We start from the raw sequence: 144179 nt of genomic DNA, 5'->3' as shown, positions 1-144179 counted from the left end.
AGGAACGCTTTCACTGGCACTAAGGCAACAAGATCCGGCAAGGGAGTGCAGGGGAAGTGAGGTGATATAGGGAAGTGCACAGGTGAACACACTAATTGGGACCACTGCGCCAATCAGCGGCGCAGTGGCCCTTTAAATCGCAGAGACCCGGCGCGCGCGCGCCCTAGGGAGCGGGGCCGCGCGCGCCGGGACAGAACAGACGGAGAGCGAGTCAGGTAGGGGAGCCGGGGTGCGCATCGCGAGCGGGCGCTACCCGCATCGCGAATCGCATCCCGGCTGGCAGCGGAATCGCAGCGCCCCGGGTCAGAGGACGTGACCAGAGCGCTGCCGCGGGGAGAGTGAAGCGAGCGCTCCGGGGAGGAGCGGGGACCCGGAGCGCTCGGCGTAACAGGGATCAGTACAATTAGACAAGGAGATACTGATATTGACCTACCCCAAGCAGTTAGATGAAGTCTACTCATATTCTCTGAAACAGGTAAGATGTTTAAGGAGTGTGTTGGTCAGGTACCTTTATTGTTTTTACCTAGGTCATATGTCAGATGTAAATGATGACGTATGTACAAACCTTCTTTCTGCATTGTTGAATCCTGAGGCGACCCAATGTACTGACATTACTATTTATGACTCTTCTGTCCTAACCATTCTGATGATGCCTTAACATCCCAATGATTATTTACAACAACGTACTCCGCAACTCAACTCCCCAATGAACAGTCCCAATTCCACTTATTCACTCACACACATTTTATGCACACTCGGGCAGCAAGATATCTACATTATACATGGGTAATTGGCTGGACGAGAATTTATCTATCTTTCTCTTCTTCATCACAAACCAGTCATCTTAAGGCATCAAGATAAACCAAAGGAGGGGCAGGGCAGGAGTACTGTGACTAGGTACAAGAAGGTGTTCTTACCGTACTTCCGGAGATGATCCACTGCCTTCCTTTGTGCCATCTCCTTTGGTTCAAAATTATTCCCCAATTCAGCGCGATTAGATTATGAACAAAATAGCCCAGCCCCCGTTGGGCGCCATCTGTTGTAGATTATCTTTATCGTTCTTGTACATGATGTATATACCGAAGCATAGAGAACTAACTCAGACAGAGCCATTGTGCTTTAGCGTTCTGTGTGCTGTCCACTGGTCTTTATTTCAAATCGTTCAAGCTTATATCACCTTTGTCATTAACATAAGTTCCCACCCTCCCTAGTGGGCTATTCTAGCATATAGGGAGTGGGCAAATATCATGGGGGATGTGCCTTGTCCTCGTGTCTCTCAACTTCCTTTAACTTCTTCACAAGTCTCTTTTGTTCAGTATTCAGACGATGGGAGGGGGATATGAGAGAGAGCAGATAGGGGAGGAGTGGACAAAATAACAGGAATGTGGGGTCTTTATCCTAATTGGGCATTTTACATATACAGTATATAAAATTTATATATACACACATATAAATCTATCACAGGAGCACTGAAGATGACCTGCAGGTAACTTACCATGCGTGCGCGCATCCTCCTCCTCGCTGCTCTGATGCTCCGCTCCTCTGTTCCTATGGGCGCACGCACGGGACATCAGTGACGTCCCTGCGTGCACTACCTCCCGGCAGCCCCTGCATTTTTAAAGTTAATGCGGGCCCGCAGAAAGGTAACCGGGACATCCTTGTACCCCAAAAAGATCTTTCGGGACACAGGGATGTCCCGAATGTGATGGGGCCCCCTGTGGGTTGCTCAGTGGCGGATCCCCCCGCTGGATCTGCCACTGAGCAGCCCATAGGGGGCCCCCTGGGGGATGAGACACGGGGGTGATAGAGCCTCAAGTTTGAGGCTTGATTAGGGTGTGTCCAGGCACACCCCGTGCGCACGCCTATGGAAATATCATAACCAAAGCAAGGAAATTAAGATGATTAAGCTTTTATAAGGTACAGCAATAATGTGTTTTGGGATATCCCACCCCTTCATTAGATTGGTAGGTACAGGTAGATGAACTGTATGTACCTTGCCAATCTAAAGAAGGAGAGGTATACACCGAAACATGTTACTGCTGTAACTAATAACAGCTAAATATCATCCTTGCTTCCTTGCTATAGGTGATATTTCTGGAACTCCTTAGTGCATGGGAACAAGGTCATTTTGTTTACTATTGCCAAGATTTATACCATGGCATCTGGAAATATAGAGCAGTTCAGAATTTTTGAACACAAGTTGAAGGAACAATTAGTACTCTTTGGGGTGTAAAGATTCTGCTCGCCTCAATGATATACAGTATATTCATCATAATCATGAGGAGTGATGAGAGAGAGGAATGCAAAAAGGGATTGTCAATTTTTATTAACTCAATATTTCTAAAGTTGCCTTGTTGCCAACCCCCCCCCCCCCCCCAAAAAAAAAAAAAAAAATGTTGCATTGTCATTAAATAGCTTAGGTTTCCCTATCTTCGGGTTTCTTGAAATGTCCTCCTATTCCTGAGATATGCGGGTTTATAGTTTGTCTGTTAATTTAGGGAATCAGTCAGAGGGGGCGTGAACTTAATTTTTATAATGGTAATAATTATCAGGTGATGGGCGGAATGATACAGTCAGGTAGTGCGTATTAGGCATACATACCCCTCAATGTACAACATGCACACCTCCATACTGTATAACTCCGCCCTTTACCTGATATTCACTTCTATTTTTTAAATTATGTGCGTGCCCATCTGACTGATTCCCTGAATTGTCAGACAAACTAGAAACCCTCATATTTTAGAAATGGAAGGGCATATCAAGGGCACATCAAGAACACGAAGAAGAATTAAAGTGCCTTTATTTGCTAGATTTTTCAAATCAGTTAGTTTATCACTCAATTTACTCTTACAAAATGTTAGTTGTTAGAGAGACTAAAGTGGAGGATTTATTCATTAATACATTCATTTTCTTGGTGGTGCTGTTTCAAAGCAGTCAAGAAAGGACTATGGCCATAGAATTAATGTCTGATTTCTCTTTTCTGATGCAAAATAAATAAATAAATTTGCACACACGCACACACACACACACATATATATATATATATATTATTTTATTTTTATAAATAAATTATTCAGTTGCTTATATTGCATTATGCAATGAGGCTGCCTTGACATAAACAGCAGAAAGGGTTGTCTCTTATGAGATATCCCATCCAACTATACAGTACATTCCTTCTCTTTTAACAATAATGTAAAGCAGAATATCCTAATCTGAACACAGCCACCAAGATCCCAATTCCACTATACATTTTAATAGATATGTTAAAGAGTTCTCTGTTGGCCGATAAAGGGGTATTCCACCCCTAGACATGTTATCCCCTATCCAAAGGATATGTTAGTTGTTAGAGAGCCTCTGCCCCGCATCGCCAGTCATCCGGCACAGAGTGAAGTTTGCTCCGTGCACCGGATGTCTGGGCTGCCATAGCTGAGGTCATGGGGGTTCCACGCATCGGGACCCCTGCGATTAGACATCTTATCCTTTGGATAAGGGATAAGATGTCTAGGGGCGGAGTACTTTTTAAAGGGGTACTCCACTGGAAAACATTTTTTTTTTTTTAATCAACTGGTGCCAGAAAGTTAAACAGATTTGTAAAAAAAAAATGTTTTCCAGGAGAATACCCTTTTAAGGTCCAGAAGATTCATCCTGGATTGTACATGTCATGTGTCTCTATAGATTTAAGTGTGCCTGTGCATAGTTATAAACCATAATGGGACGCTTGGGAATTTTTCATTAAAATTAATCTCTATAGAATATTGATGTTTGTGTTAGAATTAAAATCTCCAAAGACTAAAAATGTATCTATTTTAGAAATAAAAACACAGTGACAGGTTAGACATACTATAGACCCAACATTGAATTTACATTGACACAGCATTTACCATGACGTTGTTTTTTAAAATGTGTGCTATTTTATATGTTTCATATCAATTCACAAGTTATAGATATAATCAACATTTTTTATGTTGACCGAGAAGCAATATTATTAATAATAATAATAATAATAATAAATATTATTATTATTATTATTATAATGAAGAATGAAACACTTGTGACAGAATTTGTTCTCTCTGGTCTTTCCTCTAACCCAACCCTTCAGCTTCCTCTCTTTCTACTCTGCTCATTTATTTATATAGTAACTTTACTGGGGAATCTCATGATCTTTGGATTAATAAGAATAACTCCAGGTCTTCATACACCAATGTACTTCTTCCTTATGAACTTATCATTTATAGATGTTCTTTATTCATCGTCTATAACACCCAACATCATGGCCAACATTCTCTCGGAAACTAAAACAATCTCTGTCACTGCTTGTGCAATACAAATGTTCCTCTTCATTGATCTGGTGAGCTCAGAAGCAATGTTACTTGCTGTGATGGCCTATGACCGATATGTAGCCATATGTAAACCACTGCATTATACAATCCTTATCAACAAAGGGACATGTATCCGACTTGTTTGCTCCGTATACACAGCAGGATGTTTTAATTCCTTAATCCATACATGTGCTGCATTCACCCTTCCGTTTTGTAGGTCTAATATCATTAATCACTTCTACTGTGATATTATACCAATTTTAAAACTCTCATGTAAAGATACATATCTCAATGATATGTTGTTGTTTGTTGTTGCTGGTTTTTTTGAAGTAGGCTCTTTTTTATGTATAGTGATTTCCTACACATTTATTATCTTTGCCTTGTGCAACATAGGATCTTCAAGAAGTAGGATCAAGTCTTTATCCACTTGTGTCTCTCATTTTACTTGTGTAGCCTTATTCTACTGCCCAGCCTTCTTCACATACTTACGGCCAAATTCTGCTTATGCAGTAGATCAGGATTGGATGGTGTCAGTCTTCTATACAGTAATAATACCAATGTTGAATCCCATGATCTATAGCTTAAGAAATCAAGATGTTAAACAAGCTCTGGTACAAGTTAATTTTACTATTCTCAAACCATTTAGGCAACTCTGAAGATATCTATACCTATTAGATTAGCTGATCTTATCCTGTTTTCCCGTCAGACTTATACTCTAAATTCAAAGGTCCTACCTCTTCTTTCTTGCAATGTTTCTTGAGCTGTCCCTATATTCGATATGGATCTGAACTCCAAATTTCCTGCATGGACATATAATCATATAGAAGGAGATGTGTCGTTCTTTTCAAACGTATGGCTTTTATATGACAATTTTTTTTTAACCTTACTTTTAGTCGCATGACCTTGATAAATAAATCATACATAAGCAAAACCCGGGAAACCCGCTTACAAAAGCATTTTTAAAGCAGAAAAGTTTTCCATTATGTTAATAGCTAAAGTTCTTTATCTACCCTTTATTACCCGTAGCGTTGCTAGAGAGTGACGGGGAGGGGGGGGGGGGCGTACCGCATCGGGTGACACCCTGACTGGCCTGTCTGGCACTAAATAGCTGCATCCCAACTATCCCGCAACAACCCATCCACCCTCCTCAGAAATAAAAAAAAATTTAAAAACATACTATGCTGCACCATGAATATCCGTACTCTGGAGGCTTTTCTGTTTAATTTTTGAGCCCACATTTTGTGACGTTGGTGGGCGGAGTCTTGCGTCGCTGCACTGAGGCCGGAGTTTACATCAGGAAGGAAGACAGTGCAGCACCAACAGGCACATAAACAATAGTGAAGCCACAAAAAAGAAAGAAAAAATGGCTTGGTATGTTACCCACCCCAAAATGTGCATGAAGCTGTATTACTATGGATGTGTCTTTTTTTTTAAGGAAAAATGTATGTGCCACATATGGGTTATTTACGTAGTCTGTAAAAATTCTTACACAATTATTTTGTGCCTTATTTTATTTTAACACAACATTATAAAATTTAGTGGGTACGCCAGCATGTACGTGTCCTAAACTTTACAATGTGTGCAGTGTGTATTTTCAGCCTTAAAATTAATAGTTATTAGTTATATAATACATTTTTTCTATAATTAACATTAACATTAATGTAGTAGCTTTGTTTCATGATGCAGAACATAAACAGTTGTCAGGCTAAGTTTCCACTTTTTTTTTTTTCTGGCAGTTTTTGGAAAACTGCCACTGCAGTTTTTGAGCCAAAGCCAGAAGTGTATTCAAAAGGAATAGGACATATAAAGGAAGAACTTACACTTCTCCTCCCTTATGGATCCACTTCTAAGAATTGGCAGAAAAAAAGTGGAAACTGAGCCTTAAAGTGGGTGTTAATTTCCTTTTCTGCAGACGTATGCACTTTCTGTAAGCCAGGTTGGACCTGGAATACATATGCAACTTTAAAATGGAGATGCAACTTTTTTCTTCATATTTTGATAAATACGTGACCACTGCAAAGTAAAAGGAAAAAAATTATTACTTGAGCAGATTTCAGAAATGTGCTTTGGAATAAGCAAAAATCTAAAAGTTACAGCATGTATAGAAAAGTTGCACATGCCGAAGTACGTGCAACTTTTTTTACACAAAAAAAAAAAATCTACTACGGAGCTTGATAAATCTCCTTCATAGACATTGTGGCTACCTGCAAACAATACTGTAGAGGAATATGTGAACAAATGCTAACAGGAGCTACGGCAATCAGGCACTGCAGCTATAATGACTTCCACATTCACAGGAAATATATACCAGAATGTCCAGATGATGACTCTGTAGTATGGGTGAGGGGGTGCTAGCTTGTGTGAATGAGGTGCAATAAATGTAGCAAAGACAGTTTAGAAAAAAGGTGCACTCACCCATGATTTTGATTGCCAGCAAGACGATCTTTATTTTCGGTGTCAACCAGCAAGGCATGTGAATCGCTGGACATGCGGGGAGCAACAGACATCCTGTGGTATGCCCCCTGCACCTGAGAGCCCTGTCTCTTGCTCCCCGCATGTCCAGCGATTCACATGACAATACTGGGAGTTGTAATTTTACAACAGCTGGAGGCACTCTGTTTGGGAAACACTGACATGGGATATAGGATGATGAAGGTAGTAGGAAGGAACCCTTAGCTAACATTTTATTAAAATGTGGAGGCCAAGAGTCCCTGTCCCCAGGGCCCCCTGTGTCACTGATCACCTACTTGGGATATTGGCTGTACTGCACAGACCGTATCACCTGTCTACCCTCAGTAAACTACCGTTGTTCCCTAACTTGGCGTCGGTGTCTTCATTGCCCCCATGCCTAGCCTAGGATTCAGCGGTATTCCGTCGGTGGTTAAGGCTAAACCACACCCTGGCGTCACGACAAGAAGGGGTTAATAACATCTGCCTCAAGGGTTACAACATCTGCCCTGCATTGCACACCGCTATACCACAACTTTTGGCATCCCGAACAGTATACGGGTGTGCGCCATATACCACAAGTCCTGCCCCCTAGTATGAATTTAAACCCCTTCAGGACCAAGCCCATTTTGGCCTTAAGGACCAGAGCGTTTTTTTGCACATCTGACCACTGTCACTTTAAACATTAATAACTCTGGGATGCTTTTAGTTATCATTCTGATTCCGAGACAGTTTTTTCGTGACATATTCTACTTTAACATAGTGGTAAATTTTTGTCGATACTTGCATCCTTTCTTGGAGAAAAATCCGTAAATTTGGTGAAAAATTTGACAATTTAGCATTTTTCTAACTTTGAAGCTTTCTGCTTGTAAGGAAAATGGATATTACGAATACATTTTTTTTGGTTCACATATACAATATGTCTACTTTATGTTTGCATCATAAAATTGATGAGTTTTTACTTTTGGAAGACACCAGAGGGCTTCAAAGTTCAGCAGCGATTTTCCGATTTTTCACAAAATTTTCAAACTCGATATTTTTCAGGGACCAGTTCAAGTTTGAAGTGGATTTGAAGGGTCTTCATATTAGAAATACCCCATAAATGACCCCATTATAAAAACTACACCCCCCAAAGTATTCAAAATGACATTCAGTCAGCATTTTAACCCTTTAGGTGTTTTACAGGAATAGCAGCAAAGTGAAGGAGAAAATTCACAATCTTAATTTTTTACACTCGCATGTTCTTGTAGACCAAATTTTTGAATTTTACAAGGGGTAAAAGGAGAATTTTTTTTATTGTATTTGTAGCCCAATTTCTCTCGAGTAAGCACATACCTCATATGTCTATGTAAAGTGTTCGGCGGGCACAGTAGCATGCTCAGAAGCGACGGAGCGACAAGGGGATTTTGGAGAGTACGTTTTTCTGAAACAATTTTTGGGGGGCATGTTGCATTTAGGAAGCCCTTATGGTGCCAGAACAGCAAGACCCCTCAAGGAATGTAACATGGGATAAAGTGAGCCTTTATACCCCACAGGTGTTTCACGACTTTTGCAAATGTAAAAAAAAAAATTATAATATTTACCTAAAATGCTTGTTTTCCCAAAAATTTTACATTTTTAAAAAGGGTAATAGCAGAAAATATCCCTAAACATTTGAAGCCCAATTTCTCCCGATTCAGAAAACATGCCATATGGGGGTGAAAAGTGCTCTGCTGGCGCACTACAGGTCTCAGAAGAGAAGGAGTCACATTTGGCTTTTTGAAAGCAAATTTTGCTCTGGGGGCATGCCGCATTTAGGAAGCCCCTATGGTGACAGGACAGCAAAAAAAAAACCCACATGGCATACCATTTTGGAAACTAGACCCCTTGGGGAACGTAACAAGGGGTTAAGTGAACCTTTATACCCCACAGGTGTTTCACGACTTTTGCATATGTAAAAAAAAAAATTTTTTTTTTACCTAAAATGCTTGTTTTCCCAAAAATGTTACATTTTTAAAAAGGGTAAAAGCAGAAAAAACAAACAAAATTTGTAACGCAATTTCTCCTGAGTACGGCGATACCCCATATGTGACCCTAAACTGTTGCCTTGAAATACGACAGGGCTCCAAAGTGAGAGCGCCATGCGCATTTGAGGCCTAAATTAGGGACTTGCATAAGGGTGGACATAGGGGAATTCTACGCCAGTGATTCCCAAACAGGGTGCCTCCAGCTGTTGCAAAACTCCCAGCATGCCTGGACAGTCAACGGCTGTCCGACAATACTGGGAGCCAGATACTGCAGTAAACCTCCGCCCATGTGAGTGTACCCTGTACGTTCACATTGGGGGGGGGGGGGGAAATACCTCCAGCTGTTGCAAAACTACAACTCCCAGCATGCGCTGACAGACTGTACATGCTGAGCGTTTTAGTTTTGCAACAGCTGTAGGCACACTGGTTATGTATCACTTAGTTTGTCACCTAACTCAGTGTTTCACAACCAGTGTGCCTCCAGCTGTTGCAAAACTGCAACTCCCAGCATGTACGGTGCATGGTGTACATTGACTGCTGAGAGTTGGAGTTTGCAACAGCTGGAGGCACACCGGTCATGAAACACTGAGTTAGGTAAAAAAAAAAAACTCTGAGTTTCACAACCAGTGTGCCTTCAGCTGTTGCAAAACTACAACTCTCAGCAGTCACCGACAGCCAACGGGCATGCTGGGAGTTGTAGTTATGCAACCAGCAGATGCACCACTACAACTCCCAGCATGCACTTTAGCTGTTTGTGCAAGCTGGGAGTTGTAGCTATACGACAGCTGAAGGTACACTTTTCCATAGAAAAAATGTGCCTCCAGCTGTTGCAAAACCATAAGTCCCAGCATGCCCATAAGGGAATGCTGGGAGTTGTGGTAGTCTGCCTCCTGCTGTTGCATAACTACAGCTCCCAGCATGCCCTTTTTGCATGCTGGGAGCTGTTGCTAAGCAACAGCAGGAGGCTGTCACTCACCTCCTGCTGCTGCCGGCACACAGGTCAGTCCCTCGTCGTCGCCGCCGCAGCTGCCGCTCCTAGGGCCCCGATCCCAACATTGACGCCGGGGATCGGGGTCCCGAGCACCCGGGGTGCACGTCCCGCACCCGCTCACGTCCTCCGGAAGAGGGGCGGAGCGGGTTGCGGGAGTGACACCCGCAGCAGGCGCCCTGATTGGTCGGCCGGTAATCCGGCCGACGAATCAGGGCGATCGTGAGGTGGCACCAGTGCCACCTCACCCCTGCAGGCTCTGGCTGTTCGTGGCCGTCAGAGACGGCCCCGATCAGCCAGTAATTCCGGGTCACTGGAGACCCGATTGACCCGGAATCGCCGCAGATCGCTGGACTGAATTGGAGAAGCGTCCTGCCCCCAGGGCGTGGAAATCATGTCGCTGTCTCCATGCCAAAGTGGAACTGTGAAGATACGCCCCTTGTTGCCGGGGGAGCGGAATTCAGCACTGCATCGCTTACGTCCTTCCGGCTGGCGGGCATTTTCTTGGAGCCCTATATAAAAGGGTCCACGCAGCTGGAGGTACACAGTATACTGGAAGACACAGAGAGGAGTAACATGGGGAAACAAGTGAGTGCATGTGTGGAGTCCCAAGATGGCGCTGTAGGCCCGACAAGTTGCCGCGGCGCAGCTGTTCCAAGAACTGGCTGACCACTTGCAATGTCTTTCCCTCGGGGCAGAGGAGACCTGCCACCTAGTCCCACTGCCAGAGGACAACGGGTACTGGCCATCTCTGGGGGGAAACTAGAGATGAGCTAATCGAATCTGACAAATTCTAATTAGTTACAAATTTAATGGAAAGTTCAAACATGGGCCACGGAATCCTGGGAAGGCGGGAACAAGGGTAGGCGGGATGACCCAAAATCCCATGTAGGATGCAGCCTATCAGCAGCCAATCACCCCTGTGATGTCACAGCCCTATATAATCGGCAGCCATATTGCAGTCAGTCACTTCATCCTTACACTGCAGAGAGATACATAGGGACAGACAGACAGTCCTGTGTGTGTTACACAGAAAAGCTTTTTCCAACAGCGACTTACCTCCTAGTGAAGTCAGTGTTCTGTGTGACAGACAGCAGTTTGCTTATCACTGAAAAGCATGCTTATTGCAGCGATCCACCACCCAGTCACTGTCTACAGCGTTCTATTATTGAGAGGATCAGAGGGCAGTGTGTTGCACAGAAGAACAGCAGCAATTCAGCTCAAGCACAAATCCTGGCTAGAAGCACTGATAGGGAAGGGAGTCAGATTGAGAAAGTGTAATTTTGGCTGTAGTACACAGCGGCTGTGTGCTGCAGCACTGGTGTCTACTGCTGATGTTGTGCACAAAAACTTTTTTAAGCATACCGTAGCACATTTTTTCTGCCCTCATAAATGCATACCACATACGTGCATCAAAGTGTTCCATTTTTTTTCCAGATAAAGTCTCAAGGGCCTAGATACTGTGAAAGGGCAGCCAAAAATACAAACTGGCTGGTGGTGTACACAAAAAACTTTTTAAAGCGTACTGTAGCGAATTTTTCTGCCCTCATAAGTGCATACCACATACGTACATCAAAGTGTTGTTCCATTTTATTTTCGGATAAAGTCTCAAGGGCCTAGATACTGTGAAAGGGCAGCCAAAAGTACAAACCGGCTGGTGTTGTACACAAAAAACTTTTTAAAGAAAACTGTTGCAAATTTTTCTGTACTCATAAGTGCATACCACGTACAGTACATACCAAAAGTTTGGACACACCTTCTCATTCAAAGAGTTTTCTTTATTTTCATGACTATGAAAATTTTAGATTCACACTGAAGGCATTAAAACTATGAATTAACACATGTGGAATTATAGACATAACAAAAAAAGTGTGAAACAACTGAAAATATGTCATTTTCTTGGTTCTTCAAAGTAGCCACCTTTTGCTTTGATTACTGCTTTGCACACTCTTGGCATTCTCTTGATGAGCTTCAAGAGGTAGTCACCTGAAATGGTCTTCCAACAGTTTTGAAGGAGTTCCCAGAGATGCTTAGCACTTGTTGGCCTGTTTGCCTTCATTGGGTCGGGTCTGGTGACTGTAGAGGCCAGGTCATCTGGCGCAGCATCCCATCACTCTCCTTCTTGGTCAAATAGCCCTTTCACAGCCTGGAAGTGTGTTTGGGGTCATTGTCCTGTTGAAAAATAAATGATGGGCCAACTAAATTCAAACCGGATGGAATAGCATGCCGCTGCAAGATACTGTGGTAGCCATGCTGGTTCAGTATGCCTTCAATTTTGACTAAATCCCCAACATTGTCACCAGCAAAGCACCCCCACACCATCACACCTCCTCCTCCATGCTTCACGGTGGGAACCAGGCATGCAGAGGCCATCCGTTCACCTTTTGTGGGTCACATAAAGACACAGTGGTTGTAACCAAAGATCTCAAATTTGGACTCATCAGACCAAAGCACAGATTTCCACTGATCTAATGTCCATTCCTTGTGTTCTTTAGCCCAAACAAGTCTCTTCTGCTTGCTGCCTGTCCTTAGCAGTGGTTTCCTAGCAGATATTCTACCATGAAGGCCTTATTCACACAGTCTCCTCTTAACAGTTGTTCTAGAGATGTGTTTGCTGCTAGAACTCTGTGTGGCATTGACCTGGTCTCCAATCTGAGCTGCTGTTAACCTGCGATTTCTGAGGCTGGTGACTCGGATGAACTTATCCTCCGCAGCAGAGGTGACTCTTGGTCTTCCTTTCCTGGGGCGGTCCGCATGTGAGCCAGTTTCTTTATAGCTCTTGATGGTTTTTGTGACTGCACTTGGGGACATTTTCCACCTAGAATATGACATATCTTCAGTTGTTTCACACTTTTTTGTTATGTCTACAATTCCACATGTGTTAATTCATACTTTTGATACCTTCAGTGTGAATCTACAATTTTCATAGTCATGAAAATAAAGAAAACTCTTTGAATGAGGTATGTCCAAACTTTTGGTCTGTACTGTACATATATCAAAGTGTTGTACCATTTTGTTCCTGATAGTCTTAAGGGTCTAGATACTGTAAAAAGCCAGACAAAAGTACACACCGGCTGGTGTTGTACATAAAAACGTTTTTAAGCGTACTGGAGCACATTGTCCTCCCCTCATAAGTGCATACCACAAACGTACATCAAAGTGTTGTTCCATTTATTTTCTGATAAAGTCTCAAGGGCCTAGATACTGTGAAAGGATAGCCAAAAGTACTCACCGGCTGGTGTTGCACACAAAAACTATTTTAAGCGTACTGTAGCGCAATTTTCTACCCTTATAAATGCATACCACATACCTAGAGCTAAGAAGTGTACTATGTTGTACCTGTTAATCTGTCAAGGGCCTAGATACTGTGAAAGGATAGCAAAAAGTACACACTTGCTGCTGTTCCAGACAAATAATGTTTTAAGCGTAGTGAAGCGCATTGTACTCCCTTCATATACGTACTAAGTATGTCAGGAAGAGAAGTGCCAGGACGAGCACAGAGGAGTGTCCGAGGCCTAAATTCATTAGGCACAGGCAGAGTTCGCCCAGTAACCCATCTGCTGTCATTGATTGGTTAACACGGCCATCCACTTCATCGCAAGTGACATCTGATACCCGCAGTCAACAGTCAGTGTGTTCCTCAGACACAACCCTCAGTTGGCATTGCCTGGGATAAATCCCTGTTCTCCCATTGCCTCTGTCCTATGCTGTTCCCCTACGGAAGTATATTATGCTGTGGGTTCAGATCCACTATTCAGTGAGGACAATCTAGTAGAGAACAGTCAGCAGCTGCTGCCCAGCCAAGAGGTGGAGGAGACATCCGCCGCTTCCTCCGCTAGGTGGGCAAGTAGTGATGAGGAGAGCGATGTGGGAGGCGGTGTTGCCAGGGTTCAGGGTCCTGATGCGGACACTGTTGAGCAACCTGAGGAGGACATCAATGACGTGCAGACACTTGTTGATGATGTTGATGATGATGATGAAGCAAATCGCAATTGGGATCCGGGTGTCGCCAAATCCAGGCTGTGCCATTCATCCATTATATGGTCTCCTCCTGCTGCCGCCAACTCCAGGCTTTGCCAATCAGCCACTTTATGGTCTCCTCATGCTGCCGCCAACTCCAGGCTGTGCCATTCAGCCATTATTTGGTCTCCTTATGCTTCCGCCACCTCCAGGCTGTGTCACTCAGCCACTATATGGTCTTCTCTTGCTGACGCCAACTCCAGGCTGTGCCATTCAGCCACTATATGGTCTCCTCATGCTGCCGCCACCTCTACGCTGTGTCATTCAGTCACTAAATGTTCTACTCATGCTGCCACAAACTCCAGGCTGTGCCATTTAGCCACTTTATGGTCTCCTCATGCTGTCACCAACTCCAGGCTGTGCCATTCAGGCACTATATGGTCTCCTCATGCTTCCGCCACCTCCAGGCTGTGTCATTCATCCACCATATGGTCTCCTCTTGCTGCCGCCAATTCCAGGCTGTGTCATTCTGCCAGATTATGGTTTTATGCTGCTGCCACCTCTGGGCTCTGTCATTGTGGCGCCATGTGACTGACTCCTTGTTAGATTGGGTTTTGTGGTCATACAGTATTAGTTCAAAGTATGCGCCGGGACATTAAAGTTGGGAATCTAATATAAATCTTAAATTTAAAAAAATCGATGTTTTCTTTTCAAGACTGAGGCCCGATGGTCGTCAATGTCATATTACCCGTGGAATTATCACAAGAATCCAATTAAACAGCTTGGAGCAATAACAATGAACCATAACTGATTAAATGAAACATTCACACTTTCACAGTTAGGGGGGCACTGAGAGGCAGGGGCTGGAACAGGTGGTAGATCGCCTCGTGGCGGACTGCCAGCTCGATGCTCACCAGAATAGGTAATCAAAAAATTCAATTAAATTCAAATTAAGTTAAATAAAAATCTGCCACATCCAGACGCTCTGCGGCAGTGATTATAATAGTGATGCCTGTAATCTGCATGTCATACTGAATAACTGTGTTATTTCACTAACAGAGCACACTACCAATGCTCGTAAGGACAAGGCAAATTGTTCTACACCCCTATTGAGTCTCTCTGTATGCCATAAATAGCATTTTTTTAATAGTGATTTGCTGTAAATAAATTCGGTCTGAACCAAATTTTATCGGAAAATTCGGTAAATCGGAGAAATCAAATTTTTCAGGAGTTCACTAATCTATAGAGGAAACATCCAAGTCCTCAAGTGCATCACCGCCGGTGAGGCTGTCCCCTCACCACCGGACATGGTGGTCCTGAGCTGAAATCCTGACAGAAGAATCGGAAGTGAGTGCCATGGCTGAGGCCCCATTTTCTACCCCTCCTTTCACCCCTGGTCCTGAGCAAACCCCCAAGGCCCTGAAGTCTGTTATCCATCCACCATCACCACCTTTGCCTAAGTGGTTATTTAGCGATGAGTCCAGTTTGATCAGATACATGAGGTAGCACCTTCTTCCCCAGCCAGGGAAGTCCAATCCCCCAGTTCCTCCAGCCCAGTCTGAAAGGGCCAAAAGAGATGCTGAAGTGGCTGAAATTGCGAAGGGACTGAGGGCTCAGAGAATGGAGAAGTATGGGCCGAAGCTGCTGCCATTTGAGGTATGACAGGCGCAGCAACAAGACACCAAAACCCTGGAGGCCCTGTACATAAGAAAATTGTAGCATCACTGAGAGGGTGAGCCACCCCTGGATTGCCACCGTGCTATGGTGGTGAAGTTTGACAAAGTACAGTGGTTTGGCACCCTTATGGACTGCCATCATGGAGGAACCATCCAATCAATCGACGGGCAGTACAGAGGGGCTATCTCCCCACAGCAATGCATTCTCTTGAGAGCGGGGAGATTGTGGAGTACACGCCTGTGCAGAGTATGAGAGGAGAGTGGGCAGCTGCAGTGACCCGTCCGAAGAATCCAACGCAGATTCCATTTGCTTATTTCCCTTCGGATGATTGGGACGGAGATCCCTTCGGGTTGCTGCCACTGAATGTCAAAGGTACCGCCCGAGAGGAAGTCTTCATGCCCGAGGAGCCTGCTATGGCTCCAAGATACCTGCCAGAGTCATCTGAGGATGTGCCCAGGCCTACTCCTGTGGTCGAGAAGGTTTGCCTAATCAGCGGGCACCGACCAAAGTGCCTCTGGCTACTCCAGCTGTTGCAGAGGTTTGGCCGTTTCACCAGGAACTAATTGTTCATCCCCCAAGCTGCTGCGGTGCAGGGGGTGATCACTGTGAGTCCGAACATCCCCTAGTCCAGTTTGTTCCATGTGTCATGGAACACACATGTCAACCCCATGGAGGGTGCTCAGTCTTGTGGCCCTAAGTCCATGTCACATCCTAGGAACCGGCTCGGCTCGGATGGAAAGATGCCATGTTGAGGAGCATCTTGTCAGTCAAGTAACTTTACCCTTTTGATTGAAAAGACTAACTGTGTTCTGTGTGAGAATACGTTTTGTTGTTTCAGGTTTCTAAAGCAATGTTCAAGTACAGCGCCTGACGAACTTGTCAAGAGGTTTTGTTGCAACCAATTTCGTAAATTTGTGCCCGGCTCTTAGCCGAGATTCTTTGCCAAGAACTCTATAATGTACCTGGACTGTGGAGTGGTACAATGGACCTATGTGTATATATATCTCCTGTTATAGTAATATATTTTTGCTTAGTATTCTGCACAAGTCAACACTTGTGCTAATGTGCTATAATTGTCGGAATGTAATAAAATGTATATAACTTGCTTGTACATCAAGGTCAAAGTGTACAGTGTTTTTGTGGCTGGCGATTTTTATGGGAGGTATCCTGACCCAGTCAGGAGGGACGTCACTACTACCTCACCGCCAGGGCAAGATTATAAAGATTAAAATACCACATAAAGTCCTGTGCTACACATAGTCCACTGACACCACGTTAAGTCATGCACATATGTTTATAATCACATTAGGGCTGTAGCATTTACCATAGTACCAGTCCATAAAATGTTTATAATGTTTAATGTCTCATATTTTCTTGTGTCCATGTGCCCAGGATACTTTACTGGCCAGAAGGTATTCCTGGTAACCCACTGCGCACGTACAAAAATAAGGTAACAAATGTCTAATGTTGTCTAGCAATGCATAGAGTTCTGGGGAGAAGTGTGTCCAACGAGGGACCACAGTGTGAGGATGTGTTCACTCGTTTAGATTTTCTATTTCAATTATTGAATATGAAGCCAGGTATATATTTAAAAAGAGGAAAGTCTCAGTTTTTCCAATATGCGTGTCCTGTTTTTGGCTCTGCACTTTTAATTGCAATTAAAAACTTCAAAATGTGAACATACCTTTAAAATGAATAAATTCCCTGCCCTTGGGTGCACGATACTATAAATACCATAAATCTTCAACCCATGGAATAAAAAACACTCCAAAATTCTATGCTTAAAAGTTTATACATTTCATCCAAACAATATGTAGGAAGACTGCTTCATACAAATTATAACATATTGCACTCCAAATGCACAGCATTTGTCAACATAATTGGTTAAAGCAGTGCTTTCCAAACTGTGTGCCATGACACATTAGTATGTCAGAGGTACTCTCCAGTGGTGCTGTGGGTGTCCAGGGGAGCTGCAGGACTATTCACGGCCCGTGCTGCAGGGGCAGTGGTGGTTGTTTGGACTTCTGATGAGTGACCCCCCCCCCTTAAAGTTGCATCGGAGGAGCGGAGCAGGAGAATGCATTCATCAGTAGAAGAGTGGGAGCCGCCAAACCTGCACCTGGGCCTGCCGGAGCTGGATGAAAATACCTAAGCCAGGTGTGTGATAATGGAGTGATAGGGGGAATAATTAAATTGCACAGGGGGGTTAAAGTGGACAGGGAGTGATGAAATAGCACAAGGGATGATAAATGGGGTTGATGAAATAGCACAGGTGGGATCAAGGGGGGAATGAAGTAGCACAGGGGGTGATGAAGGAGGGTATGAAATGAAGGGATGAAATGGCACAAGAGGTGATGAAAAAGGAGATAAAATTGCACTGGGGTTGATTAAGGGGGAATGAAGTGGCAAAGGGGTGATGAAGTGACACAGGGGATCATGGAATGGCACAGAGGGTGATGAAGGGGTGGATAATATGGCATAGGGGGTAGCAGCCTCATTTGTAATGCTGATACTGGTATCACATTGTGCGCTGTAGGATGCACAATGTGATATGTGCAATTCACGGAACAGGCAAGAGGTGTGTCACCAAACTATGCACTAAAAAGGGTGTAACCAACATGAAAAGTTTGGAAAGCTCTGGGTTTAAGCCACATACTGTAGTTAAGTGTTTTGGTTCAAATAAGACATTATTAGTAAAATAATATGTAGTGCACTACAAGTGGAAACAATACCTTTAAGAAAATATAAAATAGGAGAAAGGAGCGCTCCATAGTATACTACAATGAGGCAAAAACGAAAGATGCTAAGGAAAGGTTTGCGCTTACCCCTATTGGTTGTGCACACTGTACACAATGGAAAAGCGCGCAGAATAAGTAAGATCGTTCTGCAGCCCTCCTGCCCACATTGCCAAATATGAGAAAGTGGATGCTTCAATGGAAGTAAGCAGGGTGAAGGGCCAGCATGCAACATGTTTCTCAGCTCAAAGGCCTGACGAGGTGGCAGCATTGCATGCTGGTCCATTTAAGTTTTCCTTTGTATTTTATCCTAGTCTGATCTGTTCAGCGCCTGTCATCCTGCTTACTTCCATTGAAGCATCCTCTATCTTATATTAATAAAATATGAAGAACAGCAAATACGTAAATAAATAAATAAATAAATAAATAAATGTTTGTCACCAGAAAAATAAAGTAATAACGTCCTAACAAACAGAATACAAAGTGATCCAAAAATTACATGTACCCGAAATTTGTATCAATGAAGACATCAATTTATCTTATAAAAAAAAAAGCCTTGCACTGCCCAGTCAACAGTCATAGTTCACAGACTCTAGCAACAAAGTTTTGTTTCATTCTTTAGGGTACGTTCACACATACAGGATCCTGCGCAGATTTGATGCGCAGGATTTGTAACTGCCGATTAGAAGCTGTGCTGAGTCATTAGTTTGCATTAAAATCTGCAGCAGAAAATCCTGTGAATCAAATCTTCGTACGTGTGAACATACCCTTATAGTGTAAAATTAGTAAATTATAAAGCAGCTATTTAAATTTGGCATCACTCTTTTTGTACTGGCCCCTTAGAATAATATTAACGTGTGTAATGTACTGTGTACTGCATGGGCAACACCATATAAACAAAACCCAAACACATTGGTAGAATTTCTGCTTATTTAAGTTCTCTGCCAAAAAAAAATAATTATTAAAAGTTCAATTTAAATAGGTGCCATTAAACATACTGTTACGCCGAGCGCTCCGGGTCCCCGCTCCTCCCCGGAGCGCTCGCTTCACTCTCCCCGCGGCAGCGCTCCGGTCACGTCCTCTGACCCGGGGCGCTGCGATTCCGCTGCCAGCCGGGATGCGATTCGCGATGCGGGTAGCGCCCGCTCGCGATGCGCACCCCGGCTCCCCTACCTGACTCGCTCTCCGTCTGTTCTGTCCCGGCGCGCGCGGCCCCGCTCCCTAGGGCGCGCGCGCGCCGGGTCTCTGCGATTTAAAGGGCCACTGCGCCGCTGATTGGCGCAGTGGTTCCAATTAGTGTGTTCACCTGTGCACTTCCCTATATCACCTCACTTCCCCTGCACTCCCTTGCCGGATCTTGTTGCCTTAGTGCCAGTGAAAGCGTTCCTTGTGTGTTCCTTGCCTGTGTTTCCAGACCTTCTGCCGTTGCCCCTGACTACGATCCTTGCTGCCTGCCCCGACCTTCTGCTACGTCCGACCTTGCTTTTGCCTACTCCCTTGTACCGCGCCTATCTTCAGCAGCCAGAGAGGTGAGCCGTTGCTAGTGGATACGACCTGGTCACTACCGCCGCAGCAAGACCATCCCGCTTTGCGGCGGGCTCTGGTGAAAACCAGTAGTGGCTTAGAACCGGTCCACTAGCACGGTCCACGCCAATCCCTCTCTGGCACAGAGGATCCACTACCTGCCAGCCGGCATCGTGACAGTAGATCCGGCCATGGATCCCGCTGAAGTTCCTCTGCCAGTTGTCGCTGACCTCACCACGGTGGTCGCCCAGCAGTCACAACAGATAGCGCAACAAGGCCAACAGCTGTCTCAACTGACCGTTATGCTACAACAGTTACTACCACAGCTTCAGCAGTCATCTCCTCCGCCAGCTCCTGCACCTCCTCCGCAGCGAGTGGCCGCTCCTGGGATACGCTTATCCTTGCCGGATAAATTTGATGGGGACTCTAAGTTTTGCCGTGGCTTTCTTTCCCAATGTTCCCTGCATCTGGAGATGATGTCGGACCTGTTTCCCACTGAAAGGTCTAAGGTGGCTTTCGTAGTCAGCCTTCTGTCCGGAAAAGCCCTGTCATGGGCCACACCGCTCTGGGACCGCAATGACCCCGTCACTGCCTCTGTACACTCCTTCTTCTCGGAAATCCGAAGTGTCTTTGAGGAACCTGCCCGAGCCTCTTCTGCTGAGACTGCCCTGTTGAACCTGGTCCAGGGTAATTCTTCCGTTGGCGAGTATGCCGTACAATTCCGTACTCTTGCTTCAGAATTGTCCTGGAATAATGAGGCCCTCTGCGCGACCTTCAAAAAAGGCCTATCCAGCAACATTAAAGATGTTCTGGCCGCACGAGAAATTCCTGCTAATCTACATGAACTTATTCACCTAGCCACTCGCATTGACATGCGTTTTTCCGAAAGGCGTCAGGAACTCCGCCAAGATATGGACTCTGTTCGCACGAGGCGTTTCTTCTCCTCGGCTCCTCTCTCCTCTGGTCCCCTGCAATCTGTTCCTGTGCCTCCCGCCGTGGAGGCTATGCAGGTCGACCGGTCTCGCCTGACACCTCAAGAGAGGACACGACGCCGTATGGAGAACCTCTGCCTGTACTGTGCTAGTACCGAACACTTCCTGAGAGATTGTCCTATCCGTCCTCCCCGCCTGGAAAGACGTACGCTGACTCCGCACAAAGGTGAGACAGTCCTTGATGTCTACTCTGCTTCTCCACGTCTTACTGTGCCTGTGCGGATGTCTGCCTCTGCCTTCTCCTTCTCTACAGTGGCCTTCTTGGACTCTGGATCTGCAGGAAATTTTATTTTGGCCTCTCTCGTCAACAAGTTCAACATCCCGGTGACCAGTCTCGCCAGACCCCTCTACATCAATTGTGTAAATAATGAAAGATTGGACTGTACCATACGTTTCCGCACGGAGCCCCTTCTTATGAGCATCGGATCTCATCATGAGAGGATTGAACTTTTGGTCCTCCCCAATTGCACCTCGGAAATTCTCCTTGGACTTCCCTGGCTTCAACTTCATTCCCCTACCCTGGATTGGTCCACTGGGGAGATCAAGTGTTGGGGGTCCTCTTGTTCCAAGAACTGTCTAAAACCGGTTCCCAGTAACCCTTGCCGTAACTCTGTGGTTCCTCCAGTAACCGGTCTCCCTAAGGCCTATATGGACTTCGCGGATGTTTTCTGCAAAAAACAAGCTGAGACTCTACCTCCTCACAGGCCTTATGATTGCCCTATCGACCTCCTCCCGGGCACTACTCCACCCCGGGGCAGAATTTATCCTCTCTCTGCCCCAGAGACTCTTGCCATGTCCGAATACGTCCAGGAGAATCTAAAAAAGGGCTTTATCCGTAAATCCTCCTCTCCTGCCGGAGCCGGATTTTTCTTTGTGTCCAAAAAAGATGGCTCCCTACGTCCGTGCATTGACTACCGCGGTCTTAATAAAATCACGGTTAAGAACCGCTACCCCTTACCCCTCATCTCTGAACTCTTTGATCGCCTCCAAGGTGCCCACATCTTCACTAAATTGGACTTAAGAGGCGCCTATAACCTCATCCGCATCAGAGAGGGGGACGAGTGGAAAACGGCATTTAACACCAGAGATGGACACTTTGAGTATCTGGTCATGCCCTTTGGACTGTGCAACGCCCCTGCCGTCTTCCAAGACTTTGTCAATGAAATTTTTCGTGATCTGTTATACTCCTGTGTTGTTGTATATCTGGACGATATCCTAATTTTTTCTGCCAATCTAGAAGAACACCGCCAGCATGTCCGTATGGTTCTTCAGAGACTTCGTGACAACCAACTCTATGCCAAAATTGAGAAATGTCTGTTTGAATGCCAATCTCTTCCTTTTCTAGGATATTTGGTCTCTGGCCAGGGACTACAGATGGATCCAGACAAACTCTCTGCCGTCTTAGATTGGCCACGCCCCTCCGGACTCCGTGCTATCCAACGCTTTTTGGGGTTCGCCAATTATTACAGGCAATTTATTCCACATTTTTCTACCATTGTGGCTCCTATCGTGGCTTTAACCAAAAAAAATGCTGATCCCAAGTCCTGGCCTCCTCAAGCAGAAGACGCCTTTAAACGACTCAAGTCTGCCTTTTCTTCGGCTCCCGTCCTCTCCAGACCTGACCCTTCCAAACCCTTCCTATTGGAGGTTGATGCCTCCTCAGTGGGAGCTGGAGCTGTTCTTCTACAAAAAAATTCTTCCGGGCATGCTGTCACTTGTGGTTTTTTCTCTAGGACCTTCTCTCCAGCGGAGAGGAACTACTCCATCGGGGATCGAGAGCTTCTAGCCATTAAATTAGCACTTGAGGAATGGAGGCATCTGCTGGAGGGATCAAGTTCTCCTGTTATTATCTACACCGACCACAAGAACCTCTCCTACCTCCAGTCTGCCCAACGGCTGAATCCTCGCCAGGCCCGGTGGTCTCTGTTCTTTGCCCGATTTAATTTTGAGATTCACTTTCGTCCTGCCGATAAGAACATTAGGGCCGATGCTCTCTCTCGTTCCTCGGATGCCTCAGAAGTTGAACTCTCTCCGCAACACATCATTCCACCTGACTGCCTGATCTCCACTTCTCCTGCCTCCATCAGGCAGACTCCTCCAGGAAAGACCTTTGTTTCTCCTCGCCAACGCCTCGGAATCCTCAAATGGGGTCACTCCTCCCATCTCGCAGGTCATGCGGGTATCAAGAAATCTGTGCAACTCATCTCCCGCTTCTATTGGTGGCCGACTCTGGAGACGGATGTTGTGGACTTTGTGCGAGCCTGCACTATCTGTGCCCGGGATAAGACTCCTCGCCAGAAGCCCGCTGGTTTTCTTCATCCTCTGCCTGTCCCCGAACAGCCTTGGTCTCTGATTGGTATGGATTTTATTACTGATTTACCCCCTTCCCGTGGCAACACTGTTATTTGGGTGGTCGTTGATCGATTCTCCAAAATGGCACATTTCATCCCCCTTCCTGGTCTTCCTTCTGCGCCTCAGTTGGCTAAACAATTTTTTGTACACATTTTTCGTCTTCACGGGTTGCCTACGCAGATTGTCTCGGATAGAGGCGTCCAATTCGTGTCTAAATTCTGGAGGGCTCTCTGTAAACAACTCAAGATTAAATTAAATTTTTCTTCTGCATATCATCCCCAGTCCAATGGACAAGTAGAAAGGATTAACCAGATCTTGGGTGATTATTTGCGACATTTTGTTTCCTCCCGCCAGGATGACTGGGCAGATCTCCTCCCATGGGCCGAATTCTCGTATAACTTCAGGGTCTCTGAGTCTTCCTCCAAATCCCCATTTTTCGTGGTGTACGGCCGTCACCCTCTTCCCCCCCTCCCTACTCCCTTGCCCTCTGGTCTGCCCGCTGTGGATGAAATTTCTCGTGACCTTTCCATCATATGGAGAGAGACCCAAAATTCTCTCTTACAGGCTTCATCACGCATGAAGAAGTTCGCGGATAAGAAAAGAAGAGCTTCCCCCGTTTTTTCCCCTGGAGACAAGGTATGGCTCTCCGCTAAATATGTCCGCTTCCGTGTCCCTAGCTACAAGTTGGGACCACGCTATCTTGGTCCTTTCAAAATTTTGTGTCAAATTAATCCTGTCTCTTATAAACTTCTTCTTCCTCCCTCTCTTCGTATCCCTAATGCCTTTCACGTCTCTCTTCTCAAACCACTCATCCTCAACCGTTTTTCTCCCAAATCTGTTCCTCCCACTCCTGTTTCCGGCTCCTCGGACATCTTCTCGGTCAAAGAAATTTTAGCTGCCAAAAAGGTCAGAGGGAAAAATTTTTTTTTAGTGGACTGGGAGGGTTGTGGTCCTGAAGAGAGATCCTGGGAACCTGAGGACAACATCCTAGACAAAAGTCTGCTCCTCAGGTTCTCAGGCTCTAAGAAGAGGGGGAGACCCAAGGGGGGGGGTACTGTTACACCGAGCGCTCCGGGTCCCCGCTCCTCCCCGGAGCGCTCGCTTCACTCTCCCCGCGGCAGCGCTCCGGTCACGTCCTCTGACCCGGGGCGCTGCGATTCCGCTGCCAGCCGGGATGCGATTCGCGATGCGGGTAGCGCCCGCTCGCGATGCGCACCCCGGCTCCCCTACCTGACTCGCTCTCCGTCTGTTCTGTCCCGGCGCGCGCGGCCCCGCTCCCTAGGGCGCGCGCGCGCCGGGTCTCTGCGATTTAAAGGGCCACTGCGCCGCTGATTGGCGCAGTGGTTCCAATTAGTGTGTTCACCTGTGCACTTCCCTATATCACCTCACTTCCCCTGCACTCCCTTGCCGGATCTTGTTGCCTTAGTGCCAGTGAAAGCGTTCCTTGTGTGTTCCTTGCCTGTGTTTCCAGACCTTCTGCCGTTGCCCCTGACTACGATCCTTGCTGCCTGCCCCGACCTTCTGCTACGTCCGACCTTGCTTTTGCCTACTCCCTTGTACCGCGCCTATCTTCAGCAGCCAGAGAGGTGAGCCGTTGCTAGTGGATACGACCTGGTCACTACCGCCGCAGCAAGACCATCCCGCTTTGCGGCGGGCTCTGGTGAAAACCAGTAGTGGCTTAGAACCGGTCCACTAGCACGGTCCACGCCAATCCCTCTCTGGCACAGAGGATCCACTACCTGCCAGCCGGCATCGTGACACATACAAACTGTCTTACAAAAACAAACCCTCACACAGCTACAATGATGGAAAAAAAATAAATGTTATGACTCTCACATTCATTTGCTAGACCCCAAAGATGAACTCCCCCCCATAGAGGCAGCGTAGATTATGTTTTCGGGCCTTGTGCTATGAAGAATTAGTCAATAATCTAGCATAAACTTAAAGAATTCAAGGTATTCAAGCAAGCAACCCTAACCTTCATGTCTGCACTCATTGCTGCTAAACAGGAATACGGTACTACTGTCAAATCTTAACAAAAAGATCCCAAAGATCTACGACCCATGTGAGGGGTGGACCTAACATCCATTAATTTTGCATCAACTCAGACCTTTAGGACTGAGTAGAAAGGTCGACTTGTTATCCCTCTCTGCTAATGTGTAAAATTTTACTTTTATTAATTATCAAATTATGATAGTGAGCTGAAAAGAATAATTAAAAACCCAGCATTATGTGCACTGCTTCATTATGCATATACTGTTGTCCTGCAGGACCAACACTCAAACTTTGTTATCGCACACCTGCAGTATGTGCTGTTAATAGTGCAAATGCTGTAATTTAAAACTCTTCACAGAGCCCCCCCTAACATGTTTTGTCACTGACGTGACGTCTTCAGAGGTTGTGGGGCAATGGCAGTGAAGCACGCCGCTGAGGGGGCTTTTATGACCTCCCTTATTAATGTCTTAGACCACTCCCACATTTCAGCCCTATCCGCTGCTCCCTTGGTTATTGACATCTCCTTTAGCCTATCATGGGATCTCATAGATGATCCAAACACACGTCCGCTGGTCCTCCCAGGTTCTAAAATAATTTCCCATTGCTCCTTACTGATTAAATCAAAGAAGATTACTCCCCATTGGTGCTGCTTCCGGAATTCCGTCACTCACCTCAGTCCCGAGATTGTAGCGCTCTTCCTTGTTCTGTATATTGCGCGTGTGCCTCCTCCTGCGCACGCGCCCAAACTTACAGGCTTGGATGTCAGTCAGGCATCCTATTGCACTTGTGTGTATTTTCTTTTTGAGTCAATCTTTTTATTAAAAACTTTTCAAAGATACACATAAGAACAAGAACAAATCAGTATTTGCATCCAATGTCTATGACACCAGACTTACATACAATGAAATCATCGCTCCAAACAATATGACATCTAGCTCATTCAGATGTACAATATAATCTATAAAAACAAACAGAATATGTTCCGACTCATATCAACTAATACAGTGCAAACAACTGGGTGAAACTGAGGTGGGGGAATGTGTCAGAGGGAGTAGGAGGGGGGGGAGGGAAGGAAGGAGTTGGATGTATGGAGGGGGTGGGTATGAGGAGGGGGGGGGGATCAGAGTTTGGGCGCCATCCTTTTCATTGCAAGATCAGTTGTATACAAGGGTCTTTATCTATTACATATTTAAACATCTTGTATACCATTGTAATTAGAGCCTGAGGCATACCACCGTATAACTCTCCCATTAGGTCAAAGAACGAAGACACAGCCATGGTTGCCACGCATCTCGATGCCATAGAGCCCATATGATAAGAAAGGGCTGTCTCACACTCATGAGCATAATCTAGTAAAGAGTACAACTCCTTAATGGAGGGTACATCTTGAGACTTCCAATTTCTTGTTATGAGCAATTTGTCCAAAACTAATACTTTGCAAACAATAAGTGTCAAAGAAGGTGTAATAAATTGAAGGTCTAACAAAAGAATGGCCAAGGCAGGAGACAATACTATCTGGCGACCAAGTATGTGCCGTATAATACTGTTAACGTCCCTCCAATACAACTGCAATTTAGGGCAGGACCACAGAGTGTGCAGCAATGTACCCTTTTCACCGCACCCTCTCCAGCAACGTGCAGATGTATTTGGGTATATCTTATGAATTTTATCTGGTGTAAGGTACCACCGGAGTCTAGATTTCACCACAGCTTCTAAATGTAGTATACATGGTAGAGCTCTACAGGATCATTTACATGTCATACCCCACTCTTCGTCAGTTATAGAACGAGATAAATCCTTTTCCCAAGACTTATAAGGGGCATACACCGATAGAGGTTTATCACTCTCCAACATATCATATATTGGACGTAAGCCTTTAAACTTAAGAGTCATCAGCCGCATAAGGTCAGCATTATAGAACCAGGGCCCACGGTCATATTGTTGCATAAAGTGTCGTATCTGCAGATATTTGTATAAGTCATGGGATGGAATATCATATTTGTCAACTAACGTTGTGAATGGGATGAGTCCACCATGGTCGTAGCGATGTGCTATGAGTGTTATCCCTTTTTCTAACCAACCATGCAGCTCCATGTTGGGTATTATAAGTGTTAGCAGTCGTAAGGGGGTAAGTGGTGGGCAAGTGGAGGATGTCTTACCAGTGCTTTTATAAATGGAATGCCAGCAGTGTAGTCCGGCAGATGTGAGGGGGGACATGATCATAGGTATTTTTAGATTCCAAATAGGTAGTTACAGTAGTGTATTTAAGTCCCATGGTTTACAAAAGTACAATTCCAGTTGCAACCAGGGAGCTTGGGCACCAGGTAGTACATACGTTTTTAGTTGTGCTATTAGTGTGGCAATATAATAATGATGGAGGTCGGGGAGTCCTAGGCCCCCTCTGTATTTATGCCTTGTTAGTAGGTCCGCAGACACTCTTTTCCTACCTCCCTTCCATATATATGCTATGAGTAAACTTTTAAGTCGTCAGAAGAACCCCTGTAGAATACCTATTGGGAGTGTTCTGTACAAGTAAAGTAGTGTGGGAAAGGACCAACATTTTAAAAGAGGCAATTCTGCCGAGCCAAGAGATATCATTTTTTGATAGACGGTTTAAGTCTTCTTCAAATGTTTTAAGAAACGGCATATAATTCTTACTAAATAACTGAGAGATAGATGGTGTAATTTGGATCCCTAGGTATGTAATGCACTCCGATCTCCAATCCAAGGGGAATCTATTTCTTAATGTTGTGTTAATAGCACCGGGGATATGTATAGGTAATACTTGAGTTTTAGATGTGTTAAGTTTGTAAAAGGAGACCGCACTATAACGTTCTATCGTTGCTATAGCTTCGGGAAGGGAGGACTCAGGCTCTATTAAGGACAATATGACATCATCTGCATACATTGATATTAAATGGGTGTGGTCATCTACCGTGATACCTTTAATTCTTGCGTTTGATTTGAGGGCTAAGGCTAGCGGCTCTATACAGAGTATGAACATAAGGGGAGAGAAGGGGCACCCCTGTCGTGTTGTAAATACTTTCGCATTTGGGGCTGAGTACAGGGCTTTTATAGCATTAATGATAGGGCCAGTGAAACCCATCTCCCCCAGAGCCGAGAACGCGAACGACCAGTTGATGCGATCGAACGCCTTCTCGGCGTCCAGGGCAAGAAGGAGTGATGGGATTTTATTCGACTCTAAGTAATGTACTATATTGACAACTCTACGAGTGTTCTCAAAGGCCTGTCTTCCCCTGACAAAGCCTACTTGATCTGGTGACACAAGGGACGGCAATAATGGCGCCAACCTGTTAGCCAGAACGGAAGCATAAATTTTAATATCTTAGTTTAGCAGAGATATTGGTCGGAAATCACCTGGCTTATCAAGCGGCTTTCCGGGTTTGGGAAGCGTAACTATCAACGCTTCCTGGTTTTCTTTAGGTAGGGAACCTAATGCTATAGCTTCATTAAAGAAGTTAGTAGCATGGGGGGCTAAGATTGTAACAAACATTTTATAGTAACAGGCTGTAAGCCCATCAGGGCCTGGCGATTTACCTGTGGGTAATTTTTTGATAATGTCAACGATCTCAGCATGGGAGATAGGTGCATTTAATGTTTGAAGCTGCGAAGGTGCAACGATGGAAGGTGGAGTGTTTGTAGATAGTCAGCTATCGTGGATTCAGTTGGTTGTAGAACCGAGCTGTCCTTATCAAGATTATATAAATATTCGTAGTATTCCTTAAACTTGTTGGGGATATCTCTCGGGGACTGAAGTTTATGTGTCATGGATGTATTCCATAGGTATGGAATCCTAGCTTTAGTATGCTTATGTTTCAGTCTGTTAGCTAGTAATTTCCCGGTCTTGTTGTCAAATGAATAAAACTGGGATTTCAGTTTTTGTAGTTGTTTAGCATATTGTTCAAAATAGAGGGTTTGTATAGACGCTCTAATATCTCTAAGTCTGGATGCATGTGTCTCAGATGGCGTTGTCTTGTTCAAGTCCTCCACCAGTTTTTGCTCTGCCAACAATCCATCTAACTTTAGAGACCTCTCTTTTTTCACTGTGTCCTAGTTTGATTAGCGATCCCCTAACAACAGCCTTATGGGCATTCCATAACGTGTGATATCGCACCTCTGAGGAGGCGTTAATTGAGAAGTATTGTGTAAGATCCGCAGCGATAGTTTCCATGTGTTTTGGGTGTTTCAACAAATATTCATTACACCTCCACAGATATGTCCGTGGAGAACAATCTCGTTCATTTATTGTCAGTGTAATAGGGGTGTGATCCGACCATTTTAACTGCTCTATGGTGGAGGACTTGACCAAATCCAGGAGAGACCTACCCACCACAAACAAATCTATCCTAGAATAGCTATTAGAAGCAGCAGAATGGAAAGTAAAATACCTTTCCCCACCATGTAGTATCCGCCAAGCATCATAGACCTCCTCAGAGTGTAATAAAGAATGTATCATAAATGGGCGGTGTCTCCCAGTAGAAGAAACATCTATTGCCACATCTGGAACAGCATTAAAGCAATTGATAAGGAGGTGACCCTTCTTATGTCTGGATGCTAGGCAGAAAATCTTTCTCAGAAAATGCAACTGACCCCTGTTAGGAGCATAGATGGAAACAATAGTATATACAACATTGTTAATATGACACACTAAAATAATATAGCGACCCAATGGGTCCGAGATTTCCTCTATTAGCTGAAACGCCACTGTATCTCTGACTGCCACCAATACGCCCCTAGCTTTTTTATGGAAATGTGAGTGGAATATATGTGGAAAACTTTTATGTTTAATGCGGAAGGCATCTCCTTGCAGCAAGTGTGTCTCTTGAACACATAGTATGTCACAGGCCAACAATTTAGCCTCTGCCCATAAGTAAGATTTTTTTGTGGTGCATTAAGTCCATTAACATTTAAAGACACTACCTTCAGGGCCATTTAGAGTTCTGATTATGCATGCAAACAAAGGATTGTCCAGTGTTAGAGTTCATATCAGCATTGCATGAAGTCTTCGGTACTTCCAGTCTTCCACCTCTGATCCTGAAAAAAAGGGAAAAAAACAGAAAGGGAAAACAAACTAGACAAACAAGGAGGAACAACATAGAGAGATCCAAGTCATCGATGGATTCCAAGAAAGGGTGATGTGGATGATGTATCATCTTCATCAGTGGTGGGGAAAACAACGTCCAATTTCTGCAGAGCAAATTAGGCGACTCCAGTTCCAGAGGAGCAGCTTCAACGCTGACCCTTGCGCGATCTACTCGCCACTTGCCAGTCCTGGCGGACCTGTTCAGGGGGTGAAGAGGAGGCGCCTTTGGGAGGTATGTCCACAGTGATTCTCCAGGACTCAAGCTGTTTCACACCGTCTTCTACCAAGCGAATCACATGCATCTTGTCGTTGCGGTGAATCAATAAGCGAGTTGGATAGCCCCATTTATAAAGAATGCGGTTTTCCCTCAGAATCGCGGTGAGAGGAGCTAGACTTCTCCGGATCTGCAACGTAACAGCAGATAAGTCCGTATACAGTGAGACTTTGCGATACATTTCAGGAATATTGTTTCTGTCCCTGGCTTTGAGCATTAGAGCTTCCTTTATATGAAATAAGTGTACTCTAGCAAGCACATCTCTCGGTACATCAGCTGTTAGGTGGCTAGGACGGGGTACTCTTTTCGCTCGATCAAGGAGGAGGTCAGCCTGGGACGCCTCTGGGAGAAATGTGCGCATAAGGGCAGTCAGGTAAGTAGAAAGATCTTTGGCAGCTACTTCTTCAGGTATACCCCGGAATTTAACGTTATTTCTCCGATATCTGTCCTCAATGTCCGCAACCTTAGCCCTCAAGTTAGAGACCTCAGTATCCAGCTCATAGTGCGAATCAATTAGCTCGTTGTGCGATTTTACCAATACCGCCATTTCCGTTTCAGTATGCTCCACTCTGTTTTCAACCTCTGTAAGGGCTGAGCGGATAGATTGCAAAGTGTGTAGCAGATTATTGGTAATGGAGGTATTCAGCAGCAGCAGCATGCGTTTTAAAGACACCTCAGTTACTGGCACTTCCGAGGCAGGCACTGAGTTAAAGAAGTCCTCCCCCTCAATTTGAAAGGCCTCTATTAAAGGATTAGAGTCCTCCTCAGCCGTAGTGTCTGACAGTCTCTGCCTTTGTTTTAGTGGGCTGCCAGATGCAGAGGCCGGAGAGGAAGGAGCCGAGGCGCCTCTCTTATCCGCTATGGGCGGGTGAGTAATAGGGCTATTCCGGGTGGTAGATAATCCCTCATCCCCTTCAGGCATAAACTCACCCTCCTGAGGAAGCGAGGAACTATGCCTGCCGTAAGCTGCGCCCGCAGGATCCTCCGTCCTTTCACCAGCGCGTCTTCCCGCGTGTCTATGAAGGGGAGACGGAGCAGCGCCATCTTGAGAGGTTCTTGCCGGTGGTGGCGCGTAGAAGTCGGTCAGTTTTCGGGGCTTTTGGGTATTTCTACCCTGTCTTCTGGATGACATCTTGTGCTGTGTCGTTTCAGGCAGCGATATTTCTAGTTGTAAGCGATTTTCAGCCGGTCTGTAGGGTGTGAGTCGCTCTGTCTTGTCGCTTGCTGCAGGAGCTCCGGACTCAGACAGCCATCTCGCTCCGCGGCCAAACCACGCCCCCTTGTGTGTATTTACTTGCACATGCACGAGAACTTCATCCACGTTTGGGAAAATAAAGAGCAAAAGCGCATGCGTGAATTTCCGCGCATGCAGGAAAACGTATTACTTTACACTGGTGGACCGGCGGACCGGTGTAGGGTATTGGCATAGACCCACTATGGAAGATATTAAATTAGAGCACTTAGACAGAAAAGAAAAACTCAACTTCAGCAGCTCATAAGTACTGAAAGGATTAAGATTTTTTAATAGAAGTAATTTACAAATCTGTTTACCTTTCTGAAGCCAGTTGATATATATATATATATATATATATATATATATATATATATATAGATAGATAGATATGTTTTTCCTGGATAACCCCTTTAAGGCATCTAACATTTAAAAATGTAAAAGGACAAATAAAGTCAACATACAGTACACATATCGTAAATGTATTAAATAATTGGTGTCAGAAATTCAAATCAAAACATTTTTGCTAACTTGTTTGCTAAAATTTTTTTTACAAATCAGTACAGACTGCATCAATCAAATCTACAACTAACATACACTGCAATGTGTCACAAACAAAACATTCTCAGAATCCTGTGGATAAGTAAAAACATACATCTCTGTAGATTTTTAGAATGTCTCTGTGTGGTTACTAAATTATAATGGGACACTTAGGAATTATTCATTAAAAGAAACCTCTATAGACTGTTTATGTTTAAATAAAAATCCCCCAAAGCTATTTGTCTACATTATAAATAATAGAACAGTAATAGATCGATTAAATGGCCCAAACACTGAATTGCATTCGCTGCTGTGCTGTTGTATCTTGTATTGTTCATGTTATGTTATTTGTATGGATCCACAATACAAACAGAAATGTGATGCACCTTCATATGCTGAATGAGAAGATATAATAATAATAATGAAGAATGAAACACTTGTTACTGTATTCATTCTCTCTGGTCTCTCCTCTAACCCAACCTTTCAGCTTCCTCTCTTTCTCCTCTGCTCATTCATCTACATAGTAACTTTACTGGGAAATCTTATGATCATTGTGTTGATCAGAACAAATCCAGGTTTACAAAAACCAATGTACTTCTTCCTTATGAACCTATCACTTGTAGATGTCCTCTATTCATCATCTATAACACCCAACATCATGGCCAACATTCTCTCAGAAAAAAAGACAATCTCTATAACTGCTTGTGCAATACAAATGTTCCTCTTCATTGATCTGGTGGCCTCAGAAGGGATGCTACTAGCTGTAATGGCCTATGACCGATATGTGGCTGTATGTAAACCGCTGTATTATACAGTCATTGTGAACAAAGGGACATGTGTCCGACTTGTTTGTTCCGTATACACAGCAGGATGTATCAATTCCTTAATCCATACATGTGCTGCTTTTACCTTACCATTCTGTCGGTCTAATAACATCAACCATTTCTACTGTGATATTAACCCCATATTAAAACTCTCATGTAAAGATACATATGTCAATGAGATGTTGTTGTTTGTTGTTGCTGGATTTATTGAAATGGGCACTTTTTTATGTATAATGTTATCCTACACATTTATCCTCTTTGCCTTGTGCAATATAAGATCTTCAAGAAGCAGAATCAAGTCTTTATCGACTTGTGTCTCTCATTTTACCTGTGTCGCCTTATTCTACTGCCCAGTTTTCTTTATGTATTTGCGACCAAATTCTGCTTATGCAGTGGATCAGGACTGGATTGTGTCAGTCTTCTATACAGTGATAACACCGATGTTGAATCCTATGATCTATAGCTTAAGAAATCAAGATGTGAAGCAAGCTCTAGTACAATTTAAGGTTAACAGTATTCCCAATATATTTAGGACACATTGAAGCTGGATTTTGGCCAACTAAAATCTCATCCCAACTTCCCCAGTTTTTGAGGGTTTTCTAAGAGAGAGGCTTTCATGACCTCAGATCTAAAGCCAGATTCTTATCACCAACCTCTGTGCTAAAGGCCTTGCCTCCTATTTCAAAACTAAAATAGATGACATCCATCGCAAAATAATCTCCCAATCCCAAGTATTATTGATCCAATTTTCCTTCACACTTCCTCTTCATTGCTTTTGTTTTTTTGAGCCAGTAACTGCCCCACTACCTGCATTAGTGACCTTATCTCCTCATACCTCGTCCAGCCTCTCTCCCCTACTGTCACCAGTCACTTAACTAAATTTTCAACCTCTGATATCTTTTCCTCCCCTTCAAGATTGTCATAACTCCAATACAAATAAACCATCTTTGGACTATCCTTTGAAGCTAACTACAGACCTGTCTATAGTTTCCCCTTCATCTTCAAACTCTCTCCTTGACCCTTTACAGTCTGGTTTTTGCTCCCTAAACTCCAGAGAAACAGCTCTAACCAAAGTCTCTAATGATCTCTTGAAAGCCAAATCTAATAAGAATTATTCTTTACTGATTCTCCAAGATCTCTCTGTGGCTTTTGACACGGTAAACCACCAACTCCTCTTCAGTAGTCTCCACTCCAATGGTCTTGAGGACATTGCTCTCTACTGGTTTTATTCTTACCTCTCTGACCGCTCCTTCAGTTTATCATTTTCTGACTCTACTACTTCTCCTCTTTCTCTTGCTGTCGGGGTTCCTTAGGGATCAGTCGTGGGCCCTCTCCTATTTTTTCTCAAAACAGCCTCCATTCGTCAAACATTCAGTATATTTCTCTACGCTGATGACTCAGCAATATAACTCTTCTTGTGATATAAACCCTACACTCTCTCTACTGTTTCAAACATTATGTCCTCCCTATGTCTGAAACAAATCTTTCGAAAACAGAACTTCTTGTATTTTCTCCATCAAATAAACAACTCAAACCTTATATATTGATCTCATGTGTGGTTCCAACATACCTCCCAGGCAGCAAGTCTACTGTCTTGGAGTTATGCTAGATTCAGATCTGTCTTTCACTCTGTATATTCAATCTCTCTCATGTTCCTGTCACCTGCTCCTAAAAAATATCTTTGTCCTACTCTGGTTGTTTCCCTGATTCATTCTGTTCTAATAGGCCATATATTCTCTAAACTGTCCCCTCTCCAGTCCATCCTAAATGCTGCAGACAGACTAATTTTCCTCTCCAGCCATTACACTGATGCCTCCCACGTAGAGATGGGCGAATCAAAGCTGACAAAGTCCATTTTGTTCCGAATTTCATGAAATATTCGATACGAATGAATCTGAATTTCCATGCGCTTCATGGTAACGAATCGCTTCATTCACTACATTTTGTGCTGGCCAGGGGGCTAGAATGGCGGCTACACATGTGAGAACATGGAGCAAGAAAGTCTGGGAAGGCGGGTAGGCGGGATCACCCTGAAACACATGGTGGCATGCAGCCTATCAGCAGCCAGCTAGCCCTGTGATGTCAGAGCCCTATATATTTGGCAGCCATTGCTGAAGACAGGCATTTCCCGTTTTGCTGAGAGAGCAGAGACTGTGTGCACTAATCACCTTTACTGACAATACAGATCTTTACAGCAGCGATTCCATTCACCTTAAGCCTGCATTCCTTCTGGCTAGAGAGAGAGAGAGAGCAGACACTATGGTCACTAATCAGTGTTACTGACAATACAGATCAGCACAGGGGAAATGCATTGACCTCAAGCCAGCATCACTGCAGGCAGGCACGCAGGGAGAGTTTAGAAGTCGTTTCATAGTCTGTCAATTGAGATCATCACAGGAAGCACTCCCCATTAAAAGACTGCAAGGAACCATTCTGACGCCATATGGTCACCCGACCTGCTGCCACATCCAGACTCTGTCATTGTGCCACTCTGTGGCAGTGATTCTAATAGCGACACCTGTAATCTGCATGTCATACTGAATAACAATATTATTTCACCACCCCAGCACACTTTCTATGCATGCTATGGCAAGGCAAAGTGTTCTACACCCCTATTGAGGCTCTCTGTAGCCTGGGCATAGCGTTTTTTAATAACGATTCACCGCAAATATATTTAGATCGAACCAAATTTTTTCGGGAAATTCAGCAAATCAGCCGAATCGAATTATTGAAAAATTCACCCATCTCTACTCCTGCGTGTCAGTCACTACACTAGTTACCTATTATGTACATAAAACAGTATAAAATCCTCACTCTTACCCGCAAAGCTCTCTCCAGTGCTGCACCTCTCTATATCTCCTCCCTTATGTCTGTCTATCATCCCACTGGTGCTCTCCAGTCTGCTACTGATCTGAAAATAACGACTTCTATAATCAGAACCTCTCAGTATCATCTCCAAGACTTTGCTTGTACTGTACCAGTTCTCTGAAAAACAATACCACAAACCCCACTGTTTAAAACGCACCCTAAAGACACATCTCTTTAAGCAGATGTATAATATTGCCTAATTGGTCTCACCTACTATCATTCAGCAATGTCTCGCTATTCACTATGAACTGTAAGCACTCAGAGATTGGCTCGTGACTGGTTCACCCACCTTTACATAATTTTTTATTTATAAAACATTGCTGTCCCATTAAATATTCAAGCACTTACTACCTTTAAAAAACAACTATAAATTGGGGCTCAGTGATTAGATGGACATAAAATAATGATATAAAAATGTATTAAATTGCAATCACAGACCAGTGTGTCACATTACAATGCCCTTGTGGGTGTTACACTTGTATAAATGAAATAGAATGTCATATAAAAACTAATAATACTAAAATAACAGTACAGCACATTAGATAGCAATGGGGATCTCATGCAAAGGAAAAACAATGTAAATGAATCCATGTAAAAATTGCAAAAAATAAATAAATAAATAAAAAGGCTCTGTGGTGTGAGACACTTGTCTGTGATTGTAATTTAATACATTTGATATTTTTGATATCATTATTTTATGACCATTTAATCCTTGAGTCCCAATTATATGGTTGGTTGTTGCATTTTATATTTTTGTTTACGTAAGGTATAGGTGTATTATTTGTGAGCTCGGATTGAGAAGTTAGGTAGCCAGGTAGTTAGTCAAGTAGGTAGCCAGTGGGTGTAGGCAGTAGAGTTCCCCCACAGTTGGTGTAGGCAGCAGAGTTCCCCCCATTAGGTGTAAACAGCAGAGTTTACCCACAGTAGGTGTAGGCGGCAGGGTCCCCCCACAGTAGGTGTAGGCAGCAGGGTCTCTCCACAGTAGGTGTAGGCATCAGGGTCTCCCCACAGTAGGTGTAGGTAGCAGGGTCCTCCACAGTAGATGTAGGCAGCAGAGTTTTCCCCTTCCCCCATTACGTGTAGGCAGCGAGTTTTCCCCCCTCCCCCCAGTAGGTGTAGGCATCAGAGCTTCCCCCCAGTAGGTGTAGGCAGCATAGTCCCCCCTCCCCCAGTAGGTATAAGCAGCAGAGTTTCCCCCCTCCCCCCGCCAGTAGGTGTAGGTGTCCTGTGTCATGTGATTGAGACACACTCATAGAGTTACATTGTTTTTATTGATCATGTGACACATACCTGGAAGACAATGCATTCCTCCAATTGGTGGAGGTCCGAACACTCAAACCCCAGCTGTTGTTTTTGACATGTTGCTAGTACATGCCAAATTTTTTTTCCAAATGACAGACACCATTTAAATAAGATCCTCCCATTTTAAAGGAGATATATCATGGCCAAAAACGTATACCCTATCCGCAGGATAGGGGATAAGTTTTAGATTGCAGGGGAGCAATAGGGAACAGGGTGTGTCACCTCCCACATGAAGCAGCAACCACACACCCACTCCTTATATTTCTATGGGAGAACAAGAAAAAAAATGTGGTTTCAGATAGCAGTGTTACGCCGAGCGCTCCGGGTCCCCGCTCCTCCCCGGAGCGCTCACGGCGTTTCTCTCCCTGCAGCGCCCCGGCCAGACCCGCTGACCGGGAGCGCTGCATTGACATTGCCGGCGGGGATGCGATTCGCATAGCGGGACGCGCCCACTCGCGAATCGCATCCCAAGTCACTTACCCGTCCCGGTCCCCGGCTGTCATGTGCTGGCGCGCGCGGCTCCGCTCTCTAGGGCGCGCGTGCGCCAGCTCTCTGAGATTTAAAGGGCCAGTGCACCAATGATTGGTGCCTGGCCCAATTAGCCTGATTAGCTTCCACCTGCTCCCTGGCTATATCACATCACTTCCCCTGCACTCCCTTGCCGGATCTTGTTGCCTTGTGCCAGTGAAAGCGTTTAGTGTTGTCCAAGCCTGTGTTACCTGATCTCCTGCTATCCATATTGACTACGAACCTTGCCGCCTGCCCCGACCTTCTGCTACGTCTGACCTTGCCTCTGCCTAGTCCTTCTGTCCCACGCCTTCTCAGCAGTCAGCGAGGTTGAGCCGTTGCTAGTGGATACGACCTGGCTGCTACCGCCGCAGCAAGACCATCCCGCTTTGCGGCGGGCTCTGGTGAACACCAGTAGCCACTTAGAACCGGTCCACCAGCACGGTCCACCCCAATCCCTCGCTGACACAGTGGATCCACAACCTGTAAGCCGAATCGTGACAGTAGATCCGGCCATGGATCCCGCTGAGGTGCCGCTGCCAAGTCTCGCTGACCTTACCACGGTGGTCGCTCAGCAATCGCAGCAAATTGCCCAACAAGGACAGCAGCTGTCGCAGTTGACCGCCACGTTACAGCAACTTCTGCCTCTGCTACAGCAGCAACCATCTCCTCCGCCAGCTCCTGCACCTCCTCCGCAGCGAGTGGCCGCTCCTAGCCTCCGCTTGTCCCTGCCGGACAAATTTGATGGGGACTCTAGACTCTGCCGTGGATTTTTGTCTCAATGTTCCCTGCATATGGAGATGTTGTCGGACTTGTTTCCTACAGAACGGTCTAAGGTGGCGTTCGTAGTGAGCCTTCTTTCAGGAAAGGCCTTGTCTTGGGCCACACCGCTCTGGGACCGCAATGATCCTGCCACAGCCACAGTCCAGTCCTTCTTCGCTGAAGTCCGTAGCGTCTTCGAGGAACCAGCCCGAGCTTCTTCTGCCGAGACTGCCCTGCTGAACCTGGTCGAGGGTAATTCTTCAGTAGGCGAGTAAGCCATCCAATTTCGTACTCTCGCTTCCGAATTATCTTGGAATAACGAGGCTCTCTGCGCGACCTTTAAAAAAGGCCTATCCAGTAACATCAAGGATGTGCTGGCCGCACAAGAGATTCCTGCCAACCTGCAAGAACTTATCCATTTGGCCACCCGCATTGACATGCGTTTTTCTGAGAGACATCAGGAGCTCCGCCAGGAAAAAGACTTAGATCTCTGGGCACCTCTCCCACAGTATCCTTTGCAATCTACGCCTGGGCCTCCCGCCGAGGAGGCCATGCAAGTGGATCGGTCTCGCCTGACCCAGGAAGAGAGGAATCGCCGTAGGGAAGAAAATCTTTGTCTGTACTGTGCCAGTACCGAGCATTTCTTGGTGGATTGCCCTATTCGTCCTCCACGTCTAGGAAACGCACGCATGCACCCAGCTCACGTGGGTGTGGCGTCTCTTGGTTCTAAGTCTGCTTCTCCACGTCTCACGGTGCCCGTGCGGATTTCTCCTTCTGCCAACTCCTCCCTCTCAGCCGTGGCCTGCTTGGACTCTGGTGCCTCTGGGAATTTTATTCTGGAGTCTTTGGTGAATAAGTTCTGCATCCCGGTGACCTGTCTCATCAAGCCGCTCTACATTTCCGCGGTCAGCGGAGTTAGATTGGATTGCACCATGCGTTACCGCACAAAACCCCTCTTAATGTGCATTGGACCCCATCACGAAAAGATTGAATTTTTCGTCCTTCCCAACTGCACCTCTGAAGTCCTCCTCGGTCTGCCATGGCTCCAGCTTCATTCTCCCACCCTTGACTGGACCACCGGGGAGATCAAGAACTGGGACTCTTCTTGCCACAAGAAATGCCTCTCCCCCCCTCCCAGTCGCGTCAGGCAAGCCTCAGTGCCTCCTCCTACATCTGGTCTCCCCAAGGCTTATCAGGACTGTGACTTGCCTCCTCGTGGCCCCCGTCCTGGTGACACCCTGCCCCGTGCCAAGCTTCACCCTCTGCCCTCCCTCCCCATTCCCACTCCTGCTGTACTGCCGGCCTTTGAGGATACCCTACAGTCACTCCCGGTGTCCTCGTCCCGTGTGAGGCAGTTGCCGGACAAAGAAAGGGGGAGACCTAAGGGGGGGGTACTGTTACGCCGAGCGCTCCGGGTCCCCGCTCCTCCCCGGAGCGCTCACGGCGTTTCTCTCCCTGCAGCGCCCCGGTCAGACCCGCTGACCGGGAGCGCTGCATTGACATTGCCAGCGGGGATGCGATTCGCATAGCGGGACGCGCCCGCTCGCGAATCGCATCCCAAGTCACTTACCCGTCCCGGTCCCCGGCTGTCATGTGCTGGCGCGCGCGGCTCCGCTCTCTAGGGCGCGCGCGCCAGCTCTCTGAGATTTAAAGGGCCAGTGCACCAATGATTGGTGCCTGGCCCAATTAGCCTGATTAGCTTCCACCTGCTCCCTGGCTATATCACATCACTTCCCCTGCACTCCCTTGCCGGATCTTGTTGCCTTGTGCCAGTGAAAGCGTTTAGTGTTGTCCAAGCCTGTGTTACCTGATCTCCTGCTATCCATATTGACTACGAACCTTGCCGCCTGCCCCGACCTTCTGCTACGTCTGACCTTGCCTCTGCCTAGTCCTTCTGTCCCACGCCTTCTCAGCAGTCAGCGAGGTTGAGCCGTTGCTAGTGGATACGACCTGGTTGCTACCGCCGCAGCAAAACCATCCCGCTTTGCGGCGGGCTCTGGTGAACACCAGTAGCCACTTAGAACCAGTCCACCAGCACGGTCCACCCCAATCCCTCGCTGACACAGTGGATCCACAACCTGTAAGTCGAATCGTGACAAGCAGGAAATGCTCAACCCCAAATGCAGTTGTGCATTTATGCTGGGGGGAGCAGATACTGTGGTCCGTTGGTAAGGACAATCCCCAGAATAAAATTTATACAATGGGGGATGCCTGCAGCAGACTACAAGTGCCACAATGGCATCCTACACCCAATGAAAAGTGTAGATGTGTAACATATAGAATAATACATAAATTTAGGTGCACTACTGTGGTAGATGTAGAGAGTAACATATGACTAACCCTCAAAATGATGTCAAAATTGAGACATTAACCAGTATATCCTTATATGAAGGACATACCTGAGCCCGCGCACGAACACCAAGGTTTCTCAAGTGGCACCGGACCTAACACTAAACCTCCTTCGGCTCTCCCGTAGAGATATATGTAGGGAAGTGTCAGCTGCTGCTTTGTGCATTATACAAGGTTTCATGTCCAATTGGTTTACTTTACATGCATAAATGTAACAGGTTATCCTGAGGCCCCATATCAAAAGTTTGAATGGTTGGACTTAAAAGGCTTATTGTTTTTTCGGCCTTCATTTTGACCTGTTTGTCTTTTTCCTCTTTTTGACTAATTTGCATGAATTCTTTTTTTCTTATGCCTGCCAGCCCCATGCGTCTCTTTATAGATTTAATTATTACAGTCAACCAATAATCTTTAATTAGACATTATAGGCCAATTAGAAATAATAAAGCCTTATGGCACTTAGCTACTATTAGGTTGTATATCTCTAGAGTTCCAAAAGAAGTGCTTTATAAATGAGTGTTTGTAGCCAGTATACAATGCTTTTATGGGATTTTAAGGCTTTGTGCAGCTGTTCAAGTAGAACAAATGATTCACGTTTTTATAACAGGTTTTCTATTAAAGTGATGTACAGAATCTTTAATATAATGTGAAGAATGAAACACTAAAATGCATGTTAGGTTATATTGTTTGTATTGATTGACAAGTTTAACAGATTTATAGTGCACATTTTTTTTTAAACTGAAAGACTACAATGAAGAATGAAACGTTTGTGACAGTATTCATTCTCTCTGGTCTCTCCTCTAACCCAACCTTTCAGCTTCCTCTCTTTCTCCTCTGCTTATTCATCTACATAGTAACTTTACTGGGAAATCTTATGATCATTGTGTTGATCAGAATAACTCCAAGCTTGCATACACCAATGTACTTTTTCTTGATGAACTTATCCTTTGTTGACATATTGTATTCATCATCTATTACACCCAACAGCATTATAAACATCTACTCTAAAAATAAGACAATCTCCATTACTGCTTGTGCTATACAAATGTTCCTCTTCATTGACCTGGGGAGCACTGAAGGCATGATACTAGCTGTGATGGCCTATGACCGATATGTAGCCATATGTAAACCGCTGTATTATACAGTTATAATGAACAAAGTGACCTGTGTCCGACTTGCTTGCTTCGTATACACAGCAGGATGTCTTAATTCCTTACTTCATACAAGTGCTGCATTTACCCTACCATTCTGTCAATCTAATCATGTCAACCATTTCTACTGTGACATTAACCCCATCTTAAGACTATCATGTAAAGATACATATCTTAACCAAGTTTTCTTATTTGTTTTTGCCGGTTCTATTGAAGTGGGCTCTTTTTTATGCATAGTGATATCATACACATACATTATATTTGCAATATTTAAAATTGGGTTTTCTAGAGGAAGGGGCAGGTCACTCTCCACTTGTGTTTCTCACTTTACTTGCGTAGCCTTATTCTACTGCCCAATTTTCTTTATGTACTTGAGACCCAATTCTGCATATGCGGTAGATCAGGACTGGATGGTGTCAGTGTTCTATACAGTAATAATACCGATGTTGAATCCCATGATCTATAGCTTAAGGAATCAAGATGTTAAAAAAGCAGTGGTACAATTTAATATCAATAGGATTCCCTTTGTATATATATAAGTTATTGTGATGCTACTATATAACATCCACATGACATGACACCTGTTTAAATATGGGGCCAAAAATTGGTCCATTCTAAAAACAATATGTCAATCATATGTTTAAAGGGGTTATTCAGGAATGCAAAAACAGAGCTACTTTCTTTCAAAAACAGCTCCCCGTCTGTCTTCAGGTTGGGTGTGGTTTTGCAGCTCAGTTCCATTGAAGTGAATGGAGCCAAGCTGTCAAACCACAGCTAACCTGGAGACAGACGGGGAGCTGTTTTTGAAAGAAATTAGCTGTGTTTTTCTATTTCTGGATAACTCCTTTAATAAGGATATCTTATATTCTCCTGCAATTTATCTTTTACGATAAGTCAGTCACAGCAGACCACTGAATAATAATATATTCTCTTGTATTAAACAGAAAGAAAGGTTCTCTAATTTAAGCTAAGATGAACTCACATCTTTTGGTATTTAGATTTGGTATGACTATTTGTATGGTTCTGACTCTTGACAGATGTGTAAGAAATACATGTGCAATTGTGTGGGCAATGGAGCAAGAACTAAGAACACCAAAATATGCATAAATATTCAAAAGGCTATAAATTGTAGGAGATTAGCTTTGTATAACCAGTTAAATAGTGGTAAAATATCACATTTAACCTCTTGGGGACGAAGCGTCTCATAACTTAACCCCTTAAGGGTTAAGACTCAGGATTTTTCTGTTTTTGCACTTTCGTTTTTTCCTCCTTCCCTTTTAAAAATCATAACGCTTTCAGTTTTCCACCTACAGACCCATATTAGGGCTTGTTTTATGCAATACTAATTTTACTTTGTAATGTCACCAGTCATTTTACCAAAAAATATATGGCAAAACCCCCAAAAAATTATTTGTGGGACAAAAAAAAGCCATTTTGTAATTTTTGGGGGCTTCAGTTTCTACGCAGTGCACTTTTCGGTAAAAATTACATATTTATTGTGTAGGGCTATATTAATTGTTATGATTCGGCAGGCTGGATGTGGATCCTCTGTGTCAGCGAGGGATTGGCGTGGACCGTGTCGGTGGACCGGTTCTAGGTTGCTACTGGTATTCACCAGAGCCCACCGCAAAGCGGGATGGTCTTGCTGCGGTGGTAGCAACCAGGTCGTATCCACTGGCAATGGCTCAACCTCGCTGACTGCTGAGAAGGCGTGGGACAGAAGGACTATATGGAGGCGAGGTCAGACGCAGCAGAAGGTCAGGGCAGGCGGCAAGGTTCGTAGTCAATGGAGATAGCAAGAGGTCTGGAAACACAGTAATTGCAAACACAGAAAACGCTTTCTCTAGGCACAAGGGCAACAAGATCCGGCAAAGCAGGGAAGGGGAAGTGAGGTTAAATGGACGTGGAACAGGTGGAAGCTAATTAGACTGATTGGGCCAGGCACCAATCATTGGTGCACTGGCCCTTTAAATCTTAGAGAGCTGGCGCGCGTGCGCCCTAAGGAGCGGAGCCACGCGCGCCAGGACGTGACAGCCGGGGACCGGGACAGGTGAGTGACTTGGGATGCGATTCGCGAACGGGCGCGTCCCGCTATGCGAATCGCATCCCCGCCGGCAGTGTCAGTGCAGCGCTCCCGGTCAGCGGGTCTGACCGGGACGCTGCAGAGAGAGGAACGCCGCGAGCGCTCTGGGGAGGAGCAGGGACCCGGAGCGCTCGGCATGTAGTAAAATAAAATAAAAGCTATATACAATGGGTATCCTTGTAACCATATGGACCTACAGAATAAATATAAGGTGTCATTTTTACCAAAAAGTGCACTGCGTAGAAACAGAAGCCCCCAAAAGTTTAAAAATTGTTTTGGGATTTTTTTTTTCATTTTCACCCAACAAATAAGTTTTGCTTCACCTGAAAGATTATGTTATTAAATAATTGATGTCATTACAAAGAACAATTGGTGACACAAAAAAACAAGCCCTTATATGGGTTTGTAGGTGCAAAATTGAAAGCGTTATGATTTTTAGAAGGGGAGGAGGAAAAAAAACGAAAGTGCAAAAATTAAAATTGGCCTGGTCCCTAAAGCCAAAATAGGCTTGGTCCTTAAGAGGTTAAACAGAGCTTCTCCTTTATTAATTTTTTTTACTAACAAAACAATTACAGCCTTTACAGTCAGGCATAAGCACAAAATAAATGATGCTTGTCCATTGTTAATTATACATATAAAATGTCCCTGTCTATTCAGGTGGCTTACTACCAGCCACCCAACACAACAGTCAACAAATGTGTTAGACAGGTTATAATGATCCCTTTTTGAGGCCACAAGCTTCTTATCAGTGGTCCAGGTTCCCCACTGCCTCACTTTCAGACTTACCTAATCTTAAAGCCTAGTGACAAGCTGCCTTTAACACCTGTGCTGCTTTGAGCTTGCTTTTTTTTTCTCATCGACAGTGTTGTCTTTTTTGCAGGCCAAGTTTTACTTTTATTGACAACCTTCATTTTACCATATAATATATTACAAAACCAGAAGAAAAGTACGGTAATTTGTGGGGTGAAATTGAAAAAAATTCACTTGTGCATTTGCTGTGGGGCAATTTAAAAAAAAATTCTTCCAAAGGCACATTTGCATAATTATTGTATTATGTTGTATTACTATAAGAAAAAAATATCAGTGCATAGCCATATAATTTTTTCGCTCATCAAGCTATGTTCGGGCTTGTTTTTTGCTTCATAACTTTCTGGTACCATTTTTTTTTAAACTTCTCTTTATTCCATTTTCTCTGAGATCTGATATGACCAAAAATAAGCAATTCTGTTTTCTCTTTCTTAAATTATGGCATTAACTGTGTGGGATAAATAATGTTTTTTTTTTTTTTTGGTGTTTTTTTTTTTTTTTAGTTTAGATGATTATTTATTTTTTATTTGAAAAATTAAAAAACTTGGGATTTTTATTAGGGGTTGGATTTTTTTTTAAATATTCTTTTAAAAAAGTTTTCTGAATTTTTATAACACTTTTATAGTCCCCCAAGGGGATGTGTATAAGCAATCATCGGATCGGTGTTCTGCTAGTACAGCCCGTCTATGGCAGACTGTACTAGCTTATTTATCACAGCAGGCATGGAGAACTAGAGAAGGTATTCTGCTGCCAGGACAACTGATTGGCACCCTGGGACCCCCTGCACCACCAATGATGCTGTCTGTTACTATATAGAAACATGGCAATTTAAATGATACTAACCTACACCACATATACTGTGTACGGGGCTGTTTTCTGCTGGTTACAGTTTGTACACTGCACTTTACAATCAGAAAACGCAGTGCATGTAAACAAGTGCTAGTGAATGTTCTATTGTTATGCTACATAAGTAAATGACGCGTGAATGTACAAGATAAATGGGTCAATTTTTAAACGGAGGTCTCTGAGATGGACTATTTATGTTCTGAATGCAAATAATAATTTTTGGAAGAATATCTCTGTATTTGTGCTGCACTAAATATTATGTTGTAACTGCATACATGCCATATATTACGGAGGTACCAGGCATATATCTTGGACTGCAATAGGCACAGCCCCTTAAAAAGGACACTAACTCTATGGTCTTTCCCCCATGTATATGATACAGTATACAGCATACAGGATGGCGGCCAAGTGTGTAATGGCTTTTTTGTACTATTTTTAAGTGAAGTGAATAAAAGTTATTTTTTAATATTTCTCCCGTTTATCAGTGCAATATATTAAGAAGTCAGATACCATGAGAATATTTTACTGTGTTAGACACATATCAGTGCAATATATAGATAAATGACCGGCATCGGTCATTAACAGTGGATATCAGCTGCAGATAGCAGCTGGAACCTGCCGGGTATATTGGGGGCTCAGCTTTAAAAGCTTTGATTGGTTGGGTCTCAGTGCTGAGTGCTTCTCTCCCTGCTCGTGGTCATCTCCTTCACACAGCAGGAGACAGACTCCATAGACTTAGGGTCCATTCACACTACAGATTTTCCAAAGCGGAACTCCCGTTGCTGTACAGAATTTCACATGTACAGAAACATGTTCTTTTGGCGGAATATTAAGTGGAATGCTTCTGCAGTAAGATGGATAATGCAGTAATCTAGGAGTGAGGCACTTGGCCAAGCTTTACTCAAGGTATATCTAATGATCAGAGGGATCTCAACACAGAGACCCTGACCAATCAAAACGTTTCACATGTCTCCAGGACATGTCAAAAGTTTGTTAAAGTGAAAATCTAAGTGCAAATTTAAGGGTAGAATCACACATAGCATATTTTGCTGCATATTTGCTGAAGTCAATGGATAGCAAAAACAGCTGCAGAAAATATGCAGCAAAATATGGCATGTGTGACCCTACCCTAAAGGAACGTTGGCTGCACTGCCACCACTACACCAGCTGCCACCAAATTACTGTGGAGATGGGTGATCAACAAACCCTTGAGTGACTGCAAAAATACCTGCAGCTAAAGATGGTGATAGTAGGCACTGCTTTTTTGCTTTGCACAAATCAAAAGGCACATACTAAACTCAAACACTAAAGCTAAAGGCTGCAGGTCATTATGCCCAAATATATACACCTTATGCTTAAAACAAATAAATAAGCCATAGGTGCTTTAGAATTGCATTCTGTGGAGCAATTCATCAAAAGTGGAACTATGGGTGTGGAATGTCTGGTGGAGGAAGAATGAAAATATGATGAATATTTATGTATTTATTTGTTAGTGTTAGATTCAAGATATCCCCAACATTTTCTACTATATCTTGAAAGTGTTGATCAGACACAGCCCCATGTACTTATAGTCCAGCATTAAAGGGGTACTCTGCCCCTAGACATCTTATCCCTTATCCAAGGATAGGGTATAAGATGTCTAATCGCAGGGGTCCCTCTGCTGGGGACCCCCGCAATCTCTCCTGCAGCACCCTGAGTCATCAGCTTTCTGGAGCTAAGTTTGCTCTGTGGCTGCTGACAGGGGACTGCGTTTTGTGATGTCATGGCTCCGCCCCCTCATGATGTCACTCCCCACCCCCTTAATGAAAGTATATGGGAGGGGCGTGGCAACGAACAGCTGGTCCCTGTATGGTGAGCCTTCAGCCATGGAGCAAATTCTGAAGAGCTGATGACTCGGGGTGCTGCAGCAGAAACCGTGGGTGTCCCCAGCAGCGGGACCCCTGTGATCAGACATCTTATCCCCTATCCTTGGATAGGAGATAAGATGTCCAGGGGCGGAGTACCCCTTTAAAACATGATCATGTCTTGCACAGGGACATCCTTTAGTTTCCGGTGGTAGTAATCAAAGCCCTAGTATTTGGTAACCTGGTAGCGGGGCAACATTTTCCTGGAGATGTTCCCCAAACTGGTGTGAGGAGGAGAAGATCCCAGAAAAGGTGTAGAGTGTGCTCTGAGAGGAGATAAAAAATGACTCCATTTATCAGTGTGACACCTGTCCCCAAAAAACAGACCTCTGCATCAAATATTATCATACATCCCTGGATTATTTATTGGACCATTCCAGCCAAATCTACTCTCCAAAAAACAAATGACACTCTCATTTGTCTCATTCTGAGCCCTGCCGTGAGACCGCACAGCATTTTACATTCACATATGGGGTATTTCTGTACTTGGAAGAACTTGTGATACAAATTTTATTTCTTGTGACATTCTTTGAGGGGTCACTTGGGGAAAGTTTCCACCATTAAGGCCCTATGGGGGCTTTCTAATTGCGACATAGCCCTTGACATAAATTTCAGAAAAATAAACTCTCTTCAAATGAAATGTCATTTTTTCTCTTCTGAGCCCAGCCATAAACACACTTTATGTCCACATAGGTTTTTTCCTGCTGCCATTGTAACCAGTGGGTTCCCTTGATTGCATTGCAGGGTCGTCGTTGGTGAACAGAGGGAGCCCCCTCCCTCTGTCAATCCCATAGATGCCGTGATTAGGATTGATTACAGCATCTATGAGGTTTGAGCCGCTGAGGTCGTCGCTATCCCAATCTCAGCAGCAGTCGCAGAACCCTGGCTGTGATTGACAGCCAAGTCCTACTGCCGATCTCCTGTAGCGCATCGCCCTATGCAGGAGATCGCTAGGACATATGCACACGTCCAGTTCCGCGAACATGTCAGCAACTGGGACATATGCGTACATCCAGGGGCGGGAAGGGGTTAATAGTAGCAGTTTAAAAAAAAAAATCATACAATATATTTTAAAACTCCCTTAGGCCACTTTAGAGGTGAACTGGGTGGCTATTTGAATCTTCCAAAATGGTGCCAAAATAGGTTCAAGCTGACACTTAGTAGGTGTGAACAAAATAATTGACATGCAAACAAATAAATAAATTATGGTGTATTAGGGCTCATAAACAAAAGCATAAATGCAGATATAAACACAATAAAATGTATTAATTTGTAGTCCAATAAAATAAACTGACCAACATAGGCCCCTCTTGTCCCACTCTAAATATCACTTGAGCATTGTAACTTCCAAAAAAAACAACATATAAGGTAAATTAATAATGAAACCAAAAAATAGTATCGATTGTGTGCAGCTCACAAAAAATAATGAATAATGAAACCAACTGCTCAAAAAAAAGAGAGTATAAAATAAAAAAAATACTCACAATAAATGAGTTTTGTGTTAGAAAGAAAACACATAGGTTACGTGTAAAAAGTAGGGATGTCCCGATACTAGCCATTTACATGGTATCGGGGACTCGTTTAATGTCCCCGATACCATGTCCGATACCTGGTGCCGCTCTGCTGCCCCGTTCTCCGGTCCTCCCGTCTGCTTCATAGTGATCCATGAGGGAGCATGTGACACACACGTTACTCCGCCTCATCCCCTGCGCCCAGCGTAACGCTACGGAGGAAGTGGAGTGTAGTGTATGTCACATGCTCCTCCATAGGACGCCATGATGCGGATCGGGAGGACGGAAGAACAGGGTAGCAGAGCGGTAGCACACGACGGAGGACAGCCGCAGTTGAGCTGTGTGCTGATACTAATGTCTACAGGGGGGCCCTGCTTCTGTCTAAAGGAGGGCCCTGCTTCTGTCTAAAGGAGGGCCCTGCTTCTGTCTAAAGGGGGACCCTGCTTCTGTCTAAAGGGGGCCCTGCTTCTCTCTAAAGGGGGCCCTGCTTCTGTCTAAAGGGGGGCCCTGCTGCTGTCTAAAGGGGGGCCCTGCTGCTGTCTAAAAGGGGGGGGGCCCTGCTGCTGTCTAAAGGGGGGGGGGGGCCCTGCTGCTGTCTAAAGGGGGCCCTGCTGCTATCTAAAGGGGGCCCTCCTGCTGTCTAAGGGGGGGCCCTGCTGCTGTCTAAAGGGGGGCCCTCCTGCTGCTGTCTAAAGGGGGGCCCTGCTGCTCCTGTCTAAAGGGGGGCCCTGCTTCTGCTGTCTAAAGGGGGGCCCTGCAGCTGCTGTCTAATGGGGGGCCCTGCTGCTGCTGTCTAAAGGGGGGGCCCTGCTGCTGTCTAAACGGGGGGGGGGGGGGGCTGCTGCTGTCTAAACGGGGCCCACTGTCTAAAGGGGGCACTGTCTACAAGGGGGGGTGCTGTCTACAAGGGGGGGCTGCTGTCTACAAGGGGGGCTGATGTCTACAAGGGGGGGCTGCTGTCTACAAGGGGGGGGGCTGCTGTCTACAAGGGGGGCCTTCAGTCTACAAGGGGGGCCTGCAGTCTAAAAGGGGGGCCTGCAGTCTATAGGGGGGGGGGGGGTCTGCTGTCTACAAGGGGGGGGCTGCTACTAATGACTGCCGGAGGGCTGCTGCTAATGTCTGCAAGGGAATACTACTTACTATTAAAGACAACCTTACAGCAGAGTCACCTGCACTAACTTGAATTTATAGGTAGATCGCGCAGGTGACCCAGTTTCTACTGCTGCTCACCATGTGGTCATCGGTCTCACCACCAATGCAAATTCCCTGTTCTGTCCAATGGAGAAGAGAGAAATCTTGGCTCATACTACAGCAGCCACCTCCATTGTACACAACAAGGACCCACATATCATACGGTAAACAGCGCCAGAAACCGGGTCACACTGCAGTCAGATTCCCTTTAAAATAAAAGTACTCGTACTTGGTATCGGCGAGTACTGGAATTAATGTATCGTACTCGGTGTTAAAAAAAATTGTATCGGAACACACTAGTAAAAAGTGACACCTTTGTTCAGATTGGAGTACAAGAACAATACTCAGCTATCTCAGGTAGCTCCATAAACATTGAATGCCAACCTCCCATTCCATTTAGAACAAACTAGTTGGGGTGCTGTTCTGGAGCTCACATGGTGGCCCAGGGGTTGGACCCTTCTGCAATTTCAGGCTGTGGATAGCGGATACATAATTCATGTCGGAAAACCCCTTAAATGTAATATCACTACATTTGAGGGACAGGTGTACAGACTGACTCATGCATTGAAATGGAAACAAAGTTTAGCCTGAATTTTGCAAATCTCTACATGGGCCTCTTCAAAGAGCTATTTCTTATTCAAATCATGTTTGTGGAACATTATAGCATATACAGATTTATAGATTATCTTCTAATTATTTGGAAGACTGTAGCCAGATAATTTAAATGGTGGTTTGTATTATATTATTGACTGGGGTATGTTGTTTTCTAGGTGTAATTCCACAAAGGAGGGTGGATTTCTGGACCTAGTGCACATTAAAAGAGGTGGAAAGTAAACTTATCATTCAGTCCTTTAAACGGGCACTGTCAGATACAGAAACTTTTGATATGTTGTAAAGCATGTAAAACCAATAGGTTTTGCAATTGCTTTCATTAGAAAATTTTCAGTGTTTCATACTGAAAAAGCCAGTCAAACAACTGCCCCCCCGCCTGCATGGACACATACTAGTCCTGCTGTGTCCATGCATCATCACCTATGTCATGGACACACTTCCTTGATTGACAGTTGTGAGCACGGGGCTCACAGCTGGAGGAAAAATCCTCCCACTGTCAGATTGTGTCCCGCTACTGTCAGTGAGGACAAGCTGGGAGTTGTAGTTTTGCTAATGCTAGGGGAGATGTGAGCAGACAGCATACTGAGGGAGGGGGTGGAGACCTGCACAGTGAGGCCACGCCCCCCTCCCTTTGAGAGGAATCCAGACTAGTGAGCTAAATTAAAAGTGCAATAAAAAAATAAATAAAGGTGCTAGACACATAAAAATTTTATGTACATGTTCAGGATTAGGTACTGATTGATATATTTAAAAAAAAATTGTTGGATATGGGGGGTACGCTTTAAGACTGACTAAGAAAAAAAATCTCAGAGTGGAATTCTGAAAGCAAGGCTGAAGGAAAATGACTGACATTGCCTGTATTTAGGTGTATGGTTTAAGATCTGAATATATTTTGTGGTTAAGCCTGGAGCCCATTTAAGTTGTCCCCTATCTTGTGAATTCTACGCAGTGCAATTTTCTGTAAAAAATGACACTGTATCTTTATTCTGTAGGACCATACGGTCACAAGGATACCCAATTTAAATAGGTTTTATTTTACCACTTAATAAAATAAATTATATATATATATATATATATATATATATATATATATACCTACATGCATCTATTACGCCGAGTGCTCCGGGTCCCTGCTCCTCCCCGGAGCGCTCGCGGCGTTCTCCTCTCTGCAGCGCCCCGGTCAGACCCGCTGACCGGGAGCGCTGCACTGACACTGCCGACGGGGATGCGATTCGCATGCGACATGCCTGTCCCGATCCCCGGCTGTCACGTCCTGGTGTGCGCGGCTCCGCTCTCTAGGGCGCACGCGCGCCAGCTCTCTAAGATTTAAAGGGCCAGTGCACCACTAATGCCTGGCCCAATCAGTCTAATTATCTCCCACCTGCTCCACGCCTTTATAACCTCACTTCCCCTTCCCAGTATTGCCGGATCTTGTTGCCCTTGTGCCTAGTGAAAGCGTTTCCTGTGATTGCCATACCAGTGTTTCCAGACCTTCTGCTATTACCATTGACTACGAACCATGCCGCCTGCCCTGACCTTCTGCTACGTCTGACCTCGCCTCTGTCTAGCCCTTCTGTCCCACGCCTTCTCAGCAGTCAGCGAGGTTGAGCCATTACCGGTGGATACGACCTGGTTGCTACCGCCACAGCAAGACCATCCCGCTTTGCGGTGGGCTCTGGTGAATACCAGTAGCAGCTTACCGGTACGGTCCACGCCAATCCCTCGCTGACACAGAGGATCCACATCAGCCTGCTGAATCCTAACAGCATCAAAATTTGTATGCTTAAAATTGTCATCTTCTGACCCCTATAAATTTCATTTTTCTGCATACGGGGGATTATGAGGGCAAATTTTTTGGGTCTTTAGTCTTTAGTTTTTATCGGTACCACTTTTGTTTTGATGGGAGTTTTTGATCGCTTTGTATTCATTTTTATGGTATACTAGCTGAATACCCGGCGTTGCCGGGTTTTTCCTTCCTAATTCTTGTTGGGGAGGAAAATAAAGAAAGTAGGAAGCTTCTGACTTCATATCCAGTCCTCATATATTGTTGTCATATCCCAACCCCAAATCCCGACCTCCTATCCCGTCCTCCTATCCCAACCTTCTATCCCGACCTAATATCCCGTCCTCCTATCCTCTCCTCCTATCCCCTCCTCCTATCCTGACCTCCTATCTCAACCTCCTATCCAGTCCTCCTATCCCGACCTCATATCCCGACCTCCTATCCTGTCCTCCTATCCCATCCTCATATCTCGACCTCCTATCCCAACCTCCTATCCAGACCTCCTATCCTGACCTCCTTTCCTGTCCTCATATCTCGACCTCCTATCTTGACCTCCTATCCCGTCCTCCTATCTCGACCTCCTATTCCAACCTCCTATCCAGACCTCCTATCCCGTCCTCATATGCCGTCCTCATATCCTGACCTCCTATCCTGACCTCATATCTCGTCCTCATATACAGTCCTCCTATCTCGGCCTCCTATCCCGACCTCCCATCCTGTCCTCATATCCCGACCCGTAATATGTGTACCCGGTATTGAAATAGCTCCAGCCAAGTTTCATGTTAATATCTTTAGCCATTTGAAAGTTTTTGTGGAACATACACACATACACACACACACGTTGAGTTTTATATATATATATATATATATATATATATAGATGAAGTGACCAAAAATGCGCAATTTTGAACTTTGGCATTTTTTTTACATTATCTCTTTAGTTACATGTTCTTGTCCTTGTACCTTCCAATAATTGATACTTACTTGAATATTTTTTTAAATGTCCTTCCGCTCATTCTGTTCAGCTATATTATACGTTTTGGGGCATCTGTTTTCTGGGACCCACAGTTAGGGCCCTGGAAAAAAAAACTACTACAGGCGAAGCCTAGTTCTGCCATCTAGTGACAAGCTAGGGTTTCTACAGATAACCATTTCACATGTAAGGCCTCATTCACATTGCCGTTGGATTTGGAGTTCTGTCAGCAATTCCGTCAGAACCCCCGGTAAACTACAGGATCCCTGATGGACCCCATTCAAGTAAATGGGGTCCACTAGGACCCGGCAATGTCCATTGTGTTCCGACCCGTTTCAGGGTCTGTTCTGCTCAAGAGAAAAAAAAAGAGCTGAACGGACCCTGAACTGGACCGAAGACAATGTCGATGTGAACCTAGCCTTAGTAAGCATATCATCAAAAAGAAAATAAATACAATTTTATTTTTTTAAATAAAAGAAAAATTTTTATCTAGCATTTTAATTTATTTTTTTCATTTGGGGAAGAAAAGTCAAAAGCTTTTTTGAAATTGAGAATCATAAGAGAAACCGCCGTAATAGGACACCTAGGAATTATTTGTTCTAATTAATCCTCACTGGGACATGCTGCTGCAGATTTTTTTTTTCTTCTCCAAAGACCATGTTATCAGAACTTCCTTATAAAAATCACATAGTCTGGTGGCTAGACATAGATGGATATCATGTACACCAATATTATTTCACCTCATGCTCCATATAGCCTTATTGAAAGGTAACACCTGAATTGAAAGATAATATGTTAACATGTTTATTGATGTAGTCACTAAAAAATTCAGTTTCTATTTTAACTGCACTTAAGTTATAGTTTGTTGCTGTGGTTGATCACATGGTAGATAGTATGTTGCTTAAGATGCATCTTTATGTTCGATATATCATTACACAGGTACACCCTGCTTCCCGAATCCTTTAGGATGGAGGGTGTATCTGTACGCCCTGCGGATTTCCAGTCCCCACCGCTCACCGGGTGGGGACTGGACCTGGATGCCAGCTGAAGTCATTCAGCAGGCATTCCGGCACATTGCCGAGGGGGGTCCTGAGAGCCCCCCCCCCCCCCATGTCGGTGATCACCGGAAATCGCTGGTCAATTCAGACCACCCAATAGCAGCAATTCCAGGTTAGTCTGGTCTCCGGTGACCCAGAAAAAAAGGGTGATGGGTGCTGTCCGAGACGGCACCTATCATCTTTTACCAGCAGGAGTGAGGTGGCATGGGTGCCACCCTACGAAGACATGATCAGTTGGTCGGAACGAACGACCAATCACTGTCCTGTTGGGAGGTGATCGGGGGGACCATTGGGCCTTCCTTACATGTCCAGAGGTCGGCGGGGGTCCCTTTAGGCGACTGCAGGAGCGGCGACTGCAGGAGCGGCAACAGCAGCAGCGGGATCGGGATAGTAGCGGCAGGAGCAGCGGCAGGAGCAGAGGCAGGAGCAGCAGATCCTGCAGAGGCGGCAGGATACAGCAGAAGGTGAGGCCTGTTCGCCTTCTGCTGTTACTTAGCAACAACTCACAGCCTGCACAGCCAAAGGGCATGCTGGGAGTTGTAGTTCTGCAACAGCTGGATGCAAAACTACAACTCCCAGCATGTCCTTTGGCTGTCTGTGCATGCTGGGAGTTATAGTTATGCAACAGCTAGAGGCACATTTTTATTCTATGAAAAGTGTGCCTCCAGCTGTTGCCTAACTACAACTCTCAGCATACACGGAAAGCCAAAGGGCATGCTGGGAGTTGTAGTAGTGTGCTTCCAGCTGTTACATAACTATAACCGCCAGCATGCCCTTCGGCTGTCCGAGCATGCTGAGAATTGTAGTCTTGCAACAGTTAAAGGCACACACGGCTGTCCGTGCATGCTGAGAATTGTAGTCTTGCAACAGTTGAAGGCACACTGGTTACGAAACACTGAGAGTTTGTTACCTAACTCAGTGTTTCACAACCAGTGTGCCTCCAGCTGTTGCATAGCTACAACTGCCAGCATGCCCTTTGGCTGTCAGTGCATGCTGAGAGTTTTAGTTTTGCAACAGCTGAAGGCACACTGGTTGCGATACACTGAGTTTGCTACCTAACACAGTGTTTCGCAACCAGTGTGCCTCCAGCTGTGGCAAACTACAACTCCCAACATGCACTGACAGACCGCACATGCTGGGAGTTGTAGTTTTGCAACAGCTGGAGGCTCACTAGTTGCGAAACACAAACAGTAACAAACTCTCAGTGTTTTGCAACCAGTGTGCCCCCAGCTTTTAGATAACTACAACTACCAGCATGCACAGACAACTAAAGGGCATGCTGGGAGTTGTAGTTTTGCAACAGCTGGAGGTTTGCCCCCAATGTGAATGTACAGGGTACATTCACATAGGCGGGGGTTTACAGTGAGTTTCCTGATGCAAGTTTGAGATGCGGCAAATTTTCCGCTGCAGCTCAAACTCCCAGTGGGAAACTCGCTGAGAACCCTTGACTCGATTCGAAATATCAAATTTCTTCTTTAGGGACACCCGCTACAATCATCCTGTATAATGTATAGATGTGGGAGGCTTTCTCCTGCGCTTGCATCTCTGCAATAGATAGGACGATCGGATCAAGTGTCAGGAGTGACACCCACTGTGATCTGTCCTTAACTGCAGGTACTACTGCTCCTAACATGGAGCACACTCTGCTCCATGGTGGGAGCTGTAGTACCTGCATTAATAGACAGATCGCAGCAAGTGTCACTTCTGACACCTGTTGCAAATTGTCTATTAATGCAGATACTACAGCTCCTAGCATGGAGCAGACTGTGCTCCATGTTGGGAGCAGTAGTACCTGCAGGCAAGGAAAGATCACAGTGAGCGGCACTCCTGGCCATTTTCAAGCCTGGCTTGAAAATGGCTGGGTGAGCCAGCTGAAACGTTACCTAACATGTTTTTTTGAATAAATCACCTTTCTTTTTTTCACTTGGTGTGCCACTGACCATTTTTGCTTTGTGTTTTTGGGGGGTCCCCAACCTGGACCTGACACAGTAGGCACCCGTGCACCTTTTTTCTTCTGGAGTGCTGCTTTCCTGCTTTCTTTATATATATATATATATATATATATATATATATATATATATATATATATATATATATATATATATATATATGCCGTGTGTATATATATATATATATATATATATATATATATATATACCTATTATTCATATTTCCTGCAGAGAGCTGTGATTGGCTGGAACCATCTGGCCAATCACAGCCCTCTGTGGGAAATATGAATAAGTTATGTGAATTCTATTCACATCACTGGCCAGCAGGAGTATAGTGCAGAGATGTGAGCGCAGGAGAAAGCCACTCCATCTCTGCAATAGAAAGGACAATCACATCGGGTGTCTAGAGTGACACCCGGGGGGATCTGTCTATTAGTACAGGTACTACAGCTCCCATCATGGAATAGTCTGTTCCATGCTGGGAGTAGTAGTACTACCTAAAAATAAAAATTTGAGGGGAAAAAAGTGAAACACACCCACATTTTATTAAAAACAATATTAAAATTCACTACTAATAAAAAAAAATTAAAAAGTTAATTATAAAAAATATATCATTTTTACATTTAAATGGCCCCTTTCTACATTTTTACTATTGTTGGCTACATTTTTAGATCCCTGTCCGCCCACATAAATCGATTCCTGTTTAAAAATTAACATTAACATTTTTTTTTGTCTTTCAATTTTTAAGTCAGGTACATCAGATTTAGTAAAACATAAATGTATCTGCCTACATTTAGCTAGGGAGGTAGCTGTAGCTTACCCTGTCGCCTTTACTTGAGTTTGGATACATAGCTTAACCCCTTAAGGACCAGGCCATTTTATACCTTAAGGACCGGAGCGTTTTTTGCAATTCTGACCACTGTCACTTTAAACATTAATAACTCTGGAATGCTTTTAGTTATCATTCTGATTCCGAGATTGTTTTTTCGTGACATATTCTACTTTAACTTAGTGGTAAAATTTAATGGTAACTTGCATCCTTTCTTGGTGAAAAATCCCAAAATTTGATGAAAAAAATGAAAATTTTGCATTTTTCTAACTTTGAAGCTCTCTGCTTGTAAGGAAAATGGATATTCAAAATATATTTTTTTGGGGTTCACATATACAATATGTCTACTTTATGTTTGCATCATAAAATTTATGAGTTTTTACTTTTGGAAGACACCATAGTGCTTCAAAGTTCAGTAGCAATTTTGAAATTTTTCACAAAATTTTCAAACTCACTATTTTTCAGGGACCAGTTCAGTTTTGAAGTGGATTTGAAGGGTCTTCATATTAGAAATACCCCATAAAAGACCCCATTATAAAAACTACACCCCCTAAAGTATTCAAAAAAAGCATTCAGTAAGTGTATTAACCCTTTAGGTGTTTCACAGGAATAGCAGCAAAGTGAAGGAGAAAATTCAAAATCTTCATTTTTTACACTCGCATGTTCTAGTAGACCCAATTTTTGAATTTTTGCAAGGGATAAAAAGGAGAAAATTTTTACTTGTATTTGAAACCCAATTTCTCTCGAGTAAGCACATACCTCATATGTCTATGTTAATTGTTCGGCGGGCGCAGTAGAGGGCTCAGAAGGGAAGGAGCGACAAATGGTTTTTGGGGGGCATGCCGCATTTAGGAAGCCCCTATGGTGCCAGGACAGCAAAAAAAAACACATGGCATACCATTTTGGAAACTAGACCCCTCAGGGAACGTAACAAGGGGTAAAGTGAACCTTAATACCCCACAGGTGATTCACGACTTTTGCATATGTAAAAAAAATATATATTTTTTTTACCTAAAATGCTTGGTTTCCCAAAAATTTTACATTTTTAAAAAGGGTAATAGCAGAAAATACCCCCCAAAATTTGAAGCCTAATTTCTCTCGATACAGAAAACACCTCGCATGGGGGTGAAAAGTGCTCTGCTGGTGCACTACAGGTCTCAGAAGAGAAGGAGTCACATTTGGCTTTTTGAAAGCAAATTTTGCTCTGGGGGCATGCCGCATTTAGGAAGCCCCTATGGTGCCAGAACAGCAAAAAAAAACCACATGGCATACCATTTTGGAAACTAGACCCCTCGGGGAACGTAACAAGGTGTAACGTGAACCTTAATGCCCTACAGGTGTTTCACGACTTTTGCATATGTAAAAAAAAAATTTTTTTTTTACCTAAAATGCTTGTTTTCCCAAAATGTTTACATTTTTAAAAAGGGTAATAGCGGAAAATACCCCCCAAAATTTGAAGCCCAATTTCTCCCGATTCAGAAAACACCCCATATGGGGGTGAAAAGTGCTCTGCTGGCGCACTACAGGTCTCAGAAGAGAAGGAGTAACATTTGGCTTTTTGAAAGCAAATTTTGCTCTGGGGGCATGCCGCATTTAGGAAGCCCCTATGGTGCCAGAACAGCAAAAAAAAACACATGGCATACCATTTTGGAAACTAGACCCCTCGGGGAACGTAACAAGGGGTAATGTGAACCTTAATACCCTACAGGTGTTTCACGACTTTTGCATATGTAAAAAAATATATATTTTTTTTACCTAAAATGCTTGGTTTCCCAAAATTTTTACAATTTTAAAAAGGGTAATAGCAGAAAATACCCCCCAAAAATTGAAGCCCAATTTCTCCCGATTCAGAAAACACCCCATATGGGTGTGAAAAGTGCTCTGCTGGCGCACTACAGGTCTCAGAAGAGAAGGAGTCACATTTGGCTTTTTGAAAGCGAATTTTGCTCTGGGGGCATGCCGCATTTAGGAACCCCCTATGGTGCCAGGACAGCAAAAAAAAACCACATGGCATACCATTTTGGAAACTAGACCCCTTGGGGAACGTAACAAGGGGTAATTTGAACCTTAATACCCTACAGGTGTTTCACGACTTTTGCATATGTAAAAAAATATATATTTTTTTTACCTAAAATGCTTGTTTTCCCAAAAATTTTACATTTTTTAAAGGGTAATAGCAGAAAATACCCCCCAAAATTTGAAGCCCAATTTCTCCCGAGTACGGCGATACCCCATATGTGGCCCTAAACTGTTGCCTTGAAATACGACAGGGCTCCAAAGTGAGAGCGCCATGCGCATTTGAGGCCTAAATTAGGGACTTGCATAGGGGTGGACATAGGGGTATTCTACGCCAGTGATTGCCAAACAGGGTGCCTCCAGCTGTTGTAAAACTCCCAGCATGCCTGGACAGTCAACGGCTATCTGGCAATACTGGGAGTAGTTGTTTTGCAACAGCTGGAGGCTCCGTTTTGGAAACAGTGGCGTACCAGACGTTTTTCATTTTTATTGGGGAGGGGGGTTGTATAGGGGTATGTGTATATGTAGTGTTTTTTACTTTTTATTTTATTTTGTGTTAGTGTAGTGTAGTGTTTTTAGGGTACAGTCGCACGGGCGGGGGTTCACAGTAGTTTCTCGCTGGCAGTTTGAGCTACGGCAGAAAATTTGACGCAGCTCAAACTTGCAGCCGGATACTTACTGTAATCCTCCGCCCATGTGAGTGTACCCTGTACGTTCACATTGGGGGGGGGGGGGGGGGGGAACATCCAGCTGTTGCAAAACTGCAACTCCCAGCATGTACGGTCTATCAGTGCATGCTGGGAGTTGTAGTTTTGCAACCGCTGGAGGCTCCGTTTTGGAAACAGTGGCGTACCAGACATTTTCATTTTTATTGGGGAGGGGAGGGGGGTTGTATAGGGGTATGTGTATACGTAGTGTTTTTTACTTTTTATTTTATTGTGTGTTAGTGTAGTGTAGTGTTTTTAGGGTACAGTCGCACGGGCGGGGGTTCACAGTAGTTTCTCGCTGGCAGTTTGAGCTGCTGCAGAAATTTTGCCGCACCTCAAACTTGCAGCCGGATACTAACCGTAATCCTCCGCCCATGTGAGTGTACCCTGTACGTTCACATTGGGGGGGGAACATCCAGCTGTTGCAAAACTACAACTCCCAGCATGTACGGTCTATCAGTGCATGCTGGGAGTTGTAGTTTTGCAACAGCTGGAGGCACACTGGTTGTGAAACACCGAGTTTGGTAACAAACTCAGTGTTTTGCAACCAGTGTGCCTTCAGCTGTTGCAAAAGCTACAACCCCCAGCATGTACGGACAGCGGAAGGGCATGCTGGGTGTTGTAGTTATGCAACAGCTGGAGGCATACTACTTTGGCTGGGGATGCTGGGGATTGTAGTTATGCAATAGCTGGAGACACACTGGTTTACTACTTAACTCAGTGTGCCTTCAGCTGTTGCAAAACTACAACTCTCAGCAGTCACCGACAGCCAACGGGCATGCTGGGAGTTGTAGTTATGCAACCACCAGATGCACTACTACAACTCCCAGCATGCACTTTAGCTGATTGTGCAAGCTGGGAGTTGTAGTTACACAACAGCTGAAGGTACACTTTTCCATAGAAAGAATGTGCCTCCAGCTGTTGCAAAACTACAAGTCCCAGCATGCCCATAAGGGCATGCTGGGAGTTGTGGTGGTCTGCCTCCTGCTGTTGCATAACTACAGCTCCCAGCATGCCCTTGTTGCATGCTGGGAGCTGTTGCTAAGCAACAGCAGGAGGCTGTCACTCACCTCCAACGATCCTCGCCGCACCAGGTCAGTCCCTCGTCGTCTCCGCCGCCGCCGCTGCTCCTGGGGCCCCGATCCCAACAGGGGCGCCGGGGATCGGGGTCCCCAGCACCCGGGGTGCACGTCCCGCACCCGCTCACGTCCTCCGGAAGAGGGGCGGAGCGGGTTGCGGGAGTGACACCCGCAGCAGGCGCCCTGATTGGTCGGCCGGTAATCCGGCCGACGAATCAGGGCGATCGTGAGGTGGCACCAGTGCCACCTCACCCCTGCTGGCTATGGCTGTTCGGGGCCGTCTCTGACGGCCCCGATCAGCCAGTAATTCCGGGTCATCGGGTCACTGGAGACCCGATTGACCCGGAATCCGCCGCAGATCGCTGGACTGAATTGTCCAGCGATCTGCGGCCATCGCCGACATGGGGGGTCATAATGACCCCCCTGGGCGATATGCCCCGATGCCTGCTGAACGATTTCAGCAGGCATCGGGGACCGGCTCCGCTCCAGATGGTTGCGGGGGGCCGGTAAAACACATGACGTTCTCATACGTCATGTGTCCTTAAGTACTCGGAAATGGAGACGTATGAGAACGTCATGTGTCCTTAAGGGGTTAAAGGGGTACTCTGGCCCTAAGAATTTTTTTTTCCCTTATCCAAAGGATAGGAGATAAGATGTCTGATCGCGGGGGTCACGCTCCCCGCAATGCAAGTCTATAGGAGGGGGCATGCCGGCCGTCCCATGGGGGTGAAGTCGTGATGTCATGATACTCCGGCCCTGTAGTCGTGACCCGGCCAAATCAGAGGCTTCAGAACTGCATGTAGTTCCCATAGGTGGGTGCTGCATGCAAGATTGCGGGGGTCCCCAGCGGTGGGACCCCACGATTAGACATCTTATTCCCTATGCTTTGGATAGGGGATAAGATGTCTTAGGGCCGGAGTACCCCTTTAAAGGGAATGTTTCATCAGAAAATTATCGCTTGTTTACATCAAATTTTAATGCCAAACATATTTGAAAATTATTTTTAGTGATCTTTTCTTTAATTTTGTATTCTAATATATTCTTAAATAATACTGACATTTAGAGTGAATATTGATGAGGCAGGGGAGCTATAAATGTAAGTGACTGCTTTTTACAGCCATTCATCCACACTATAATCCAGTATGATGGGTTTAGTGCTTGCAAAATTGCTATTAGTTTTTCTTTAACTTTTGGAATTGTGAACAAAGAGAATAAAAAATCATGTTCATTTGGATGTGATCTCCTTTTGTATTACTGTCAAAGTACCATTTGTTTTTAAAGTTTCGTAAGAGTAACTGCTATATACCAGGTATGTATTTTTTCATTTATTCACAGATTTGGATGCCAACAACTAAGAAAAATTGTGGACTAACTGTCCTGCATGATCTTTTCTTGGATTTTTGCTAAAAGCAATGGAGAAAAGGAACACAACACTTGTGACAGTATTCATTCTCTCTGGTCTCTCCTCTAACCCAACCCTTCAGCTTCCTCTCTTTTTCCTCTTCTTCTTCATCTACATAGTAACTTTGCTGGGAAATCTTATGATCATTGTATTGATCAGAACAAATCCAGGTCTGCATACACCAATGTACTTCTTCCTTATGAACCTATCACTTGTAGATGTCCTTTATTCATCATCTATAACACCCAACATCATGGCCAACATTCTCTCAGAAAAGAAGACAATCTCTATAACTGCTTGTGCAATACAAATGTTCCTCTTCATCGATTTGGCAAGCTCAGAAGCCATGTTACTTGCTGTGATGGCCTATGACCGATATGTAGCCATATGTAAACCGCTGTATTATAAACTAAATATGAACAAAGTAGCATGCTTAAAACTCATGTTCTCAGTTTACACAGCGGGATGTCTGAATTCATTCATACATACATATTGTGCATTTATCTTACCATTTTGTGGGTCTAATCATGTTAACCATTTCTACTGTGATATTAACCCCATCTTAAGACTATCATGTAAAGATACATATCTTAACCAAGTTTTCTTATTTGTTGTTGCTGGTTCTATTGAAGTGGGCTCTTTTTTATGTATAGTGATATCATACACATACATTATAATTGCCATATTAAGAATTGTGTCTCATAGAAGTAGGAGTAAGTCCCTCTCCACTTGCATGTCTCACTTTACCTGTGTCGCCTTATTCTACTGCCCAGTTTTCTTTATGTACTTACGGCCAAATTCTGCTTATGCAGTAGATCAGGACTGGATGGTGTCAGTGTTCTATACAGTGATAATACCAATGTTGAATCCCATGATCTATAGCTTAAGAAATCAAGATGTTAAACAAGCTCTGGTAAAATTAAAGGTACTCAGTTTTTAATAATAACATAAACTACATAGTATTTAAAATGAGTTTTCTTTTTATATTTCATATAGGCATTGTGGCTGTTATTTCATATTGTTGGGTGTTTTTATCTCGAGCAAGAAGAGAATAGGCAAAGGGGATTAAATTATGTAGCTTTGTCAGCTCCATCCAGGCTGAATAGGACACAATAGGAGTGTAATATTGTCAACAAAATGGATATGTGCAGCTCACACCGAAATGGATAGCTATACCAAGGTGATTGTGCAGAGTTTACAAATATAACAAAACTATATGGAAAACAGTCCTACTAGGTATACTTTGGTGTGAGATTTGTAAACGATCCCACTATCTGGGAGATAGTATGCTGTAATGTGTAAATGATGTATGTGCATTGGGCAATAGGACAGCAAATGGTCCCAACTTAAAGGAAATCTGTCAGCAGTTTCAACTGCACAAACCTGTTGGTACAGAGAGGTAGTGCAGGTGACACTGATGACAACCATACTTACCTGATCCCGTTCCTTGCTCTGGTTCTCCTGAAATCTTCTGCCATCTCTTCTGTTCTGGGGCCGTCTTGGAGCATGGGAGGGGTTTCGTGATGTCACCTATGCTGCTTCTCTGCTGGGTCCCACTGCTAGCAAAAAGCAGCGGTGACATCACAAAGCTCCATCCATGCTCCAAGTCAGCCCTGGAACGGAAGGTACGGTGGAAGATTGCGGTAGTACCAGAGCACGGAATGGGACCAGGTAAGTATGGTTGTCATCAGTGTCACCTGCTTATACAGACAGGTTAGTGCAGTTGACACTGATGACAGATTTCCTTTAATACAATGGCTGGTGTATGAAAACTTAAAGTGGTGGTATAAATTAGTGTTGACTTTAATGGAGTTATCCACCATAAGGTGATTTTAGTATGCACCTGCCAGACAGTAATGGACATGCTTAGGAAGGATATGTGCTTGCCTTGTGGCTAAATGGCTATGTTGTGAGATTACCATAACGCTGAGGCTTTTGTGAACTGGGTATTTCCTGTTGGAGTTTGTTCTCTCGAACTACAAATCCCATAATTCCTTGATTGTAAGTGTGAGGTAACTTTCCTCCCTCCCACACATCAGCTACCCCACCCATTGAAACACTAATGAGCTGCATTCCATTCAAAAGACCAGTATTTTCCAGTGTGCCTCCAGCTGTTGCAAAAATTCAGGACAATTAGTTGCAGAATGATCTCTCTCCCACCCAGCGGTGGCTCCACCCATTAAAGCAGGACAGGCTTTCTTTGCACACCTGACATGTGATATCATGTCTCTGCCGCACTGCAACCTGGGAAAACCTGAGTAATTTTGTATGCTGTTAAAAATTAAATATTGGAGCAAAAATCACAGAATTGTGAGACCAACGTCCCACACAGGTACAGCCCTTGTAGCAAAGTTTAATAGAAAAAAAAATCCTGGAATACCCCTTTAGGCTAAGTTTCCACTTGATTTTTTGTTTTTGAAAACTGCCACTGCGGTTTTTGAGCCAAAGTCAGAAGTGGATCCATAAGGGAGGAGAAGTGTAAGTCCTTCCTTTATATGTCCTATTCCTTTATGTCTCATATTTAAACAGCTATAAAATGCCAGCAAGACAGAGGTGAATAAACTTTTTTAGAGCTGTTTATGTGATGGACAGTGTAAAATCATAATATACACTCCTGGCAGGGAGAAAAATTAAGGAATACATTCTTAGTTGCATGTTCTTATCTTTACTGTGAAAGAAGAACATATATTGCAAAATAATAATTCGGATAGTACAATACTTAATGTTGTAGCTGTGTTTCTTTGCTTACAAGCTGTTTGTTTGGCATTAAAGCGTACCTGTCAGATGACCCCCCCCCCAAAAAAAAAAAAAATAGAAAAAAATAAAACTGTTATATGTTGCATAGTATCTCACCCTGATCATGTACATATCATTTTTATGTGTCTATGACCTATATTTCTCTCAGAATTAGCTTTATTTCTGAATGACCTTAATGTTGTTGACCAGAGGCAGGGGGCGGGTCCCTTTCTTCTCCTCAGGTAATAACCACTCCCCCTCCCTCACTCTTCTCAGTCACTGGTCTTGGGAGTTAGCACCTGTAACCCTTTCCTTTCTGGTTTTATGCTATACACACACTGTGTGCTTACAGCTTTTGCAAAACTACAGCTCCCAGCATGCCCATACATTCTTTGAGTTGTAGCTTTGCAACAGCTGGAGGCATATCATTGGTAAAACTCAGATTTACAGCAGCGTTGCTGCAGACTGTGTTCCTCCTACTACAACTCCCAACATGCCCACACATCATTTGGCTGTGCAGGAATGCTGGGAGTTGTAGTTTTGCAACAGCTGGAGGCATATGATTGCAGTTCCCCTGTATTAGATACACAAATACACACACACGTTGAATTCATTTATTCATACACATGCACATTACCTAGACAACACAGATTTACACACATACATATATATCCACACACACATATATACATGCAGGGACACTTACTTTTTAAACAAAAAATCCTCCATCCAGTCCCCATCTTCAGTCACCAGCTTCTTTCATCATTTGCTCACAGGCAGCAGTGTACTCCTTCTCCTCCCACATGGAGTAAACACAGACAGTGAGGGAGCCAATCACAGCAGCTTTAGATCTACAGACCTGTCAATCATGAATTGGGTCCATGATGTAGGTGATGACGAGTGGACACAGCCAGGCTGGTATGTATCCCAGGAGGCAGGGAGGCAGTTTTTTGACTGGCTTTTCAGTATAAAATACTGAAAATTATGTAATGAAAGCAATTCCAAAACTTATTGGTTTTGCATGCTTTACAACGTATCAAAAGTTTTTATATATGACAGTGTCCATTTAACCCCTTAACGACGCAGGACGTATATTTACGTCCTGCGCCGGCTCCCACGATATGAAGCGGGATTGCGCCGCGATCCCGCATCATATCGCGTCGGTCCCGGTGCTCATCAATGGCCGGGACCCGCGGCTAATACCACACATCGCCGATCGCGGCGATGTGCGGTATTAACCCTTTAGAAGCGGCGGTCAAAGCTGACCACCGCTTCTAAAGTGAAAGTGAGAGTGACCCGGCTGCTCAGTCGGGCTGTTCGGGACCGCCACGGTGAAATCGCAGCATTCCGAACAGCTGACAGGACACCGGGAGGGCCCTTACCTGCCTCCTCAGTGTTCGATCGGCGAATGACTGCTCCGTGCCTGAGATCCAGGCAGGAGCAGTCAAGCACCGATAACACTGATCACAGGCGTGTTAATACACGCCTGTGATCTGTGTAAAAGATGTAAAAAAAAAGTGTTAATAAAGGTCATTTAACCCCTTCCCTAATAAAAGTTTGAATCACCCCCCTTTTCCCATAAAAAAAATAAAACAGTGTAAAAAAATAAATAAATAAACATATGTGGTATCGCCGCATGCGTAAATGTCTGAACTATAAAAATATATCATTAATTAAACCGCACGGTCAATGGCGTATGCGCAAAAAAATTCCAAAGTAAAAAAAAGCGCATTTTTGGTCACTTTTTATACCATTAAAAAATGAATAAAAAGGGATCAAAAAGTCCGATCAAAACAAAAATCATACCGATAAAAACTTCAGATCACGGCGCAAAAAATGAGTCCTCATACCGCCCTGTACATGGAAAAATAAAAAAGTTATAGGGGTCAGAAGATGATATTTTTAAACGTATAAATTTTCCTGCATGTAGTTATGATTTTTTCCAGAAGTGCGACAAAATTAAACCTATATAAGTAGTGTATCATTTTAACCGTATGGACCTGCAGAATAATGATAAGGTGTCATTTTTACCGAAATATTCACTGCGTAGAAACGGAAGCCCCCAAAAGTTACAAAATGGCGTTTTTTCTTCGATTTTGTCACACAATTATTATTTTTTCCGTTTCGCCGTGCATTTTTGGGTAAAATGACTAATGTCACTGTAAAGTAGAATTGGTGACGCAAAAAATAAGCCATAATATGGATTTTTAGGTGGAAAATTGAAAGGGATATGATTTTTAAAAGGTAAGGAGGAAAAAACGAAAGTGCAAAAGCGGAAAAACCCTGAGTGCTTAAGGGGTTAAGTATTATTTTTCTGGAAAGGAAAGAAAATTCACTCCTGTGAAGAAAGACAGTGTACACTCCTGTGAGGTAAAGGCTTGTTCCTATAGAAGAAGAAAAGTTGCTACACTGCACCACTCACCGTTCTGTGGACTTGGAATGTAGATTTGCTGCTATGGTTTCTTGCTGCTATATCTGTCTTGTGAGGCCTCTGCCAGTCGGCAGGCCAACCACATGCGCGAGATAGAGGAGTTGATAAAGGTGCACTTCTGGTGTTCCTCTAATGAAGAAGGAATTTTTCAGAGGCCTTTTCAAAAATGAAAGAAGTGATCTGATTGGTTGCTATGGGCAACTCAGCAACTTTTCCTCTGGATAGGTTTTGATAAATCTCCCCCATGGTTGTTAAAGAAGCACTCTTGGATATTGGATAGTGATGAGCGGCATATGCCATATTCGAATTCGCGATATTCCGTGAATATGAGGACGAATATTCGTCCCATATTCGTGAAATTCGAATATTTGTTATTTCGTTCTTTAGAATTGCAAAACTTTGCTATTGTGAATGCGAAATTAATAGCGAAATTTCGCTCGTCTGCGCATGCGCGCTATAACATCATGCGAGGGACATTGCTAGGGACATTGCTAAGCTCTGACAACTGTGCTTGCAGAACTCTCTTTGGCTCACAGGCATAAGTAGGGTGGAATTTCCACTAATATTCACATTGCGAATATTCGTATTGCCTCACAGTCTCATCCCTGGGTCTTTAATGAAATGATATAAGCATTGCATTTATCAGTCGAAGGAGATCACTACAATGTGCTCAGTTTTTAAAACAGTTTGAAAAAAGACGAATATTCGTAATAGCGAATTTTAATCGCGAAATTCGTAATATTCGCGACGAATATTCGAATTGCGAATATTCGTGAGCAAAACTAATATTGGACATATAATACTAACTTACCAGCAAAATGTATGTGGAGTTGAAGTTACCAAAACATTGTGGCTTCTTCAACTTTCATATAAAGAAGCATTTTGCATCCAGAGACAAACTAGTGTTAAGCCTAATTGGCTTTATTTGTGGGAGTGGAGTGGGGTATATAACCACCCCTCTCCCACATCTGGGGGCGTGTGTTACGTTGGCGGTAGTTCTCTAGTAGTCTACCGTGTTAGTGCATACGTCCGTCCCCCCCCCCGGAGTGTCGTTGGTAGTGTGTAGCGGTTCTATCCCCCGTCCTCGCAGAGGTTTGTTAGGTAAGTGCCAGTGTGGCTCCATGTCGTTCAGCCCGGGTTCGTAGTGCAAGCTCACCCCCAGCTGGGTCGCTTGCCTCCTCGCGCTCCCCTAGACTTTTGGTAACCTATTTTTCATGTTTCTGTTGTGTCCTCCCCATTCCGTGTCCCCCCGCCGCTCACCTGGCCCGCCCGGTTCCCAGTCCCGAGGGAGTGGGGTTGCGCCTGCTGCCGGGCTCGGGGACCCCATCCCACGCTCTAGATCGCGGCCACGGGGCTGCGGGGGGCGGGGTCTCCATTCGCCCCGGTGGTCGGCGTCGCTCCATGATTACTCCTCCTCTCCAATCCAGGGGGCGAGAGGGCGCGTGCTCGCCGGGCTCGGGGCCCGCTCCCCGCTCCAGCCGGCACCGCGAGGCGGCCGGGGGGCGGGGCTTCGCTGGCCCGGTGTCCCGCGTCATCACCCGGCGCCGCGCCACCACGGGAGAGGGGGGGCGCCTGCTCTCCGGACCCGGGGATGCAGGGGCGGGGCTCCGCCATCGCGGGGGGTGGCGCCACTCCCAGAGTCACACCATCCCTGCCATGGGGGCTGGCCAGGACATTCGCCGGGTGCCGTCCCACAGCCGGGTCCGGGCGCTCTCCCCCATTTGCTGGCTCCCGGCTTGCTTGCGCATGATCGGGTGCTGCGGGGGGGGGGGCGTCCGGGATCTGGGCTGTCGGGGCGTGGGCACCGGCATCACACAGGTTCGGCCACCATATCTCACACCGCCCCCCCCCCCCCCTCTCACACTGTCCCCCCCCTCTCACACTGTCCCCCCCTCCCTTCTCACATAAAAAAAAAAGGGGCAATAAAGAAAGGGAAAAAAGGAGAAGACCAGGGGGGGTTTGGTCACCCATCCCATGCTCTGCGACCAGGCACATGCTGTCCCTCAACATTAATGGCTCTAATATTTGTCTTACCCTTCAGGTTCCATTGTTGTTCCTAAGCCCCACAAGTGGCTTCGCCGTTCAGCTTTCAGCTCAAGGTATAATAAAAAAAAAAATAAAAAAAAAAACAACTCATATACTGATTTCACTTCTTCTCACATAGCCATCAGCTCTCACTTCCGCACGGCATTCAATCATCCTGGCCAACACATTCCACGCGCCGGACCCGCCGCTGACGTGGCCCAGAGCCTCGGGCGGCCAACCCCCCGTACAGCCTAGGCCCGTTCGCGTCAGTGGGGGCCTTGGTGTAGCCCGTTGTTCCTGACTTGATTCAGCGCAACGCAACTCGACACACACGAACACTGGGTCATCCGTTAACTGACACACCCCCCCAAAAAAATAAAAAATTAAAAAGGGGCAAAACTCATTTTTAGCCCACCACGTCACGCACTCATCACGTCAGGCACTCAGCTGCCACCCCTTTTTTTCACTTATTTGTTGTCTGTCTCTGTGTATCCCCTCAGCCGTGAGCCGGGTCGTGCCTATTCAGGCTCCCTCTATTCCCACAACTCAGGATACAGCAGGTCAGTGTTATAAGACAGAAGCTAGGGTTGTTCAGGTACCATCCCGGTTTCTCACTAGCACCTAACTTTGTCTATCGGCACCCGTTACTGGCCCGGACAGGTTCCGAGGCGGCATGTCGCAACCATCTGACATTGAGGACACCCTCTCCGTCCCCGAGACCCCAGCAAGAGCTTCGGACCGGGGCAGCGTGTCCTCCTACCGTACCTGGACAGTCCCCAAACTGATGCAGGAGCTCAGGAGGAGGGGCACCCCCTTTACGGCCTCAGCTAAGAAAGGGGAGCTGTTCAGCCTGCTGGGCACAGACCGGGCCCCCCCGGCGAGGCAGGCAGCACCATCGGACCAAGCGTCCAGTGCTTCACTTTCACAGCTCCACACCATGATGAGCCAGGTGCTCACGTCAGTGTCCGGGCTCCAGGCTAGACTAGAGGACATGGAACGCGCCAGGGTCACGGACACAGCCCCAGGCCCCACTGTTCCTGTGGCTTCTACCTCTCAGGCTCCGGCTACAGGTATGCACCAGCCTCCCCCGAATATTACACCCGCACACTTTATCCCGACAGCAATTAAAAAAGACATTCTGGAGGGTAAGAATGTCAACTTGGCTCTTCTGCTGATAGCCACCACGGACATCAATGACACCAAAACCGTTGCCTGTGGCGATCTCGCTGTCACCTTCAAAAGCAAAGATGCCAGGCTCAACAGGAAACTAACAATTAACGAGTTTGTCATAGCCTTTGGGCTATTTAGAGATGTCATTTGCTCAGTTATTCCCAGTCGCAGGGAGGAACTTGATTTGTACCTCCACAAGATCGCACAAATGGCGTACAAACACGGAGGGTCCACCTTCTACGAGTACCATAAATCTTTTGCGGCTAAAGCAGCTGCTTCTTTCTAGCAATTCAACTACACGATCAACTGGGGAGCCGTTGACACCGAACTTTACTGCGAGCATTTCGCAGGTCTAAAAGCCCCCTCCTACAGCTGGTGCGGGGTCACCACACACACCACTAATTGGTGCCCCCTGAGCAAAGACCAGGCGGAAACAAGCACCAACAGGAGCCAGAATATCTCCATAGGCCCCAGTCAGAGGAACTCTCCTGCGCTATACAGGCTAGGTAGGCCGGTCAGGTTTCTGGGCAAGACTCAGATATGTAATAATTTCAACCTCTCTGCGTGCACCTACAACAACTGCAAGCTTCTCCATGTGTGTTTTCTCTGTTTCTGGGCCCACCCCAGCTCCATCTGTTCTCAAAAGGGTACCCAGGCGTGACTAGGCGTGGTGCGGGTTGATGCCCTGGCCCGCATTCTAGCCAGTCACCCTGATCCCTGCTGGGTCAGATGGCTAGTTGGGGGGTTTCGTGAAGGTTTTCACATGGGGTTGGTCGCGTTGCCTCAAAGCACGCATGAATGCCTTAACCTACAGTCAGTGCTCGCCGAACCCACGGTGGTGTCAGAACTACTACAAACCGAACTTCTGAAAGGCTTCATGATCGGCCCCTTTGATGTACCCCCTTTTTCTTGATGGAGGGTTAGCCCGTTAGAGCTAGCCACTGGGAAGTTTTCCAATAAAAGAAGGTTAATCTATGACCTCTCCGCGACTTACTCTTCTAACATCCCAAGCATCAATGCACTGATCCCTTCCGATCAGCTCAGCATGAAATATTCCACCATCGATCAAGCCATACAGGCCATACTACAGCTGGGCAGGGGCACGTGGCTCTCCAAAGCTGATATTACCGACGCCTTCAAACCTCTCCCCATCAAGCAAGACCTGTGGCAGTGGCATGGGGTAAAATGGGCAGGCAAGTATTACTTTGCCACTAAACTCACCTTTGGAGCCAAAAGTAGCCCCTGGCTTTTTGATCAACTGCCACGGCCTTACACTGGGCCTTACAACATATTTCCAACTGTCACTACACCATTCACTATCTGGACGACTTCCTGTTGCTGGAACACCCTGGTCACAGTCCCTCCAATCATAGGTCACTGTTGGTGCTGTTCAAGGAAGTTGGGGTCCCAATCGCACCCCATAAGACCGAAGGCCCGTCCACTCAACTCACCTTTTTTGGCATCATCTTAGACACCGAGAAAATGTAAGCCAGTCTTCTCCAGGAGAAACTGGCTAGGATCCGTGAGGTTATCCAGAAAATTACCAAATGCCACACAGTATCCAGGGTGGAGCTCCAAAGCCTCCTAGGCATGATGACCTTTGCGATGCGGATCATACCGCAAGGTAGGTCATTCATATCCAGACTCCTGGACTTATTTCCTTCAGTTTCCGGGCAGAGGCATGTCATTCGAATCAACAGCGAGGCAATGTCAGACCTGGTCATGTGGGGTCACTTCCTGAGGAACTGGAACGGGATCTCGTTCTTTGTCCCCTCAGCCACGGAAAGGTCCCCCTCCGTGGTTTCTGACGCTTCAGCCGTCGGTTTCGCCGCTCTCCATGGTGCACATTGGCTGGCCAGTCCTTGGCCACAGGACATACTGCTTATCCCAAATTTTCACGAAACTTCGGCCTTATTCGAGATCTACCCAATAGTGGCAGCCGCTGCCGTATGGGGTGGTTCGTGGGTCAACTCCACTGTCCGCTTCAGATGCGACAATATGGCCCCAGTAGATATCTTGAGGAAAGGGCGTTCTAGGTCCCTGCATATCATGCATTTTGTCAGAAAGTTTGTCTTGATCGCTCTTCAGCATAATTTTCATTTTTGAATTGAGCACATTGAGGGTTCCAAAAACACAGCAGCAGACGCTCTGTCACGAGGTAACATGAAGCTGTTTTTTCAGGTACACCCAGAAGCAGACATCGTCGGGGTCCCAGTTCCCTCAACACAGTATCTTCAGATGGACTAGCAGACTTCATCACGGTGGCAAATTCTTTAATCAGACAGTCCCTTGCACCCAGCACCACACGGGCATATGACGCAGCTCTAGCCTCTTTTTCCGCGTTCATGCACAAATAAGGTCTCCCTGCCACAATTTCGGTGCGTTCCTCTCTTGCTTATGTTGGTTTCTGCCACTCTTCTCTTCACCTCTCCTACAACACCATCAAGCTTCACTTAGCAGGGTTACAACACCATAGATCCCTCTCACATCCCGATGCACTTTCTCTACTATCCACTAACCCTATTAAGGCGGCACTCAAGGGCATCCTTGTCCTGTCACGTCCCAAGCCACCCTCCCGTGCACCAGTCACTGGCGACCTTTTCCGATCCATGTCCTCACTCCTAGACACTCACCCGTTTGGTCCCAGACTCAGACACGCTGCGGTCGAAGGTCACAGGGTCCTCTCCTGAGCCAACTATCACCGCATGGGGCAGGGTTTGCACTCGCTCTGTCTTCCACCAAAACCTGTAGATGGGGAGCCACCATACGCTATTTTCCTACTTTTCACCAATGGTGTCCGGTTCTGGCCCTCACACAACTCCTTTCCACGTTCCCTGGACGGCCAGCGGACAGCCCTCTTCTGCCGGTCAATGGGTCAGCACTCTCCTCTTCCCAGTTCACCAAACACATGCGGTCCCTTGTCAGAATCCTGGGACACGAGCCTAAATGTATTTCAGGTCACTCATTTAGGATCGGAGCAGCCTCTGCAGCATCTAAACACAATGCCCCTGCACATATCATCAAGAAGTTGGGGCGCTGGAATTCTGGCTGCTTCGAGCGCTACATCCCTGACCCGTCCACCGAGATGGCGGGGGTATTTAAAGTGTTAGCTCTGTAAATTCCATAAAACTTAGTTGTACCCTACCTCCGACTCTTTACCCTCTATCAGGCGTACCCATGGTCGCGGTAATTGGGCACACCTCATCCGCTAGTTTTCCCTCTTAGGTCCTCTGGATGGTCTCCTGTTTCCAGGTCGGTAAGTACGGTCAGTATTATACAGTTTGTATAGGTCCCACTCTAGGCTCTTCGAGCCATGACCACAAGTGTTAAGCCCAATTGGCTTTATTTGTGGGAGTGGCATGGGGTATATAACCACCCCTCTCCCACATCTGGGGGCGTGTGTTACGTTGGCGTCACCCACCCAGCCCTCCCTCATTCTCATAATTCTCACCAGGGTATGCCCTCTATCAGGCGTACCCAAGGTCGCAGTAATTGGGCACACCTCATCCGCTAGTTTTCCCTCTTAGGTCCTCTGGATGGTCTCCTGTTTCCAGGTCGGTAAGTACGGTCAGTATTATACAGTTTGTATAGGCCCACTATAGGCTCTTCGAGCCATGACCACAAACAAAAAATAGCTGTGCAGTACATGCAAAAATTATTGTTATGTTCTGGGTTTACTAATAAATTGAATTAGTAACAGATGGTTCAACAACAGAACAGTATATATATATATTTCTTACTGGTAATTAAAGTAAATGAATAGGTTTTAATCCAGCAAGTACAGTATATTCTTATAAGAAAATAACATGGCAATAACTGACATTGCATGTAAAATATCCGGTAACAGTGCCATCTAGTGATACAAAACAAAAATTCAGGGCCTCCTGTTTTTTTTTTACCTTTTAACAGTCACTATGTCTGGAAGTGGTCCTGGCTTGGGTGGTGGTTGGGCTAGCAAGCCAAGAGACACACCAAGGAGTCAGGCTAAGACCATTTGGGATACTGGCCTAGGTCTTGTCCCCGCAGCTTTCATGCATTTTAAAAAGAAAACAAATAGGTTAAGGTGGGCAACACAGGTTCATAGTCATTCAAGCCGGGGTCAAACACAGGCAAAGCAAATGAAGTAGAAACATGAAGCAAACATCTTTTCAGTCATTGCACAGAAAGACATCTAAGCATGCTACAGTACAAAGACACTCCACCTCAAATTTGATAAAATCTTTTTGAAGCTGTACTCAACCCCTGAACATCTTATCCCGTATCCAAAGGATAGAGGATAAGATGTCTGATCGCGGGGGTCCAGCCGCTGAGGGGGGGTGGCTGTGGTGGTTGTCACACCTCCACCCATAGACATGAATGGAGGGGGCGTGATGTCATGAGTCACAATCACGGCCGCCCAAACCCAGCTTTCTGAACAAAAAAGTTCAGAACATTGAGGTACCCCCCGGAGATTGCGGTGGGGGATCCAGGGGCGGAGTACCCCTTTAGCTGTAATGATTTTTACAGTTACTTGTATGCTACATACATTTTCTCTTGAGCTAGTCTGTAAATCAGTTAGCGTGTTATCTGGTGGACTTGTATGTCTGAGGATACTTTCAGGTATAAGACAACTAGGCCATGTTCACACACAGTTATTTATTTATTTATTTTTTTACTTTTTTGCTTTTAGTTTATTTTTTCAGCTGTTTATGGCTCACAATGAGACTCAAAGAATGATGTGTAAACATAAGCCTTAGGCTTATAGCCTGGCTATACTTGCTTGGTTGAGGCTCATCACATGGCTTGTTCTAGTTCAACATATACAAAGATACTATATAATATAGTTCTTGGTTGCTCACACCTCTATAATAACGGATCAAAAACCGATTGGCAAAAATGGATGCAAGTGAATGACATTACAGGCTCATCCATTTGTCATAGACTTCAATGTTGCATTTCAAATATTCATTTCTAATCCATCATTTTTGACGGAAAAAAAAAATACTGCATGCAACATCTTTTCTCCGCTAAAAATAATGGAATAGGAACCATATGAACGGGTGACAAAGGACTGTAAAATAATTCTATTGACATCAATGTGATCTATATACAGCTGTTTTCAAAAGGCTTGAACAGATTTTAGAAAGGGCATGAATTAACGGGGACTGACAATAATGTGAACGAGCCCTTATAGAGCAGAACATAGTGGCTGTATAAAGGAGCCTTATTGCTCATTTACCTTGCTATGGAGATATTCATTGGACAGTTCCTGACATGGACAGAGGTGTCAGCAGAGAGCACTGTGGTCAGACAGAAAAGAGATTTCAAAAGAAAAGAGCTTCCTCTGGAACATACAGCAGCTGATAAGTACTGGAAGGATTAAGAAGTAATTTACAAATCTGTTTAACTTTCTGGCACCAGTTGATTTAAGAAAAAAAAAATTTGTATCACACTGGAGTACCCCTTTAAGATTCACCAAAAGTCCTCACTAGTAAAAATGTTAACATTTGCCAACAAGCATAAACCCAGTGTACATATAATGTGTATTTCAACAAAGATTATAAATTCTACCATAGTTTAACCCCTTAAGGACACAGCCCATTATGACCTTAAGGACCAGAGCATTTTTTGCACATCTGATCACTGTCACTTTAAGCATTAATAACTCTGGGATGCTTTTACTTATCTTACTTATTTTACTTATGAATTTGATTCCGAGATTGTTTTTTCGTGACATATTCTACTTTAACATAGAGGTAAATTTCCTTTACTCTGCTTGTAAGGAAAATAGACATTCCAAATTAATTATATAGTGATTCACATATACAATGGGGGAAATTTATCAAAGGATTTAGACTGGTTTTTCCTGTCTAAATTTGTCGCACAGAAAGTCGCAGTCTAAATATGTGCGACTTTTCTGCAACTTTTGCTGTAGAGGATTTTTAGAACATGATGCATGCAAGTCTATTTTAGACGGAAATGCATTGGAAAATGCATTGGTGCTGAATTTATCAAGTGCGACTTTTGTGCGACAAGTCGCATCTGCCCAAAATACGCTGAAATGTCAGACCATGTTGGAGCAGGTCTAAATGCAGTTTAAGCTGTAGACCCTGAAGTCTGAGCACAGAATTTATCAAGGGCTGTGAGACCTTTGATAAATTAGGAGCACAATAGACAGGAGACTACCACATACGCTGGTCTATAAGCATACCCAGAATAGACTAGATTAGTAAATGTCCCCCAATATGTCTACTTTATGTTTGCATCATAAAGGTGACATGTTTTTACTTTTGGAAGACATCAGAGTTCAGCAGCAATTTTCCAATTTTTCACAAAATTTTCAAAATCGGAGTTTTTCAGGGACCAGTTCAGTTTTGAAGTGGATTTGAAGGGCCTTAATATTAGAAATACACCATAAATGATTCCAGTATAAAAACTGAACCCCCCCCCAAAGTATACAAAATGACATTCATAAAGTGTGTTAACCCTTTAGGTGTTTCACAGGAATAGCGCAAAGTGAAGGAGAAAATTTAAAATCTTAATTTATTACACTCGCATGTTCTTGTAGACCCAGTTTTTGAATTTTTACAAGGGGTAAAAGGAAAAAAAATCCTCTCAAAATTTGTAACCCAATTTCTCTTGAGTAAGGAAATACCTCATATGTGCATGTGAAGTGTTCTGCGGGTGCACTAGAGGGCTCAGAAGGGAAGGAGCGACAATGGGATTTGGGAGAGTGAGTTTTTCTGAAATGGGTTTTGGGGGGCATGTCACATTTAGGAAGCCCCAGAACAGCAAAAAAAAAAAGAAAAGAAAAAAACAACATGGCATACTATTTAGAAACTATCCCCATCAAGGAACCTAACAAGGGGTACAGTGAGCCTTAACACCCCACAGTTGTTTGATGACTTATCATTAAAGTTGGATGTGTAAATAATTTTTTTCCACTAAAATGCTGGTGTTACCCCAAATTTTTCATTTTCACAAGGGGTAATAGGAGAAAAAGCCCCCCAAAATTTGTAACCCCATCTCTTCTGAGTATGGAAATACCCCATGTGTGGACATCAAGTGCTCTGGGGGCAAACTACAATGCTCAGAAGAGAAGGGGCACCATTGAGCTTTTGGAGAGAGAATTTGGTTGGAATATAAGTCGGGGACCATGTGTGTTCACAAAGCCCCCCGTGGTGCCAGAACAGTGGTCCTCCCCACATGTGACACCATTTTGGAAACTAAACCCCTCCCAGAATTTAATAAGGGGGGCAGTGAGCATTTACACCCCACTGGCGTTTGACAGATCTTTGGAACAGTGGGCTGTGCAAATGAAAAATAAAATTTTTCATTTTCATGGACGACTGTTCCAAAAATCTGTCAGACACCTCTGGGGTGTAAATGCTCACTGTGCCCCTTATTACATTCCGTGAAGAATGTAGTTTCCAAATTGGGGCCACATGTGGGGGGTCCACTGTTCTGGCACCATGGGGGCTTTGTAAACACACATGGCCTTCAATTTTGGACACATTCTCCCTCCAAAGGACCAATGGTGCTCCTTCTCTTCTTAGCATTGTAGTTCACCTGCAGAGCACTTTACATCCACATATGGGGTATTTTCAAATGGGGTTACAAATTTTGGGGGGATTTTTTCCTATTTTCCCTCGTGAAAATGAAAAATGTAGAGTAACACCAGCATTTTTGTGAAAATATATATTTTTTTCATTTTCACTTCCAACTTTAATGAAAGGCTCACTATACCCTTGTTAAGTTCCGTGAGGTGTGTAGTTTCCAAAATGGGGTCACATATGGGTATTTGTTTTGTGTTTATGTCAGAACCACTGTAAAATCAGCCACCCCTGTGCAAATCACCAATTTAGACCTCAAATGTCCATGGTGCTCTCTCACTCCTGAGCGATGTTGTGTGCCCGCAGAGCACTTTGTGTCCACATATGGGGTATTTCCTTACTCAGAAATTGCATTACAAGTTTTGGAGGACTTTTTTTTCTCCTTTTACCGCTTGTGAAGATTAAAATATGGGGCAACACCAGCATGTAAACCTTCAGCTGTTGCAAAACTACAACTCCCAGTATGCACTCACAGATCATACATGCTGGGAGTTGTAGTTATGCAACAGCTGGAGGCACATTGGTTGCAAAACACTGAGAGTTTGTTACTTAACTCAGTGTTTTACAACCAGTTTGCCTCCAGCTGTTGCAAAACTAGAACTCCCAGCATGTACGGTCTCATGCATGCTGGGAGTTGTACTTTTGCAACAGCTGGAGGCACACTGATTGCAAAACACTGAGTAAGGATGCAAACTCTGTTTCACAACGTGTGCCTTAAGCTGTTGCAAAACTGCAACTCTCAGCATGCATTGACAGCAGAAGGGCATGCTTAGAGTTGTAGTTTTGCAACAGCTGGAGGCACACTGCTACAACTCCCAACATGCCCTTCGACTGTTCATGCATGCTGGGAGTTGTAGTTATGCAACAGCTGGATGCACACTTTTTCATAGAAAAAATGTGCCTCCAGCTGTTGCATAACTACAACCTCCAGCATGCACAGACCACCAAAGGGCATGCTGGGAGTTGGGCCTACCTGTACGGCCTGTGTCCTTAAGTGGTTAATGCTCAGTCAGGTGACTAGGGAATGTCTGGGAGGCAGTCTCCCTGGCCTCTCCCAGCTCAATTTAATTGACAGGTCTCTCGTTTATACAAATAGTTTGACACCTGCCAATAAAGCTTAGTAAAGAGAAATTGAGCAGACCACTTTCAAGACACTTCCCCAATGCCACAACTTGCCACTGATAGGATATGTTCACACGGTTGTAAAATGTGTGGAATGTCTGCCCAGAAATCATGGGTGTACTTTCCGCACATTTGAAAGTTCCGGACTGTTCTCGAAATGTGCCGTTTCATAGACAGCAATGCATTTCTGAGCGAAGTCTGCAGAAAAAATATGTGGTTGAGGGTGTGATGTGGGCAAATGGAAATGCCCTAGGGGCAGATGGCTTTAGCCCCTTGTGTTCGTGATGCAGGACGTGGTTTATCCTCAATACCACCCGAAGGTGTACCGCTGGATCCTGGGCTAGACACCGGGGGCAATAATGACTCTGATGCCAAGGTACGGAACAACGGTAGCTTTACTGATTTAGACAGGTGGAATAGTCTATACATCTTAGCCAGGCCCACGGTGGTGACCAGTGACTTCAGAGACCTTAGGGCTTGCTGGGACTTACAGTGGACTGGGACAATTTTGATGCAGGCCACGCTGACTGAAGACAGGTTTACTTTGACTGACTTGACTGAGACTGACTATACCACATTTGTTACTTACCAGGCTCTTACTGGCACCTGGGAGTTATGGACTTGTAGACTTGTGGCTGACTGGTTGACTTGATGCCTCTTCTGGACTCCAGACACACTCTTAGGACTTGACTGCACTGGACCTCAGCAAAGACTTAACTGGAAATCAAGAGAGCGAGCTAGCTCCTCCCAGGTCTTATATGGTGTAGACTAGGAGGGGTCCCATAGGTCACCCTAAAGTCACATGGTCACTGATACCTCACTGGGTTACAATCACATGACACTGGTTAATCACATGTCAATGGTTCTTAAAGACATAATACTTTTATATACAATACACAGCATAAAGATAACTATACAAGGGGAACAGGTGCAGGGGGCCCAGGGGACACTGCAGGGAGGCTGCCTGACAGGGCAGCTAGGGTACAGGGTACAACTCCTGTACCAGGCCACCACAAATAGACATGACTATTCTTTCTTTGGATGGCGAACTCGGGATTTCCATGATAGAAACATCTGCAGTGGAAATTACACTGTGTGCACAGTACAGCAAAATCCCTTTAAAATCAATGGGACTGCTGCAGCAGAATGTCCATGCAGAATATTCCAGCAAAATTCTGCACGGACATTCCGCCGTGTGAACATACGCTCAGTGGTGAAGGATAGCGGCCCTGATTTACTAAGAGTGTTGTGTAGTTTTCTTTGTGAGTTTTTTCCCCAAAATATACTTTTTTCACGGTATTTGCTAGTGTTTCCTTACATTTTGCACTTTATCCTATGTTTTGCTTTCTTTATACAGTTTTCCAGAGTTTAAATCCACCAAATTTTTTGTGGAAACCTAAGTAAATATGTTGGGATTTTTCGAAAATGATGGGGCACGCCCCTTTTGATTAGGGCCACGCCCCTATTTTAGGTGTACTCTGTAAAATGGAGAGTTAGTTGGTTTTTTTTCCCGCAAATTCTGGCGCAGACAATGTGCCAAATTCTGGTGCATAATCGACAAAACAGGTCAGGTTTACAATAGTAAATCAGGGCCAGTGTCCCTTTAAACATTACCAAAATGTATTAAACATTTTTTTTAACTAGATAGTAGCATCTGAAGCTGACATAGCTCGCAGTGCTGCTTTGCCAATCACTGCCCGCAGTGGTGTCCTGTCTCAGCCAGTGATTGGTGGAGCGGCATTGTAAGCTATGTCAGCTACAGGCGCTATTATCTGCAGCTCTGAGAAGCGAAGTGTCAGCTGCCACAGACAGGACACCCTGATACCGGAGCAGAGTGTATAAGCTTTTTTATTGTATAACCAAAACTGGGCTTAAAAAAAAAAAAAAAAAGTTATCACCTGATAACCCCTTTACCTGTTTTTGACGAATAAAATTAAAGTACAAATATTTAAAAAACTGGATCAAAATTTTCATTGGTTTTTATTTTTTTTTATTTAAATATTCAAGCTATCGAAATAAAAATATGTTCTGTCAAAGCATTCATTGTCAAAATATACATTACAGCAGCAAATATATATATATATATATATAGATATATATATATATATGCATTAAATATTTTAGGACTTTTAAAATGAAATAGTCTATGTAGTCCTGTCCCCATGCATATTCCCAATATGGATAGGCACGATTATATTTGCCCACTTGTGTATAACAGGGATGAATAGAAATATGGATCCAAGAACTGAAACTAGAAGAAATGTCCATAAAAACATTCGGTCCAGAACCCGAGCAACAAACTTCCAGTCTTCAACAACCTGCAAAGTGAACAAAGTTACTTTTTTTAGTAAACAGTTACACAATATTAACGATAATTAGTGATAATAAACCAGAATTTAAGACTACTTTACGACAAGTGAACTGTAAGGGTAAATGCACATGGGTCTGATTTGCTGTGTACAAATCTGCAGCAAATCCACACAGATTTTGTTACAGATTTGATCTTCCTCATTCACACGAATGGATATACTACAGATATTTAAGTCCACACTTTCTATCAGGGATATTTCTGATTTGTGTAGAGGAGTTTTCAGAAGTCAACGGCTACTGTGATATTCTGCAGCTTTACCATGCAAATTTGTGTAAAAAATCTGCAACAAATCAGTCCGGTGTGAATTTACCCTGCATATTATAGATCCACACTGTACAGATCATTAATTCAATGCCCAATGGTTGAGTACCCATACTGTTCTGTACTATATGAAACTGGTGGCATACCTTGGTATACTAGTGACCCATCACAACCAAGAAATTGTGGCATGCCGCATTGAATGCCATTTTGCAAAGAAATTCTTTCCTAATGATAGATTACATATAAGCAAAAAGCTAATAATAAAAACATGTCACCACCATGTTCAGTTATCACAAAAATAACCTACATGGACAAATTTACCTTCAACATAGACTAAGTGAACCCAGTGTTCCTCCTCTCCACACACCTTAAAGGGGTATTCCAGGAAAAAAACTTTTTTATATATATCAACTGGCTCAAGAAAGTTAAACAGATTTGTAAATTACTTACTATTAAAAAATCTTAATTCTTTCAGTACTTATGAGCTTCTGAAGTTAAAGGGGTACTCCGGTGAAAACCTTTTTTCTTTTAAATCAACTGGTGGCAGAAAGTTAAACATATTTATAAATGACTTCTATTAAAAAATCTTAATCCTTCCTGTACTTATAAGTTGCTGAATACTACAGAGGAAATTCTTTTCTTTTTGGAATGCTCTCTGATGACATCACGAGCACAGTTCTCTCTGCTGACGTTATTATAATAATAATAATGCTTTATCTATTGTTGTCTTTAGTGGGATTTGAACCCAAGTCCCCAGCACTGCAAGGCAGCAGTGCTAACCACTGAGCCACCATGCTGCCCTTAGCATACTTCTGCTATGCATGGTTGCTAAAATGGACAGAGATGTCAGCAGAGAGCACTGCGCTCGTGATGTCATCAGTGTTCAAAAAAGAAAGGAATTTCCTCTGTAGCATTCAGCAGCTAATAAGTACTGGATTAAGATTTTTTAATAGAAGTAATTTACAAATATGTTTAACTTTCTGCCACCAGTTGATTTAAAAGAAAAAAGGTTTTCACCGGCGTACCCCTTTAAGGTTGTTCTTTTCTGTCTAAATCCTCTCTGATGACACGTGTCTCGGGAAACGCCCAGTTTAGAAGAGGTTTGCTATGGGGATTTGCTTCTAAACTGGGCGGTTCCGGAGACACGTGTTATCAGAGAGGATTTAGACAGAAAAGAAGCTCATAAGTACTGAAAGGATTAAGATTTTTTAATAGAAGTAATTTACAAATCTGTTTAACTTTCTGGAGCCAGTTGATATATAAAAAAAAGTTTTTTCCTGGAATACCCCTTTAAGATAGAAACATGGAAAGGAGGCACTAGAATAGGAGTAATGTACAGTGGTCCCTCAAGTTACAATATTAATTGGTTCTGGGATGACCATTGCATGTTGAAACCATCGCATGTTGAGACCATAACTCTATGGAAACCTGGTAATTGGTTCTGAAGCCACCAAAATGTCATCCAAAAATAGGAAAAAGTGAGGATTAAAGATAAATAAGTAGATAACAAATACAGATAAAGCAAATGCTTACACATAAAAGTAAGAAAGATCTGCTGGGAGCTGCAAATCACTGTCTATTTCAGTGTTTCCCAACCAAGGTGCCTCCAGCTGTTGCAAACTACAACTCCCAGCATGCCCGGACAGCCCTTGGCTGTCCAGGCATGCTGGGAGTTGTAGTTTTGCAACAGCTGGAGGCAACCTCTTTGGGAAACACTGGTCTATGTAGAGGACAGAAGCTTCTTCAGGGTCCTGTACAGAACACGCAGTGTCCTAAAAAAAGGAAAATGGAACTGCTCTCACCTGATGCCCAAAGGAGCAGCTAACTCTGGCACAGGTAAAGAGTACAGAACATGTAATACCTCCCTGTACTGTAGGGGGCGCTACCAGACACCAGTCAGTGCATGCACTTTAGGAATACACAGGTTTTACCAGTGAAATACCCATTCTGATTGGTCAGTTCTTCCAGCCATTGACACGTTTCGCAGATTCCATAGCAATGTATGTTGAGTCTGGTTTCAAGTTACAATGGGCCAGAAAAGACCATTGTATGTTGAAACTATTGTATGTTGAGGCCATTGTAAGTTGAGGGATCACTGTATAGGTACATTATAATGTAGGGAAACAATTATGGAGCATGTTCAGGAGCTGAGCCTACTTCATCCTTGTCACATGCCATCTTCTATTTGCAGCTCAAACCTGATGTCAATGACTAGAATTAGAGATAACTCTGATGCTGGTCATTAAACCACATTAGATGTCAAAGTCAAAAGCAATCATGGTATCTAGGGAGTTAACTGGCAGGGGCTGGTTCTGTCAAGGCTCCAGACAGCAACCCTGTAAGACAATCAAGGCAGTCCGGGGTCTTCTGTAAGCTTCCGTGGCTGCCATAATAGATCTTTTAGTACAGCTTTCCATAGACTGTTAAAATACAATGGGGTGTCTGATCCTGTATGTCAGCCTAGACCAAAAACTAGCAGCAAAACACAACTTGACTCTGGCCAGATGGCTGCAAACTAAGACACGGCCCGGGAGGCAGTAACATGATCAACCCAGCTAGGTCCATACCGGGGAGGCTCATAGGGACATATATGATAGGCAGGAGAATAAACAATAAGCAGCAAAAGGTTAACAGTGATCAATCCAAGGGTCAGTCCAGGAGGTCACATCAATATAGGGTCAGAAAACTAGAAAGGGTTACCAAATACACAGTTCAGACAGGTTCGACGCTAGAAGATTCACAATTACTAAAAATGCAAGATAAGAGTATTGTGTCCCACAGCAGTAAAATCTTTGCAACTTGAACTCTGTTTGGGTGGTTGGAGTTCCCCAATGTGCCTGTGTCTATATAGTCTGAGTCCTAACGTAGTTGTGATATAAAAATGTATTTTATTGTGTTTTTCAGTGTTATCAGCATACTATCACTTTAACTGCTGTGCAAGGGTTAACTGTTTTCAACTTAAAGAGCTGATGACTAGCCACACGTCTCCTGCAGCCAATCAGGAAAGTCAACCTTGTTGCCGCCCTACCCCACTGGGATAGGGAAGAAAATCCCCAATAGTCAGTCAGTCATATGTTCTCTGCAGCCAATCAGAGAAGTCATCCTTGTTGCCACTCTACACCTCTGGGATAGGGAATAAATCCTAACAGTCAGTGGAGAGACACAACAAGATACAACTGCTCCTACTTTTCTTGTTGCCACAGACTGCCCCTGTGTGAATCTCAGTGGTGCACACTTAAAATGAAACCCCATTAGATAAATCGAAGTCTAGAGTCTTAAATTCCCAGTAACCATTAATTAGTCCATCAAAATCCAGTTTAACTTCAGCTAAAGCAAAAGTCAGCTTCAGCAAAAGTCAACTTAAAGGGGTACTCCGGTGGAAAAAAAAATGTCTTAAATGAACTGGTGCCAGAAAGTTAAACAGATTTGTAAATTACTTCTATTAAAAAATCTTAATCCTTTCAGTACTTTTTAGCAGCTGTTTGCTACAGAGGAAAATCTTTATTTTTTGAATTTCTTTTTTGTGTTGTCCACAGTGCTCTCTGCTGACACCTGATGTCCATATCAGGAACTGTCCAGAGCAGGAGAAAATCCCTATAGCAAACCTATGCTGCTCTGGACAGTTCCTGACACGGACAGAGGTGTCAGCAGAGAGCACTTCCTGTGGAACACAGCAGCTGTTGGGTGTGTCTCACTTCCAGAGTTGTTCAGAGAGAGAGGAGAGAAGCAGTTTTTCCAGCAACCTTTTCCCCAGGAGGGTGGCAGACTCCTGGGAAGAGGCTCCTGCTATGGACCCACGGCCTTCCACCTCCCGTACTAGGCCGGCGTGGGGTGGGAGTAAGAGAGTTACGGCCGATTCCCAGGACGGGGTCAGAAGATCCAGCCGGCTCCGCAGTAATGTGGAGCCCACTCCCCCGTCCATCGCTGGAAACCGCAAGGCATACGGTAGGAAGATAACTGTTGTGTCATCAGGGACTGTTTCTAATGTTACAGAACCCCAGTAATGGGGGGTGAAGGGACCCAGGGAGTCGCTTGCCACGTTTGGATCCCGCATGCAGGCAGCAAGCTGGTGGAATATGAGCAGCTGGGAAAGAAGCTGAAAGTGTTAAGGGAGGATCTGAAGTTTGCCCGCTACCAGACAGATAACTCTGCCAAGGCTATGAGGGCTAAGTTTGCTGCTAGAGTGTGCGAGCTGAAGGCAGAGGAGCAGGAGGTGGTGAGAGCCCGAATGCAGATCATAGAGGGAGCGGGCATGTTCAAAGAAAAATTAAAAAACGAGGACCACTATAAAATCATGTGGACCCCTGTGAAGGAGGAAGAGGATAGCCAGGGGGAGGAAAAACACCTGTGTGATAAAGAGGAGAAGATGGAGGAAGGTGGTGAAGGAGATGGCGGCAGTGAGGGTGATGAGAGTGAGGGGGATGTGTGTGATACCCCGTCTACCCCTAAGACGTCTGTCACCCCAAGTGCAGAATATATTAACCCTGCCCAAGTCACCTTACCAACCACCTCAGAGGAAAGCGACAGTAGTGATGGCAGTAACAGCGGCCCAGTCGGTGGGGGGCTCCTGCGGGCCACAGTGATGCAGGAGTCACCCACCCATCTGGAAAATTTCAGTTTTGGCCAGGACCTGGGCCCTGAGGAGAGCCAGAAGAAGAAAAAAAACAGGAAGAAGAAAAAGGCTGAGGAGCAAGTCATGTTTGTTTTCTCCCCTATCCAGCAGTCTGTGCCACCTGAAAAATTGGTTCAGACTGCTGGGCCCCCCACCCTGCCAGATCCCGTTTCTGCTGTGGAACGGGACCAGCACGGGGGGTACAGTGCTGCATCCAACATGGCCGCGGGTGTTACAGTCACGCATCCTGCTGGTAGGGAAGAGCAGGATGGGTGAATGGTGGGTGTCCATGGCGTTGTTATCAGCTCTTAAGGGGAACTCCCCTGAGAGGGGGGGGAGTGTCCGGGCACCGGGACCCTCTGCTGAGCCCGTGCAATCAGGCGCAGTGTGTGGCGTGGACGCTGTAGGGATGTCCCCTGTGAGGGAGGGGGGTCCCTGCAAGTCAGTGGCAGGTGGAGGGGCAGAGGTGCACTTGGAGGGGCAGCCTCGGCCTCGGGATGTGACGTCTGCGGTGACATCCTGTATGGAGGAGGAATCAGCATCGCCGACAGAGATCCAGCTAAAATACGTCCTGGCCAGCCCAGAGGTAGTGGGTGAAGCAGCGGCTGATCCCAAAAACACTGCTAATAAAACCAAAAGCAATGTCATTACAAGGTGTGTGAATGATGGGAGTAGTAGTGCTGTGGATGAGAGGGGTGTATGTGGGAGTGATGGTGGAGTGAATGGGAGGAGGGGTAATGGAGTGAATAGGAGGAGTGGTAGTGATGCAGATGGGAGGAGTGGTAGTGGAGTGAATGGGCGGGGTGGCAGTGGTGCAGATGGGAGGAGTGGTAGTGGAGCAAGTGGGAGTGGTGGTGGTGGATTGAATGGGAGGAGTGGTGGTGGTGCAGATGGGAGGAGTGGTAGTGGAGTGAATGGGCGGGGTGGTAGTGGAATGAGTGGGAGTGGTGCAGATGGGAGGAGTGATAGTGGAGTGAATGAGAGGAGTAGGAGTGGTGTGGATAATAGTGACATTTGTGGCAGTGCAGGTGGTTTAGGTGGGGCCGTAGGGACAGGGTCTGGTCCGGCTGCCCCCTTGGTCACCAGGAGTTATGCCAGCGTTGCGGCTGGGGGTTCAGTAGGATCTTTACCTCCTGGATCTGGTGACGGTCAGTTGCAACGGCGCCTCCTGGAGGCACTAAAGAGAGGAGAAAGGACGCTCCAGGTAGAGGGAAAGGAGATGGACATATCTTTCTGGGTGGAGAGACATGGTCTGGGAGCATTCCGACAGAGAAATGGGGAGACCGTATGGTCCCTCCAGACACCCGGGCAGGAGGTAGGTCGCAGGAATGTGGCCCGTTTGGTCTGGAAAGGCTAAGATGCGTGCCCCCAAAGGGGCAAGGTGGTGGAGCTTCTCTTCCAGATGGGTTTCAGGGCTAGGGACATCTTTGCCCTGATCCACCCTTTCGGCTCCTCTGAGTTTGACGTCAGCTTTGTTAGGCCGGAGGGACTAGATCTCTTCTGGTCTAATTATGAGCTGGTGAAAAACAAGCCCGGATGGCGAGATTTCGCTGTAAAAGCGGTATCTCGCCAGAGTATGGTAAAGAAAGTGACCGTTTTGACCCGTAACAAGTCACTTTCTTGTTATGACATTATGACCTGGCTGGGCAGGTACGGGGAGGTGACGGACATCCCCCGGAAGAACTTTGATGAGCACAATATATGGTCTGGGGCCTGGACGTTTTCCGTCCGTCTCAGGCGTTCAGGGAACACGGTCACCCACATTCCTTCGGCCACCTTCCTGAGACGTGACAAGATTCAGATCTTCTACCAGGGGCAGCCGAAGCTGTGTCACAGGTGTGGGGACCTAAACCACTTTAGTGCCAACTGCACTCAGCAGATATGCGCCCTCTGCTGTGGGGTGGGTCACCTGGCCGCCACCCGTGGGCAGATTCGGTGTAAGTTGTGTGGTGACTTAGGTCACCCGTTCAGCCGGTGTCCGCACTCGTTCTCTAACGCTGTGACCGGCCCGTCTGGGGAAAGCCTAACGGTTGCCCCGGTGGGGGAGCGGACCAGTGGAGGAGATGGGGCACCAAAGCCAGTGAAGGAAAAACATAAGACCCCCTCTATGCGGAGGCGAGAGGAGAAGCGCAGGTTGGAGAGGGCCCTTGAGAATGCCCAGGTGTCAGGGGTAGCTCGGGGTCCCACTCCAGACACTGGCTCAGAAGGAGGTCAGAATAACTCTGAGGCTTTGGGTGAGGCCAAACTGGACGAGGAGATAAGGAGACTGCGTAGGGAAGAAGGTCAAGATGCTCCTTCCTCCAGTCATACCTCTGAATCAGAAACTGTGGATGAGGAGGAGGAGGAGGGGCAGACAGTAAATGGTGGCCAGAAAAAGAAGAGGAGGAAGAAGTGTAAGAGTAAGGCGGCGCCGTCCTCCTTTTCAGTTGTAGCCTCAGACCATAGAAGGAACAACTCAGTCTCTGACCCTCTGATCGTCCTTTCGAATGGATATGAGGCCCTCGGGGATACTATCTCCCCTCCTTCTCTCGAGGATCAGGAAGCGGTGTGACCTCCAGGAGGTGTCGAGCCTCCTTACTCTGGGGTAGTTTCCTCAGGGGGAGAGGTAACACCAGGTCCAGGTGCCGGAGGTAAAGATCCTGGGATGGATATTTCCCAGAGTTTAAAAAGAAGTAAAGGGTCTTCCTCTGATTCAGATGGGGGTGGAGGGAAGGAAAGGAAGAAGGTTTAAGGGGTGAGGCCATCTAACTCAATCACCCAGGATGGCGGCACTCAACCCGCTGACGCTGGCATCTATTAACTGTGCCAGCATAAAGTCGGATACGGCTAGATTTGCAGCCTTTGATTTTCTCAGCCGTGTTGAAGCCGACATTTTCATTTTACAAGTGACCAGGTTGTCACATCTTGCCTCTCTGGTAAAAGCCAGGAGAGAGTGGAGGCGTGGTCCCTCACACTGGTCTCTTGCGGCTGAGCCGTATAGTGGGGTGGTGGTCCTTTTTTCTGCTCCTGTTGAATGCAGACGGGTTATTGAGCTAGAAATGGGGAGGTGCCTGATCATTGATGTCTTCATGAACTGACAAGAGCTCCGGCTCATTAACATCTACGCCCCGCAAACTAAGCGGGGCCGTAAAGATCTCTTTATGAGGATTAAGCCCTTCCTTTACGAGTCAGCAGGTGATCTTTGGGTGGATTTTATTCCACTGATGAAAATCAGTCCCCATTAAAACTCGCAGCGGGAAACAAAATCTACCTGTGTAAACAATCCCTGAAAAAATATGGCAGTGGCAAATCTGCTGCCTGCTGTATACCAATGGCCCCCAACAAACCCTAATTACTTTATTGGGGTCTGTAAGGTTTGTAAGTAATATTGTGTATCCTAAAGGCTGTGTGCCAGGCCAGGCAGCTAGAACTTGCTAACAAGGTGACTCTACGTGGGCCCTTACATGGCCCCCACTAGTTATACTTCGGACTAGCTAGCTTACACTGCCCTAGTTCTTCGACCTCCTCAATCCTGCGGCCACCAGTGGAAAAAGGATGAGGCAGAGCCAAACAGCTAGAGGGCTTCTTCTGTGCGCTGCTCATTTTTTGTTCCCTGTTCCTCTACAATACTGAGAACTGGTTTTACTTAGGGTGGTAGCCTCTGATCTGATTGGGATTCAGTTTTCTCCACCGCACCCTTACCCCCAACCACATGCCCTAAGACAGCTGCCTTATCTGCCTTATGGTAGCGCCAGCCCTGCTGCACAGTGTGTAGGTGTATTTTCTTTTTTACTTTTGGCATATGAGCCAGAAAAGCTTTTGGCACAAATGTCAAATTTGTCCATAGGCCCCATGCACTCAACATATGCTGAGGGGGTGTTCTTTTAACAAACATTACACAGCATCAGTTTATTATTTTTTTTTTCACAATGGGATTCACTAGTCGTTGTCATAAATCATTGTATGCTTATGAAGTGGCATATGTTGGAGGCTTCCATCTGAGATATGTGTTGGGAAATACTTCCAATGTACTCTTCTAACAGAAAGATTTGAACAGAGCGTAAACTACATATTTCTCTAATTTAATGCCTCCTCCGTTCACTACGAGAGTCCTGTGGTAATACACCTTGTCCTCTCCTTGTAGAAGGTTACTTAGCCATACTGTTTTAACCCCTTAGGGACTAGTTTCACCTTAAAGGGGTACTCCGGCCCTAATACATCTTATCCCCTATCCAAAGGATAGGGGATAAGATATCTGATTGTGGGGTCCCGCCGCTGAGGACCCAGCAATCTTTAATTCCGCATCCACCTTTGTGAGCTCTCCACAGCGCTGGAGGCTCCGAGTATGAAGCCTTACGACCACGGGCCCAAATATCGGGCAAGTCTATGGGAGGGCATGTGATGGGACCCCCGCAATCAGACATCTTATCCCCTATACTTTGGATAGGGAATAAGATGTCTTAGGGCTGGAGTACCCCGTTAAGGACTCAGACCTTTTTTGCAATTCTGACCACTGTCACTTTATGCATTAATAACTCAGGGATGCTTTTACCTTTTATTCTGATTCTAAGATAGTTTTTTCGTGACATTTGTTCTACTTTAACCTCCTGAGCGGTAATCCCGAGCGTGACTCGGGGTTAATTTTCCCTGCCAGGATCGGTAACCCCGAGTCACGCTCGGGGTAGAATTGCAGAGTTCCCGGCCGGGCTGCACGATATATCGCAAAAGCAATGCGATATAGCGATGCGGCCCCCGGGAAAACATGCGATTATCTGCTCTGGTCGGCTCCCGTTGCGGGGGCCGGCCAGAGCAGGTAAAGAAAAATACTAAAAGTCAGTGTTTCCCTACCAGGGGGCCTCCAGCTGTTGCAAAACTACAACTCTCAGCATGCTCGAACAGCCAAAGGCTGTCCGGGCATGCTGGGAGTAGTAGTTTCACAACAGCTGGAGGCCCCCTGGTAGAAAAACACTGAGCTAAGTGTAAAAGGAAGAAGTAGTAAAATAAAAAAAAACTTTTGCTCACCTAATCCCGGTCCCTGCAGATGCCGTTCCCCTCCGTGCGGTCCGGGGTGTCCTCTCTTCACTATTCATCTTCTAGGACCTTTCACTTTTCAGCCAATCACAGGCCGCAGTGGTGTAAAGCCTGTGATTGGCTGAAGGGGAAAGGGCTTGTTTGTGCAGCAAATACACTAGGTTTGAAATCTGCCCGGCAACCCAGTGTATACTGCTGCAGGACAAGGTGACGGGGGGGGAGGGGGAGAATGTGACAAAGGGGGGAATGTGACAGGGGGGGAATGTGACAAGGGGGGAATGTGACAAGGGGGGAATGTGACTGGTGGGGGGGATGTGACAGGGGGGGATGTGACAGGGGGGGAGGGGAATGTGACATGAAGGGGGGATGTGACAGGGGGGGAGGGGAATGTGACATGAAGGGGGGATGTGACAAGGGGGGGATGTGACAGGGGGAGGGGAATGTAACATGAAGGGGGAGAATGTGACAAGGGGGGGAATGTGACTGGGGGGGATGTGACAGGGGGGGGATGTGACAGGGGGGGAGAGGAATGTGACATGAAGGGGGGATGTGACAGGGGGGGAGGGGAATGTGACATGAAGGGGGGATGTGACAAGGGGGGGGATGTGACAGGGGGAGGGGAATGTAACATGAAGGGGGAGAATGTGACAAGGGGGGAAGAATGTGACAAGGAGGGGGGAGAATGTGACAAGGAGGGGGGAGAATGTGACGGGGGATGTGACAAGGGAGAGGGGAATGTGACGGGGGAGATGTGAAATGGGCGGAGGGAGATGTGAAATTCAGTTAAAAAAAATTGTACCGCTTTTGGTACGCATTTCCAGACAGAATCATACCGCCAGGGAGGTTAACAAAGTGGTAAATTTTTGTTGTTACTTGCATTATTTCTTGGTGAAAAGTCCCCAAATTTCATGGAAATTTAGAAAATTTTGCATTTTTCTAAACTCTCTGCTTGTAAAGAAAATGGACATTCCAAATAAATCATATATTGATTCACAAATACAATATGTCTACTTTATGTTGGCATCATAAAGTTGACATGTTAATACTTTTTGAAGACATTAGAGGGCTTCAAAGAATAGCAGCAATTTTCAAAAATTTCACGAAAAATAAAAAATCTGAATTTTTCAGGGACCAGTTAAGTTTGAAGAGGATTCGAGGGGTCTTTCTGTGAGAAATACGCTATAAATGACCCCATTATAGAAACTGCACGCCTCAAAGTATTCAAAATGACATTCAGAAAGTTTGTTAACCCTTTAGGTGTTTCACAGGAATAGCAGCAAAATGGAGGAGAAAAATCAAAATCTCCATTTTTTACACTAACATGTTCTTGTAGCCCCATTTTTTTTTTTTATAAGTGGTATAAGGAGAAAAAGCCCCCCATAATTGGCAGCCCAATTTCTTTCAAATATTGAAATACCTCATATGTTGAGCTCTGCAGGCTCACAACATGGCTCAAGAGGGAAAAAGCAACTGTGGGATTTTGGAGAACGAATTATGCTGTCATGGTTTTTGGGGGCCATGTTGCATTTAGGAAGCCCTCATGGTGCCAGAAAAGCAAAAAACCTCCACATGGCACACGATTTGGGAAACTATACCCCTCAAGGAAAGTAGCAAGGGGTAAAGTGAGCCTTAACACCTCACAGGTGTTTGACAACTTTGCAAGTTTGACGTGAAAATGGAAAATTTGATTTTAATACTAAAATACTGGTGTTAACCCAAAATTTTCTTTTTCATAAGGGGTAATAAGAGAAAATGCCCCCCCCCCCCCAAATGTAAAACCCCATTTCTTCTGAGTATGAAAATACCCCATATGTGGACATAAAGTGCTCTGCTGGCGCATTACAATGCTCAGAAGAGAAGGAGCAAAATTTGGCTTTTTGTCAGAGAAATTGCTGAAATATTTTTTGGGGGAAATGTTGCATTTAGAAAGTCCTCAGGGTGCCAGAAACGCAAAAAAAAAAAAACAACACATGGCAACTATTTGGGAAACTACACCCCTCAAGGAATGTAACAAGGGGTACAGTGAGCCTTAACAACTCACAGGTGTTTGACTGGTTGCGTTAAACTTGATTTTTTATTTTTATTTTAACACTAAAATGATGGTGTTACTCCAATTTTTTCATTTTCACATGGTGTAATAGGAGAAAATGGACCCCAAAATTTAAAATGTGAATGTTAAGTGCTCTGCTGGTGCACTACAGGTCTCAGAACAGAAGGAGCGCCATTGGACTTTTAGAGAGAGAATTTTGCTGGAATTGAAGTCGGGGGCCATGTGCATTTACAAACTTCCCATGGTGCCAGAACAGCAGAAACCCTCCACATGTGACACCATTTTGGAAACCACACCCCTTAAGGAACGTTACAAGGGATACAGTGAGTACTTACACTTCACAGCTTTTTTGAACAGTGGGCTGTAAAAGTGAAAAATTTGATTTTTTGCACTATATTGATAGTGTTACCCCAAAATGTTTCATTTTCACATGGGGTAATAGGGGAAAAGGCCCCCAAAATTTGTAATGCAATTTTGCCTGAGGAAAAAAAAAAGAACATATGTGGATGTAAAGGGCTCTGAAGGCGCACTGCAATGCTCAGAATAGAAGGAGCACCGTTGGGCTTTTGGAGTGAAAAGTTTGTTGAAATTGAAGTCGGGGGCCATGTGCGTTTACAAAGCCCTCATTGTGAAAGAACAGCAGAAACACCCCACATGTGACACCATTTTGGAAACTAAACCACTCAAGGAACGTAACAAGGTTTACAGTGAGTACTTACTAGTCACATGTTTTTTAAACAGTGGGCCGTAAGAGTTAAAAATTTGATTTTTAACACTGAATTGCTGGTATTAACCAAATTTTTAGTTTTACAAGTAGTACGAGAAAAAAAGCTCCACAAAATTTGTAGCCCAATTTCTCCAGAATAAGGAAATACCCCATATATGGCGGTAAAGCACTATGTGGGTGCAAAACAGGGTTTAGGAGTGAGACAGCACCAATGAGATTTGAGGCCTAAAGTGGTGATTTGCACTTCAAAGGCCGAGGATCTGATGTAGAATAAAAAAATTAAAAACCCCGGCAAGTAACCACAATTTTGAAACTACACCCCTCAAGGAAGGTAACAGTTTTTTTTGAACAGTGGGCTATAAATTGAAAAATTTGATTTTTTACACTAAAATGCTGGGTTTACCCAATTTTTTTTTAATTTTTCACAAGGGGTAATAAGAGATATTGGGTTACAAATTTTGGAGGGCTTTATCTCCTGACTATGGTATGGGATAACATGCTGGGTGGGCGTGCAACAAGGCTCAGAAGTCATGAAGGTCTGTTTGTATTTGAGGCCTATGGCATATCAGTAGCTGATGGTTACATACATCAGAGGAAAATACAAAAATGAAACACCCACATGTGACACCATTACAGAACGTATCCACCTTGAGGAATGGGTGTAGGGGTAAAGAGGACATTTTGAATCCATGGGTGTTTTCTAAATTTATTTTCCAGGAATGGATGAAGGGTAGCTTTTGAAAATTGTACTCTGCTTCATCTTTCTGGAAATATAACAGAGCTCATGAGGGAGAACTCTTCACATTTGAGGCCATTAGTTTCTTACGGACCTAACTGACAGTTACATACATTCAGAGGAAAATACAAGAAAGGAAGACCCACATTTGAGCTTATTACAAACAGTACACCCCTAGGGAAGGTGTATAGGGGTGAAGTGCACATTTGGAACAGACGGGTGTTCCCTATATTTATTTTCCAGGAATGGATGAAGTATAGTTTGGGGAAAATGAAAATTGCAATTTTACTACTGACATGCCAATTTTTTTCCCAGAATGATGACCCAGAGTATAGCAAAAAAGTAAAAATGATGCCTACCCCAAACCGTATGCTCTTAATCATCATTCTGGGAATGTGATGTGTGTGACCGTCCCTATTCTGTTACCTCAAATGCGCACCCCGCTCAGGTGTGGAAAGAGTGCTGCGCATTTGAGGCAACTTGCAAACCCCCAATGCTGTTGACTCTGTGTCCCATGACCTATATTTTTTTGGGAAAAAAAAAAAGATTATCACAGGTAATGGTAACGAGGTTTTGTTGTTTTTTTTTTTGGGGGGGGGGGCTGCATGTTTGGGTTTAAAATTTTGAAAACAATGTACTCTGGACTGGTACATTGGAGTCGAATTTTGGGGAATTAAAATTAGGGAAAAGGATTAAAAATTTAGTGATCCATGGAAGTGTGACACTCCCTGAAGCAATCCTTAATGCAGAGGCCCCGATGATTGGGACAAGTGTCCCATTGAGTGGTGGTGTCCTTCCGAATCCCCCTCTTGCGACACATTGATCGTCCCTTCTTTCCAATGTGGGGGACCTCACCTGGAAAGTGTTGGCCGGGGACGATCCGGGCGACCGCAGTTCCAGAGGTGCTTTGATCTGCTCTTTGGTGGTCACAAAAGATTAGGGCCTTTAGAACTTCCTCTTGGAACTGCAGGAATGTACCTGTGTTGCTAGTGTACTGGGACAGTACAAAAGAGTTGTACATGGCAGCCTGTACCATGTAGACGGCAACTTTTTGTACCATGCCGTGTTTTCCACATGGCATTATATGGCTTGAGGACTTGATGAGGGAGATTAACTCCCCCCATATACTGAATGTACCCCAGAATACAATCAGGCTTGAGGACCGGTCCCAAAGTACCTTGCATAAGGACAGGGCTGCTGCCGTTCCCATAAATTTTGGTGAGCATAAGGACGTCCCTCTTGTCCTTATACCTGACCAATAACAGGTTTTCATGGGAAAATGCACGGGACTCACCCCGGGGATAGGAGTCTGCAGGGGATAGGTCAGAAGGCCTCTTTGATTCTTCCGGACTGTCCCATAAGCAAGCTCGGATCTAGCGGCGAGGGATGTGAAGAGAGGGATACTAGTATAAAAGTTTTCCACGTTAAGGTGGTAATCCTTATCTAGCAATGGGTGCAAAAGGCCCCAAATGATTTTCCCGCTAACATCCAGAGTGGGGGGACATTCTGGGGGTTCAATATGGGAATCTCGTCCCTCATATACCATAAACTTGCAAGTGTACTCTGAGGTACTCTCGCAAAGTTAATACATCTTCACGCCATACCGTGCCTGCTTGGATGTGATGTATTGCCAGAAGCTGAGTCTCCCCTTAAAGCTGATGAAAAACTCATCAATAGAGACCTCCCTTCCAGGGACAAAGGCCTCCCAAAATACGGCCCCGAAATGATTGATGAACGGCCTGATTTTATACAGGCTGTCATATGCGGGATCACTGGGGGGGGTACATGCCGCATTACCAGCATAATGCTAATATTTTCGAATGACCTCAAACCGGGGACGGGTCATGGCCATACTGTAGAGCGGGGTCTGGTAGAGGATGTCCCTACTCTAGTATTGCCTGACCTTTGGTTTTGTAACTAGGCCCATATGCAGCATGAGGCCCCAAAAGGTCCTCATTTTGGCTGCATTGACTGGGAACCAGCCACCAGGCGTAGCTGAAAAGAAGCCTGTGTTTGCGGCGATGACCTGTTGAGTAAACAGATTCATCTGGTCAACCATAAGATTGACATCGTCACTGAAAAAAAAATAAAAAAGTTAATTTCAGTGAACCAGACGATGTCAATCTTGATTCCTAAGTCGCCAACAAACTCAGGAACCACGGGCTCGTGGTCCGCTGGCTCAGTCCAGACAAGTTCACAGGTACCAGGCACCAGTAAACTTGGTTGAGGGGTTTGACTAGTATGAGCGCCAGGGGAACTGATGATAGCATGGGGCACAGGGTCAGGAGCAGAGGAAGTTTGTGGCCTCGCATGGCAACATCTCTGCCGCCTTTGTGGCTCATCATCAGATGATGATGAGGAGGAAGAAATAAAGAAGGTGGGGTCTTTCTCATCCTCTGTGGTGCTTTCAGTGTCGGAGGCAAGTAAGGCATATGCCTCCTCCGCTGAAAATGCCCTGCGGGCCATTTCCCTACTCTAATGGTAGCGGGGGGGTGTGTGTGTGTAAGTGTGGGGGAAAACTTTATTTGTGTTTATTTGTGTATGTGCTGCGTGTAGCGTGTGCTTTTACTTCCTGCCCTAACCCTCCCTAACCCACCACCTAAATGAACAAAAATATAAAAAACTAAAAGAAAACTAAACAAAAAAGAAAGCATTTTTAAAAAATTCTAAATAAAAAAAAAATAGGACTTCTAGCACAAAAAGCCCTGCGCAAAAAAAAGCGTCTACCTAATGAGTGGTGTGCGCACTGATTAGCGCTTGGTGGCGGCAGGGGGCACAGAAGTCAGTGGGGGGTCCAGCCACTCAGCCAAGAACAGTGGCTGGTGGCACGTACACAGACCCCACACAAAAAAAACTGAAAAATAAAATTAAAAAAAGGCTAAAACCCGAAAAAAAAGCACCCGTCTGAACCCGAAAAAAATGCTGATCAGTGATAAATCACTGACAGTGGTGGGGCAGGCCACACAGCACAGGCCTGCTGCTGGTGGCAAGGACCGCCTAAAAAAAGTGCAAACAAGGAAATAAAAAAGATGCTTACAATCCCCAAAAAAGCGCCTGCACCACAAAAAAACGCTGATCAGTACAAAATCAGCTAAAGATGCTGCGGACACCTATAGATGGTTCGCCGCAAAAAAAAAAAAAAATTCTTTTTTTTACTCCTAAGTAGTGTTGAGCGGCATAGGCCATATTCGAATTCGCGAATATTCGCGAATATATGGACGAATATTCGTCATATATTCACAAATATTCGCATATTCGTAATATTCTCGTTTTATTTTCGCATAAGCGAATGCGAAAATTAACATATGCGAAAATTAGCATATACAAAATTAGCATAAACGAAAATTCGCATATGCGAAAATTAGCATAAGCAAATTTTTGCATATGCGAAAATGCGCACACCAGTCTCACACAGTAGTATTAGAATCTTCTTTACACCACACAAGCTGGAAGCAGAGAGGGATGATCACTGTGATGTGTACTGTGGGAAAAAAAAAAAAATGAATACCGAATATTCGTAATTACGAATATATAGTGCTATATTCGCGAATATTCGTGAATTCTCGAATATGCGATATTCGCGAATAAATTTCGCATTGCGAATATTCGCGAGCAACACTACTCCTAAGAAACTGTCCCTGCCTAACTAAAGCTATCCCTGCAATGTAATGTGCCCCATAAAGGGTGCCAGGGGGCACTTTTAGCACTGTGAGGGAGGAAAAGCAGCACGGGGCTCCGTCCTGCACACCACCAGACACAGAATGGTGGTGAGCAGAGTGGAGCAACAAGCTCCTGCTCTCCTCTCCCCTCCCTATATACTGTGATTGGTGCGGTCACTACGACTGCCCAATCAGAGCTGTCCCAGGGGGGGTGGCAACACTGCCACCTCCCAGGACAGTACGGAGGACAGAGACGTGCACAGATATTTTGGGGGGCAGGGGCTGAACTAAAAAAAAGGGGCACATCTTATAATTATTTATATAAATGCCCACATAATGATGCCAGACTGCCCAGGGCACTTATAGGAGGAACATCAAAAGGGCAGGGGCTCAAGCCCCCTTTCTAGTCAACCTGTGCACGTCCCTGACGGAGGATGATTGGTGGTGTATATTACACCACTGGTCATCCTTCACATGTGACCCGAATGAACCAGAATCGCAGCATATGGGGGATCTCGGGACCCCCCTCTGCGATGTGCCGGCATGCCAGCTGAATGATTTCAGCATGCATCCCGGTCCGATCCCCGCTCGGTGAGCTGTGGGTAATGGAATTGCCGCAGATCACCGGTCTGAATTGACCAGCGATCTGCAGTGATCACCGATATGGGGGGTCTCAGGACCCCCCTCGGCGATGTGCCAAGATGGCTGCTGAATGATTTCAGCAGGTATCCCGTTCAGTCCCTGCCTGGTGAGGTACAGGTACGCCCTGGGTCCTTAAGGAGTGGGGATGCAGGGCGTACCTGTACGCCCTGGGTCCCCAAGAGGTTAAAGGGGTTATCTCATCATAAAAACTTTTGTCTATATGTCTGCCACTATAGAACAACATGTGAATGGTAAGCTGTTCTTTTAGCATGGCACTTTCATGGCACACTTGTAATGCTTCATTTCTCCAGCAGTAGTCACTGCAGGAGAAATTGCTTACTCTGACCATAACCGCTATGGTCAACTTCTTTAAGTATTAATAGTCTTTAACTCCTTAAGGACCAAGGACGTACCGGTACGTCCTTGGTCCTGCTCTTCTGATATAACGCGGGGTTACACAGTAACCCCGCGTCATACCACGGCGGGCCCGGCGTCATAGTGAGGCCGGGACCCGCCTCTAATAGCGCGCAGCGCCGATCGCGGCGCCGCGCGCTATTAACCCTTTAGCCGCGCGCTCAGAGCTGAGCCGCGCGGCTAAAAGTGAAAGTGAAAGTTCCCGACTAGCTCAGTCGGGCTGTTCGGGATAGCCGCGGCTAATCGCGGCATCCCGAACAGCTGACAGGACAGCGGGAGGGCCCCTTCCTGCCTCCTCGCTGTCCGATCGCCGAATGACTGCTCAGTGCCTGAGATCCAGGCATGAGCAGTCATGCGGCAGAAACGTTGATCACTGGTTTCTTATGAGAAACCAGTGATCAACATAGAAGATCAGTGTGTGCAGTGTTATAGGTCCCTATGGGACCTATAACACTGCAAAAAAAAGTGAAAAAAAAAGTGAATAAAGGTCATTTAACTCCTCCCCTATTAAAAGTTTGAATCACCCCCCTTTTCCAATAAAAAAAAAAACACAGTGTAAATAAAAATAAAAATAACATATATGGTATCACCGCGTGCGGAAATGTCCGAATTATAAAAATATATCATTCATTAAACCGCTCGGTCAATGGCGTGCGCGCAAAAAAATTCCAAAGTCCAAAATAGTGCATTTTTGGTCACTTTTTATATCATTTAAAAATGAATAAAAAGTGATCAATAAGTCCTATCAATGCAAAAATGGTACCGTTAAAAACTTCAGATCACGGCGCAAAAAATGAGCCCTAAAACCGCCCCATACACGGAAAATAAAAAAGTTATAGGGGTCAGAAGATGACAATTTTAAACGTATTAATTTTCCTGCATGTAGTTATGATTTTTTCCAGTAGTCCGACAAAATCAAACCTATATAAGTAGGGTATCATTTTAATTGTATGGACCTACAGAATACATATCAGGTGTCATTTTTACCAAAAAATTTACTACGTAGAAACGGAAACCCCCAAAAGTTACAAAACTGCGTTTTTTTTTCAATTTTGTCGCACAATGATTTTTTTTCCGCTTCACCATAGATTTTTGGGCAAAATGACTGACGTCATTACAAAGTAGAATTGGTGGCGCAAAAAATAAGCCATCATATGGATTTTTAGGTGCAAATTTGAAAGAGTTATGATTTTTTAAAGGCAAGGAGCAAAAAACGAAAATGCAAAAACGGAAAACCCCCCGGTCCTTAAGGGGTTAAAGTACCTGAATACAGCTAACAGATAAAGTTTCATGTAAGTTATACGACTAGATACAAAGGTTTACATACCTCACGGACTTCATGTTCCTTTACGACATGCCTTGTTATATAACGAACAGAATCCAAAGCTGCTTCTAATGTGTTTCTAGACTTCTCTGGTCCATGCACTATACCAGTGTCTTCATTTCGTGTAAAGTACCTGTCTACATGACTCCTCATACATAATAGTTTAGGAAGTTTGTGAAGAAAGATCTTTCGTACCCATGGAGCCATTGCATTACGTGTTGAAGAAGATCGACTGTGGATATTTATGGCAAAAACTGTTATAACAATCGATAAAGTCACAAATATCATGGTAAACACTAAGTATTCTCCAATAAGAGGGATGACTTTGGAGGATGATGGAATTATTTCTTCAATAACCAGGAGGAAAACAGTCAGAGACACCAGCACAGAGGTGCAAAGAGAAATCTTTTCCCCCCCATTGGAAGGAAGATAAAATACAAGAATTGTTAAAAAAGATAGTCCAATACAAGGAATGATGAGAAAAAGAGTATAAAATAGGGGTAAACGTCGAATGATGAATGAGTAGGTTATGAAGGGGTACCAACAGCAGCCATCTGTTCGGTTCCCCTTGTTTCCAGTTGCAGTTACTATTTCCCATTCTCCGTTATCAAAGAAGTCTCTTTTGTCTACATCAAAGTCTTCAAGGGTAATATCAACTTGCGATCCATCATAAGTCCAAGACCCAAACTTCATGGAACAGTTTTGCAGATCAAAGGGGAAAAATGTTACATCAATTGTACAAGAACTTTTATAATTTGCAGGTGGGGTCCAAGTGATGGTGCCATCATATCTCACTACAGCTTTTGTCACAGATCCTTCAAAACGACCATCAGCACTGAAATATAACACAAGGTGTTCATTTCACTTTTGTAAACATATGCTTTTTTCAACTTTTACTGTCCATGTGAACATTTTTAGCTTTTGTCATTTACATTACTACATAATAAAGTGTACTTAATGGTGGTTGACTGGCAGAAAACCTATATTCTAATACCCCATAATGGCATTCTGTGTTAATATAGCATGTTCTCTATCAAGACCTCTATCTACTAGCTGGAGTAGTAAATGGTTACACAGGATGTCTATGGTAGATCCAGCACATCCCTATATTATATGGACAGCCTATTTGTTTCAGCAAAAATTCATGTTATTTTCTTTTTAATGTGTATTTTTGTATTACAGTATGTGTACAGGTATATTAAGAGTGCTTACATGGATTACTGGATAATATTTGAGGTGTGTCTTTGTGTTATCATTTAGAGCAGCACAAAGCCTGTATGTGATATTGTAATGTTGTAAAACCAAGAAAGTCCAAACGGCACTGCCGGGGTATTAACAAGTTCACCTAGTGTGGTGGGAGGGTGTCCGACTAAACTCCAGCCTTAGATCATGATATCAGTAATGCCGGTGCTCTGTGGTGTTAGTTACAAGATAGCTCATAAAATATTCCAATGAAGATAGAAACGACTCACAACACTCAAGTACTGATGAATTCCAAACTTTTATTCCCAGGCACAATGTATAAAACAGCATTGGGAGGAGGTGAAGGGATGGGACATTGTCCCATCCCTTCACCTCCTCCCGATGCTGTTTTATTCCTTGTGCCTGGGAATAAAAGTTTGGAATTCATCAGTACTCGAGTGTTGTGAGTCGTTTCTATCTTCATTGGAATATTGTAATGTTGCCTACACAACTGCCATTGTAATTTTATTTGTCAAATACATTAATTGTACTTACTTATCATAAAGAACAATATCAGGAATCCAGATAGAATCTGATGGAACACGTATTGAAGTTATCCCAGCAAACTCATTTGGAGCCCATCTTAATTTGACATCTACCCATTCCTGTTAAGAAAAAAAGAATGCTTAACAGTATCATGATCACTTATAAGTTTTATTTAAGTATCAGTTTTTAAAATTGTTATTAGCTATGTCATAGTTTAAAGGGGTTATTCCCCATAAGGTGATTTTAGTACATACCTGCCAGACAGCAATGGACATGCTTAGGAAGGATCTGCGCTTATCTTGGCGCTAAATAGCTATGTTGTGAGATTACCATAACACTGTGGGTTTTTTTTGTGAACTGGGTATTTCCTTTTGGAAGTTCGTTCTCTCAAACTATATGTCCCATAATTCCTTGTTGTAAGTGTGAGCTCACTTTCCTGCTTCCCACACATCAGCCACCCCGCCCATTGAAAAACATGATCTCTCCCCCCCCCCCCCCCCCCCAGCGGTCACTCCACCCATTGAAGCGCATGACAGGCTCCCTTTGCACACCTGACTAGTGTTGTCATGTCTTGGCCACACTGCAATCTGGGAAGACCTGAGACTTGAGTAATTTTGTATGCTGTTAAAAATGAATGTTGGGGCAAAAATCACAGAAAAATTGCGAGACCACAGTCACACACAGGTGCAGACACTATATTATGAACTACACTAACTTTACAGCCTCTGTAGCATAGTCAAACAAAAAACAAAAAAAAACTGGAATATCCCTTTAAGCTGCTGTAAAAATGTATGACTGTTGATCTTAAAAGACTGCTTTAAGATATATATTAGGGGATAAGTGTCAGATGGTGGGGGTCCAACTGCTGGGACCCCCCGCGATCTCCTGTACAGGGCCCCAGCTCTACTTCTAAAGGAAGCACTTTGACCACCGCACAAAACGATGGCCGACATGACTCCTCCATGCAGCTCTATGAAAGAGTTGTAGATTTCCAAGTGCAACACTCCGGGTCCCCCATAGAGATACATTGAGGGGGCGTGTCGGCCATCAGTTCGTTTGGCGGATCGACACACGTCATTCAGGAGGAGAGCCAAGGCCCCATACAGGAGATCAGAGGGGGTCCCAGCGGTCGGACCACTGACACTCATCCCCTATCCTTAGGCTAGGGGATACGTTTTTCTATCTCGGAGATCTCCTTTAAATAAAAACTATATATATATATATATATATATATATATATATATACACATTTGCTTTGAAACCAAGTTAAGCTATCTACACACAATGTTAAAAGATGAAAAGAGGAAGAAATGAAATGCAGGTCTTAACCATGGTAGTGTTGGTCTTTTATATCTTTTTTCTAAATATTTTAATTAATCCATGGCTAGGTTTCCACTTTTAGTTTTTCAGGTTTTTTTTGTCTGCAAAATGGTAAGCAAAAACTGCTACTATATTTTTCTGAGTTTTAAAACAAATAATAAAAAAAATATTTAACAATAAATCTTAAAATAAAAAAATATATCCAACGACCCACAACCTTTAAGCTAAGCTTGCTTTTCCTAAACAAACACAGTCGAATCAATTATACATTCAAAACAGAAACCAAACACATAATTCATTCATCATGATTTTTTAATATCAAATTTCAATTCATACATGATCTCACCCCTCTTCCCTTATTGATGCTCTTTGAGGTCCCTGCCTGCTCTCTAAAACTGTTCTCATGTTCCCCATAAATTAAAATTTTATTTTTCTACTTCTGAAAATTTGTTCCTAGACTATCACTACATGCCTCAGGCTCCACCACTGTATCTTATTGTTTGTGGTTCCCAACGAAATTCTCAAAAGCCTCCTATCTACATAAAAAAAATGAAGTAAAAACGCCTGCAAAAATGGCAATTATAAAACGCACATTGCATTTTTATTGGCGTTTTTGTTGTACCATAGGACTTCTACTGGACAAAAACACCCAGATTTTAATAGAAAAAATAGTCTCAACATGCTGCAGTTTGGAAAAACTGCCAGAAAGCTCAAAAAGCCCAAAGAAAAATAAAAAACGCCACGGGGAAAACGCAGAGGGTATTGCATTTTGCGATTCCCTATTGACTTGCAGCTAACACCTGGCCAGTTTTGGAGTTTTTGGCTTTGTTAACAAAATAAATAAATGAATTAATTAATTAAAAAAAGCCTTAAAGTTCTATTTTACGGAAAGCTGGTGACTGGAACCAACCCATTTTTCTATAGATGTCTATATGGGAACCAGCCCGCTCAAGCTCCATGTTGTCGGTGCTTTCCTAGACAGCTTGCATAACCTGATCCATGCACTTGCACTGATGATGGAGAGCTAAAGCTTTTTTCTTTCTCTCTTTGCAAATGTGGCAAAATGCACACAATATGTAAAACTCTGGATACATTTTTTAGAGCTTCATAAATAACATGTGACACTTATTAATGCTGCTGTAAAAATGTGTCCATATTTTCCATATTGTGTACACAGACAAAAGAGCTCACATAGAGCACATTAATGTGACGCATTTTTACAAATGAAAAACGCTAGAAAAAACACTGTGTGAACCTAGCCTTAGGTGTCTATCGTGTTTAAAGGGTACCTCTCATCAAAAAAACTTTTGATATATTATAGATTAATGTATGCAAAATAACTTTACAATTGCATGTTATTAAAAAATTTGCTTCTTTCTATTTAATTTTCCACTTTGAAGAAATGACCACTAGGGGTCTCCCTACCAGTTCTGGCAGGAAGCATTTCAGACTCATGCTGGAGTCCTAAACACTACGAGCTGCCAGTCTGCTTTGTTCACAAAGGAGAACACTCAGAGCTGCCAGCCTGCTTTGTTCACATCCTGTTTGGCTGTGAACAAAGCAGGCTGGCAGCTTTGAGTGTTTAGGACTCCAGCATGAATCAGAAATGCTTGCTGACAGGACTGATCGGGAAAAATACAATAGAAAGAAGCATATTTTTCATTAACATGCTATTGGAAAGTTATTCAACATTCATTAATCTAAAATATATCAAAAGTTTATTTGATGAGAGGTACCCTTTAAACATCATGTTATCCCCAGATCCCAGAAATGGATGACATTAAAAGACACAGAAGGGGGTTAGGGGTTCTTGTGACGCACATTCGACAGATTAACCTTTTGATCAATAGTGCCCATGTTGTCCTATTGATCTTTATGCAAATGAATGCAAAGGTCTGTCAGAAAGTGACCCCTGACACCCCCATGCTCTCCATTGTCTCACACATCCGTATTCTTTCCCAATATTTCAATGTGAATAAATGGAGTTCACATCCCTGACATAATAGAGTTCACATCCCTGACACATTTTTCAATTGAAAGAAAAGGAATAAATTAATAAAAATAAACATATTTTGTATTGTCTTGTGCAAAGTATTAAAAATATAACATTAATGAACCCATGCGTGGTAAACAATCAACCCCCCCACCCCTGATTTTTTATGACATTAAATAGCAGGGGGGAAAAAAGAACAAAAAGTCACAAGTAACTATAATAGTACCAATAAAAACTACCGATCAAAGTGCAAAAAATTACCTCTCAAACAGCCCCATAAAAAAAAATTAGAGGGTTCAAAAATGGCAATTTTTAAGTTTTTGTCCATGATGCCAAGTTATAAGACTGTAATATTACCTCTGTGTGCCGCAATGTCCCATTTTTATATGGAATCCATATCTGGAAGTACAGTAATGGTTTTGTTGTCTCTGACCTTTTTCAGCAATCCATGCAGTCTGAGGCAATATGTTATATGATTTCTAGGCTATGGCTATACTGCAGTGGATGGGGGGGGGGGGGCAGCAAGACGGAAGGGATTTACTGAAGTATTGCTATAATCTCTGATCACTGCACAGTGAAAATGTACTTAGGTGAGTTTGGTCAAAATCACTTGAGCACAAAGTTACACAGTTTTTGTGCGACAAATGTACAAACAAAACTTGTGTGCAAGCCTTGATAAATGTCTCACATTGTCTCTGGCGGCATGGAATGCTGGGAAAGGTCGAATACAACAGTAAAATATAAAGATTTTCACTACCGCACTTCTGGGTGTGGGTGCTGTGCATAAATTGGGACAAAGCGGCACACGCAGGTAATGAAAACATATTACACAGTATCATAACTTCGCATCATGGGCTGAAGAAAAACATTTTTTTTTTTTTTATCAACTGGCTCCAGAAAGTTAAACAGATTTGTAAATTACTTCTATTAAAAAATCTTAATCCTTCCAATAATTATCAGCTGCTGAAGTTGAGATGTTATTTTCTGTCTGGCAAAAGTGCTCTCTGCTGACATCTCTGCTTGTCTCGGGAACTGCACAGAGTAGAAGAGATTTTCTATGGGGATTTGCTTCTACTCTGGACAGTTCCCAAGACAGGTGTCATCAGAGAGCACTTAGACAGAAAAGAACAACTCAACTTTAGCAGCTTATAAGTACTTAAATGGATTAAGATTTTTTAATAGAAGTAATTTACACATCTGTTTAACTTTCTGGAGCCAGTTGGTATGTAAAAAAAAGTTTTTTCCTGCATAATTCCTTTAGCCTATTAAGGACCCAGGGCATACCTGTACGCGGGAGTCCTCTCCCGATCTATAACGCGGGGCCACGGCCGGGACCCGTGGCTAATAGCGCGCGGCATTGATCGCGCTGACGCGCGCTATTGACCCTTTAGACGCGGCGTTCAAAGTTGAACGCCACGTCTAAAATGAAAGTGAAACCATGCCGGTTAGCTCAGGGAGCTGTTCGGGATAGCCGCGGTGAAATCGCAGCATCCCGAACAGCTTGCAGGACAGCGGGAGGGCCCCTACCTGCCTCCTCGCTGTCCGATCGCCGAATTATCAGTGGTTTCCTATGAGAAACCGCCCCATAGGCGGAAAAATAAGAAAGTTATAGGGGTCAGAAGATGACAATTTTAAACGTATAAATTTTCCTGCATGTAGTTTTGATTTTTTCCAGAAGTACGACAAAATCAAACCTACAAAAGTAGGGTATCATTTTAACCATATAGACCTACAGAATAAAAAGAAGGTGCCATTTTTACCGAAAAATGTACTGTGCAGAAACGGAAGCCCCCAAAAGTTACAAAATGGCTTTTTTTTTTCTATTTTGTCTCACATTGATTTTTTTTTCCGTTTCGCCGTAGATTTTTGGGTAAAATGACTGATGTCATTACAAAGTAGAATTGGTGGCGCAAAAAATAAGCCATCATATGGATTTTTAGGTGAAAGATTGAAAGAGTTATGATTTTTTAAAGGTAAGGAAAAAAAAAAAGAAAATGCAAAAACGGAAAAACCCCGGGTCCTTAAGGGGTTAACCCCTTAAGGGCACGCGCTGTAAATGTACGGTGCTGCAGAGAGTTACTTTGCGCACAACGCCGTACATCTAAGGCACAGCTGGGAAGCGAGCGTTATGCACGGCGGGTCCTGGCGGCTGTAATGGCGGACATCAGCGATCGCGCTGATGTCTGCCATTAACCCCTGGGACGCTGTGATCAAAACAGATCACAGCATCTGTCACAGTGCGGCACTTAAAATAACTGAACTCATCTAAAGCACTGCCATGGGAATCAGATCATCCAAGATGGTGGACAGAGGTCCCCTAGCCTGCCTCCATCCGTCTCCCGGGGTCTTCTGCACTGATCTGCCTTCCAGCAGACCAGAGCAGAAGATCGCCGATAATACTGATCAGTGTTATGCCTATGCAGTGTAAAATAAATGTTAAAAAAAGTTTTAAAAAAAGTAAAAAAAAATGTGAAAAGCCCCTCCCCAATAATGTTTTAAATCACCCCTTTTCCCATTTTAATAAAAAAAACTTAAAAAACAATAAATAATAAACATATTTGGTATCGCCAAAAAAATATTTTTTGGGTTTACAATACATTTTAGGGTAAAATGAGTGATGGCATTACAAAGTACAACTAGTCACACAAAAATCAAGCCCTCATATGGGCCTGTGAATGGAAATATAAAAAAAGGCCAAAATGTCCTTAAGGGGTTAACCATTCAAGGATAGGGGATAAGATGTCTGATCGCGGGGGTCCCGCTGCTGGGCCTGCTGCAGCCCCTCGAGTCATCATCTCTATGGAGCTAAGTTTGCTCCATGGCTGATGACTCACGATACAGGGGCTGTCGGTTTGTTACTTCATGGCTCCTCCCCCTCATGACATCATGCCCGCCCCATTAATGCAAGTCTATGGGAGGGGGCCACATCACACCCCCTCCCATAGACTTGGATTAAGGGGGTGGGGCGTGACATCATGAGGGGGTGGAGCAATGATGTCACGTACTGATGGCCCCTGTGTGGTGGCCCAGTACGGGAGATGTTGCCCCATGCCCTTGCTGCCCTGTCAGGCAGGCTCCTTCAGTGTCCCCAGGGCCCCTTGCACCTGTTTCCCCCCTGTACATATGTTCTGCAGTGTATTGTATTATAAAATGTGTTGTATCTTTAAGAGTTATGTCATGTGATTGTTAGCCAGGAGGTACTGTATCAGTGACCAGGTGACCCCAAGAGTGACCTAAGGGCTCCCTGCTAGTCTCCCCCCATAGAAGCCCTGGATGGAGCTAGTGTGTGTGTGTGTCCAGAGTGTTGGAGACCTCAAAGTCCTGTCCTGCAGCCACCATCAAGTCAAGTAAGCTAAAGTCACTGCTTTATGAGTCAAGTCAAGTCAGTCCCTTGGCTAACCTGTATAGACTTTACCAACTGTCTACCCTCAGTAAAGCTACCATTATCCGTAACTTGGCATCGGAGTCTTTATTGCCCACATGCCTAGCCCAGGATCCAACGGTATACCTTCGGGTGGTTTTAGACTAAACCACGCCTTGGTGTCACGAATACAAGGGCTTAATGCCATCTGCCCTCATCACACCTTGCTACCACACCTGTATCGTGAGCCATCAGCCACGGAGCAAACCTAGCTCCGTAGAGCTGATAGCTCGGAGGGCTGCAGCAGGCCCATCAGCGGGACCCCCGCGATCAGACATCTTATCCCCTATCCTTGGATAAGTGATAAGATGTCTGGGGGCAGAATACCCCTTTAAGGACCAGGCCCATTTTAATTTTTTACTCCTCCCCTTTCTAAAAATCATAATGCTTTCAATTTTGCACCTAAAGACCCATATGAGGGCTTGTTTTTGCGTCACCAATTGTACATTGTAATGATATCAATCATTTCAAACCAGAAAATATATATTTGTGGGTGAAATTGAAAAAAAATAAAAAATGCCATTTTGTAACTTTTGGGGGCTTCCGTTTCTAGCAGTGCTTTTCGGTAAAAAACGACAACATATCTTTATTCTATAGGGCCATACGGCCACTAGGATACCTAATTTATTTAGGTTTTATTTCATTCTACTACTTTAAAAAAATTATAACTGCATGCACCAAAATTTGTATGTCTAAAATCTTCTGACCCCAATAAATGTATACAATTTTTTTTATTTTTCCGCATATGGGGCTATATGAGGGCTAATTTTTGCGCCATGATCTGTAGTTTTTATCCGTACCATTTTTGTTATGATGGGACTTTGATCGCTTGTGACCAATAATGCACAATTTTTGACTGTCTGGGTATTTTTTAACGTGTATGACATCAACCGTGCGGTTTAACTAACCTTATATTATAATAGTTTGGATATTTAAGCAAACAACGGTACCACATATATCATCCTAGAGCTACACTGAAATCTCTACCCACTTCACAATTTGATAGTGAGGATAGTGTCGGACGAATATACCAAAATCAAACGACTGGAAGAAATGTCCAAAAAGTTTAGAGACAGAGGTTACCCTGATCATATTCTCAAATCTTGCTCCAATACAAGGGATTTATCCCTCAGAAAATCTAATTCCAATTGTATTCCGTTCGTACATACCTTCCTCCCCTATGCATACAAAATACAGGGGATTATCCGTAAACACTGGCCCTTACTTCACAGAGCACACCCGAATGTTCCTGATTTCAAAGAACCTTTCCTAACTTGTTTTAAAAGACCACCCAATCTCCGTGATAGTCTGATCAGAGCCGACATTGGTAGCACCAGGGTTTCAAGACAAACTACACTCACTTCACCTAAACAAGGCACATTTCCATGCCTTCACTGTGTACAATGCAACAGCATTACTAAAGGCAACAAAGTATACCACCCTCTGTCGGGTAAACCATATCCTATTAAAGGTTTTTTACGTGTGATTCGTCATTTGTTGTCTTTCTCATCAAGTGCCCTTGCGGCCTCGGTTATGTTAGGGAGACCACCCAGCACACCCGAGACCGTATTTCCCAACATAAGTCTACAATCAGAAGGAAGAACACACTATTACCTATTCCCCATCATTTTATCACCGCAGGACACCCCATTGCGCAGTTACGCTTTCAGGTCCTCGAACATATCCCTAAACCACGTAGAGGTGGCAACTGAGTTAGCACCCTCAAAAAAAAAAAAAAAGGCGTATTGGATACATATATTGGATACATACGCTACAAACTTTGGAATCCCTTGGCCTCAACAGGGAATATGAGATTGCACAGTTGACATAGTATATAAATTCTTTTATGCCATACCAATAAACTGATTACCCTTTTTTTTCAGGCCACTTGAGATGCTGTGGAGGCCATTACTATCTTCCGACCACGATACCATCACTATCCTCTGACCACGGTATCCTTTTTCATGTCACGATTACCATTGTTCTTTCACCATATACATTCTACCTTCACTACTTTTATCTTCCCTCTCTACCCTATTTACAATTTTCTTACCACTTTCACTTTACTATTTTGTGCCCGCTCTACCCGTTCTTTTCGTCACTATTCCATTACTTATCCTAAATTTTCTTTCATCACTTTACCTTACATTTCCCTTTACTGTTACTCTATTCTTACACTTTATTCTTCACTCATTTGCCCGCCTGCCCCCCCCTTCTGCCCTTTTCCCCCCCTTTTCCTTCTTTCCTCACTATTCTCGCTTTTCTCTTCTTATTCCCTTTCCACTTCCCAACTACATCACACCATTTTGATGTCCATCCAAATTACCCTTATAATATTCCCATATTACTTCCATACGCTCCCTATTCATTTATTGAAGCAATATTGCATCCGCATTACGCCTACTTATTGCTATACCTTGTCAGCACAATATTGCATTTATACTACCCCCTCTCATTTACTATGCTATAATTCCATGAGCCATATTACACCTATGCCCAATTGTCCATTCATGCTCGATCCTGTCCGTTATCTATATCATCTCACTTTCTCCACTCTATTACTACACACCTGACACTATTCTTTTATTTCTTTGTTAATCTCTCCCTGTGCAGCACGTTCATTCTATGTATATCACTCTATCTTCTCCTCTTTATCGCTATCTCTGTGCCTCTCTCGGCATTTTCCTCTGGTCACATGATCCCCCGTGGAGCGCATACTGCGTTCCACGGGTATTCTTCCGACCACATGACTCTCTGTGGAACGCATCCTGCGTTCCATGTCTCTTTTTGCACCGTACATGCGCATCAAGCAAATTTTTCTCCTGGCCCCTTTCGAATGTGGAATCGACATACCGGAAGTGGGCTCCCGTCATGTCCGGTCGGGACGCTATTTCTAAACGGACCTCTTCACTACTATCCCTACACCACGCAATCGCTGTATCGCAGCACCGGCTTCCTATCTCCTGGCTATAGGCCATACTACTCCTGCCTCCGCAGCATTCTACAGGTGAGTACCACATATTGTTACCATATATTGTTACTATGCACATATGTCCCAGGCGGTCTTTTTCCTTATAATCCCACTACAGATGCCCTCAGGTTGCACAACCATACCGTCCATGTGGCTGCCCTTCTAAGAATCACTGTATGGATGTCCCTAATCTCATTAGATGTATTATGTGGCTGGTTCTCCTTGAAATCATGTGCCTGTTCCCTTGTGATTGAAAATTATTTTTTTCTCTCTTTAAACTTATGCTATACATCAATACCATGACTTATGGGACCATCGTTGTAATATATAAATATTGTTTTCTTTATATATGCACTATATTGCCTTACTCTCCTTATTGAAATGACATGATCCCTAAGAATGCTCCTGTTACACAAGTTATTTCATTATTTCTTTTTTCGATATTCAATTTATTTCATATTATTTTCTTTGATATTATCTCTGTGATACTATTTGTATGTCGCTAGGGTAAGACAGGATCACATTAATCCTCTTTTCAATGTATCATATATACCCACCATGATATCCATAGTTGCCTCCATAACAACTGCTTTCCTGATCCTTGTCTTCCTCTTAGGCCTATACAATTTTGTCGTTACAAATATTATTTTTGGTCTTTTTCTTATGACCTTATATTGATTTATTACAGATATCTGATGAAGATCCAGTGTTTGGATCGAAACGTCATATATATTTTCTGTTAGACTGCTACATTGTGGAATAAAAACTAAAATTCTGATTAACAAGAGTGCCGAATTTATTTTCACAATAGTAATCAGGATCCACCAGGTATGAAGCGTGCTCAGCTCGTGAGCACACTTTAAGCGTCGGTAATGGGACGAGGGCGTACAGGTACGCCCCTTGGTCATTAAGAGGTTAAACATACAACCCACTGATCACCTGCCACTTTTTGGCCATAGTATGGCCATGTTTACATGGCAGAATTTCCAAGGAGAATTCAGCGGAAATATTCTGCTCAGAGATTTTACTGCAGCAGAGTCCCATTGATTTGAATGGGATTCTGCTGCACCATGCACACGGTGGAAATATCTGCCGTGGAAATCCTGATTTCAGCGTCCACAGAAACAATGAACCTGTTTAATATTTCTGCGGATTGCGCTCGGAAATGCATTGCTGTCTTTGGAGATGGCTCATTTCTAAATGATCCTAGCGTTGGCGAAACATGCCGATTTCACGCCATGAATCAGGCCTTAAATCTCACTTGTAGCATGTCTTTTCAGTGCGAAGATTTATACATACTTGTTTTAGCCAAACATTAGTGGTCATCAGTTGATTTTTCTCATCCTGCAAGAGAATAATGTTTTATTTATTACCGTATCTGAAATTAAAAGCTTTCAATTTAAATATGAATAATGTTATATTAATGCATAAAATGCATGCACATTGCCAATACTCATTACTATTGAGCTATTTTAGGTACACAGAATAGAATGTCTTCTTATTTCTAGACACTGAGAAACAAATAACATAGTTGTGCTTTAAATTCACTCAGTAAACTGCCATTTTAACAAAGAAGGAAAAATCAAAGTGAATGTGAACAGTATATACAATATTAATGTAGGCATGTGAAGCTTTGAAGTGCAAAATATTCACCTGATAAAAACGTAACTAAAAAAGGCAGTGTTTCTGTGTGTTTACAAAAAAAAAACATGACAAGGTCTTTGAATCAGTCCATGTGATTGAAAACTACAGGTCCATGTTTGTTAGGCCTTGTTCACACGGTGGAATTTCCGAGCAGAATGCGCCGGAAAAATCCAGCTTGGCAATTCCACTGCATCAGAGTCCTATTGATTTCAATGAGATTCTGATGCACTGTGCGCATGGCAGAATTTCTGCAGCAGATGTTTCTTCATTTTGGTGTCTGTAGAAACAATGAGCAGCTTCTATGAAGACAAAGCATTTCCAAGTGGTCCTAGCACCGGTGGAACAAGCAAATATGCAGAATTCTGCCCATTTTCTGCCGTGTGAACATAGCCTTGGACCACGATTAAAATATAGAAGACGACGGATATCTGTAAGCGCTCATGCACACTACGGGATCTCCGCCTGGAGAATTTCCAAACGGAGAATCTGTGGGCAGTAGGAACTGTCAGAACAAGCCAGCACTTGGACCGCTCGGAAATGCTCTGTGGCTGCATAGACATGTTTGTTCTTATGGTGGAGTCTGGGATCCGGAAGTTCCGTGATGGAATATCTGTTAGGAATTCCATGATGCGAATCCCGTTGAAAACAATGGAAGGTTAAAAACAATGGGAGGTTGCTGCTCCGGACTTTGCACAGTAGAGTAGTAGTAGTAGTTTTATAGCAAAATTCCACTTGGAAAAGATGAAGTGGGAATAGGCCGTAACATGTTCTTATAAAAAGAGTCATAATAGGTACTGGAAAAAGGTACTGAAACTATACATACCACATCCACAAGCTGTGTAATAGCAAGGCCAAACTTTACTCTCACAGTGTCATTTAAGTGTTCAACTGGACGAACCCACTTCTGATAATCTTGCTGTTGAAATAAATATTTGAATAATCTGTCTTCACTTTTTGCTATAAATGATGGTTCTGAAATTCCTATGTTAAAAAAAAAAAAAAAAAACATTAAGTAGTAAAAGGTGATTAAAGGAGATCTGCAGTGTTAGACACTTATCCCATAAGTGTCTGATCGCGGATGGTCACGCCATGTAGGAGGCGTGTCAGCCACAGCATGATGCCGCAGCCAACACGCCCCCTCCATGTTTCTTTATGGGAGAGACAGAGATGCAGCGTTTGTGCATCCCTACCTCTTCCATAGAGCTTTATGCGGGGGGCTGTCGTTGACCTCAGTGAGGTTGACGACATGTGCGTTAGCCGTGCAGAGCCGCGGCAATGCCGGGTCCCAGTACGGAAGATTGCAGTCAGACCCCTTGCAATCAGACACTTATGCTCAATATGTTATTTATTGGAGCAGCCATATGGCTTGGCACAATTTTATGAATAATTCGGTCACAGGCACAGTATAATGGGTAATTCTCATTCATTGTTCTGGAAGTAGAATTTGGCACATGAAGTACTTCATGGGCACAACTGTGCAGGAATAGTTGTCATTGTGTAATAGCATGTCATCCTAGTGTGCGGACAGTCTGTTGTAAGCACTACTATTTAGAACAAACCAGGGGCACCAGTCATATGACTTGTTATGGACACCCAGGCTGAAAACCCAAGAGCGTCTCTAAGTTATTACTTTGGTTGGTTTTGGGAGTTTAGTCAGGATAATAAGGGGCTACAGTCTTTGTATTCTCCAAAGGAAGTTGTGTATTTTTTCCAGTCTGACCACAGTGATCTCAATCTGTATAGCTTTCTAGTGCCAGTTGATTTGAAAAAAAAAAAATTTCCACTGAAGTACACCTTTAACCCCTTAACGACCAAGGACGTAAATGTACGTCCGGGTGTGGTGGTACTTAGCGCGGCTGAACGCAGGTAATGGCGATCACTCGGATGTCTGTCATTAACCCCTCAGATGCCGTGATCAATACAGAATGGCGTTCCAATCATCCAGAACGGTGCATGGAGGTCCTCTCACCTGCCTCCGCCACCTTCCACGGGTCTTCTGCTCTGGTCTGAGATCGAGCAGACCAGAGCAGAAGATGACCGATAACACTGATCAGTGCTATGCCCTCTGCATAGCAATGAACAGTATTAAAATTCAAAGGATTGCTACAAAATAGTCCCCTATGGGGACTATTAAAGTGTAAAAAAAAAAAGTAAAAAAATGTAAAAAAATAAAAAAAGTTAAAAATCCCCTCCCCAATAAAAATTTTAAATGTCCTTTTTTTCCCATTTCACCCCCATAAAGTGTAAAAACTAATTATTAATACACATATTTGGTATTGCCGCTTGTGTAAATGTCTGAACTATTAAAATATAATGCTATTGATCCCATATGGTGAACGGCGTTAACGTAAAAAAAAAAAAAAAAGAGCAAAATTGCAGCTTTTTTGTCACATTTTATTAAAAAAATAATAATAATAAAAATGAATAAAAGTTTCATATACACAAATGTGGTATCAATAAAAAGTACAGATCATACCGCCGCTTATATAGAAGAATAAAAAAGTTGTAGGTCATCAAAATAGAGGGATTATAAACTTACTAATTTGGTTAAAAAGTTTGTGATTTTTTTTTTAAGCGCAACAATAATAGAACAGTATGTAATCATGGGTATCATTTTAATTGTATTGACCCAGAGAATAAAAAACACATGTCATTTTTACTGTTAATTGTATGGCATGATAATGAAACCTTCCAAAATTAGCAAAATTGCGGTTTTCTTTTTAATTTCCCCAAACAAATAGTATTTTTTTGGTTGCGCCTTACATTTTATGGTAAATTGAGTGATCTCATTATATAGGAGAACTGGTCGCACAAAAAACAAGCCCTCATGCTAGTCTGTGGATTAAAATATAAAAGAGTTACGATTTTTAGAAGAGGCAGAGGAAAAAACGAAAATGCAAAAATAAAATTGGCCTTGTCCTTAAAGCGTACCCATCAGTTCCAACAAAAAAACTTTTTTTCAAATATATCATTCATATTATTTTTATGTGTCTAGCACCTTTATTTATTTTTTTTACACTTTTTATTTAGCTCACTAGTCTGAATTCCTCTCAAAGGGAGGGGGTGTGGCCTCACTGTGCAGGTCTCCGCCCCCTCCTTCAGTATGCTGTCTGCTCACATCTCCCCTAGCATTAGCAAAACTACAACTCCCAGCTTGTCCTCACTGACAGTAGCGGGACACAAGCTGACTGTGGGAGGATTTTTCCTCCAGGTGTGAGCCCTGCACTCACATCTGTCAATCAAGGAAGTGTGTCCATGATGTAAGTGATGACACATGGACACAGCAGGACTAGTATATGTCCAAGCAGGCAGGGGGGCAGTTGTTTGATTGTCTTTTACAGTATGAAATACTGAATATTTTCTAATGAAAGCAATTGCAAAACCTATTGGTTTACAACATATCAAAAGTTTTTGTATCTGACAGTGCCCATTTAAGATCAAAATGGGCTTGGTCCTTAAGGGGTTAAGGACAAGTGCCATAAATTTATTGTTCCTGTGACACTCCATTCACACAGGAACTGCCCCACTGCCAATCACTGGCTAAGGCAGGACACTGCTGTGGTCAGTGATTGGATAAGCAGAGCAGTCCCTGTAGGGACAACGTGTTACAGGAACAAGGGAGAAGCACTGATGAGCTGGGGCAGTGATTTGTCCTAACAGTAGCCTTCAGGAAGCATGTGAGGTTAGTATCACTTCTTTTTATTTTTACAGGTAAGATCTTGCATGGAGCCCCCGACCAATGGGGATTGACAGTTATTTTGTGTTTCTTCCATTTGCGAATAATCGCACCCACTGTTGTAAACTTCTCACCAAGTTGATTGCCTATGGTCTTGTAGCTCATTCCAGCCTTGTGTAGGTCTACAATCTTATCCCTGACATTCATGGACATCTTTTTGGTCTTGGCCATGGAGGAGAGTTTGGATTAGTTCAGATTAGTAGCGCCCACTTTAAAAGAGTGCTCCTAATCTCAGCTCTTTACCTGTATAAAGACACCTGGGAGCCAGAAAACTTGCTTATTGACAGGGAATCAAAGTAAAATACTTATTTGAAAATCGTTTTTCTGCATTTTTTGTTGTTATTCTGTCTCAGAACCGACCAATATTATAGACAGATGATTTCTTTGTCAGAGACCCTACAGTACAAACTCAGTACAAATACTCTTTCCTTCCATTGTATGTAAAAAAAATATATATATCCCTGGACACTCCTTTAAACGGGGACTCCAAAGGATAGGGGATAAGATGTTTCCAATGGAGTACCCATTTAAAGGGGTACTCCGCCCCTAGACATCTTATCCCCTATCCAAAGGATAGGGGATAAGATGTCAGATCACCGCGGTCCCGCTGCTGGGGAGCCCGGGGATCACCGCTGCGGCACCCCGCTGACATTACTGCACAGAGCCAGTACGCTCTGCACATAATGAATTAAATAAAATTAAATAAATTAAAGAGAAAGATATATTTCTGTGATATTGTAATACTATTTTCTCTACATATATATACTTACGGATGTGCATAAAAAAAGTATATGATATACAAATGTACAAACGTCTTAATCAATGTGCCTGGTGAGTACCGTATATCCTCGAGTATAAGCCGACCCGAATATAAGCCAAGGACCCTAATTTTACCCCAAAAACCCAGGAAAAGTTATTGACTCGACTATAAGCCTAGGGTGGGAAATAGATCATCCCCCATGTAATCATCCAGACCCTCGTCATCATCACCCCCTGTCAATCCCTTCATCAGTGGTCTTCAACCTGCGGACCTCCAGATGTTACAAAACTACAACTCCCAGCATGCCTGGACAGCCATCAGTAGTATTAGTGTAGTTGCAGTTTTGAAACCTCTGGAGGTCTGCAGGTTGAAGACCACTGCCGCCTTCATCATCATCCAGCCCCCCCCCCCCCCCTTTTGTTTTGTACTCACCTCCCCTCGGCGGAAAATTAGGGTGAGCCGGTCTGGGCCATCTATACAGCATGGACCGTCCGGTGGGGATGGTTAGTTGTTGCGGGCTGTCCATTTTCACCGGGGGGGGGCCTCTTCTCCGTGCTTTGGGCCTGGACTATTGACGTTGCCTTGACAACGACGCACAGGGACGTTGCGCATGAACGTCCCTGTGTGTCGTCATCAAGGCAACCTCACTACTCTGGGGCCAGGCCCAAAGCGCGGAGAAGAGGCCCCCCCGGTGAAAATGGACAGCCCGCAACAACTAACCATCCACACCAGACGGTCCATGCTGTATAGATGGCCCGGACCAGCTCACCCTAACTTCCCGCCGAGGGGAATTGAGTACTAAACAAAGGGGGGGGGGCTAAATGATGATGAAGGCCGCAGTGGTCTTCAACCTGCGGACCTCCAGAGGTTTCAAAACTACAACACCCAGGATGCTGGGAGTTGTAGTTTTGCAACATCTGGAGATCCGCAGGTTGAAGACCACTGATGAAGGGATTGACAGGCAGAGAGTTCACTCTAGTATAAGCCGAGGGGGGCAAAATCGTGCTGAAAAACTCGGCTTATACTCGAGTATATACGGTAAGCCAGCAACGAAACTTGTGTGGACACAGAAATCAGCAAAACATAGAACAGCAGGGAGCACTACCACAGACATCTTCTCTATAATATCTAATAACAGAAATAGATTTTTAATTAAATGAATTGGTATGGATTTACTAAATACATTTTTTGTGGGATATCCCCTTTAAGAGATTAGGTATTCGGCAATATTTATTTATTCAAGTACTTCAAGGTGCATCAGTCTCCTTGTTCTGTGCAGTGCCAAATATTAAGACACATCACACCCTCTGCTGATGAATCTAATGTAGTTTCTGTCACTTTCCTATGTGGCGTTGTGCTAGGTGGGACTTTGTAGCTCAACCATCTTTGTTGATTTTGGAAAAGCTTCCTCAGGGTTTATAATAGACAGCGAATGCCAGCTGATCAGCATGAAGTACATGTTTCTAGTTACTGACGTCTGGCTACCAGTATTATAACCAACCTTGTCAGCCATCGTTTACAGAAGAGTAATTATAAATGCAATGCTTTTAATTAAGAAGGAAAAGCAAGTGCACTTCTAGCAGGATACATGGATACATTTACTGTGTTATCATTTGCTGGCCTGCTGTTTGTGATTGGCTTCATTTTAATATTGATTCTGGGGATATTTAGCAGCTAAGCTGTCACAAGTGATTCTGTTGGTTGTGTTCAAAGGTCTCTCTCCATTTAACATAATTATTAAAAAAAACTAATTGGATATGTATACACCGGAAGACCGGTATTGGATGCATATAATACAGACGCATTTGCAAATCTTGTGGGTATAGTGATCTGAACTCAAAGTATCATACTCAACAATGCCTTGTGTGAAATTGGATTTAAGAACATGTCTGACATAAGAGTTTGTGGCAATCCCCAGTGGGGGGGGGGGAGCTTGTTTTTGGTAAAATGATGGTAATTTTTGATGCCACCTTTCATTTTACCAGTAAATATAATGATAAATGCCATTCACTTTGTGGTAGAGACTGACATGTAACTTTTACATTTTTTTTTTAATTTTTTTAAATTTTTTTTGGGGGGGGGAGCTGTATTTTTTGTAGGTACCACTGGGGTTAAATTTGATTGCTTTTCATTCTATGTTATCTAGAATGCGAAATGACCAAAAAACAGTGATTCTGGCATATTATTTTTTCAATTTATAAAATTCACTGTTCAGGATAAAAATATATGTTAAAAGAAGCTCAGACATACACATTCGGAGTTAGAGCTAATCCTTTCTTGCCTGATCCCTTAAAAGAGCTATAGTAGCACAGATTGCTAAAAAATTTAAAAATGGCTACGACAGAAAGGTGTCAGAACCCATAGTAAATCACAGTTGTGTATGGGGCTACATAGCCACAGAGCTGCCGGAGTACCCATGCTGGCTCCTATCCACTTCCTAAACATGCTTACAATGGACAAGATAGTATAACAACTTGTCCATTGCTGTGATCATGTTGACTTTTTCACATCATGTGATAAAAGAAATCTGGACGAGGCCTTGTAAGGATTTGGGCAATATTCTGCTGGGAAACTTTGAGTTTTGTCATTAATGTGTTCAGTTGACCCACATCGTTTACCACCTTGGGTTAATGGTATCCCATAAGTGAAGCAGCCTTTTTCAGCAGGATAATGCATATGGCCACACTGCAACAATTGTTTAGGAATAGTTTAAAGTCATGACAATGTCTTCAAGGTATTTTTGTGACCTTAAATTCTCCAGATCTTGATCCCAAATTCGTGACATGTGCTGGCAAAACAAGTCCAATCCATGGATGCCTTATAACTTAAAGAACTTACACTACTTAAAGGATTTTCTACTAACACCTACCTGCCAAATAATATGGTAATCCATGAATCGATAAGTAAATGCTGTTTTGGTTGCATGATGGGAACCTACACAATGTTAGCAGGTAGTTGTAATGTTATGGCTGATCAGTGTATGCTAGCATAACCTTTGCTGGAAGAGTGGCGGAAAAATCGAAATCCCTGCATTTACTGAAGTTCACTGGCAAAGTATAGAATGTATAGTAATGGCTACAAAGTGTTGAGTTCTATTTTTTTATTGCCTTCGGATGACCTTGCCTTGCTGCAAGAGTGGTTTTGCCTGTTGAGATCATTGTAGAAAAAATGACACTTTACTGGCACTTACTGGGTCAGGAGATGGAGTGAAATGATGGCAGATAAGTCCAGATGTAGATGAACAGCATTCTTTTATTGCAGTTGACAATGCGTCTTGAGGGGGTCTGCACCCCTCTTCCTCAGGTCAGGGAGCAAGCCAAAGTTACGGTTTAATGACTGTTCTGATTAGTACAATTTATCTATATATATAAAACTCAACGTGTGTGTGTGTGTATGTATTTATGTGTGTATGTTCCAGCATCACGTCCAAACGACTAAAGATATTAACATGAAACTTGGCCACATGTTACTTATATGTCAACAACAAACATAGGATAGGTGATTTAACCCTTACTCACCCCCATTTGCCAGGGGCGGGGTTTATATTTACAGTCCCATACAAGTCAATGGGAAATATATTTTACTGCATAACTTCCAAATGGCTGGAGATATTTCGATAATACTTGGTCACATGTTACTTATATATCCACTTAAAATATAGGAAAGTTAATTTAACCCTTAACTACCCCCATTTGTGAGGGTCGGGGTTTTTGTTTAAAGTCCCATGCAAATCAATGGGAAATGTATGTTCCCACATAACTACGGCTGGAGATATTTCAATAACTTGTACACATATCACGGGTCGGGAAAGGAGGTCGGGATAGGAGGACGGGATAGGAGGATGGGATAGGAGGACGGGATAGGAGGACTGGATAGGAGGACGGGATAGGAGGACGCGATAGGAGGACCGGGATAGGAGGACGCGATAGGAGGACCAGGATAGGAGGTCGGGATAGGAGGTCAGGATAGAAGGACGGGATAGGAGGACAGGATAGTAGGTCAGGATAGGAGGATGGGATAGGAGGACGCGATAGGAGGACCTGATAGGAGGACGGGGATAGAAGGTCGCGATAGGAGGACGGAATAGGAGAATGGGATAGGAGGTCGGGATAGGAGGTCGAGATAGGAGGTCGGGATAGGAGGTCAGGATAGGAGGACCCGATAGGAGGACCGGGATAGGAGGTCGGGATAGGAGGTCGGGATAGGAGGTCGAGATAGGAGGACGGGATAGGAGGACGGGATAGGAGGTCGAGAAAGGAGGACGGGATAGGAGGTCAAGATAGGAGGACGGGATAGGAGGTCGTGAAAGGAGGACGGGATAGGAGGTCGTGATAGGAGGACGGGAGAGAAGGACGGGATTGGAGGACGGGATAGGAGGTCGGGATAGGAGGTCGGGATAGGAGGTCGGGATAGGTGGATGGGACAGGAGGTCGGGATAGGAGGATGGAAAAGGAAGACGGGAAAGGAGGACGGGAAAGGAGGACGGGAATGGAGGATGGGAAAGGAGGACGGGATAGGAGGATGGGATAGGAGGACGGGATAGGCGGACAGGATAGGCAGAGGGGATAGGAGGATGGGAAAGGAGGACGGGAAAGGAGGTCGAGATAGGAGGACGGGAAAGGAGGTCGAGATAGGATGACGGGAAAGGAGGACGGGAAAGGAGGACGGGATAGGAGGACGGGATAGGAGGACAGGATAGAAGGTCAGGATAGGAGGTCAAGATACGATGACGGGATAGGAGGTAGGGATATGACAACTATATATGAGGATGGGATATGAAGTCAAAAGCTTCCTCCTCTGTTTATTTTCCTCCTCAACAAGGATTAGGAAGGAAAAACCGGGCAACGTCGGATACTCAGCTTGTATTATATAGAGATAGGGCCTTTTAAGTAGCAGGCTAGCAATAATGGTCTTTTCATTCTGCAACTTATTTCATAATTTTATATCACTCAGTTTGACATACAATCCATAGCTGACAACTTATAGGTAAACAAATTCTGTTTATTTTTTCCATGTGTCTATATCATCCTCAACATCATCCGCCTATTTTGTCTTTTTCTCAAGTCTCTGTGATTATTTTTAGACAAGTTTCTATTCTCTGCGATCAGATAACTGTGACCGAAAATGGGAATTGTCCAGCAACTAACCACATAGCCTCAATTGTATAAAACCTCAACCTTTTGTGAATAAAGAAGGAACTCTTGAAATGGCAGATCCTCAACTGGACGGTGCTCCCTGTTCTCAGAATGCACAGGATTAAACAAGCAAGGAAAATAAAAGCTAATGCAGAGAAACTGAAAACATGCAACGTGAGATACAAACTGACTGCGTATTTATGTGCAGCTGAGAAGGGCGTGGATGCTGAGATCAGATGTCATTGGCTCTATGTTCAGGCCCACTTATAGGCCCCAGCATCATCACAGCAACACATCATGGTTCGTCGAGCACAAGAAAACCCTTAAGTCAGAACCAGATCCTACTCATTACAATTAATTTTCATCTTTCTATTCTGTGTGGTGGTTGCTTCCAATGATGGCTCTTAACTGTATTGTATTATTATATATTACTTACCTAAAAAATCAGAAGTCAATTGGAGCTGTAAACTGCATGTTCTGAATTTTTTTTTTAGGGGATTTGTCCATGTGATCCAACCCTAATACATGGCCTGCTTGTATTCCTCAGAGAGAGAACAGCTGCTTGTCTGTTTCTCTCCAATCTGACTTACGCATTTACGCTTTTAAAGTGAAGTTCCCAAGTAGAAGCCACATCTTCTATCATGCCCAAATTTTCTTATACATTTTTTTTAACAAGGGTTGTTCTCATGTGATAATCCCTTAATATTATACAATGATGAATGCAGTATACCACATATATTCATACTTCTGCACATAAAACTCCTACTTGTATAATAGTATTCGAAGAGTAATCTTTAAGTACATATATCTGTGTGCACTGAAGACTGTGTTACTGTGCAACATAATGACAGAAGTGTAGCACATGTTTATGGAAATTAGGCACATGTACAATAAATTGCTGCAATTCACCCAAAAAGTAATGCCAATTAATGCCATTCACTTGTTACAGCAATAAAGAGCTGCCGATGACTTCATTACATCACAGACAGAATAGTATACATTACAACATAATGAATTCAACAATTACACTCCTCACATAGATTAGGTGTGATTTACATGCCTCATACAAACATGGGACATTCTATTTCTTATGTTTTACCTAAATTCTTCTGACACAGTGAACATCAATATGCAGTAATTGGATTGGCAAATCAATAATAAATTACACAATGCATTGCTGCTGTTTACTAAAGCTGTAATTTATCCCAGGAACTTAAGCCATTTCTTGTGCCTGCAGAGCAGAAGTTATTAATGTCTCTGCAGTGGGAACTACCTACGTATGCAGAAATTACTATGCCAGAAATAAAACTGGCCTCTTTTCAATAAGGAAAATTTATTGTGCAACCTAAAGTCTTTTTCACTTGGCCATAATATCGTTGCTTTTTAGCGACTTTATTACAACCCAAAAAATAAATCTCCGGCAGTTCTATAGAACCGAGCCTAGAACACCATAATATTTTATGATCTTAGTTTGATTGAGTAAAACTTTAATGGGTCCATGAATTGCTGCAAAATATTGGACCATAAAATTCTGCTAAATTGCAGCGGTGTTATTAAGGGGATTTTTTAAAGTCACTTTATTGTCTTTTTGCCATTATGTAAGTATTTTTGCCTACTTATTTACTAAAAAATCTTTTTACATATAGTATAGGTTTTCTGGTTTGATGTGTGTATATTTACACCACCGCAGCAGTGAAGCAGACCTGTGATTTTTTTTTACTTCTTTTTTTTATTTTTAAAGCATGCATCATAAATATGACATATCCGTCTGCGCCATGCCTACTCTGCTAGACAAAATGTAAAACTGACGAGCATAGCACGAAAATGGCGCACAGCCTTCTTAAATTTTATTAATACATGATAAGACACACAAAAAAAATATAAAAATATACCACAAAACTGGGGCAACCACAACTATATATCCACCACTCACTGTTTAGACATACTTTACATACATAAAAGCAGTTTGAGATATTTTTTAGGTATCCTATAATGCATCAATCCTTATGTGACGTACGTAAAACAGAAATTTTGGTTACACAAAAGTGTTGCGTATTCATTGTTGTAAAGGAAATGATATGCATATATTATGTATAGACTATAAGGGTGCATTCCCACGTGGCGTATTTTGCTGCGTATTTGCTGCGTATTTGCTGCGTATTTGGTGCTGCGTATTTTCCTACCCATTGACTTCAACAGGGAAAATAAAACACGCAGCAGCAAATACGCAGCAAATACGCCGTGTGGGAACGTACCCTAAGACAGTTTTATGTGCACGACCCATAATGTGATTAAGCGCATTGCCAACTGTATATTTCCATCCAATCTAATGTTAACAAAACAAATCATTTTCTATATAAACTGTTATGTAATAAATATAAATAATATGACTATAAAGTCTGAAAAAAATACTACTGTTTATACATAATGAAAACTTCTGTAAATATTTATAAACGATGAAAATGTAACTAAGCAAATAAAAATTATAGCAACAACAAAAGGAATTGGTAATAAAGTATTACAGGGCGTAAAGGCTACACCTTGTATATTGTTTACGACATGCTGAATCAGTTCTCACCAGCACATGCTAGACATATGGATCACATCTGAAGTGCTTCTACATCACTATTTATATTATTATTATTCTTACCAGTTCATTTTCAGCATGGGAATTTAATAGGATTGGACTCTAATAGCCATTGACTGATGCCATGCTGTATGTGTCATAGGCAATATTGCAATACGATGACCACAACGTCTAAAACACAAAGGTTAAAACTGACTTACCAAAAGCTTTTTTCAGATTCCAAATGCAAAAGAATAGCCAAATAAGGCACTTTCCACTCCCAGTCATGTTCGTACATGAAAGAGTCCTTTTGTAGAACAGAAGAATAGGGCTGACTGCGATGTTCGCCTCTTGCTGATAGGTACAGGAGATGTTCATACACCTAGTATTTGCACTAAGACCTCAGCATCAACCATTGTGAGGTGTCAGAATATACCGAATTCAAATCTGTTCTTATAGATAACAAGTGTAAAATAATTTTCCCTGCCATGCATGAGCTAGTGAAACCAGCTGTGGCTGCCGTCTGCTAAATTCATTATGTGTCAATAAATGCAGGAGGATAAGGGGGATGGGATTAGATGCTCTTTGCGTCTGCTATGGTAGCTCAGGAGGCACATTTTTTTTCTCTCAGGCTTTAAATCTTTCGGAGGAAGAGAGCAGAGAATAGGACCATACATATTACAAGGCTGGCTTGCAATAAATTCCAAGGCTACTAGAATGGGGCCTGGTTTTACAACCCATTAATTCTTAATGAAATACGGGCTTCATTTCTTTCATTCACTTTCCACTACAAAATACATACTGTATATACTCGAGTATAAGCCGAGTTTTTCAGCATGAAAACACCCCCTTAGGCTTATACTCGAGTGAACTCTCCGCCTGTCAATCTCTTATCAGTGGTCTTCAACCTGCGGACCTCCAGATGTTTCAAAACTACAACCTTCAGCATGCCCGGACAGCCATCGGCAGTTTTGAAACATCTGGAGGTCTGCAGGTTGAGGACCACTGCCGGGCCTTCGTCATCATCCAGACCCCCCTTTAGTTTTCTACTCACCTCCCCTCGGTGGGAAGGAAGGGTGAGCTGGTCCGGGCCATCTATGCTGCAGGGACCGTCAGGTGGGGAGGGTTAGTCGTTCCGGGCTGTCCATTTTCACCAGAAGGCCCTCTTCTCTGCTATGGGCCGGCCCAGGACTAGTGACGTTGCCTTGATGCCGACGCACAGGGACGTCCGTACACAGTAGGTGTCCCTGCGCGTGAACCTCCCTGTGCGTCGTCGTCAAGGCAACATCACTAGTCCGGGGCCAGCACGGAGTGGAGAAGAAGGCCTCCTGGTGAAAATGGACAGCCCGGAACAACTAACCCTCCCCATCGGACGGTCCCTGCAGCATAGATGGCCCGGACCAGCCGATGGCTGTCCAGGCATGCTGGGAGTTGTAGTTTTGCAACATCTGGAGGCCCGCAGGTTGAAGACCACTGAAGGGATTGACGGGAGGTGATGATGAAAGGGGGGGGGTTGATGAAAGGGTGATGATGATGGGGTGATGATGACGGGGGTGAAAATGACAGGGTGATGATGACAGGGTGATAATGACAGGGTGATGATGACGGGAGTGTTAATGACAGGGGTCTGGATGATGACAGGGGGGATGATGACATGGGGGGATGATGTATTTCCCACCCTAGGCTTATAGTTGCACCCTAGACATATAGTCAATAACTTTTCCTGGGTTTTTGGGGTGAAATTAGGGGCCTAGGCTTATATTCGGGTCGGCTTACACTCGAGTATATACGGTAGGTATTAAAGGAAATCTGTCATCAGGCTTGTAGTGTGCTTGATCCTGATTAAAACGCTTCTTACCTCATTAAAAACTGTGCAGCGGTTCGCCAGATATCTTCATTTTTAGTTATATGGTATTCCCAGGCTTGGGACTCAGTGGGAGGTCCGCAGCATCAGCACAGAATCGCTTACGTAATTTTCGCCAGGCGGAGTGGCTGCCCGGCTCATGAATATTCATGGCTGCCTCATCGCAGTCTTCCTCCTGGTGTAGGTCACGTGGGTAGCGTCCCGCATGCGCCGCGTGCCGTACACCCGGAAGCGGCATTCTCCTGCAGAGATAGATATGCAGGAGAATGCCGCTTCCGGGTGTACTGCGCACGGCGCTACCCCGGGAGTTGTAGTTTTGCAACATCTGGAGGTCCGCAGGTTGAAGACCACTGGACCACAGTAGGTAATACTCACGTGTCCCCGCTCCGGACCCGTCACCGCTGCCCTGGATGTCGCCCTCCATCGCTGTCGCCGCATCCCCGAGGTGTCCCCGTCACTCCGGAACATCTCTGCTGCCCGGGATCCTCGCTCTCTGTCGCCGCCATCACTTCGCTACGCACGCCACTTCTATTGGATGATGGTACAAAGTGCGCGACGACGTGATGACGACGAAGGAGAGCGCCGGCCATGCAGGGGATCTCGGCACGGAGCAGTCATTCGCCGATCGGACACAGAGGAGGCAGGTAAGGTCCCTCCCGGTATCCTGTTAGCTGTTCGGGACACCGCGATTTCAACGCGGCGGTACCGAACTGCCCAACTGAGCAGCCGGGTTAGTTTCACTTTCGCTTCAGGCGCGGTGGTCAGCTTTGATCGCCGCATCTGAAGGGTTAATACAGGGCATCACCGCGATCAGTGATTTCCTGTATTTGCCGCAGGTCCCGGCCGTTGATGGTCGCAGGGACCGCCGCGATAGGACAGGGTTTTAATGTATATTTGCCGTATAAGACGCACCAAGTGCGTATTATACGGCGAAAAATACGGTATGTGAACCCAGCCTAGCAAGTAGGAATTATCTAAAGTGGAATACGGTATGTGAACCCAGCCTAGCAAGTAGGAATTATCTAAAGTGGAGAACTCCTTTAAACTGTAGTTAGACTGTTCTGGTTTTTCATGTTCTGTTTTTTTTACAAGTTTTATAATAATTAAGGGATTATTTTATTGTTACTAACTATGTAGACAGTTTAAGCATTCCTTTACAGTTAGATAGACCCTTTACAGTGGTAAAAGGTGATTTTAGTGGTCTCACTGCTGGTATTGAGCCCCTGAGAGCCCACTCCATGATGTACAGCTATTTCTCATTTTCTACATTTTAAGGGGCAGGACCAGACCTGAGCTGTTTGCACACTGTAGCACACACAAAAGCTCTTCCTTTTTTCTTACTTCTCTGACCAATAACAACACATACTCTACTCCGTTATGACATCACGTAGTGCTAGTAAAAGTGCATTGAGTAGCGTGGCACTTTGCTGGGCTGATGATTTAGATGGCATGTGGAGGGAGTAGGGGTTACTGATGCAAGGTGATGTGTGAGCAGGAAAGGAAAAACACTTTGCTGCTGCTGAAGATAAGTCTGCAGACTGCTGTTGAGATGAAAACAAAATCCTCTATTTACCTTTCTGGAACAATAAGAATCCTTTGGAGAATGGACATGTATAGAGATGAGCGAATTGTTGAAAAATTCGATTTGGTCGATTCACTGAATTTTCCGAAAAAATTTGGTTCGATACAAATTTGTTCGCGGCGAATAACTATTAAAAATGGCTATTTTCGGGCTACAGAGAGCCTCAATAGGGGTGTAGAACACTTTGCCTTGTCATAACACGCATATGGAGTGTGCTGTGTTAGTGATATAATACTGTTATTAAGTATGACATGCAGCGGTTCACCCCAGTGCAGCAGTACAGAGTCACTGAGTAGTACATCTAAATGTGTACTCTTGCTCTCTCTCCCTTCCCTGTCAGTGCTTTTCTGCAGTGATTTGGGCTTGAGGTGAATCGCTGCTGTAAAGCTGTTTTTCTGTTCAACACACACACTGCTCTCTCTCTCTGCAATTAAACCCTCTCTGCAATAAAACACTGAAATGGCTGGCTGCAGCGATGGCTGCTGATTATGTAGGGCTGTGACATCACAGGGGTGGCTGGCTGCTGATACGCTGCATGCTGCATGGGATTCAGGGTGATCCCGCCTACCAGCCTTCCCAGAGTTCCTTGCCTCGTGTCCTCACATGTGGAGCCACCATTTTAGATGCTCTGGAGCCTGGACCACACTAAATGGAGTTTAATGAAGCAATTCGTTTTATCAAATCACGCAAAAATATTCGGATTCGTTACGGATCAAAATTTTCATGAATTGGTAACGAATTCTGATTCGGCAGATTCGATTTGCTCATCCCAAGACATGTACACTGCTCCATCTCCACTGAACAGAGCTTAACTTAGCCCTGCCCCCACCTGTGTTTTGTCTTTCTATGACTGTTACCAGAAACAGATTTTTCCCTAACAACAGGCAGTGGACAGCAGATTGCAAGGATGTGCGACACCTAGTGGCCAGGATTTTGGAGATGCTTATCTGGGGTAAGGAACCATTTTTGGATTGACATAGGCTATCAAATGGAGTGAAGTTGTTCAAAAAGAAAGTGACCATTTAAGACTATTAAAATTACATATAGATTGTGCAAACACCTATAGTAAAAAAAAAAAAAAAATATATATATATATATATATATAGGATCCAACAATAACGCAGCACTCCAAAGAACGGTGAAAAAAGTGTTGATTTATTCCTGTCACATCAGTACAAGCAACGTTTCTGCTCCTATGGAGCCATTTTCAAGCTTAGTGTCACACATCAATAGGGGGTTTAAATACCCATGTGCATTAAACATCATACAAATTTCAATTAAGTGCTCATTACATGAAAACATTAAAATTTTGTAAACAGTGTATACATACATCTTCCCTTGTGTATATATCATAGATCTTCAGTGCATCTTTTATATATTAAAGTGCAAATTAGTGCATATTAGTGCATATAAGTGTTTTAAAACATAGCTGCGCTCGAAATTGGATGCTCCACTGACATTATGTTGATACATAGCAGCTGTATAATGTAATTATACATATATAATATAATGAAATGGGGAGTTTGACTCTTACCCGCTCTGTACTCGTTTAATGGCGTCCAGTGGCGTGGGTGAAAACACCACTGCGCCTGTGCAGGAAGCGGTCCCAGTCCAGAGCTGTCGCGCGAACAAGTCACATGACTAGCCCTGGGTCATGTGATCACTTCCGCATACCACTGCACTGAAAGCGTCGCCCGTTGTCCTGGTTACCACCTGTGCTGATCAGCCCTGGTGTAAAGCAGGAGACAGGCGCGGCGGATGTTATAAAGATACATGCCAGACTTGAATACAAGTTATTCCATAAAAACTAGTGATATATACTTATTATTAACCGAATCTATATATATAGTGCATGAAGGTCAGTTCGTTAACCAACAAGGATATTAGATGAAAAAATAAAAAAATATATAAATATATATATATAAAAAAATAAAAAAGTACAAAAACTAAAAATAAATAAAAAAATAAAAAAATAAAAAAATGATAAAGATTTAAAAATAAAGAATTATTTTAAAAATAAAAAATTACATAAAAAAAGATAAATAAATAAACAAATGAAAAGAATTTTTTATAAATAAATATCATTCCTTATTTATAAGGATCCCTTCTTTTTTAGGGCAATTTTATACCCAGACACACCTTACATTTACATCTCAGAACCGCTCCTCTTGTGTAGGACTTTCATCCCTCAGAGTCATCTCTGATCTCCAAAGGGATGTCTGTCACCGGGGGACAGTGACATTGGGATTGTAGGGTCCCAACATGTCTCCGTCTACCCACCTACATCTTAATTGGAGCTTCTCTGTTATCATAGCAGCATCAGTCATACTCAATGTGGTCTCGGTTATCCATTGATGGTATATAAATAAAAAGGAAATAATAAAAAACAAAGTATAAAAAAATAAAAAAGAAAGAAATTTAAAAAAAATTTTAAGAAATGAAAAAAAATAAATGTGTGTTGAGACAGGGTCACCCACCAACTGTATAGGGGGACTCTCTCTCAATTACACATCAAACTGTTGGAGAGGGGAACCGACATGCATGCACACTGAACCAATTCAAATTCTATAATACCATATTATATTCAAGGAAGGCACATATTCTAAACATAATTCTTGAAGTTTATTGATCTCTAGAATAACGCCATACAGATGATCTACACAGAGCAGGTAATGTCTTCTCCTTGATGTTTCATCTTGTATTAAATCTATAAGAATAGACAAACAGAAAAAAGTTGTAAAAATAATATCCAATTATACATAGTACCCTATCCAAAACTGTGTATGACTGCCTTAGGATTCAGAGTCAAAACTCTATGTGGCACCTCTGGTTATGCACTCTCTGCCATATTCTAAATAATGTTAAAATCTACATTTAGGCCCTTTGGTCTTAGTGAATCCAACTTATGAATCCACCACATTTCTCTCCTTTTCAATAATGCCAATCTATCACCTCCTCTTGTTGGTGCTGGTACAAAATCAATCGCCATAAATTTCAAGTCCTTCTCGGAATGTTTACACTCAATAAAATGTTTAGAAACTGGTAAATCAACTTTACCTTTCCTTATGCTATACCTGTGATTGTTAATTCTAACTTTTAAGCTCCATGTGGTCTGTCCCACGTATAACTTCTTGCATGGGCACATAAGGATATATATGACCCATGTAGAGTCACACGTAAGGAAATACCTACATGTATGTACTTGTTGGGTTACTGGATGTATAAATGTAGATCCTTTCATCATCTGATTACAATTTATACAGGACAGGCAAGGATATGATCCCATCCTCCTAGGGGTCAAAAATGTCTGCCCTGTTTTTTTCTCTGGTATGACTTCTGTTTTAACCAATTTGTCCTTGATGTTCTGACCCCTCCTATAGGACATGAGTGGACCAACCGAAAATTCATCAATTTCCTTGTAGCTGTTTCTCAATATAAACCAATGTTTATTCAATATTTTTGCAATCTGTCCACTCATGTCATGATAGGTAGAGGTAAATGGAATACGTTTGTTCTCAATTCTTGGTTTTTTCAACAATACAGATTCTCTATCTAGAGTCTCCACCGTTTGTCTATGTTGATCCACCACCCTCCTCGGGTATCCTCTCACCAGGAAATTATTTGTCATGGTTTCAAGAGATTGTTTTAAAGCATCTTCATTATCCACCACCCTTCTTGCCCTCAGCATTTGGCTGTAGGGCAATGATTTTATCATACTCCTGGGGTGGTGGCTATTGAAGTGTAGCAATGTATTTTTGTCTGTTGGCTTTGTATATAATTGTGTTGTCAATTTGCCATTTACTTTCCTCACCAATACATCCAAAAAACTCACTTCAGAGGTAGAATGTGTCATCGTAAATTTAATATTTGGGTCCATATTGTTCAAAAATTCGTAAAATAGCTGTAACTCTTCCACTGACCCTTCCCATAGGAGGAAGATGTCGTCGATGAACCGCCACCATCCCAGACATTGTCTGAAATGGTGGGATTCATAGACGACACCCTCCTCCAGGGTAGCCACAAATAGGTTCGCATACATTGGCGCCACATTCGTCCCCATGGCGGTTCCGGTTAACTGTAAATAATATTTGTTATCAAAAACAAAATAATTGTTATTCAAAATAAGATTCAAAAGTTGTAAAAGAAAATCCTGAACCGCCATGGGGAAGTCTGAGGTCACCAATGTCTTTTTTACTGCCATCAAGCCCCTTTCATTACAAATAGAGGTGTATAAACTTGATATATCCAAGGAAACCAAGATTGTGTGATCTGTAATTTGTATAGGTTTAATTTTCGACAAAAAGTCATTGGTATCCTGGATATATGAAGCTGTCCGGAAAACAAAGGGTCTCAAGACCCTGTCCAAAAAAATGGATGCTTTACTCAATACAGCATCCCGACCCGATACTATCGGTCTTCCAGGGGGATCGCACAGGGACTTATGGATCTTTGGTAAGATATATAACCTCGGTGTAATGGGGTATCTAATTATCAAAAATTCTTTCAGGTCTTTATCAATGAGTCCATCTGCGAATGCCCCCTCAACTATATTGGTAAGTCTACCCATGATCTCTCTCATGGGATCCCCTTTCAGCTCTCTGTATGTCTGTACATCCGCCAGTTGTCTATAAATCTCTTTTTTGTAGTCAACAGTATTCATAACCACGACCCCACCACCCTTATCCGCTGGTTTGATGGTGAGGTCGTGGTTAGAAGCCAGTCCATCCAGTGCTTGCTTCTCTGCAAAAGATAAATTATACTTTCTAATGCCACTATCTTCATCTTTTAATTTCTGAATATCTTGTTTAACTAAGGACATAAATGTCTCTAAGGGATGAGAAGCAATCACTGGATTGAATGTACTGGTATTGTACAATTCAAAATCTTTCAATTTCAACATTTGTCTCATAGGATCAATAGATGTGGTTAAGTTACCTCTATCTTGTGTGTTAAACCAAATTTTCAATTTCAATCTTCTAAAGAATGTTTGTAAATCACACTCTAAACTAAACCAATCCATTTTAGTAGTAGGACAATATGAGAGACCCTTCGATAATACAGACAATTCAGTATCTGACAGATCATATGATGATATATTTACCACAGTTCTATTTATGTCTTTTTCTTGGGACCCTGATTCCTCTTGTTTCCTTGTCTCTGGGGGCGGTGGCTTTGTGATCTTGTTTTTCCGGTTTCTTCTTCTGCCCCCTCTTCTGGTTGGCTTCCTGTGGGGGTACTCCGGTTCCCCCCTTGACCTAAAAAACCTTTTTCAAAAAATGCAGAAGTGTTAGATCCATCTGTTGGCATTTTAGGTTTTACTCCTTTACGATTTATATCCTGTCTTGTATAATTAAATGCATTTTGATTCCAATTATATACTCGATCCTTTGAGTAGTCACTTAAATCTCTAAACCACTTCTTCTTTTTAGTTTCCATAATATCAGTCCTGAATTTATCAAGGAAGGTTTTTGTTTTCTCCTTGTATATCCCAAGATCATCTGAAGACAACATAGAGGTTAAATCAGTCTCTAGAGATTCCAGTTTACCTTTCACTACCAACAGTTCTTGTTGTAAAAAGTCCAAGTTCAATAAGATGATATCAAGGGCATATCTATCTGATATCTCCTCAAATCTCTTCTTAAACATTGGATTCTCAGTATGTACAGAAGGTCTCAATCGTGATCTCATTCCACGTGGTATACGTTTGCATTTGTAATATTCCCCCAATGTAATAAGGTGTAAATCCAAGACAATGTATCTCCTAGACTCGTTTTCATAGTTACGTTTAACATCATTGATAGTTGGTGTGGCCAAAAAAGCTGCATCCCCATTCAGTCCACCCAGAATTCTGTTCACCTCCTCCTCAGCATATGATGAGACAGGTGAAGCTTCGAGATATTCATCCATTATGTGTGTGCAAGCAATAGCATCAAAGTATACAAAAGCCAAAAAAGTATTGCAGCACTACTCAGCCTCAAAGTGTGGGTGCCAGCGTCCAAAAAACTTCTTGACCAAAAGTCCTCAGTTTAAATAGGATCCAACAATAACGCAGCACTCCAAAGAACGGTGAAAAAAGTGTTGATTTATTCCTGTCACATCAGTACAAGCAACGTTTCTGCTCCTATGGAGCCATTTTCAAGCTTAGTGTCACACATCAATAGGGGGTTTAAATACCCATGTGCATTAAACATCATACAAATTTCAATTAAGTGCTCATTACATGAAAACATTAAAATTTTGTAAACAGTGTATACATACATCTTCCCTTGTGTATATATCATAGATCTTCAGTGCATCTTTTATATATTAAAGTGCAAATTAGTGCATATTAGTGCATATAAGTGTTTTAAAACATAGCTGCGCTCGAAATTGGATGCTCCACTGACATTATGTTGATACATAGCAGCTGTATAATGTAATTATACATATATAATATAATGAAATGGGGAGTTTGACTCTTACCCGCTCTGTACTCGTTTAATGGCGTCCAGTGGCGTGGGTGAAAACACCACTGCGCCTGTGCAGGAAGCGGTCCCAGTCCAGAGCTGTCGCGCGAACAAGTCACATGACTAGCCCTGGGTCATGTGATCACTTCCGCATACTACTGCACTGAAAGCGTCGCCCGTTGTCCTGGTTACCACCTGTGCTGATCAGCCCTGGTGTAAAGCAGGAGACAGGCGCGGCGGATGTTATAAAGATACATGCCAGACTTGAATACAAGTTATTCCATAAAAACTAGTGATATATACTTATTATTAACCGAATCTATATATATAGTGCATGAAGGTCAGTTCGTTAACCAACAAGGATATTTGTATTGAATAAAGCATCCATTTTTTTGGACAGGGTCTTGAGACCCTTTGTTTTCCGGACAGCTTCATATATCCAGGATACCAATGACTTTTTGTCGAAAATTAAACCTATACAAATTACAGATCACACAATCTTGGTTTCCTTGGATATATCAAGTTTATACACCTCTATTTGTAATGAAAGGGGCTTGATGGCAGTAAAAAAGACATTGGTGACCTCAGACTTCCCCATGGCGGTTCAGGATTTTCTTTTACAACTTTTGAATCTTATTTTGAATAACAATTATTTTGTTTTTGATAACAAATATTATTTACAGTTAACCGGAACCGCCATGGGGACGAATGTGGCGCCAATGTATGCGAACCTATTTGTGGCTACCCTGGAGGAGGGTGTCGTCTATGAATCCCACCATTTCAGACAATGTCTGGGATGGTGGCGGTTCATCGACGACATCTTCCTCCTATGGGAAGGGTCAGTGGAAGAGTTACAGCTATTTTACGAATTTTTGAACAATATGGACCCAAATATTAAATTTACGATGACACATTCTACCTCTGAAGTGAGTTTTTTGGATGTATTGGTGAGGAAAGTAAATGGCAAATTGACAACACAATTATATACAAAGCCAACAGACAAAAATACATTGCTACACTTCAATAGCCACCACCCCAGGAGTATGATAAAATCATTGCCCTACAGCCAAATGCTGAGGGCAAGAAGGGTGGTGGATAATGAAGATGCTTTAAAACAATCTCTTGAAACCATGACAAATAATTTCCTGGTGAGAGGATACCCGAGGAGGGTGGTGGATCAACATAGACAAACGGTGGAGACTCTAGATAGAGAATCTGTATTGTTGAAAAAACCAAGAATTGAGAACAAACGTATTCCATTTACCTCTACCTATCATGACATGAGTGGACAGATTGCAAAAATATTGAATAAACATTGGTTTATATTGAGAAACAGCTACAAGGAAATTGATGAATTTTCGGTTGGTCCACTCATGTCCTATAGGAGGGGTCAGAACATCAAGGACAAATTGGTTAAAACAGAAGTCATACCAGAGAAAAAAACAGGGCAGACATTTTTGACCCCTAGGAGGATGGGATCATATCCTTGCCTGTCCTGTATAAATTGTAATCAGATGATGAAAGGATCTACATTTATACATCCAGTAACCCAACAAGTACATACATGTAGGTATTTCCTTACGTGTGACTCTACATGGGTCATATATATCCTTATGTGCCCATGCAAGAAGTTATACGTGGGACAGACCACATGGAGCTTAAAAGTTAGAATTAACAATCACAGGTATAGCATAAGGAAAGGTAAAGTTGATTTACCAGTTTCTAAACATTTTATTGAGTGTAAACATTCCGAGAAGGACTTGAAATTTATGGCGATTGATTTTGTACCAGCACCAACAAGAGGAGGTGATAGATTGGCATTATTGAAAAGGAGAGAAATGTGGTGGATTCATAAGTTGGATTCACTAAGACCAAAGGGCCTAAATGTAGATTTTAACATTATTTAGAATATGGCAGAGAGTGCATAACCAGAGGTGCCACATAGAGTTTTGACTCTGAATCCTAAGGCAGTCATACACAGTTTTGGATAGGGTACTATGTATAATTGGATATTATTTTTACAACTTTTTTCTGTTTGTCTATTCTTATAGATTTAATACAAGATGAAACATCAAGGAGAAGACATTACCTGCTCTGTGTAGATCATCTGTATGGCGTTATTCTAGAGATCAATAAACTTCAAGAATTATGTTTAGAATATGTGCCTTCCTTGAATATAATATGGTATTATAGAATTTGAATTGGTTCAGTGTGCATGCATGTCGGTTCCCCTCTCCAACAGTTTGATGTGTAATTGAGAGAGAGTCCCCCTATACAGTTGGTGGGTGACCCTGTCTCAACACACATTTATTTTTTTTCATTTCTTAAAATTTTTTTTAAATTTCTTTCTTTTTTATTTTTTTATACTTTGTTTTTTATTATTTCCTTTTTATTTATATACCATCAATGGATAACCGAGACCACATTGAGTATGACTGATGCTGCTATGATAACAGAGAAGCTCCAATTAAGATGTAGGTGGGTAGACGGAGACATGTTGGGACCCTACAATCCCAATGTCACTGTCCCCCGGTGACAGACATCCCTTTGGAGATCAGAGATGACTCTGAGGGATGAAAGTCCTACACAAGAGGAGCGGTTCTGAGATGTAAATGTAAGGTGTGTCTGGGTATAAAATTGCCCTAAAAAAGAAGGGATCCTTATAAATAAGGAATGATATTTATTTATAAAAATTTCTTTTCATTTGTTTATTTATTTATCTTTTTTTATGTAATTTTTTATTTTTAAAATAATTCTTTATTTTTAAATCTTTATCATTTTTTTTATTTTTTTATTTATTTTTAGTTTTTGTACTTTTTTATTTTTTTATATATATATATATTTATATATTTTTTTATTTTTTCATCTAATATCCTTGTTGGTTAACGAACTGACCTTCATGCACTATATATATAGATTCGGTTAATAATAAGTATATATCACTAGTTTTTATGGAATAACTTGTATTCAAGTCTGGCATGTATCTTTATAACATCCGCCGCGCCTGTCTCCTGCTTTACACCAGGGCTGATCAGCACAGGTGGTAACCAGGACAACGGGCGACGCTTTCAGTGCAGTAGTATGCGGAAGTGATCACATGACCCAGGGCTAGTCATGTGACTTGTTCGCGCGACAGCTCTGGACTGGGACCGCTTCCTGCACAGGCGCAGTGGTGTTTTCACCCACGCCACTGGACGCCATTAAACGAGTACAGAGCGGGTAAGAGTCAAACTCCCCATTTCATTATATTATATATGTATAATTACATTATACAGCTGCTATGTATCAACATAATGTCAGTGGAGCATCCAATTTCGAGCGCAGCTATGTTTTAAAACACTTATATGCACTAATATGCACTAATTTGCACTTTAATATATAAAAGATGCACTGAAGATCTATGATATATACACAAGGGAAGATGTATGTATACACTGTTTACAAAATTTTAATGTTTTCATGTAATGAGCACTTAATTGAAATTTGTATGATGTTTAATGCACATGGGTATTTAAACCCCCTATTGATGTGTGACACTAAGCTTGAAAATGGCTCCATAGGAGCAGAAACGTTGCTTGTACTGATGTGACAGGAATAAATCAACACTTTTTTCACCGTTCTTTGGAGTGCTGCGTTATTGTTGGATCCTATTTAAACTGAGGACTTTTGGTCAAGAAGTTTTTTGGACGCTGGCACCCACACTTTGAGGCTGAGTAGTGCTGCAATACTTTTTTGGCTTATATATATATATATATATATATATATATATATATATATATATATTATTCATAATGTGCACCATGTTTTTTAGCATTTTGCACTGCTTTATCCCCCAGATACTAAGAGCCCTAAGAGTTTGCCACACTGTTATGTGGGCACTGCATAGTGGTATTGTTTTTTGGTGAATGATTTTTCCAGGCTACTGCCATCCCCCAAGTGTATAGCCGGGATCTCTGCAACATCACTGATTGTAATAATATCCATTAGAATCATAATAGGAGCATCAGTATACAGTATAGTACATAAGTATGTACAGTGATGAATATCATGAACACAGCAGTCTCAATATACGAGGGTTAGGGGCAGAAAATGGGAATTGACTCTGGTTGAAAAATTACAGAAGTAGCATTTTATGATCCATGGAGATTTGCTGCTCACTGACCGGCCATCAATCAGTCAGGCAGCGGCCTTTAGTGTATGCCGTGTGCAGCCACCTATGAAGCAATTTCAATGCTGGCAGCTGGGATGCCTCTGTCATTTACTTAACAATCTGGAGTGACTGTGTGATAGATGAAAAGTATATTCACAAGGGGTCAAACTGACAGATTGTATATGTAAATGAATTGGTATAGGGTAACTCTGGTCATAGTGCAGGCTCACTCAGCTACTTGGCAAATGCAGTGAAATATATAATCTATCAACTTGGAAACAAAGGAGGCTTAACCTATATGAATCAATAGTTTATAATAGTTTATAAAAGTTTTTTGCTTTTTTTGTGCACATTTTTTTGATAGAGGATTTCCATTTGTTTTCTAAGTTATGGTGGTTAGTGGATACTTTTTTGCAGTGGATAGCAATTCATCATGTGCGCTTTATCCTAAGTTGCGCACTAACTTTGCGCACGCAGCACTTTTGCCCAACCCTACACCATCAATGAGGACACGCAGAAATGTGTCAGATGATTGACTTGAGGTACAGTGTGTTTTTCTTTTTTTAAGTTTGGGTTAACTTTATCATCCGCTGTGTGCACCTATGATAAAACAGCGCAAAATATACACCAAATATGATAAATGTCCCCCTATATCTGCAAAAAGAGAAAGAAGCAGGTACACTACAGTGTAATGCACACCCATCAAATAAATATATACAAAGGATACATAGTTTTATTTTTTTGCCTACACTTGACACTAGAAAGGCAGCACGTGCGCCTAAGCACTTTTTTTTGTGACTTTTTGCAGTAAGCAAAAAGCTACAATCAACCTTTCAAAAGTCAACTTCAGTTTTCTCTTTGCAGTAGTAATAAATTTATCAAGTGCGAATGTCGCACAAAAAATCGCAAACCCCTCTGAAATGCTGCAAATCTACACTAGTCCAGACCTGGCTTACAAAACTGCCTTTGGAGAACACTGTCAAAAAGTTGCACATTTTTGGTGCTTCTATGACTTTTTGTTTAACCCTTTAAGGACCAAGCCAATTTTCACTGTAGGACCCGGCCATTTTTTGCACATCTGACCACTGTCAATTCAAGCATTAATAACTCTGGGATGCTTTTACCTTTCATTCTGATTCTGAGATTGTTTTTTTCGTGACATATTCTACATTATATTAGTGGTAAAATTTTGTCGATACTTGCATAATTTCTTGGTGAAAAAATTCCAAAATATGATGAAAAAAATGGAAATTTTGCTTTTTTTTTTTTTTACTTTGAAGCTCTCAACTTTTACGGAAAATGAATATTCCAAATAAATTATATATTGATTCACATATATAATGTCTACTTTATGTTTGCATCATAAAGATGACATGTTTTTACTTTTGGAAGACATCAGAGGGCTTCAAAGCATAGCAGCAATTTTCCAATGTTTCACAACATTTTCAAAATCGAACATTTTCAGGGACCAGTTCAGTTTTGAAGTGGATTTGAAGGGCCTTCTTTTTAGGAATACTCCATAAATGACCCCACTATAAAAACAGCACCCCTCAAAGTATCCAAAATGACATTCAAAAGGTTTATTAACCCTTTAGGTGTTTCACAGAAATAGCAGCAGATTGAAGGAGAAATTCTAAATCTTCATTTTTTACACTGGCATGTTCTAGTAAACCCAGTTTTTGAATTTTTACAAGGGGTAAAAGGAGAGAAATCTTCCTAAAACGTGTAACTCAATTTCCTTTGAGTAAGGAAATACCTCATATGTGGATGTAAAGTGCGCTGTGGGGCATGTCACATTTAAGAAGCCCCTATGGTGCCAGGACAAAAAAAAAAAAAAAAAAACACATGGCATACAATTTTGGAAACTACACCCCTCAAGGAACGTAACAAGGGAACAGTGAGCCTTAACACCCCACAGGTGTTTGACTACTTTTCGTTAAAGTTGGATGTGTAAATGATTTTTTTTTTCACAAAAATGCTAGTTTTCCCCAAAATTTTTCATTTTTACAAGGGGTGATATGAGAAACTGCCCCCCAACATTTGCAACCCCATCTCTTCTGAGTATGGAAATACCCCATGTGTGGACATCAAGTGCTCTGCTGGTGCACTACAATGTTCAGAAGAGAAGGAATCACATTTGGCTTTTGGAAAGCAAATTTTGCTGAAATGGTTTTGGAGGGCATGTCGTATTTAGGAAGCCCCTATGGTGCCAGAACAGCAAAAAAAAAACATACATGGCATACTATTTTGGAAACTACACCCCTCAAGGAAAGTAACAAGGAGTACAGTGAGCCTTAATACCCCACAGGTGTTTGACGACTTTTTGTTAAAGTTGGATGTGTAGATGAAAAAAATAAAAATAAAATCACTAAAATGCTGTTTTTTCCCCAAATTTTACATTTTTACAAGGGGTTATAGTAGACAGTGACCCCCAAAATTTGTAACCCCATTTCTTCTGAGTATGGAAATACCCCATGTATGGGTGTCAAGTGCTCTGCTGGCAAACTACAATGCTCAGAAGAGTAGCTTTTGGGCTTTTGGGGAGTGAATTTGGGGAGTGAATGTTTGGAATGGAAGTCAGCGGCCATGTATGTTTAAAAAGCCCCCCAGTGCTGCCAGAACAGTGGACCCCCCCCCACATGTGACCCATTTTGGAAACTACACCCCTCACAGAATTTAATAAGGGGTGCAGTGAGCATTTACACCCCACTGGCGTTTGACAGATTTTTAGAACAGTGGGCTGTGCAAATGAAAAATACAATTTTTCATTTTCACGAACCACTGTTCCAAAAATCTGTCAGACACCTGTGGGGTGTAAATGCTCACTGTACCCCTTATTACATTACATGAGGGGTGTAGTTTCCAAAATGGGGTCACATGTCCACTGTTCTGGCACAGGGGGGCTTTGTAAACACATGTGGCCTTCAATTCCGGACAAATTTTCTCTTCAAAATCTCAATGGCGCTCCTTCTCTTCTGAGCATTGTAGTTCACCAGCAGAGCACTTTACATTCACATATGGGGTATGTTCTTACTCAGAAGAAATAGGCTTACAAATTTTTGGGGGCTTTTTTCCTATTTTCCCTTGTGAAAATGGAATATTTAGGGTATTTTTTTTTTCATTTTCCCATCCAACTTTAATGAAAATTCTTAAAACACCTGTTGGGTGTTAAAGCTCACTATACACCTTGTTACATTCTGTGAGGGGTGTAGTTTCCAAAATGGTGTCAAATGTGGGTATTTATTTTTTTGTGTTTATGTCAGAACCGCTGTAAAATCAGCCACCCCTGTGCAAATCACCAATTTAGGCCTCAAATGTACATAGTG

General features: G+C 43.5%; 5 protein-coding genes across 7 annotated transcripts; 4 read left to right on the top strand and 1 right to left on the bottom strand.

Annotated features, from left to right (window-relative positions):
- Nucleotides 1-4033: 4033 nt before the first annotated feature.
- On the top strand, nucleotides 4034-7204 carry LOC130367413 (olfactory receptor 1019-like). Its single transcript, XM_056569832.1, has 2 exons — nucleotides 4034-4930; nucleotides 7172-7204. Exons 1-2 carry the CDS (start codon nucleotides 4034-4036, stop codon nucleotides 7202-7204), a joined length of 930 nt encoding a protein of 309 aa, XP_056425807.1.
- Nucleotides 7205-32566: 25362 nt separating this feature from the next.
- LOC130367412 (olfactory receptor 1019-like) lies at nucleotides 32567-34282 on the top strand. The gene is made up of 2 exons (XM_056569831.1): nucleotides 32567-33482; nucleotides 33885-34282. Exons 1-2 carry the CDS (start codon nucleotides 32567-32569, stop codon nucleotides 34280-34282), a joined length of 1314 nt encoding a protein of 437 aa, XP_056425806.1.
- A 7223-nt stretch (nucleotides 34283-41505) lies between these two features.
- Nucleotides 41506-45134, top strand: LOC130367411 (olfactory receptor 1019-like). The gene is made up of 2 exons (XM_056569830.1): nucleotides 41506-42402; nucleotides 45060-45134. The coding sequence occupies exons 1-2, from the start codon at nucleotides 41506-41508 to the stop codon at nucleotides 45132-45134; spliced, it is 972 nt and encodes a 323-aa protein (XP_056425805.1).
- Nucleotides 45135-62659: 17525 nt separating this feature from the next.
- Nucleotides 62660-114263, top strand: LOC130368631 (olfactory receptor 1019-like). Of its 3 annotated transcripts, XM_056572570.1 has the most exons (4): nucleotides 62666-63580; nucleotides 111883-111951; nucleotides 113089-113144; nucleotides 113659-114263. In XM_056572570.1, the coding sequence occupies exons 1-2, from the start codon at nucleotides 62666-62668 to the stop codon at nucleotides 111889-111891; spliced, it is 924 nt and encodes a 307-aa protein (XP_056428545.1). In that variant the 3' UTR covers nucleotides 111892-111951; nucleotides 113089-113144; nucleotides 113659-114263. The 3 variants fall into 3 exon arrangements, 2 of the variants coding, with proteins under 2 accessions (XP_056428546.1, XP_056428545.1); XM_056572571.1 differs by having other exon boundaries at nucleotides 62660-63580; nucleotides 113089-114263; XR_008892525.1 differs by lacking the exons at nucleotides 62666-63580; nucleotides 113089-113144 and having other exon boundaries at nucleotides 109544-113006.
- Nucleotides 80117-127383, bottom strand: LOC130368629 (neuronal acetylcholine receptor subunit alpha-5-like). The gene is made up of 6 exons (XM_056572568.1): nucleotides 127033-127383; nucleotides 115438-115595; nucleotides 114270-114314; nucleotides 103275-103384; nucleotides 101541-102372; nucleotides 80117-82049 (listed from the first exon to the last, which is right to left on the bottom strand). The coding sequence occupies exons 1-6, from the start codon at nucleotides 127187-127189 to the stop codon at nucleotides 81876-81878; spliced, it is 1476 nt and encodes a 491-aa protein (XP_056428543.1). The 5' UTR covers nucleotides 127190-127383; the 3' UTR covers nucleotides 80117-81875.
- Nucleotides 127384-144179: the final 16796 nt, after the last annotated feature.

The sequence above is a fragment of the Hyla sarda genome, chromosome 4, assembly GCF_029499605.1.
Source record: "Hyla sarda isolate aHylSar1 chromosome 4, aHylSar1.hap1, whole genome shotgun sequence".
NCBI lineage: Eukaryota > Metazoa > Chordata > Amphibia > Anura > Hylidae > Hyla > Hyla sarda.
This window is presented reverse-complemented; position numbering and strand designations above follow the sequence as displayed.

Excerpts from the sequence above, each read along its gene's own strand:
- LOC130367413 (XM_056569832.1), top strand. The coding sequence starts at position 4,034 with ATGAAGAATGAAACACTTGTGACAGAATTTGTTCTCTCTGGTCTTTCC. Across the intron at positions 4,931-7,171 it reads AAGATGTTAAACAAGCTCTG|CCTAGGATTCAGCGGTATTC; the intron begins GTACAAGTTAAT and ends CCCCATGCCTAG.
- LOC130367412 (XM_056569831.1), top strand. The coding sequence starts at position 32,567 with ATGAAGAATGAAACACTTGTTACTGTATTCATTCTCTCTGGTCTCTCC. Across the intron at positions 33,483-33,884 it reads AGTACAATTTAAGGTTAACA|ATTGTCATAACTCCAATACA; the intron begins GTATTCCCAATA and ends CTCCCCTTCAAG.
- LOC130367411 (XM_056569830.1), top strand. The coding sequence starts at position 41,506 with ATGAAGAATGAAACGTTTGTGACAGTATTCATTCTCTCTGGTCTCTCC. Across the intron at positions 42,403-45,059 it reads AAGATGTTAAAAAAGCAGTG|AAAAAAATATCAGTGCATAG; the intron begins GTACAATTTAAT and ends TATTACTATAAG.
- LOC130368631 (XM_056572571.1), top strand. The coding sequence starts at position 62,666 with ATGGAGAAAAGGAACACAACACTTGTGACAGTATTCATTCTCTCTGGT.
- LOC130368629 (XM_056572568.1), bottom strand. The coding sequence starts at position 127,189 with ATGAACATCTCCTGTACCTATCAGCAAGAGGCGAACATCGCAGTCAGC. Across the intron at positions 102,373-103,274 it reads GATATTGTTCTTTATGATAA|TGCTGATGGTCGTTTTGAAG; the intron begins GTAAGTACAATT and ends GTTATATTTCAG. Across the intron at positions 82,050-101,540 it reads AGGAACATGAAGTCCGTGAG|GTTGTTGAAGACTGGAAGTT; the intron begins GTATGTAAACCT and ends TTCACTTTGCAG.